We start from the raw sequence: 109,022 nt of genomic DNA, 5'->3' as shown, positions 1-109,022 counted from the left end.
GATACATTTAATTGGGGGAGCCGGGGGTGCCTAGGTGGCTCAGTCGGTCAAGCATCTGCCTTTGTCTCAGGTCATGACCTCAGGGTCCTAGGTTCGAGCCCCCGACATCAGGCTCCCTGCTCAACAGGGAGTTTGCTTCTCCCCCTGCCTCTGCCCCTCATCACTGCTCATGTGTATTCTCTCTCTCTCAAATAAATAAATAAATAATTTAATAATAATAATAATTAGCTGATGGGAACATATAATCAAATGTATTTAGTGTTTGTTCCTGGTTCTTGGCACAGAGCTCCTAAAACCCTTGAAATTCCCTGAGAGCTAGGACTGTCTTTTGTATTCATAATAAGCCCCTTAGACTATGTCATTAGAGGGTCAGAGCTTCCAGTACCAACCCCAGGCCCTGATGGAGGGGAGAGAGACCAAACATTGAGTTCAGTTACTTAATTTGGCCAATGATTTAATCAGTCATGCGTAGGGAATAAAACCCCATCTAAAAACCCTGAATCTGAGGCTCAAGGAGCTTCCAAGTTGGTGAGCACATCCATATGCCGAGAGGGTGGTACATCAGGAGAAGGCACCTTCCTCTCCCAAACCCTTATTTTGTGAATCTCTTCCATGTGGCTGTTTCTGCGTTGTATCCTTTATGATGGGAATGTAAATACACCTTTCTGAGTGCTGTGAATCATTATATGGAATTATTGAACTCCAGGGGAATGCTGGAATTGCCCCAATATGTAGACACCCAGGCAGAACTGTGGGTAGCCTAGAGACCCCACTTGTTGGTGGCATTTGAAATGGGGGGCGATCTTATGGAACTGAGCCCTTAACCTATGGGATCTGCGCCAACTCTGAGTGCTTCTTGTTAGAATTGAAGTGTGGGATACCCATCTGGTATCGGAGAATTGCTTTTGCTTTGTTTCTTTGTTTTTTAATTTCTTAAAAGATTTTATTTATTAATTCATGGGAGAGAGAGAGAGAGAGAGAGAGAGGCAGAAACACAGGCAGAGGGAGAAGCATGCTCCATGCAGGGAGCTGGACGCAGGACCCGATCCTGGGTCTCCAGGATCACGCCCTGGGCGGAAGGCAGGCGCTAAACCACTGAGCCACCCAGGGATCCCCTTAATTTTTTTTTTAAGATTTTATTTATTTTTTCATTCATGAGAGACACACAGAGAGAGGCAGAGACACAGGCAGAGGGAGAAGCAGGCTCCGCACAGGGAGCCTGACATGGGACTTGATCCCGGGACTCCAGAATCATACCCTAGGCGGAAGGCAGGCGCTAAACCGCTGCGCCACCCAGGGATCCCCTGGAAAATTGCTTTTGGATCGCATTATGGGCTGTGGCTTAGCACACTTCCCTCTTTCCCCGTCCGAACCATGACTCGGTACTTATTCCCACAGTTCCAAAGTCAAGAAATAAAATACAAGCTCAGGGGATCCCTGGGTGGCGCAGCGGTTTAGCGCCTGCCTTTGGCCCAGGGCGCGATCCTGGAGACCCGGGATCGAATCCCACGTCGGGCTCCCTGTGCATGGAGCCTGTCTCTCCCTCTGCCTGTGTCTCTGCCTCTCTCTCTCTCTCTGTGACTATCATAAATAAATTTAAAAAATTAAAAAAACAAAACAAAATACAAGCTCAGAGGCTCAGCTTTGGAGTCCCTTGGCCAAGAGACACATAGCCTGATGGCAAGAAAGTCCCTGGTGGGATAACCCCATAGGTTTCATGGGATTCAATCCCCACTCCCACCCGCAAAGTTTCCATGTCTCCTGAACCAATCTAAAATCTGCCAATAACTCAAATAGAAGTTCCAGATCTTCAACTGAGTAACCTCAGCCAGCTTGAGAGGACAGATCTGCCTGAGATGTATAAATGATTTGACTTCTCTTTCAGAGGGGAGGGAGAGGCTGGGGAAATAAACACACCCCTTGGAATGTTAACACATACACTGAATTAGAAATCTCTCCCCAGGTATCTGGCTGTCTTAGTCGGTAGAGCATGTAGCTCTTGATCTTGGGGTTGAGTTCAAGCCCCACAATGGGCCAAGAGGTTACTTAAAATATATTTTTAAAAAAGAAAAAAAAGAATTTTTTCAATTAAAAAGTTTAAAAAGGGGGGCACCTGGTGGCTCAGTGGTTGAGTGTCTGCCTTTGGCTCAGATTGTGATCCCAGGGTCCTGGGATCGAGTCCTGCATCAGGCTCCCCAGAAGGAGCCTGTTTCTCCCTCTGCCTATGTCTCTGCCTCTCTCTCTGTGTCTCTCATGGCAAAAAAAAAAAAAAAAAGAAGTTAAAAAAAAAAGAAATTAATCTCTCCTCTATTCAGTTGTAAGCTCCAAATCAATGTCTGCCTTTACTTACCATTGTGTCCCTGTTCCTGCCTCAAAATAGGCCCTGCTCAATAACTATTTGTTGATTGAATACTGACTAAATTTAAATATTTTTTTAAAGATTTCCTTTATTTATTTGAGAGAGTTCCCACTTGGGAGCAAGAACCAATGTGGGGGGCATAGGGAGAAGAAGAAGCAGACTTCTGGCTGAGCAGGGAACCAGACATGGACCCCTCCAGCACCCCAAGATCATGACCTGAGCCAAAGGAAAATGCTTAACCCACTGAGCCACCCAGGTGCCCCTCAAAATTATTAATATAAAATAAAATTATTTACATAAAAAAGCTTAGCTCATTCATGGCTGGCAGGAGTGTAGATGGTCTAGTCACATCAGAAGATAGCTTGGCAGTTTTTACAAACCTAAACATAGCCTTAACTGTCCTATCCAGCAATCTGGCTCCCAGGTATTTACCCAAGTGCTTTGAAAACTCCTGTCCACGCAAAAACCTGCATATGAATGTTTATAGCAGCTTTATTCATACATAACTGGAAGCAATCAAATATCCTTCAGAAGGTGACTGGATAAACAACAGGCATATCCATGCAATGGAATTGAGCAATAGAAATAAATGAGAATTATTAAGCCATGAGAAATCATGGAAGAAACTGAAATGCATATTGCTTAATGAAAATGTTTCTTAAAAGGCCACATACTTTCTAGGGCTCAGCTGGTAGAGCAAGCAACTCTTGATCTCAGAGTTGGGAGTTCACCCCCACCTTGGGTATAGAGCTTATTTAAAATAAATAATTAAAAATAAATAAAGGGATGCTGAGTGGCTCAGTGGTTGAGCATCTACCTTCAGCTCAGGACGTGATTTTTTTTTTTTTTTCTTTATGATAGTCACACAGAGAGAGAGGCAGAGACATAGGCAGAGGGAGAAGCAGGCTCCATGCACCGGGAGCCTGACATGGGATTCGATCCCAGGTCTCCAGGACTGCACCCTGGGCCAAAGGCAGGCGCTAAACCGCTGGGCCACCCAGGGATCCCCTCAGGATGTGATCTTGAGGTCCAGGATGGAGTCCTGCAGCCAGCTCCTTGCAGGGAGCCTGCTTCTCCCTCTGCCTATGTCTCTTCTCTCTCTGTGTCGCTCATGAATAAATAAAATAAAATTTTTTTTAAAAAGAAGAGGGTAGGTGGAACACAGGATTTTTAGGGCAGTGGACATATTTTGTACCATAATGTAATGGTAGATACATGACATGTCTCTGCCCAGAGCTGTAGAATGTACAACACAAAGAGCGAATCCTAATGGAAACTATGAACTTTAGTTAATAATACTGTATCAATATTTGTTCATCAAGTATAGTAAACGTACACAGTGAAGCAAGGGATTAAGAGTAGGGAAAAATAAGTGGGGGAGAAGAGTTATATGGGAACTTTTGGTAAACCTAAATCTGCCCTTAAAAAAAATGTTGGGGCACCTGGATGGCTCAGTGCTTGAGCGTCTGCCTTTGGCTCAGGTCCTGATTCCGGGGTGCAGGGATCGAGTCCCGCATCGGGCTCCCCGCAGGGAGCCTGCTTCTCCTTCTGCCTACGTCTCTGCCTGCGTGTCTTTCACGAATAAATAAATAAAATCAGGGATCCCTGGGTGGCGCAGCGGTTTGGCGCCTGCATTTGGCCCAGGGCGCGATCCCGGAGACCCAGGATCGAATCCCACATCGGGCTCCCGGTGCATGGAGCCTGCTTCTCCCTCCGCCTGTGTCTCTGCCTCTCTCTCTCTCTCTGTGACTATCATAAATAAATAAAAAAAACTTAAAAAAAATAAATAAAATCTTTAAAAATAATCATAATAAATAAATAAAAGATAAAGTATGTTAATTAAAAGAAAGAGTAAATGAATGCATCTGTAAAAGAACTGGATTAAATTCTCTCCAAGATCATTTCCTTTTGGGCTACAGGGTCTCCACGTAGAATAAAATCGAGCTGAGCTTTAAGTGTCGCGCTCGTGCAGAAACGGAGCGCGGCTCTCCAGTCGTCCAAGGACCCAGGACAGCCCCGCACAAGCTGCCGCTCTGGACCCCCGAGGATGAGGACAGGACCCGCCCGCGTCACCTGCGCCCCCGCTTCCCGCGCGCGCGCACCGCCCCTAGACGCCTAGGCCACGCCCCCGCGCGCCACGGGCCCTCCGATTGGCGGCTCAGAGGAGGTGTGGCCGGAAGGGGTGGGCCTGACTGGCAGGGCGTGGCCGACGGGGTGCGGCGAACATGGCGGAGCGCGCGAAGAAGCGCCCCTGCGGCCCGGTAGGTGGCGGGAGGTGGGGTCCCGGGACGGGACTGGGGGTGGCGGCGCGAGGACGAGCCGCGAGGGGGCCGGTGGAGGGGCCGGGCTGCGCCTCCTGCTCCCTGCTTGTCGCTGATCCGAGGCCGGGAGCGCCGAGGGGCTGCATGTTCGTGGCCGCGTGCGCCCCTGTGAAAACCGGGGTGTGGGTGCCGGGGTCCCAGCCAGGGCCAGCTCAGCGTCAGGCACATTGCTGGAGCCCCTTGCGGCTCCTCTGACCCGGGCGTGGATTCAGGAGGTGGGATCCTGCCCGCCATCTCGAGCCCTTTCGTGGCGTATCTCTTCGGACTCCCAGGGCGACAGTGGGAAGGTCCTCTCCCCCTGAGCTTCAGTTTTCTCCTCTCTCCCGTTAGATTTCATTCAGCAGCTTACCGCTTGATGTAGTAAGTGCTCACTATGTGCCAGACCCGGTCCTGGGCACTGTAGCATGGCAGGTCGTCGCCTTCCCACGTTCTCCCAGCCGTGGCAGTATGGGGGGTTCCCTGGTTTCCTCACCACCCCCATTTATAGGCAGGGGACAGCTGCCAAGCAGGAAGTGGGACCCACTCACAGCCTCACACCTACCTATACCTGTTTCCATTGCTACTCTAGGGTGAACATGGCCAAAGAGTCGAATGGCGAAAATGGAAGCAGCAGAGTAAGTAAGGGTCTGGAGGGGAGGGGATCTATTCAGCCTTGCGGGAGGCCACTCTAGCAGTGCACTGCTGAGCCTTGGGGAGAGCCTCCAGGTTTGTCCCTCTGGGCCCCACAGCGCCCAAAATGGGAAAGAAGGGGCCATGGAGCCTCCTCGGGCTCCTCACTAAGGTCCAAGCTGACCCTACTTGGGAGGGCACCCTCTCCTGGACTGGTCCATATCCCTCCCCTTCCAAGTCCCTCTCCACTCCACCAATCCAGAGGTTCTCTTATCCAGAGAAAGAAGAGAAAAAGAAGTGGAAGGATCTCAAGCTGATGAAGAAACTGGAGCGGCAGCAGGCACAGGAGGAACAGGCAAAGCTCCAGCAGGAAGAAGAGGCAGCTGCACAGAGGGAGGACCAGGGTGAGCAGGCTGGGTCCTGGGCAGGGACAAGCATTGTCATATCTGGAAGGGACCTTAGAGACAAGTGGGTCCAGACATCTTGTCCTGATGGAGAAATTGAGGCCCAGAGAATGGGAAAACTGAGTCCTAACCTCCTACATAGGTAGATTTCAGTCCTTTGAAGCATAAGCATCACATATCATAACTTTATACCTTCACTCATCATCATAATGATAGTTATTTTTTTACCTCTTTATTGAGCACTTTCTGTGTGCTTTAGTCTAGTTTTTCATTTACTTTTTAAATTTTTATTTATTTCTTTAAGGAAGCACTACACCCAACTTGGGCTTGAACTCACAACCTTGAGATCAAGAGTTGCATCATCTTCTACCGACTAAGCCAGCCAGGCGCCCCTTATTTTGATAATAAGAATTTGTATTTTTTTTCTCATTAAATAATACCTGTTCAAAATAATCCCCCTCTCAAAATACAGAAAACTCTAAAGAAAAATCCCAGCAAACACTGCAGTGAAAGTTTCGCCAGATGTTTAGAGGGTATATAGATACAGTTTTACAAAACTGAGACCCAAACCTTAGAAAGGGTTAGGGTGTCATAACGTACCCTCTAAGCCCATTGGTTACCAGTGATGATGGTGACAATGGGGACAGAAACTGAGCATGTCAGCTGTTTCAGCTAGGAGGGAAGTCCTTCATGGGTGCTCCCTTATGTGGCTCCCTTTGGGTGACTCTGGGAGGGAGAATATGGTGGCCCCTCTGGAGCTAGACAGCCTGAACCCATATCTCAGCTGTCTTGCCTTCTGTGTGACCTTGGGCCACGTGTTTGATCTTTTGGGGGTCACAGGTTCCCCACATCTCGATGGAGATCACTGTAATACTTCTTAGGGTTATGGTGTAAATGCACACATAAAAGGCCCTAATAATATTAGCTCGCTTTATTATCCCCATTTGACAGCTGGAGAACTGAGGCAGTAAGGGGCAGAGCCAGTGTATAAATTTAGGCCAGTGCCTCTAACCACCTCTAGCCTTGCCCAGGGATGTGCCCTGCTCATGAGAGCCTCGGGGACCAGTGGGTATATTTTCCTCCAGGGTAGACTGAGGCCTGGAAAGGGGAGTTGGATCTATTTTGCTGGCCTCAAAATTCCTCCCAGAGGGAAAATTCTCTAACTCTGGGATTGGGGGAGGGGGTATATGTGGGAAGCACCACCCTAGCCTCTTGGAATGACCATGAATGCCCCTCCCCTGTCCAGGTCGGCCCTACACCCTGAGTGTAGCCCTTCCAGGTTCTATCCTGGACAATGCCCAGTCACCAGAGCTTCGCACCTACCTGGCTGGCCAGATTGCCAGAGCCTGCACCATCTTCTGTGTGGATGAGATTGTGGTGTTCGATGAAGAAGGCCAAGATGTCAAGTGAGGGGCCATCTGACAGGGCATCGGGGCTCAGAGAGGAGGGAGGGACTGCCAGCATTGACTTTGCTTCATCCTTTTCACTGCCTACTTGCCTGGGCTGAGACTGCTGCCTGAAATGTCCCCAGTATATCTGGTGGGAGGAGTCACAAAGCAGGGGCACTGCAGAGGTCAGATTGGGTGGAGGAGCTCTCGAAGGAAGCACAGTAGATTCTGGAAGCCCTGTCTTTCTCTCTCCAGGACTGTGGAGGGAGAATTCAGGGGAGTTGGCAAGAAGGGACAGGCATGCGTACAGCTGGCCCGGATCCTGCAGTACCTGGAGTGTCCACAGTAAGGGGGTGAAGGGCAGACTTCCCTAAAAATGATGTGGAGGAGGGGGGTAGTCCAGGTGCAGGTCAGGCAGGAGGTAGCCTCCCCTGGGAATTTCCTGAGATCCGTGTTCTTTACTAGGTACCTAAGAAAGGCATTCTTCCCCAAGCATCAGGATCTCCAGTTTGCAGGTAAGGCTAGAGGGGGTGCTGACCCCCATTTTTCATGGATCATTCCCCCCAGACCCTGAGAAATTGCTGTGCAGCTGAGAAAACAGGCCCAAGCAGGGCAAGGCCTGTGCCTGGTGGCAAGCAGCAGATCTGTGGCAGCCCTGGAACTTGGGCCAGGCCTCCAAGGTTCCTGCCATACTACCATGTGCTTTTGCACCTCCCTCCCCACAGGGCTTCTGAACCCCTTGGACAGCCCTCACCACATGCGTCAGGATGAGGAATCTGAGTTCAGAGAAGGCATTGTTGTCGACCGGCCCACCCGGCCAGGCCATGGGTCCTTTGTCAACTGTGGCATGAAGAAGGTAGGAATTGGAAGAGTGGGTTGGGACACAAATTGCAGACACACCCTGACCGTGGAAAGCCGGCAAGGTCATGTGAATGGGGAGCCCTCAACCCAGGCATCTGTGCCTGCAGTTCCCCCACTGATGTAGATTCAGGCCAGAGAAGCTCCTAAGACAGGGCTCAGTAGATAAAGCCAGGAGCAAATTTACTCTCTTAAAAAGTAAATGAAAAAAAAAAAAAAGTAAATGAACAGGGAGGCCTGGGTGGCTCAAGGTATGATCCCAGAGTCCCTGGATCAAATCCTGTATTGGGCTCTTTTCATGGAGCCTGCTTCTCTTCCCTCTTCCTATATCTCTGCATTCTCTCTGTGTGTCTCTCATGAATAAATAAATAAGATCTTTAAAAAAAAAAAAAAAAAGCAAATGAACAGAAGGTAATCCTCATGCTCAAATCCAGTCCAACCCAACCACAACCCTACAAAAAACAAGTTCAGAATCCTTCTGGGGCAGCTCCAGCAGGATGCAAAGCCATGCTGGGATTGGCACATCCACCACCTGGTTACTCTCAAGTCTTCTGGAGTCAGAGACAGAAACTCTTCAGTGTGTAGGGTCCTCTCCTCTCAAAAACTGCAGATCAGAAATGACCGGCTAAATGCACACCAGGGTGACCCAGACCCAGACAAAAGGAGAAAACTGGAGAAACCTCAAAAGGAAAAGAGTGTGTGTATCAGGGCACCTGGGTGGTGGTCTCCCTGTTCAGGGGGAAGTCTGCTTATTCCTCTCCCTCTGTCTCTCTCCCTCCCCCTGCTTGCACTCTCTCTTCTCTCTTAAATGAATAAATAAAACCTTAAAAAAAAAAAAAAAAAGGTACCCTATCCTGAATTCAGAGTTGGCACAAACATGGACATTGGTTGTCATTTGTCACAGCTTGCACTGACCACATGCTGGGCCCTGGGCAGTGTAACAGGAGCTATTTATGGAGAGTTTCCTGTTTGACAGAGGAGGGAACCAAGGCTGGGAGAAGTTACATGGCCCGCCGAAACTGCTGTAGCTAGGAAGTGGCACAGCCACATCTCTTCAAAACGTAGAAGATTAGGATTTCATCTCGCAAAATACTTTCTGCTCTGTGCCAGGCCCAGAGTGTTCATCTTTACCCAGTGTCCTGTGGTGGTTGTTTTGCACAAATGGTCTCTCACTCTTTTTTTTTTTTTTTTTTTTTTAAGATTTGTTTATTTGAAGCCATCTGGGTGGCTCTGTCAGTGAAGCATCTGCCTTCAACTCAGGTCATGATCCCAGGGTCCTGGGATCGAGCCCCACGTCTATCTCCCCGCTCAGTGGGGAGCTGGCTTCTCTCTCCCCCTGCCTGTGCTCTCTCTTACTCTGCTCTTGCTCTCAAATAAAAAATAAAATCTTTTTTTTTTAAAAGACCCCATTGAATGCAGAACCCAAAGTGGGGCTCGATCCAAAGACCCTGGGGTCTTGACCTGAGCCGAAATCCAGTCAGCTGCTTAACTGACTGAGCCACCCAGGTGCCCCACGAATGGTCTCTTGAGAGCAATTCTGGCCCAGGTGCCAGAGAAAGGGGACAGAGGTTGACCTGGACCCCTCAGGAACCGACTACCCCCTCCCCTGGCATCTGGGAGAGCAGTGACCCCTGCTGGCCCTTTGGGGGAACAGCACCCATTTCTCCTGGTTCTCCCCAGGAGGTGAAGATTGACAAGAACTTGGAGCCTGGACTTCGTGTGACAGTTCAGCTGAACCAGAAGCAGCTCCCAGGTATCTGGAAACTTCCCAGCCTGGCCATCCTGAGGGCTCAGAGCCATCTCCTGCTACCTCGTTGTCCCTCACCCCATCTTCACAGCCTCCATGCTTCCTCTCCAGAAAGCAAGACCTACCGGGGAAAGGTTGTGTCATCACAGGACCCTCGCACCAAAGCCGGTCTCTACTGGGGCTACACGGTCCGGCTGGCCTCCTGCCTCAGTAAGGACAGAGCTTCCTCCTCTGAATGGCTGACCTCCGTCTGGGAGGCCACAGAGAACTTTGCTTGACCCAAAAGGCAGACCATAGTCCTTGCCCTGCCACCATGCTGTGTGTCCTTAGGCAAATGCCTTTCCTTCTCTGGGCTTTGGGCTCCCTGACTGCACTGCCTGGAATTCTGTGAAGGACCTCTGAGGAAAAGGATTGTGGTTCATTATTCATGTCTGCTGTGAGGTTGGGAATAGGACAAAAGGACTAGATAGGTCAAAGGTGCCCTGTGAGTCCTCAGAGCTCCTCCCTACCCACCATCCACTTGGTTTCCCCAGGCTAGCACAGGTGTGCTTTCTCCCTGCTCAGTCCCGGGCTTGCCAGGAACTGGGGGGGGGAGGGGGGCGGCTGGGCGCCACTGCCTTACCTGAATCCCCTTCTCCACCCTGCCCTCATATATGTACACATGCAGCCAAGTGGCTGTGGCATTGAAGCAGGACCCCCAGTGAACTGGTCTCTCCCCCAGGTGCCGTGTTTGCTGAGGCCCCCTTCCAGGACGGGTATGACCTGACCATTGGGACATCAGAGAGAGGCTCGGATGTGACCTCCGCCCAGCTTCCTAGCTTCCGGTGGGTACAGCCTGGGGCAGGGGCTGGGGAAGGAGGAATGCAGCCGGAAACCTGTCTGCTGGAGCAGAGCTGTACAGACTGGGCCCCTACTGTGTGGGGGGCAGGGAGCTCTGGGAAGCTGCCTTCAGTGTGGCCGTGGTGCACAGTGACTGATCCCTCCTGTGGGTACCAGGCATGCTCTTGTGGTGTTCGGGGGCCTCCAGGGCCTGGAAGCTGGAGTGGATGCTGACCCCAACCTAGAGGTGGCTGAACCCAGTGTCCTCTTCGATCTGTACGTCAACACCTGCCCTAGCCAGGGCAGCCGCACCATCCGCACCGAGGTGAGCCTGCTGCCTCTCAGCTCCAGCCTCAGGCTGTTCTCAGGTTGCTGCCAGCCAGAGGTCCTGTCTGAGCTGTCCAAGCACCTCTGCCCAAGGCTGACTTGAGCCAGCCTTCTCTGAAGATGGTTTCCTTACAGCCTTGGCCTCTCACCACAGCAGATTCCAGCAGGAACTTGGGATGAGTGAGCTGAGACTTAAGACTCCTGGGTGCTGGTGCCCATCCAGCTGTTCCCAGGCTGGGTGGCCCAGGAGACCCTGGGCAACCAGGCTCTGGGCCTCGGTTTCCTCAGCTGTACACTCAATGTTCCACTTCCTTACATGGGACAGTGTTGGGCAGGGCAGCCTTCCCTAACTGTGCCTCGCTGGCATCTCAGTCCTGTGGGGGGCAGTATGCAGCCAGCTCTGGGAGCCTCAGCCCTGGGCACCCATGGAACCCATAGACCTTCTTCTGAGGTCTGCATGCTAGAGGCACATGGCTTCCAGTAGTCTCAGAGTGGTGCCTACGCAGGTGGGCTGCCCTAGTCTGTCCAGGAGGGCCCTACAGGGGCCACACCCTCCTAGCCAGAAGCCCTGCACCCACCCTGTCCTGGGGGCTGAGAACACCCCTAATCCTGACCCTGAGCCTGGGAGGCAGGGATGATCATGAGCACATTTTACAGAGAGGAGAGGCAAGGCCCTTCCCCAGCAGGGCACACAGCCAGGATGGGGCTGAGCCTGTTCTTAACATCCTTGGTGCTCTGTGGAGGGCACCAAGCCCCTGGGAGTGGGTCCTGGGTGGTGGAGCCCCATAAGGTGAGGAGCTGTGCACCTGCCGGTCTCCCAGGCCCCAGCCCACTGCTGCACTTCCCCTCCAGGAAGCCATCCTCATCTCCCTGGCCACCCTGCAGGCTGGCCTCAGCCAGGCGGGTGCCCGGGCCAGCTGAAGGTCCTGTAGGGCCAAAGACAGCGAAGCAGCAGCAGAGAAACCAGAGGTTCCTGAGGGTCCCCCAGGACAGACGCAGCCAAGACTTGTCTCCAGAAATCACCACCTTTTTAATGCGACCCAGCCCCTACAGTCTGGCAGGGTGACACCTTCACTTGCTGCCTGCAGTGATGGCCTGGAGGCTGCCTGTCCGTGCCAGGATATTGGGTACGAAGAGCAGCCCCGAGGCCCGCTCGATGCTTTCAATGGGCACGAGGAAGCGCTCCAGTGGGACTGCCTCATCCACCGGAGCATTGGGCATCACGTAGGAGCGGAGTTCGATTTGCCCGCCAGCCGCCTCCAGGATTAGGACTTTGAAGAAGTGGGTGGGCACCGCCACGTGGTTCTTGCCAATGACCTGATACTTCACGTAGGACTTGCCGTCGGCCTCCGTCCTGCAGACAGACCCAGGGCTGTGCCTCCAGGAAGCCTTCCCTGACCTGACTTCCAACCTATGTCAGCCTGTAGGACTGCCACCCTCTTGCGAGGCTTCTGGGCTCTTCTGGGCTCCCCCAGGAGGCTGGGAGCCCCCTGCAGGGTAGACATTCCCTTACCCTGTTTTCCTCAGGCCTACTGGGCCAAGCAAGGGTGGGTGGTGGCAATAAATGCTGCTGAGAGATTCAGGCCTTGTGGGCATTCACCTTCATTCGCACAGACGCATGATCACTGGCCACCTCCCCTGTGGTGGGGGAGCTTCAAGAGGCTAAGGCACATGACCCAGAATTCCCAGTGCCATCACAGGGCCTGGGGTCCAGAACACAGGATGAGGGACTTCCAGTCTTCCCCTCAGCAGGGTCTACTCCATTCCAACAGTCCATAGGAGGCACCTGCTGATTATCAGTGCCTCGGCTGGCCCATCCTAAGCACTCACTACAATGACCTCCAGCACCCCACTTTACCCCTAAGCAACCACGAGGTAGGTAGTAAGTAGCTGTTATCCCCATTTTACAGGAGAGAATATGGAGGTCATTTGCCCATGGCATCCAGAGACCAGGTGGTAGGGCCTAGGTTCTCTCTCAGACCTGTGGACTCCAGAGCCAGCGGCTTCCCCACAACCCTTTGCCTCCCTGATCTCAGTCTTCATTGGGCCAGAAAAATCACTGAGCATGCCCAGGGGAGCTCGGTCCCTTCTACCTGGGAGGCAGGGCTGCCGAGAGACAAGAGTGAAGGCTCAGGGTTGAGGAGGTGGAGGTCACACCGTGGCTCCAGGAGAAGGGTGAGGAGGGTTGCTCCAAGCAGAGCAGACAAGGCAAGAGCCTGGTGCTAGCTAGGCTTTTCTATCTGGACAGAAACAGAGTCAGGTGTATGTGGCAAGAAGTGAGAAAAGAGAGGAGCAGAGACATGTTTGGGGCCTGGTGCTGGGGGCAGGAGAGACGATCCAGGTGGGTACCCCACAGGTCTCGCTACAGTCCTGGAATTAGGGGGCCTGAAGCACAGAACAGACAGACATGCCAAGAAACCAGATGACATGACCTGGCACTGCATGAGGACCCAGAGGTTGAGGCAGGCCTGGATGCTGTGAGTGGCAGGAGGGCCTCTACTGTATGGGAGAGACCCTGGCATCCCGGGGCCCCCCAGTTCGAGCCTTACCTGGGCAGGAAGAGCGGCCCTGTGCATACATAGACATTTTGGTAGGTGCGGGTCAAGCTGCGGCTGTACTTCTCCAGGTTGTTCCAAGCATTCTGGTTGAGGTGGGGCACCTGGTTGGAGAGGTGGGGCTCAGGGAGACTGGCTGGGGCCCTTCCCCTGTTGTCACATGGGCAGGAACTGGCACCAAATGGGGACAGTCCAATGGGGAAAGGGGTGGGCAAGCATGGGGTGGGCAAGTGTGCTGAGGTAACAGGTTCAAGGAGGGAGACGCCTTTAGGCCACCTGGCCATGAGGGTGGAGCCAGAAACCGTTTCTCACCCCCAAAGAGCCACACTGAGGAAAAGGGGCAGTTCTCCTCTTCAGAGAGAGAAACAAGCCTCTCCTCCTGAGCCCCCCTCCCCCCATGCCCAGGAGCTCTTGGGAAGGCCAGCTCTCTAGCCCTACCCTCTCCTTTCCTTTCTAGATCTGAAGCACATGCAGAGCCCAGCTGGGGCTGCTCCTGACTTCCCGCTCTTGAGCATTCATTCCAGTGTCGGGTCAAGTGGGCAGGCAACTGCAGCACTTGGAGAGCAGAAGTCCTAGGAGCCTCATACCCCATTAGCTTCACCCGGAGCCCAGGGGGCAAGTCTCCAGGCCCTGCTCCGCGGAGGGCACACAGTGATGGCTACCAGCGGACTTTGCAAGTTACTTTCCTTTGGCTCCTGGGAGGCAGGCAGGGTATGGACAATGGCTGAAAGCTCAAGGTCCTCTAGACCGGCTGCCTGGGTCTCCTGCTGTGTGACAATGGGCCAGTCACTTGGCCTCCCTGCCTCAGTTCCTTCTTTACAGCTAGCATGCATGCATGCTGAGTGCGTCCGGCCAGGAAGCGAGCTCGGTACTTTTGTGTGCATCGTCTTCTTTCTCCGCGCTACTGCGAGGAAACAAGCTCAGGGAGGTGCCCAGAGGCGCACAGTAGAGGTCGGACTGCAGGCGGGTGTTGGGTGCCCCGTGCAGTGTACCTCCCGCCCGGCGCGCGGGGTGAGCAGCCAGGCACCTGACCCGGCGCCCGCACTCGGCAGCTTCGCAGCCGAGGTTCGGAGAGGCTCAGGGGGGCGAGCGCGGGCGCTACCTGCGGCGCGACGTTGCTCAGGTAGAAGGTGTCCTCCATGGCCTTCTGGCTCCAGCGGTGGTTGGCGGCGGCGGCGAGGTGGCCGCGGTCAAAGCCGCTGCCGCGGTAGTCGGCGTTGGTGGCGCGGTGGTACGCGTGCACCGAGTCGTCCTCGCGGAAGTCGCACGAGCGGCGGTCGCCGTCCCCGCGGAGCCGCTCGGGCCGCAGCTGCTCCACCACCCAGAGCGCGCCGCGGGTGCGCGGATCGTAGCACAGCACGTACGACTCGCGGCTCTTGAGCTGCGCCAGCCCCGGCAGCCCGTACTTGGCCAGCTCGCTCGCGCCCGCCGGGGCCCCGGGCTTCGCGGGCACCTCGGGCAGCTCGGCCGCCGCGGCCACGGGCAGCACGGGCAGCCGGCCCAGCAGCCCCGGCGCCGCCCGCGCGTCCGCCCTCCGCCGCCGCCAGCCCTCGGCCGCCGCGCCCAGCCCCGCGCCCAGCGCCAGGGTCAGGGCGGCCCGCAGCGCCCGCATGGCGGGGAGCCTGGCCCGAGCGCCGGTGGAGCGCAGTCGCCGACGCCTGGGGGCCGCCGCGACCTTCGAGGCTCTTAAAGGGGCTGCGCGGGACTGCGGGGCCCACCGCGGGGAGGGGGTCGGGGAGGGGCGTGAGAGCGGGGGATGCCCGCCGCTTCTACTCACAGGCGCTTCGGGGAACTGGGGAGCCCAACGGAGGGTGAGGCCTGGCGCCGAGCTGACGTCCCGGCGCCCTTGCTTTGCCCTTTTAAGACGCGCGGGGGGGGGGGGAGGGCGTGCCACCTCCCCGGCTCGTGATTGGCCGCCGCCGCCCAGCCCCGCCCCCCGCCCAGCCCCGCCCTCCGCCCAGCCCCCTCGGGCAGCAGGAGGCCCCTCCGCGGGTGGTAGGAGCTCCAGCTTCAGGAGCGCCAAGTGTTAGGTACTGAACTACCATTTCCAGTACTAGACTTAATCTTTAAAAGAGCCTTGAGACGGAGTCTCTAGTTGGCAGAACAAGGAAACAAGGACAAGACCCCAGGTCTGCCTGACACCAAAATCCACCCCCCCTAACATTACAAAGTTAAGTCAAAAGTTCTAGGACACTGGCAAATGTTTTAACAAGCGGCAAGAGGACAGCGTAGGGGCTGATGCTCACTGCTGGTTGGAAGAAAAACTGGCACGATTCTAGAAGGCAGTTTGGCAGTATATATAAAAGTCTTAAAAAGGTTCATACTTCTCAATCCACTTAGAGGACTGAGCTGGGGAAATGAATCTGGAATGCAAGGATCTTGAACAGAAACCCTTCTCCACAGTATTATTACTCATAATGAAGGCTGAAATAACCAAAATAGTCCAAGATAGGGGCTGGACTCAGACGTTTTTAGCATGTGTGAATTCTATATAGCACATAAATATATTTTAAATCATACAGCAACTTGCTTACCACCTAAGGGAGGGAAGAGACAGTACACAAACTGTATCAAGAAAATGACAACGATGTAGCAAAAACTAACGTGTTCTTGGTGATTTTCTTTAGATTGTGGGTAGTATGCATTTTATTTACTTGAATTCTCAGTTTCGTCAATCTCAAAAACAACTTGCTGTGTAATCAAGTGCATAGCACCTCTGTCCCAAGCTCACTGGCCTTTGGCCTCCAGCTGCAAACTGCAGTGGTTGAATGAGAAGACTTGAACAGGCTCTTCCAAAAAGAATTTCCTGACCTTCTTTGCCGAGTCTCAGAGCCTCCTGACTCCATCCCTACTCAAACTTTCCCTCCTCTAAGGTCTCAAAAGGTTTCAGCCCATCACAGCACCAATGCCCATTGCAAAGAACACATGATTTATTAAAGACAACTTGTCATCAACAGCATTGATTCAAGGAATAAAACTAATGAACAATAGCAGACTCACATTCTGACTCGAGAGTGAGACCTGCTGAGTTCGTACAGCCCAACCTATAAGTGTCCAAAGTCCTGGGGGCAGCTTCCCAACTGGGAAGCCTCAGGCCCTCTGGTTCTCAGGGCACTCCCTGGAGAATCTCAGGAGGGGGAATCCCCAAGGGTCTGTCCTTTCCTTAGGCAGTATCCCACTGGGGAGCACAGCCTCATCTGGACAGGGTCCTTTGCTCTTGACCCTCATTCCAAGGTCAAGCGAAGAGCACTGGACCTAAGCCTGCCACTGAGGCGAATCAGATGCAGTGATTCAAGTAGTATGGCCCCAGGAGGGAAGGCAGGGGGACTGGCAAGAGGGAATGCATGAGGTGTCCTGGGCAGTCTGCTGGGTCCCAGGCTGGGGCCTAAGCCTCAGGCTGTAAAAGGGTCAAACACCCAAAGTGGGACTGAACCACCAGCTGACAAGTTCTGAGAAGAGGCTGAGTCAGGCTGCCAGGCCTCGGGGAAGCAGTGTCTCTGTGCCATGATGGGGGCTTGCAGTCTGGACTCCATGCCAGCCCTCCTATATCGCTTACCCTCAGTTCCAGTACATAGCTCACAGCCCTACCAGCCAGGACCTGCTGGAAAATAGGGACAGTCCCAGAGGTAGGGGGAGAGGATGCTACTCTGACCTTGGAAGGTCAGGAAGACTGTCTCCAACTGCTTTTTACCCTCCTGGCCCCACCCTTCACCACCAAATCAAGCACTAGCCAGTCTGCAATAAATAACCAGGAGTCTGAATAAATAGTAAAAAATCTCCCAAACTGTATGTTGGGAGAGGAGGAGGCAAAAGGCAAGTGCATAAAGTCCCAGGAGCATCCAAGATACGGTCTGGTATAGGAGCCACTTGGAGACAGCTCTTCCTGGCCCACAGCCAGGCCTGGCAGACTGGGAAGTCCAGTACAAAGTCCTGGCTGCCAGACTCGGGAAGGCTCCGGGGACGGGCGGGCCACTGCTGGCCAGTCTGAGGAGAGGTTGGGGACCCCTGCTACACTGCCCAGCCTTCCAGACCCAAACCACCTGCATCCTCACTATAGGAGGAAGGGCTTAGTCAAAATAAGCCCACTCCTCCCACAGTCCAGCAGCAAGTGAAACCAGCTGCTCCTGCTCAGAGTGCCCCTGCCCCAAATCCCAGAACTGCCCAAGCAGGTGACCAGGGATGGGCAGCAGCTCCTTCACCCTGCTTGGGGGGACACCTGGCTCTCCTGGCACTGACAGGACCCAGGGCTTTGAAGCTCAGGGAGGATCCCATTGGTCCCACCTGCCCTTTAAGGGACTTACCACCCTGGGCGGGGACCCAGAAGCCACGGGAATGACTGCTCTTCTGAATCATTCAGATCCCAACCCCTGGTACAATACCACTTTCATGTCCTTTTACTTTAGGAAAGAAGGGCCTTTGGGGGGAATCTCTGGAAGATCCAGCTCTCCCTCTTCTTCCTCCAACCCTGGGCAGAAAGGAGGGGAAGGGGCCCAAAGCTTTGTGGGCCATCATTTCTCAGCAGCTTTTGGTTTCCAAGATTTCTGTTGGGAACACATTCAGGGCCCTCTAGTGAGGCAGTGTGGACTCCTTCCCAGTCTGTGGGACCTGGGGGTCTAGGGCTGGGGACGGGCACAGGGCAGAACTGACCCCCAGGAACTTTGCTAAGCCAGACTCCTCATTCTGTCTCTGGGGTTCAAGGAATGAAAAGGAAGAGGGAGGAAGAGGCTGGGGATAAGGCACCCCAAGAGAGAAGGGCAGAGGGCGAATGGAGAGAGAGTCACACACACTCTGGAAGGGAGGGAGACAGAGAAGAAACACCAAAGATACGCCCACCCCCTCACGCACGCACTGACAGACACACACACACAAGCAGCAGACACCTGGAGGATGGAGAGACACATACACACCTACCCATGACTAAAGACAGAAACAAACACTCAGTGGGAAAGGGATAGAGGGTGTGACCTGGGCCTGGCAGCTTCTTAGCTCCTTCACAGTGTCACCTTCCCCACAGAGAAGCCTAAGCACCAACCCCCAGAAGTGGTTTCTGGCTCATTTGCCAAGCACCTCCTGCAACCAGAGCCCAGAGGACCAGAGCAGGAGAGGAGGAAGGAAGCAGCAGAGCGGAGGCAGGGAAGGGCCCCTGCCAGCCCCCAGTGCCCCCAACATGCCCCTGCCCCAGGAAACCACCTCATGAGCTCCGGCCTTGCTCGGCAGCCTGGGCAAAAGGTCCCCGGGTCAAAGAGCAAGGAAGAAGCCAGGGCTGGGTGGTTAAGGAGCATGGCACAGTGTGCCCCCGGTGGAGCGGCCTAGGGTGAGGAAGCCAGATGAGGAGGCCTGGAGTGGGCCGATCCTGCAGCTTCCCCTCGGGGTGGCTGGGATCCTACAGGCTCCTGCGTGTCCCAGAAGCCAGGACACAGGGGTCAGTGTCTTCTCTCCCAAACCTGGGCCTCCTGCCAACAGGCTACTTTGAGTCTTGGAGTTCCTTGGCTTTCTGTAGGATCTGGCAGACGTCTGTGATGGGGTAATCCTAGGTACGGGAAAGGTCAACAGTAGGCCTCTGAAGTCAGCTCAGCCTTCCCACCTTTGCCACACCCGTGCCCTTCCCTCTGAGCCCTGAGCTGCATGGACAGGGACCACAGGCTACCAGATGCCACGTTCTGCCCAAGCCCCTGAAGAGAGCTAACACTATACCCACCGCAGCACTAGCTTACCCAACCCAATCAGCACCAACCAGTATCACGGCCCCTTCCTTAGCACCAGGACCATCTTCCCTCATCTCTCTCCTGCCCTCAGACCCGAGTGCTATTCATAACGAGCCAGAGAGTGGACTAGACAGTGCTTACGCAGTAGTTCACCGGGTCACCTCATCAGTCTGATAAGAAAGTTACTGTGACTGGATCTATTTTACAGACCTGGTCAATCCAATTGTGAAAACCAACCCCAGGCCAGGCATTGAAGAAACTGAGGCCTGGAGAGGTCGTCCGGTGGTTTAGGTCACGGAACTAGCACAGCAGAACAAAGATGTGGCCCAGACCTGTCTGGTACCGCACCAACATTCTTCACCGCTATACCCCACTTTCCTCCCCCAGGTCCAAGCACTTTCACCAACAAGCACTATAATGTACCAGGCACTGCTGTGTCCCAGGCACAATGAACCTATGTGGAACATTTGGTCCAGAGACGCCAAGTTACTCTTAGCAACACCATACTCAAGTGGTAAAAGCAGGATTCAAAACCAGATCCAAACCAGATCTGCCTTGGGGACCTGGACGCTTATGCCTTGTTCCTGATTCCAGCCTGCCACAGCAGCTGGCATGGGTGGCTGCTTGGTAAGCATCTGCCTCACGACTAAAGACTGAGCTCGCCGCTCCAAACTCCGTTACCTGCAGGAGCCGCATGTTTACGGTAAAGTCCCCTTCCAGCAACTGCTCCCGGATCAGTCTAAGGAAAACAAGCAGCAAAGGTGCTGGAACCCTGGGCCACTGAGTGCCCAGCTCCTTCCTCACCACCCTCAGTGTGACCCTCGCCCAGGAAGTCCAGAGGTTCCCTCCTCATGAGAGCAGCCCCTGCCCACCCCTCTGCTGGTGGTCACACTCACATGAGCATGGCGCAGCAGACCAGGAGGAGGAAGTCAAAACGGTTGTCGTCAGCGAAGAGGGAATCCCAGATACGGATGACGTCGGGCAGCAAGAACTCCTGGGACAGCAGCAGTGTCAGCCAGCGGAAGGCGAAGAACTGAGGCTTGATGTTCTGCTCTTGCTGGGGAGACAGGGGCATGGGGCGGGGTGCTCGGCAGCCACGCAATGCCACACAGCCAATGAGACCGGCCACATGTTTCAGCGCCAGGCACAGAGTGGGGAGAGCCTCGGCCAGCCAGATCTTCCTAATTTCCAGTAGAAGCCAGAAAGCCAAGCTTTCTTATGAGCTCTCTGGATTTACCAATGATGGCTCTAATTCTTTTAAAATACTGTATGGATTATAACCTTGGATTGAGGGACAGAGAGACCGTTATCAGCACTTAGTATAAGCCTAGCTTTGTGCTTAGCATGTTTTTTTTTTTTTTTTTTTTTTTTTTTTTTTTTTTTTTTTTTTGTGCTTAGCATGTTAAACGTATCATCTCATTTATTTACTTCATATTACAGACTTACATGGCCGTCATCCCCCTAATATGAGCTCTCTGGTCAGCCCCAGTGATTATTATTAACTGAAAAATTGTTAAAAAAACAATTTTTCAAAATTGGGCAAAAATATTTCTGTATCTGTTTAAAAAGACCTGTTTATATGTATTTTCTTATTCACAAACCATTTTTGTTTATACAGTTTCTCTTCACGAAACTATTTTCTGGGATCCCTGGGTGGCGCAGCGGTTTGGCGCCTGCCCTTGGCCCAGGGCGCGATCCTGGAGACCCGGGATCGAATCCCACATCAGGCTCCCGGTGCATGGAGCCTGCTTCTCCCTCTGCCTGTGTCTCTGCCTCTCTCTCTCTCTCTCTCTCTGTGTGACTGTCATAAATAAAAAAAAAAAAAAAAAAAAAATTCTAAAAAAAAAAAAAAAAAAAAAAAACGAAACTATTTTCTGAAATAGGGAATGCCACTCTAATAACTTTATATATTATCTTTAATTTTTAAAAATGATGTTCGCTGGAGCGCCTGGGTGGCTCAGTTGGTTATGTGTCTTTCAGCTCAGGTCATGATCTCAGGGTTGTGGGATCGAGCCCAGCGTCAGGCTTCCTGCTCCATAGAGTCTACGTCTCTCTCCCTCTGACCTCTCTCGCTCTTGCTCTCTCAAATAAATAAATCTTTAAAAAAAAATGATGTTTGTACTTTTTTCTCAGAGGACTACCACCAAGCTACAGTCATCTAGCATGTGGTAAATGCACTGTGCAGTGCCTGGCACATGACAGGCACCCTACCAGCTTCCTCTTCCCTCCCAGCCCGCTAGACTCCCATGTCAACTGCTGCCTCAATCTCCCAGTCGCGCCCCAGCACTTGCACCAGCACCCTCCAGAAGGAGCAGCCATTTTCCATCCCTGGATTCAAGCTGGACCTTGCCCTAGGACACGCAGGAGGCCTGCCTATCTGTGCCCCTCCCCGTCTGTCTGCCTTGTCCTGGTGGTCCTAGAGCTCCTCACCAGTTTCAGGTAGAGTTCCATGTCCCTATCCTTCAAGGTAGAATACACCTTCTCCATCTTGTAGGTGATGCCACATTGTGAGTCGTCCAGGCTCTTGATGAAGTTGTCCCGGATCTCAGCCATGAGGTTGGTGAAACAGAAGAAGGTGTCTGCCTCGGCGTGCTCTGGGGGACGGGCAGGGGGAGGGCAGCTGCAAGGGGACTGATGCTCTCTCGAGTCCCACCCTATCTCTCACCCCATGTCTCACGTATGTGAGGGCTTTCTCCCTCACCTCTGAGCCTCTCTGGGCCACCCACTCACCTGGTCAGGCTCAGGTGCTCCTCTATCCTTGACCATGCCCCACCCTCAGACTAAGGACAACACATCTTTCTTGTCACATCTGGCAACACTGTACTTTCGCTTAGCGGCTATCATAGATACATATCATCTTCTGATGATGTTTTCCAATCGTTATATATTTAAATCCTTGTCAATCATTCAGCTTCCTGTATATACATCCCCTCTTCTCTACCAGAATTTCAATTATAAACACTGAGATGAGGAAACTCCCAACATTCTAGAAAGCCTAAGCTGGAAAAGATCTTAGAGACCATCCAAGTCAACCCCTCACATCTGACGGAGGGAAGATGGAGGTAAGGAAAGGGAGTTGTACACCTGATAAGGCCTATCACTCTGGTTTTCCTTGGTCCATTTTTCTAGGGAGTTACATGAGGGATGTGGGCAGCCAAGAGCCCTCTTACCTTTCCACTCGCTGTTGGGGTCGGTGGCAAAGGTATAATAGAGGGGCCCCACGATCTCATTCATGCCCTGTACATAAGCAATGCCAGGGTTGAGCTTGGCATAGATGAACAGGATGCGCTCCACCACCTCCCAGTGGGCCTCGCAGCCATTGGGCAACACCTCATACTCATTCAGGGATGACGGCGCAGAGTTCTTGTGTGGGGAGCTCATCTGCGGGAGGAGAGGATCTGGTAAGGTGGGTGGCATTACAGATAATGTGTTCTTGACAGAAATGTCTACCATTCAGCCTACCATTCAACTTCCAGCTTATGGGGAATACAAAGCAAAGCAGAGCGTGTCCAATATTATGAAAAGAAACAAGCAGACAAATCTACAATGTGGGATATTCCACAAAACAGCTAGCTCATTTATGTGATAAAAGCCACAATGGTTACCTCTGAGGTGAAGGGATACTGACTAGGAAGTGACATGAAGGAACATTCTGTATGATGGAAATGTTCAGTGTCCTGATTAGGTTGGCAGTTACAAGGTATATACATGAGGAAAAGTTCATCCAGTTGCATATATAAGAACTGTCCATTTGGGACGCCTGAGTGCCTCAGCAGTTGAACGTCTACCTTTGGCTCAGAGCATGATCCCGGAGCCCTGGGATCGAGTCCCACATTGGGCTTCTAGCATGGAGCCTGCTTCTCCCTCTGCCTATGTCTCTGCCTCTCTCTGTGTGTCTCATGAATAAACAAGTCTTAAAAAAAAAAAAAAAAAGAACTGTGCATTTTACTACATGTAAGCTATACTTTACCTTTTTTTTTTTTAATTTTTTTTATTCATTTGAGAGAGAAAGAGCATAAGCAAGAGGAGAGAGAGAGGGAGAGGGAGAAGCAGACTCCTCACTGAGCTGGGAGCCTGATGTGGGGACCCCGGGATCATGACCTTAGCTGAAACTAGATGTTCAACCATCTGAACCCCCCAGGTGCCCCTATCATTTACTTTTTAAAAAACCTTTAAATAGGGGTACCTGGGGGCTCAGTTGGTTAAGTGTAACATCCCAATGCAATACATACACCTTGACTGGGTCCTGGTTGGGAAGTCAAACCAAAAAATATTCTTAGCACAATGGAGAACATCTGATCATGGACTGGATATTGGGTGTTAGTGTGGAATTATTGTTAATCTTCATGGATGTGATGGTGGTAGGGAGGAGGATGTCTTCATTCCCAGGAGACACCTGGTAAAGTTCTTGGGGGTGAGGGTCAGGGCCTGTACAACATATTCTATCTCTACATAATATACCCACAAATTTGGCAAAACGTTAACAACTGCTGAATTTAGTTAGAATGTATATAATTAAGCATTGAGAATGTATATAGTTGGGACACCTAGGTGACTCAGCAGTTGAGCAACTGCCTTCAGCTTAGGTCATGATCCTGGAGTCCCAGGATCGAGTCTCACATTGGGCTCCCTGCAAGAAGCCTGCTTTTCCTTCTGCCTGTGTCTCTGCCTCTCTCTGTCTCTCATGAATAAAATAAAATATTTTTTTAAAAAAAGAAAGAGAGGGATCCCTGGGTGGCGCAGCAGTTTGGCGCCTGCCTTTGGCCCAGGGCGCAATCCTGGAGACCCGGGATCGAGTCCCACGTCGGGCTCCCGGTGCATGGAGCCTGCTTCTCCCTCTGCCTATGTCTCTGCCTCTCTCTCTTTCTCTCTCTGTGACTATCATAAATAAATAAAAATTTTAAAAAAATTTTTTTAAAAAGAAAGAGAAATGTATATAGTTGAGCATTGTATTCTTCTTTCAACTTTTCTGAAAGTTTCAGATTTTTTAAAGTTTTATTTAAGTCATCTCTACATCCGAGGGGTTCAAATTCACTACCCCAAAATCAAGAGTCACATGCTGTATAGCCTGAGCCAGCCAGGGGCTCCTCAGATTTTTCAGTAAGAAAAATTTGAGGCAGGACACCTGGATGGCTCAGCGGTTGAGCATCTGTCTTTGGCTCAGGGTGTGATCTCAGAGTCCTGGGATCAAGTCCCATATCAGGCTCCTTGCATGGAGCCTACTTCTCCTGTCTCTGCTCTCTCTCTGTGTCTCTCATGAATAAGTAAATAAAATCTTTAAAAATAAATAAACAAATAAGAAAAATTTAAGGGGAGCTTAGGTGGTTCCATCGGTTAAACATTCAACTCTTGGTTTCAGCTCAGGTCATAATCTCAGAGTTGTGTGATCCAGCCCTGCATCAGGCTCTGTGCTAAGGAGGGAGTCTGCTTGAGTCTCCTCCTCTCCCCCATGCCCCTCTCCCATGTGCACACACATGTGTGCTCTCTCTAAAATAAAAATAAATCTTTAAAAGAAAAAGAGGGCAGCCCCAGTGGCACAGTGGTTTAGCGCCGCCTGCAGCCCAGGGCGTGATCCTGGAGACCCTGGATAGAGTCCCACGTCAGGCTCCCTACATGGAGCCTGCTTCTCTCTCTGCCTGTGTCTCTGCCTCTCATTCTCTCTCTGTGTCTCTATGAATAAATAAATAAAATTTTTTTAAAAAAATAAAAAATAAATAAAAAAAAACAAAAGAGAAAAAATTGGGAGAATAAAAAGGAAAAAATTAGAAGATAAATAGAAGAGAATCCCAGTTAACGAGGAACCTTTATGCAACAGAACAGAGGTTTCCAACAGCGGTGCCAGCAGGAGCCTCAGGTGCTCTGCAAAGATTCAGGTGCCTGGCGTTACCTGTGTGAGACAGCTATAGGCACAGGCAGGTAGGGATAGTATATTAAGCCACACACTGGAAGCACACAGTACTGAAGACAAAGTCCCTCTTCCATCACTCACACACACGTGTATATGTGCACTCACACACACACATATCACTACATTTACTGAGAGCTTTCTAAGTGCAAGACAGTGCTCTACAAGCATTCTTCCATTAAACCCTCTGTACAATCTAGAATATCTGCTCAACATCATTTTTAGGATGAAGAAACTGAGGCTCAGAAATGTTAGGTCATGGGATGCCTGGGCGGCTCAGTGGTTGAGCGTCTGCCTTCAGGTCAGGGTGTGATCCCGAGGTCTGGGGATCGAGTCCTGCATCAAGCTCCCTGTGAAGAGCCTGCATCTCCTTCTGCCTGTGTCTCTGCCTCTCTCTGTGTCTCTCACGAATAAATAAATATTTTCTAAAAAATAATATTATTTTATATAAATATATATTATTTTATTATAAATAATAATTTTTTTTTTTTTTAAAGAAAGAAACGTTAGGTCACTCATCAAAGGCTCACAGTACGTAGCGGCACTAGGACTTGAACCCAGATTGGCTGACTCCAGACCTGGAGCCTAGGCTTCAGAGAAGTGCTTTCCAGTCTTCCAAAAATCTACAGAGCCACGACCTGCTTTCATCCTCTTGGCACTTCAAAAGCCAGGAGGATGGAAATGATTATGCCCAGTTTATAGGAGACAGAGGCCCAGTATCACTTCCAAAGTCAGATGAATGTACAGCTGGAACTAAACTGTCCAACCACAGGTCCAGCGGTCCAGGGATGAAGCTCCTGGTCATATTCTCTGCCACCGGGACCAGACTGAAACCTAAAATGGGTAAGAGCTTGGCTCCCAGACCCCTATTACTGTAGTGAAATGAATGAAACCAGGTCCCCACCTTGCCCTATAGCCAGGACATCAACTATTAGTAAGAGGGTTGCCCACAAAGCCAAGCATTCTGCACCTTTCAGCCCATACAACTCTGTCCTAAGCATGGGGACAATGGGATCAGCTGTAACGGCACTTGTTACCCTGTAGCAGAAAACGGCTGCTCTCCTAAAGATAGAGACTTGGTCAGTCATTCTACTTGGGGAGAAAAAAAGCTGCTGCAATATTATCTGTCACTAGCTTGTTGGAGGTTAGAGAGGAGGGTTTTTCTACTGTTGGAGGACAATGAAAAGTTTTAGAAACAAGCTGGGAGTTCCACACACCAAAGCCTAGGTGTCAATTAAGGAATAAGGAAGGGGTACCTGGGTGGCTCAGGGGTTGTCTACCTTTGGCTCAGGTCCTGATCCCAGGGTCCAGGACCCCTGCAGGGAGGCTGCCTCTCCCTCTCTCTCATTAATAAATAAATAAATAAAATCTTAAAAAAAAAAAAAAAGGTAATAAAGTAATATGCTTCATTTGGCTATAAGCAGCTTCTCAGAGTTACAGGAATCTGCCAGAAGAATGGGATTCAATAACTCAGCATGACTTAGCCAGCAAAGTCCTATCAATTCTAGCTCCTGGAAAACCTGGCTGGCTCAGTCAGCAGAGCATGCAATTCTTGATCTCGGGGTTGTAAATTTGAGCAACATGCTGGGTATAGAGATTACTTAAAAAATAAAATCTTAGAAAAAAAAAAAATTCAAGCTAAGTCTCTCAGCTCCACCCTTCATTCCACCCCGGTCTTCACTGGCCCTTGCCTGGATAATGCAGCCACCTCTGAACCTCTATTCTACCCCTCCGATCAATACCTCCACAGGCCCCATGGCAATGCTTTACAAAGGCAGATCTGAATCATGTCACTGGCCTGCCTAGAACGCTGCAAGGCTCCCCAGTCCTCAGGACCACTATTTTTGCCAGCATCCTTCAGTAGCCCTACCCCTCTTGCCCCCCACCCCTGCACCCTGCCTCCAGCTAGGCTAGACCCCACTATTTCCTGAACACACACTTTCTCCTGCCTGAAGTCTCCACGTATGCCCTCCTCTCCACCTGGAATGAGCTTTCCTCTTAGTTCCTGGACCCTCAGTTTCCATATCGCCTCCTCGGGGAAGTCTTCCTGGACACCTAGGTCAGGTCAGCTCCCCACTGCCATTACTGCCTCCACCACACTTTCCCATCAACATGTAATTACTTTTTCTTTTTTTTTTTTTTTTTTTTTTTGTAATTACTTTTTCAAGAGCCATCTCCTCTGTTGCTCCTTCACCCTATGGTAGGGCCCTTCCCCGCACCCCTCACACTCAGCTTTTGATACATGACTTGCAGAAAGAGCCCTGGAGGTAGACCCAAAGTCACTCTGGGTAACTGTCAGGGCAGATAGTCATGGGCCCAATGGCCAATGCTCCAAGGGAAGTATGAAGGAAAAAGCTGTCATGAGGCATCCCTGGGGCCCCCAGGTTGGCTCTCACATTTGTGACTCCACTCCGGTTCCGGGCCACTGTCTGGGATTTTAGCGTTGTCTGTTCCACCCGCTTTCGAAGGGTCTCAAACTCATTCTGGGGGTCCAGAATAAGAAGGCAAGGGTACTCGGTGGCTCTCTGGAAGAACGATATATCTGGGCACAGCCTCCTGTCAAGAGGGAATAGGATAGAGTTTTGTTACTCAGGGTAGAGGTTTGGGGCATTTTTGCATGTTTTTAAAAAAATAAGTAACATTTTATCTTTAAATGTTCAGGTTTTAAAAAGTAATATACTCATATTATATATAAATATGCATAGATACACACATATATACATATGCAAACATATACCCATCTTACCGTGTATATTTGCCAATAAAATTAAGTGTCCTTACTGTCTTGTAATCCAACTCTTCTCTTAAACCATAAACATCTCTCCACATCAAAAATCTTTATCTAATATGCACAGGGTGTTAAGTGTAGCGTGGCTTAAAATGGTGACATTGTACATTATACAACAGGATCACATTTACAGCTGACGTAGGAAAATGTCCAAGACAGAGGGAGAGGAAAAATCAAGGTGGGAGACAGTCTCTAGAATGTGATCAAGTTGGGTTTGTTTTGTTTCCAGTTTGATTAAAGGTATAACCGACACACAGCACCATGTGAGTTTAAGGCACAAGTTTTTCTCAGGTATGTACGGCAGCATAGGCACATTTTCCAGACTTCTTACACATAGCCCATCACAAATCTGCCTTCCAGGGGATCCCTGGGTGGCTCAGCGGTTTAGTGCCTGTCTTTGGCCCAGGGTGTGATCCTGGAGACCCGGGATCGAGTCCCACATCAGGCTTCCTGCATGGAGCCTGCTTCTCCCTCTGCCTGTGTCTCTGCCTCTCTCTCTCTGTGTCTCTCATGAATAAATAAATTAAATATTTTTTTTAAACATCTGCCTTCCAAAAACACTGAACAATGTGCTACAGTTGCTACCAGTGAGAGACAAAACCTCTCTCTCTAGAACCAGATTGAAGACATGGTTCTTGACTCAAACCGTTAAGACACCTTGTGGACAGAGGCTGCCCCAACACCAGCCTGGGAATGCAGGAGACAAGCCCCCATTTGCATCCTGGTTGAGCCATGCGCCAGGCTGGGGGCGTCTACCTGGAGCCTTCTGAAGATGGGCCTGGGCAAAATGAGCATACCCTGGAGGGTGAGCACCCAGAGACACAGCTGACACCCACTGAAGGCAGAACTGAAAGCAGGCAAACAGACCCCAGAACTCTAGCTCTAACCACTCAGGCCCAAGGCAGACAAGCCTCTCTTACAGCTCCTCACACAGCCTTGTGGGAGATTCCACCCGCTGCCAGACTCATCAACCCCACAAGACAGCACAAGCGTGTTTCCACATTTCTCTGCCAAGTGGAAAAGCACACCCACGTACACATTGTAGCTCATGATTTTTTAAAAAACAAACATCTGACCCTGTCACTCCTACACTTAAAACCTTTGCACAACTGCCCTATATGTCCTTGGGATCAAGTCCAAGGTCCAGTGCCTGCCTCCCTCTAGTGTGGCTTCAAGCACATTGGCCCTCATACTGTTCCTGTAATGTGCTCCCATGGGCTTTCCAGGGCCTTCCTGCAGGCAGCTCCCTGCCACCACAGTCTTTTCCTCCCTCTTCCCCTGAGGCCTCCCACTCCTGAGACCTCAGCCAAGGCTTCCCCCAAACTCTTAAAGCACCCTGAATTCTCCCCTCAGAGCATTTACCACAAATGCTAATCATATGGAAGATAGGTCTTGCTGAATGACTGTCTCCCCGTCCTCTCCACCAGGTTCTCAGCTCCTAAGAGGGACCATGTCTGTGGAGTCCATCCTCAACCCTGAACTTAGCACAGAGCCCGCCATACAGTGGGGCCTCAATATCTGCTGCAGGAACAGTCAGCTGAAACCCTACATTACGTCCAGGGCATGACACTAAGGCAGGGAAAAAGGAGAGCCAGGCACCCGCCTCGCGGGCCAGCCCCATTCACAGGCTGACATCACTCGGGCCTGGACCCACCTAGTGGACAACCCCCTGAAAGTTCCTCAAACACCCACCTGTGGGCATGCTGGAAAGCACAGGCCTGGGAAACTCCCCAGCAGTCCCAGGGGCCAGCATGTAACCACCAGCGCCCCACTTACCGGACGTCTTTGTCAATCTGCAGCAGCACCTCATTGTCCTTGAAATACGTGTTCCACCGGCTGTCAGGGTTGGGGTTGAGTGGCTGTGGGGAGAGAATCAGCTGCTCTGTCCTAGGTCCAACAGGACCCCAGGAGGCAGACTCCAGTCTGGGGGCCTGCGCAGAGGCCCCACTGAGGCTCTGAGTCAGCCTGGGAGCTACTCCAGGAGCCTCTCACATCACATTCCAACTCCAAGTAGAGCCCTGCAGTCTGCTCTGACGACATCCCTGCTGGTCAGGGACCGTCATTTCCATCTACTGCTGCCGCCTCGAATGCTGCCTGTACCAGGCACTCGCTGAAATGCTTGCTGAATGAATGCACATTGTATCTTTTTGAATCTGATTCATCAACACTTTGAATCACCGATCCTAGTCCTCGGAGCATGGGCCTGGGTCCATCCATCCCCACTTCCTGAACACGGGGAGGGGCTCCGTATTTGAGGAGAGAATGAGGCTTCCTCCAGGCCACAGGAAGATGGTCTATTCTCCTACCCTGGTCTGATTTTCTCTTCAACTATAAAACCAGGGCCTTCCCCAGGAAACAGAGGTGAGGAGGAAAGGAGACAGAGCCCACAAAGAGGATGGGGCCCAGTGCTATGCACACTTGGAGTCCAAGCTGTGATTTATGTACCTGACTGGGTCTAGCGCCTGGGAAGCAGAAGGGAGAGACAACGGCCTCCAAGGGCAGAGCAACCCAACACAGAAAGGAGGTAGTAGATGGACCAGAGGGGACCCAGACTGGCTACACCTGACCTCTAGGGTGGGGCCAAACCTGCCAGATCCTTGTAGCCCCAGCTCCTGCTGCCACCCTTACTCACATGGTCTTCAAAGGTCACATCCTCCCTGGACACACCCATGTTGGCCTTGGCAATACCAGGCTGGATGATCATTTCCCTCAGGAACTGAGAGTATAGCTCCCTGTGGAAGAGAAGAGGAGAGACAGATGATCCCAAAGGTTCCTTCCAGGCAACCAAACCAGAGAAGCTGCAATAGGGGGAAGATGGGCTCAGCCCCAGCTGCTGTCTCACAGGAAAGCCCTCCCATCACCCCCTCTTTCTCATGGTCTCACCTCTGCTTGGCCAGGATGGAGGTCCATGAGGCTCTTTCCAAGGGGAGGTAGTTCAAGAGAATCTGCACAGAGGGAGAGGATCAAAGCTCTGGTGACTCTCCAGCTCAATCCCAGACAGTAGATGGAGGCTGACTGGTCTCAAAGAAAATGTCTAATAAAGCCGAGAGAAGACCAGATGGGCTAGAACCCACAAGTGGAAGTGTGGACTGGGGGTAGCCTCCATTCTCCTCTCCACTGCCTCCCTCCTCCTTTATCCCAAACCAGCCCTTTCCTCTGCTTTTCTTCACACAGACTCTCCCAAATGATAACAAAACCTAGTGCTCAGAGGCTGGAAACTGGGCTTTGGCTCCCACCTCAGCTAACAGCTGCAGGCAAAGCATGGCCTTTCTTTGTCACATTAAGCATCACTTCACTGTACTATACAGACTAGGAAGGAGATGGCTTCACTGCTACTACAAAGCATCCCATCCCCAAGAGGATCCTGGAGGGGGTATCAAGAACAGAAAACCCACAACTTCCCAGAAAAGTGTCCTCAAACAAGCAAGGAAAGGTGCAGAACCAGAAGGGGCCGGGGTGGGGGTAGCCCATGCAGGAACCCAAGGACTCTCAGCAGAGCAGACACCCCAGCCCAGGCACACCCACCTTCCAGCAGAGGCACCGCAGTCCGCCCTCACAGGGGATGCCTGTGGACACAGCAGGCGAGAGTCACGCCCCAGGCCAGAGGCCCCAGACCCCCAGCCTTCCACCTCAGAGCCAGCTGGCAGGCAGCAGAGCAGGCAAGAAGTACTCCTTCAAGGATCATTTTCCGTCACAACAATGACTGGACTGGATGCTAAATCTGTATATTTCCCTCCATGACCCCTGTCCCCAGGCCAGAGCTCCCTCAGTGTGGAATGTTCTTTTGGGGAATAACACCTTCTCATTCTCTGCATTTCTTCCTCTGGGCAGTGTTAACCCAGCACCCTCTCTTCCCAATCAAAGTCATATCTCTTGTTACACATGATAATGGCTCCGTGACTTCTCCTTCATAGCATCCATCACAATCAGGATGATCTACCATAGTTTGTGTATTTAACATCTGTATCCCTGACCCCTGCGTAAGCCCCAGAAAAACATGCACCAAATGTGTCTTATATTACCTATCCCTAGCATGGGGCACAGCACACAGAAGGCATACCGTAAATATTTGTGGAACATAAACTAAGCTATGAATGATACGTCTTTGTGCTTTATGGACATTATTTCACTTAACCCTCATTAGAACCCTAGTAAATCCGGAAGGTTCACTTTGTTGTCCGCATCTTACAGATAAAAAAACTATCTGTAATGACAGAGCAATCAAGGACTCAAACACGGGTCTGTCTTAACTCTATAGCCCAAACTCAACTGCTACTGCAGAATGGCTCCCCCGAGGCCTGGTAAATTCTTCAGTGTGGTATACATCCTGTGACCTATCAGGATCTTCAGGGTCTAAGTATCACTCCTGAACAAAAAACAAACTCTTCCTGCAATACTGTCAGGAACCCTGCTAAAGCAGCTGTTGCTCCAGGATCCCTAACATTGTGAATGGGAGCTAATGCCCTCACCTCAGAATCTGAACAGGCAGGAGAAGAGCAAGTCAAGAATGCCTTGCTGACAAGGTCACAAGGGCCGAGCAGTAACAAGAACCTACACAGAATACCTTGGGGTATTTTAAAAGATAAGCTAAAAAATCTCTGTGCTGGAAGATTAACCATGCCACAGAGGGCAAAGTCAAACATGGCTGAAGTTCAGCTCCTAAAGTCAGGGTCTCAAGGCTTAACCAAAGTTCACTATGGCCTGAGTCAGCTTTGTTCCCCTGGGAGGGAATAAGGAACTGCTCTGCAGCTAACCAAATTCTACAACACAGGAAGTTTGCTGAGGAGTGAGGAAGACCCTGCAGCGGCTCCAGGCTCAAGTGTCCTCTGGCTCCAGCCTCCCAGCCTCCCAACTTCCCAGCCTCCCGTGTTCAGCCTTCTCCAGTTACTCTCAGCAAGCAGCAAGCACCACTCACAGGCCAGGAAACATCCTAAGACTCACAGGCATGCTCTTGGTGGTCAGGGCAGTCAAGGATAGTTCAGAGTCACAGAATCTGGAAAAGTCTCCAGGAGGTCGGCTAGCCCCCAGAACTGACCGGGTGTGGCCTTGTGCACCTTCCCCTCCATTCAAACCATAATGCTGCTCCGGGAAAACCTTCAACACAGACAGCTGCCGCTTACCACTAAAACTGAGTTCCCGAAGCTTTTCCAAGACGATGGTGGGCTCCTTCAGGACATCCTGGAAATCTGCAATCCTGGAAGGTGGGATGGGGAGGCAAATGAAGCACACCCAAACCCGAGTAACAGACTTAGTGATCACTCCTGAAGCCCAAAGATCTCCTTGTCACCAGTCTTCCAACAGTTCCTCCCGCCCCTCGGGGACATGAAGACAGCAAAGCTCAGTCAAGGTCCTGGCCAAAGACATCTTTGGGAAACTACATAACTACCCATCACTTCTTACTCCAAACCCCAAAACATAAATGTTTTTGTCTAGAGGTTCTCAAAGGCACACCATGAAACCAGACACATTTCTCATATTCAGTGAGCTGGCATTTATTGGGCACTTCCTGCTGGCCAGGCCCAGCCCACAGGGCCACTATCTGAACTCAAGGAACCCCAGGAACCAGGAGTAACATGATCCCTAGACAACGGGCCTGTGTAATCCGCAGGCAGCTCCCAAGGCTCAAAAATATAACGATTAGAAGACCTCTGGGCTGGCCAGCAATCAAGGACAAAAGGTTTAGAGGAAAATTGAACAGTGAGCAAAATTTGGCTGTTGCTGCAGGATTTGACCTGGGGGAAGGAAAACTGGAGAATCCAGGTTGTCCAGCATGCCTCGTAAGAACCGGGCAAGGGGGATGGGGAGTGTTTGGAGGGGAAGGTACCGGGCAGAGGATGAACAAGGGAGACAAGAACGGGGGGATGGGGAGCTGAGGAGCGGGGCATCGAGGCTCTGGATGAGGAAGGCACCGGGAAGGGGGAAACCCGGGGTCCAGAAGGAGGGCGGGGGGGGGCGGGCACTGGGGAGCAGAAGAGGTGCCTCGGCCCCGTGCCCCCTCAGGCCCATAGGCAGTGAGGCTGGAAAGTGGGCACCCGAGATCCTCTCCCGGGGCGGGGGTCCCCGACTCCTGGCCGCACCTGCACCCCCCTCGGCAAGGCAGGCAGGGCAGCCCGGCCTGGCGTGGTGGAGCCGGGTTGGCCTCCGTGGCCCTTACCTGCTCTTGTGCAGACTCGACATGGTGTTGACTTCCGGATCCCCCGCTGCCTCTACCGCCCCCGCCGCCGCCGCCCCCTAGGGACGCGGGGCTCTCCGCAAAAGCCTCCGACCGGAAACGCAGCCGCGCGCGCGCGCGTTCCGGCTCGCCCCGCCCCCTGCGCCCGGCCCCGCCCCGCTCCTGTGCCGCCCCTCCCCCGCCGACGCCGCGCGGCCCCCCCCCCCCCTTCCCTGGTTCTGCAGCCCGAGTCCCGGCGCGCGGGTGACCGCGCTGTCGCTGTGCCCGAGGCCTGTTCTTGGCGCTTCGCTGGGCCTCAGTTTCCGTCTGTGCAACGTAGCTCTCACCCTGTGCTCGGCCTCACCCGGTCCTTGGCGGCCTTATGCGGTGGCGACATTGTGTCGGGAACGTGCACCTTCCCTGCTCCGCGGCTCGGGCCTCCGGCTGGTCTTTCACTGCGGGGTCCTCCCCGCCTAGGGCAGCGGCTCCCGCAGCGGCAGTCGGCTGGAGGACTGTGGTTCAAGATCTAGCAGATGGAGGAGCAGGACGACAGTTCAGGGTTTCCTGGGCTTTTGGAGTGGATGAACGTGAAATTTACCACATCGGAACAAAATAAGGAGAAAGCCAGGATTTCAGGAGCCTTCCCAAGGAAAGACCGTTGGCAGCCTTACAACGATTTTCCCTACATGTACGTGTGCAAATGTGCAAAATTGCCCTTATTTTTAAAATTTATTCACTGATGGGTGAAAAGTTTATCGCTGGACTGGGAAACCTCAAAACCCCCCTCCAGCTCTCAGGACTTCTCTGCTCCATGAAGCCCGCACACAGATAAAGTCTTCCTTTATTCACCAATCCCAGATTGTTGCTCCCACTTGTGTGCTATGTGTTGAGCTAGCTAAATGTTTCTGTAGAATACGAAGATTAAGTTCTCGTATGAAATGCAATAAATAAATAAATGTCATAACTGCACAACAGGAAAGGAATATTTTTCCAGGTAAAAAGAATATCAGCCAGTCCTTTTTTTTTTTTAAAGGGAGAAGCAGGCTCCATGCAAGGAGCTCAACGTGGGACTTGATCCCAGGTCTCCGGGATCACACCCTGGACTGCAGGCGGCGCTAAACCGCTGAGCCATCCGGGCTGCCCCAGCCAGTCCTTTAAAATGTTGGTTAGGGGCTCCTGGGTGGCTCAATTCATTGAGCATCTGCTTTGGGCTCAGGTCATGAACCCAGGATCCAGGGATCAAGCCTGAGTTGAGCTCCTTGCTCATCAGAGAGCCTGCTTCTCCTTACTCCCTCCACCTGCTGCTCCTCCTGCTCATGCACCCTGTCAAATCAATAAAATCTTTAAAAAATAAAATAAAATGTTGGGCGCCTGGGTGGCTCTCTCGGTTGAGCATCTGCCTTTGGCTCAGGTCATGATCCCGAGTTCCAAAATCAAATTCTCCAGCAGGCTCCCTGCTCAGTGAGAGTCTGCTTCTCCCTCTTCCCCACACCGTGCTCATGCTTTCTCTCTCTCTCTCTCTCTCTCTCTCTCTCTTTCTGTCTTTCAAATAAATAAAATCTTTTAAAAAGTTAAATAAAATGTTGGTTAGGAAGAAAAATGATATGTTAAGAAAATTGTAGACGGTTGGCTAGCATTTAAGAAAAAGACAGTTCTGGGATCCCTGGGTGGCGCAGCGGTTTGGCGCCTGCCTTTGGCCCAGGGCGCGATCCTGGAGACCCGGGATCGAATCCCACGTCGGGCTTCCGATGCATGGAGCCTGCTTCTCTCTCTGCCTGTATCTCTGCCCCCCTCTCTCTCTCTGTGACTATCATGAATAAATAAATAAAATCTTTAAAAAAAAAAAAAAAGACAGTTCTATTTCTATCTCACATCTGACAGAAAAATAAGTTATAGATGAATTGAAGTTCTATAAGGGAAAATCTATAGGATTAGAAGAAATATATAGAAAAATGTTTATAACCTTAGGGAAGGAAGACACAAGAAGCCATGAAAGATAAGACAGATAAATAACTACATAAAATTTAAAATCTCTATATGGCAAAGTAAAAGATAAACGCCAACAGGAAAACATATGCACCCTTTGTGATAACATGTGAATCTTCCTAACATATAAAGAGTTCTTAAATCAACAAGAAAGAGACAAACACACTTGTGGGACAGGAAATAAGCATTCATTCATTTGAGAAATTCATTGAGTGTCTAGGATGTGCCAGGTATTTTCTAGTATTGGGAACTTAGATGTGAACAAAACAGACAAAAATCCCTGCCCTTGAAGCATTGATATTTTCGTGAAGGAGACACATAAGATAAGTCAGTAAAGGGGATCCCTGGGTGGCTCAGCGGTTTAGCGCTGCCTTCAGCCCAGAGTGTGATCCTGGAAACCCAGGATCGAGTCCTGTGTCGGGCTCCCTGCGTGGAGCCTGCTGCTCCCTCTGCCTGTGTCTCTGCATCTCTCTCTCCCCTCTCTGTGTTCTCATGAATAAATAAATAAAATCTTAAAAAAAAGAACAATTTAACAAGTACTAATACAATTTTGTTAATTTGTATTTAACTTTCTATATCGAAATACTGTAAGCTCCCAGGAAGCTACAAAGATAGTACAGAGAGATCCTTTGTACCCCTCACTCAGCTTCCCCCACTGGTTTCACTTTTATACAATTCTACCAACTTTGAGATATATTTGATGTTCCATCAGCTTCCCATGTTTAAAGGATACGCTTACAAGTGTTTAGATGTGTGTGTGTGCATGTGTGTGTGTATAGAACTCTGAAACCATCACCACAATTAAAATAGTAAGCATATCCCTCAAAAGATTCTTCCTGCCCTTTTGTAGCTTCTGATTTCTTCCTCTTTTTGCACGCCCTCACCTCCCCCCCATCCAAGCAACCACTGATCTGCTTTCCATCACTGTAGATTAGTTTGCATTTTCTATAATTGTGTATAAAAGGGAACATAGGCTCTGTGCTCGTTTTTTTTAATATAAATTTTATTTATTTATTCATGAAAGACACTGAGAGAGAAAGGCAGAGACACAGGCAGAGGGAGAAGCAGGCTCCATGCTGGGAGCCTGATGTGGGACTTGATCCTGGGTCTTCAGGATCATGACCTGAGCTGGAGGCAGATGCTTAACCGCTGAGCCACTCAGGCTTCCCTCTGTACTTGTTTTTATCTGGCTTCGGTCACTCAGCATAATTATTTTGAGATTCGTGCATGCTACATAGCATGTATCAGCACTTCACTACATTTATTTGTTTGTTTGTTTGTTTGTTTGTTTGTTTATAAAAGATATTATTTATAAGTAATCTCTACACCAAACTTGGGGCTTGAACTGACAACCCTGAGAGCAAGAGCCCCATGTTCTATGGACTGAGCTAGCCCAGCAACCTCACTTCATTCCTTTTTATTGCTGTGTAGATTCCATTTTATGAATATACCATAGCTTATCCATTCACCTGTTGATGAGTATTTGGGTTGTTTCTATTTGTTGCTATTCAACTACAGCTGCTATGAACATCCATGCACAAGACTTTATATATGGACATATGCTTTCTTTTTTCTTGGAGTGGAATGGCTGGATGAATTTTAAATTTTTAAGAAACTGCCAAACCAGTGTGCCTTGATGGCTCAGTCAAACATCTGCCTTTGGCTCAGGTCATGATCCTAGGACGCATCGATCTGACGACATTGACATTGAGTCCTGCTGAGCAGGGAGCCTGCTTTTCCCTCTCCCTCTGCTTCTCCTTCTCCTTCTGCTGCTCCCCCTGCTGTGCTCTCTCCCTCTTTTCTGTGTCAAATAGATAAATAAAATCTTTTAAAAAAGAAGAAAGAAAGAAACTGTCAAACCATTTTCCAATATGGTTGTGCCTTTTTACGCACACAGCAGCAGTGTGTGAAAGTCCCTGTTGCAGCACATCCTCACCAACACTTAGTATGGTTGGACTTTTTCATTTTGACATTCTAGTAGATGAGTAGTGGTATATTATTATAGTTTTATTTTTTTAAGATTTTATTTATTTATTCATAAGAGACACAGAGAGAGTGGCAGAGACATAGGTATTGGGAGAAGCTGGCTCCCTGAGGGAAGCCTGATGTGGGACTCAATCTTGGTACTCAGGACCACGCCCTGAGCTGAAAGCAGACACTCAACAGTTGAGCTACCCCGGCGCACCCTCTTATTGTAGTTTTAATATGCATTTCCTTAAGACTAATGATGTTGAGTATCTTCTGTTTGCCATTCATATATGTCATTTGGAAAAGTTATCTATTTAAATCTACTGCTCATTTTTTAATTATATTCCCTGCTTTCTTTTTATTTATTTTTTTATTTATTTATGATAGTCACAGAGAGAGAGAGAGAGAGGCAGAGGGAGAAGCAAGCCCCATACACCGGGAGCCCGACGCAGGACTCGATCCCGGATCTCCAGGATCACGCCCTGGGCCAAAGGCAGGCGCCAAACCGCTGCGCCACCCAGGGATCCCCTATTCCCTGCTTTCTTACTGAAATTGAGTCTTGAGAATTCTTTAGATTTCTTGGATACAAATCTATTTGATTTTTATTTTCAACTGTGGTAAAATAAACATAGCATAAAATTAACCATCTTAACCATTTTTAAGTGTAAGGCTCAATAGTATAAAGTATATTCACAAAGTTGTGCCAACAATCTCAGGAACTCTTTTTGTTTTGTAAAAGTGAAACTTTGTGCTCTCTAAACAAGTCATTCCCCCTCCTTCTTCCCCACCCCCCTGCCCTTGGATATTCACATTCTACCCTCTGTCTGTATGAATTTCATCACTCTAGGTACACGTAAGTGGGATCATATAGTATTGGTCTTTTTGTGACTGCCTTATTTTACTTAGCATGATATCTTCAAGGCTCATCCACACTGCAGTTAGAATTTCATTCCTTTCAAATACTGAATAATATTCCATTGTGTGTGTAAATATATATACATATATTATATATTCATACACACACATACATATATGGTTTATCCATCCATCTGTTGCAACATGTGTTGCTTCCACCTTTTGGCTGTTGTGAATAATGCTACTATGAACATGAGTGTAAAATATTTCTTCAAGACTGTTTTCAGGGGCACCTGTGTGGTTCAGTTGGTTGAGCGTCCAACTCTTTACCTCAGCTCAGATCTTGATCTTAGGGTCATGAGTGCAAGCCCTACATTGGGCTCCGTGTGGGGCATCAAGCCTACTTAAAAATTTTTTAAATTAAATAAAAGGCTGTTTTCAATGCTTTGTGTATATAGCTAGAAGTTGAGTTCCTGGGCCATATAGAGAATTAACATTCTATTTTTATTTATTTATTTTTAAGATTTTTGGTTTTTTTTTTAAGATTTTATTTATTTATTCATGAGAGACACACAGAAAGAGGCACAGAGACATAGAAAGAGGGAGAAGCAGACTCCCTGTGCGGAGCCTGATCCAGGACTCTGGGATCACGCCCTGAGCCAAAGGCAGATGCTCAACCACTGAGCCACCCACCCAGTCCTCCCAAGAGTTTTGGTTTTTTAAAATGATCTCTACACCTAGAATGGGGTTCAAACTTACAACCCAGAGATCAAGAGTCCATGTCCTGTGGACTAAACCAGCCAGGTGCCCCCATTCTATTTTTAATTTTTTCGAGGAACTACCATACTTTTTTCCATAATGGCTATACCCATTCACATTTCGCACCCACAGTACACAAGAATTCAAATTTCCCTACCTTCTTGCCAACACTTTCCTTTTCTTTGATCATAGGTGTCTTAATGGGTACAAGTCTTAAAAATATGTGATTTACAGATATTTTCTCCCAGCCTGGGCTTGCCCTCATATTCTCTTAACAATGTTTTTCAAAGAGCAGGAGTTCTTAATTTTGATAAAGTCTGACATTCCTTTGATGTCATATCTAAGAAACTTTTGCCTATTTCAATATCACAAAGGTTTTCTCCTACACGTTCTATAATTTTAGGTTCTACATTTAGGTCTATGATCCATTTAAAAATATTTACAATCCATGTTGAGTTCATTTTTTTAAATGAGGTGAGGTAGGGATCAAAGTTCATTTACTTCCACATGAGTATCCAACTATGCCAGCACCATTTGTTGACAAGGATTTCTCCTTTCTCCAACTAAATTGCTTTGGCACCTTTGGCAATTAATCTCATGTGTGGGATCTATTTACGGACTCTATGTTTTGTTGATATCTTTGTCTATCTTTTTGGCCTCAGAACACTATGTAAGTACCTTTATAATAAGTCTTGAAGCTCCTTCATACTGTAGCCCTATAATTCTTTTTTTAATTTAATTTAATTTATTTATGAGAGACACACAGAGAGAGGCATAGACATAGGCAGAGGGAGAAGCAATATCCCTGAGGGGAGACCGATGAGGGGACTTGCTCCCAGGACCCCAAGATCATGCCCTGAGCCGAAGGCAGATGCTCAACCACTGAGCCACCCAGGTCCCTAGCCCTATAATTCTGTAGCATTATAATAAGCCTTGATGGTGTAACTCCATTAACTCTGTTCCTCTTTTTCAAAGTTGTCTCAGCTTTTGCATTTGGTCCTTTGCATTCCATATGAACCTCAGAATCAGCTTGTGATTTTCTAGGGCAAAAAAAGTTGCTGGAATTTTTCTTTTTGCTGGGATTTTTATTGGGACTGCACTGAATCTATAGATCAATTTGCAAATAATCGATACCTTAACACTACTGAATCACCTGTTCCATGAACGTAAAATTCTTCTCCATTTATTTAAGTCTTTAATATCACTCAGCAATGCTTTGTAGTTTCCAAGGTAGAAGTCTTATGCATAATTAGTCAGATTTATCCCCAAATATCTCATACTTTTGTTGCTATCATAAGTGGTATTTTTAAATTTCCATTTTCAACTATTTGTTACTGGAATACAGAGATACCGGTTTTGTTTTGTTTTTTTACATTTGTTTTTATTTACTTTCTATTTGCCAACATATAGCCTAACACCCAGTGCTCATTCAATCAAGTGCCCTCCTCAGTGCAGAGATACCATTCTTTTAAATTTTGTTATTATTTATAATAACAAAATTAATTTTTTAGATTGTATTTATTTAAGTAATCTCTACACCTAATGTAGGCCTCCCGTTCACAAACCCAAGATCAAGAGTCACGTGCTCTACTAAGCCAGGAAGTCACCGCTAATAAAATTAATTTATAACAAATTATTATTTACTTTTAATTGCCTTTATTTACTTGTATCCTGAAATCTTGCTAAACTCACTCATTAGTTTGAGAAGCTTTTTTGTAGATTCCCTAGAACTTCCTATACAGACTATTGTTTTCACTTCCTCAGACTTCTGTAACAAGTTACCATGGACTCTGTGGTCTATTCTATTGAGAATTCAATGTATTTTGTTAAGTTTTTCTTCTTTTTTTAAAGATTTTATTTATTTATTTATTTATTCATTCATTCATTCATTCATTCATTCATTCATGAGAGAGAGGCAGAGACACAGGCAGAGGGAGAAGCAGGCTCCATGCAGGGAGCCTGATGTGAGACTCGATCCCAGGACTCCGGGATCACAACCTGAGCCAAAGGCAGACGCTCAACCGCTGAGCCACCCAGGCGTCCCGTTAAGTTTTTATTCTGTTAAAAATTCCTAACAGAATGTTTGCATTTCTATCCACAAAGGATAGGGGAGCCTCGATGGTTCATTCGGTTAAACATCTGGGACACTTAATTTTGGCTCTGATCAAGATCTCAGGGTCATGAAATCAAGCCCCAGAGGAGTGTACAGTCAGGCTGTATGATGGGCATAGAAACTGCTTAAGAAAAATAAAAAATAAAAAAGAAACTGCTTAAGATTTTCTTTCTCTCTCTACCTCTGCCACCCACCACTAACACCCCCTGCCACTCATACTCAAGCACTCTCTCTTTCTAAAAATAAAATAAAAATATAAGTGCATTTTAAGATTTTTAAAAAGATTTTACTTATTCCTGAGAGACACACAGAGAGAGGCAGAGGCAGAGTCATAAGCAGAGGGAGAAGCAGGCTACTTGGGAACCCATATAGGACTCAATCCCAGAACCCCGGAACACACCCTGAGCCGAAGACAGATGCTCAACCACTGAGCCACCCAGCCATCCCTATAAGTGCGTTTTAACTGCTTTACTGGGATATAACTCATATTCTACACATTTTTTAAAGATTTTATTTATTTATGAGACAGAGAGAGAGAGAGAGAGAGAGAGAGAGAGAGAAAGGCTCTATGCAGGGAGCCCGACATGGGACTCGATCCCAGGTCTCCATCACACCCTGGGCTGCAGGCGGTGCTAAACCGCTGAGCCACCCGGGCTGCCCCTATTCTACACATTTAGAGCATATATTTAAAGTGAACAATTCAGGGGCACCTGGCTGGATCAGCTGGTAGAGATGATACTCTTGATCTCAGGGTTGTGAGTTTGAGCCCCATGTTGGGAGTAGAGTTTACTTTAAAAAGTAAATAAATAAAATGAACCATTCAGTGTGACTGGGAAGAAGAATTTTCTCTGTCCTTCAAGGTCTTTCTAGCTGGACTAAGAATCAAATTGATATAAAACAAATTACCAGGAGAAAATCAGATTTATTTTCATATATATGAGGAATCCACCCAGACATGGAAGTTCAAAAAACCGGTGAGGCAATGTGAGATAGAGCTGTCATTCTGAACCAAGGAGAAGGGGATAGGAGTCTGAGACTTTATTTATCATATATTTTATTTATTTATTTGACAGAGAGAGAGAGCACAAGCGGGGGGAGTGGCAGGCAGATGGAGAGGGAGAAGCAGGGTTCCCAGGACCCTGAAATCATGACTGAGCCAAAGGCAGATGCTTAAACAACTGAGCCACCCAGGTGTCCCAAGTTTGAGACTTTAAAAGGAAGAGATATAATTCATAGGAAAGTGAAAAAGCATAAATGTTTGGTAAACAAGTGTTCGCTGGGCCACTTAGAAACAATAGGACATAGATGATTTGGATCAAACAGGCCTTTCTAGGTTCCTCCCCGTCTATCATACCTAGCTCATAGGATAATGTAGTTGTCTCTGGTGATAGCTCTCTTCCTGGAGCAGGTCCTCTATCAGTTCTCTTTAGGCACTTGTTGAAGGGGGCAGAGTAAATAGCTTTTTCTGAATCTGCTGGGTTTTGATTGCATAAATAACCTTTATGCCAACGTGGACCATCTTGGGACGGCCTGCCCTTGGCCTCTACAAGTGACTTTCAGAATATTCACAGAGTAATACATATAGAACTATTATCTATCAACCATGCAACCAGCATCCTTATCTAATTTTAGACCATTTTCATCATCCCAAAAAGAAGCTCTCTACCCACTGGCAGACGTTCCCACTTTCCCCCCTCCTTAGCCCTAGGCAACCACTAATCTTTGTCTCCATAGATCTGTCTATCCTGAACATATGAATAGACTCATACAGTATGGCCTTTTGTGACTGGTTTCTTTCATTTGGCACATTTTCAAGGTCCATCTATGTTGTAACATGTCAGCACTTCATTCCTTTTTATTGCCAAATAATATTCCATTGTATGAACATATGTCATATCATTCCCATGTTCCAGTTGATAGACATTTGGGCTATTTCCACTTCTTGACTATTATGAATAATGCTGCTATGAACATTTTCCTTGGGGTATATACCTAGGAACGGAATTGCTGTGTCACATGATAACTCCGTCTAACTTTTAGAGGAACTGCCAAACTGTTTTCCAAAGCAGCTGCTCTTTTCGAAATTCCCACCAGCAATATACTAGAGTTCCCATCTCTCTACCTCCTCAGTAATACCTGTTATTGTCTATTCCTTTGATCAGGTCCACTCTAAGAATATGAAGTTGTATCTCATTGTGATACAATGTGATACAGGGATCCTCACCAAACTGCTAAGAATGGTCATCTCTGGGGAAGGTGATGAAATTGGGGTTGGGTTAGGGTTTGAGTGGGGATTTTCATTCCCCCCCCCCACCATGTATTTATTTCTGAAGTACTTGGGTGTGTTTTTGTTTGTTTTGCAAGCATGTCTTTTAGTGATTTGAAACCATCAATAGACTTTTCAAAGGATTCGAAATTGTACAAACATAGCTGCATATGGTTGAAGACTAAAATATAATATGCAAAATTTAAAAACATGCACAAAAGTAGTCAAGGCATTAGTATTGATGAGGCAGGGGCACCTGGGTGGTTCAGTGGTTGAGCGTCTGCCTTTGGCTCGGGTCCTGATCCCCGGGTCCTGGGATGGAGTCCCCATCAGGTTCACTGCAGGGAGCCTGCTTCTCCCTCCGCTTATGTCTCTGCCTCTGTGTCTCTCATGAATAAATAGAGAAGAAAGAAGAGGAAGGAGGAAGAATAGGAAGGAGGAAGAAGAAGAAGAAGAAGAAGAAGAAGAAGAAGAAGAAGAAGAAGAAGAGGAGGAGGAGGAGGAGGAGGAGGAGGAGGAGGAGGAGGAGGAGGAGGAGGAGGAAGAAGGAGAAGGAGAATTGGCTGGGGGGGGGGGGGGACGGATATGTCAAGAAAGTAGCTTCTAAACTGAGCCCAGAAGGTGGAAGAAAGAGCAAGTTGGCTATGTACACAGCAAGAGCGTTCAGTTGGGAAGATTATTTGAGCCCATAGGAGAGAAGAAGATCATTCAAAGACCCAAAGATGGGATCCCTGTGTGGCTCAGCGGTTTGGCACCTGCCTTCGGCCCAGGGTGTGATCCCGGGTTCCTGGGATCGAGTCCCTCGTCGGGCTCCCTGCATGGAACCTGCTTCTCTGTGTGTGTCTCTCATTAATAAATGCATACAATTAAAAAAAAAAAAAAAAAAGACCCAAAGACGCTTTAAAGCTGTGTGGATTGGAGAATGGGACGGAGGGCAAGTCGGAGGAGGAGGACAAGAGCCTGGAGAGGTGATCCTAGTGGCCCGTGTCAGGGGTTGTAAGCAGGGGAGTTCTAAGTGGGAGAAAACCCCGCTCAGGGGATGGCGGGGGAGATCTGCGCGACCCCCAGGACCCGGGGCCCAGGGAAACGTAGGCGCCAAGCGACTCCCACGCCCCCACGTGGCGGCCCGTTAAGTAGCGGGTGAGGCGGGCGCGCGGGGCCGCGTGGGAGCGCTACCTGCGAAGCTGGGTGGGGGGCGGGGGGACGCTCGCCGGGGCGCGGGGGGCGGCGACAGGGGGCGCCCAGAGAGACGTCGGCGCTGACGCGGGAGGTGGAGTCCGTCCCGCCCGTCACCACTGCCCGGGCTCCCCTGGTCCGCCGGCCCCAGCGGGCCCCCCACTCCGAGGCAGGGGAGCCCCCGGAGCAGCGTGCTCGGGACCCAGCGGGGCCCACCCACACTCCGCAGCCCCGGCCCCGGCCCCGGCCCCGCCCGGAGAGGAGCCGCCGCGCGCGCCCCGGAACCTTCGGCCGCCGCCGCCCGCGTTCGCCGCGGGACCTGTCGGGGGAACCCGTTCGCTGTTGCTAAGGGGCGGCCCCGGAAGTGACGCGCCCCGGGTTTGTTGACAGCGGAGGCGGCGGCGGCTGCAGGCTCCGAGCCTCAGGAGCCGGATCGGGGGAGGGGCCGGGCCCCAGAGCCAGCACCCGGCGGCCCTCAGCCCCGCCCGCAGCCCTAAGGGCAAGGTAACGGCCACGGGGTCCCCCCCGGCGCGACCCCCTCCCACGCGGGGCTCCAGTCCCCGGGATCCCAAGCTCCGCCCCGCCGACCCCCGTCTCCCGCAGACCCCGGCCCTAGCCTGACGAGATGCCCTGTCTCCCTGGCGCTGTGGCCCCGGATTCCCCCGGGCCGCATCGCTCGCTTTCCTCGCGGAGGAAGCGAGTAAGCATCCCGTCCGCTCCCGGGGCGGAGGGATTTATCTGCGTCCGTCCCCTTTCCCTTCTGCCTCAGGCGCCTCGGCATCGCTGCTGCAACCTACTGCACAGGTCCATTGCGGCCAATGGTGGGAGGGCTCCTTTCTCTGCCCCTGCTGCCAGGTCTGAGAAACGTGCCTTTAAAACTGAGCTCCCTTCCTCCCGAAAGAAAATGACGCCCTGTCGGATGCCCCTACAAAATGGGGGATCGATATAGGGCTAAAGAACCAGCCTCTGCCCCTCCTACCTGTTGGACGAGCTTAAGTTCCACCAAAGCCATGCTTAAAAGCTCAGGGACGGCTTGGGTTCTGGAACGGCTCCCAAAAGGGATGACAAGGTGCAGGAAATCCAGCAGGATGAGAAAGGGATGGGCTGGGGTTGCAAACCTGAGGGGCAAGGGAGCCTAGCCTGATAGGTGAGTTGAAAGTGAAACTGACTGCTGGCCATTATAGTTTTGTGGGTGGAAATTGACTTGGCTGCTCTTTTGGCCCAAGGAGTCCAAGATTTCCAGTCTTTGCCTGTGCCTGTCATTGGGCTTGGCTCATTACGGAGGGGGGAAGCCTCATGCCTCCACGGGGGAAAAACACCCCCTATAATCTTTCCTACAGAATGTTCCTTTTCAGGGTTCAAAATGGTTAGAATGAGTATTGGAAGGCAGCTTTGAAAAGAGTTACAGGAGGCTATGCTTAGAGCAGGAGGTGGTTGCCAGTGGTGAGGGGTCTCTGTTTCAGTTTATTGCTTCATTCAGAAAATAAGAAACCTGTAATATTTAGAGTGTCCATGGAGAAGAATAAAGCAGGAAGGGCCATGACAAGGGCCAGAGAGTGGGGTCACCTTTTTGGAGACGTTGACCAGAAAAGTTTGCTAATAAGGTGATATCTGAGCAAAGTCTCTAATAAGGTGGCATCTGAAGGGAGGGAGGGAGCAAGCCACGCATGTCTGTCTACAGACAGAGCATTCAACAGCAAGTGCAAAGGTCCTGAGGTTATATATCTGATGATTTTAAGAAACAACAAGAGGACAATAGAGCTGGAGCAAAGTGAAGGATGGGAAGAGTGGGAGCCAGATAACGGTGGGGAGAATGTCAGGGGCTGTCTCTGTGATACAGGGTCCCTGAGTATCTAAAGGAACACCCTGTCAGAACTGTACAAACATGGTGGTCAGAGAAAACAGATTTGTCTTAGATGACAAATAGCCATTATGCTCTGGCCCAGCATTTTTTTTTTTTATTTTTATTCATGAGAGAGAGAGAGAGACAGGCAGAGGGAGAAGCAGGCTCCATGCAGGGAGCCTGACGTGGGACTCAATCCCAGGTCTCCAGGATCAGGCCCTGGGCTGAAGGCGGCACTAAACCGCTGAGCCCCCCGGGCTGCCATGGCCTGGCGTTATAAGTACTCTTTTTCTATCTTTGTAGTGACCATTGATGGAATTAATACCAAAAGGATGGCCATAGAGCACTGTAGTTAGGTCATGCGGCTGCTTCCTGGTTGTGAGAACTTGGGCAAGGGACCATCTCATTGTCCTCATCTGTAAAATAGGGTTGTTGGGCTTAATGAGACATCAAGCACTGAAGTGCTTAGCACACTGTTTAGCATGGTTTAAGTACTTGGTATCTAACAGTTGTGATGATGGCAGTAGCCGTGATGAGGAACTGTTTGCATGTGTCTATCTCAAAGCCTTTCTTTTTAGCACCAGCTGGTGGTGCCACCAGCTCTGGCTGCCTCCCTGAGCTAGTAGAATTTTGCAGAACAGGGTAGGTGGGAGGGACACAGTGGATTCCTGTCACCCCTCAGTGGGAACAATGCTTGCGTATCCTACAGGGAGGATGGTAGCTTGGTCTTGGATTTCTTGATGCCAGTAGAAGGTGGTGGGGGTTCACTGACACCTTACAGCTCTGAGTGTCTTTTTAAAAAGAGCACAGCAAATCCCCATTCTGCCATGTAAAATGGACAAAATGATACTGCCGACAGAAATGTGACATGAGGATAGGTTGGGAAGGATGGTCTATGTTGGTTCCAGACGTGGTTGGGGTATGTGTGGCTGATCTGCTGATGGTGAGTGTTAATCGAAGAAGTACCCAGCAGAGGCTAAGATTTTGCAGCCTGCCTTATAGGGAGTGGAATAATGGCTGATCTCCCTCCTCACCCCTTAAGCCTGGACTTTATCATCAGGCCTGGGTCATAAACTGAACAGGGTGACTGGGCCTGATGATTTAAAAATGAAAAGCCAAAGCTCTTGGATGCTGAGAGCCAGCATATCCGAGCGGCTGTTGTGGCTAGAACCTAGGACTAGCCACCTGGGGCCCTGGGTTCAAGCTCCAGCTCTGCTGCTAGCTCACTGTGTGAACTTGGGCAAGTTCCATCCCATCTGGGCTTCAGTTTTCCCATCTGTATATTAACTCTGAAGGCTGTTGGAAGGATGAAATGAGACATAAGTGGTGAAAGAATTTGGAGCACTCTAAAGCACTCTACAAAGGTAGAGAACAGTTCTTATTATTATTTTCTTAAAGATTATTTATTTATTCATAGAGATGCAGAGAGAGAGAGAGGCAGAGACACAGGCAGAGGGAGAAGCAGGCTCCATGCAGAGAGCCTGACGTGGGACTCTATCCCGGGTCTCCAGGATCACGCCCTGGGCTGCAGGCGGCGCTAAACTGCTGTGCCACCGAGGCTGCCCAGTTCTTGTTATTATTATTAATGCTGTCGGTACCTCAGCTGTTCTTGACTCCTGAAATGCCACTTCACGGACCCCTGTTGGGTCATCTATTTTGGGACCAACATTCTTTATCTGGCTCAGTCACTAAAGCTGATTTTCCACCTTCCAAAACAAACAGAAGGCTCTCCTCAAGCATTATTCCTAGGAGAGCACTCCATAATGATTGGTCACCACCTTCTGGACATTATTTCATGGCATCTCCTCATCAAACCTACAAGGTAAGTGGCGTTCGCAACACATTGACTGATAAAGGACCCTGATGAATATTGAGGCTGGTAAATATTGCTTGGGGATCTCATCATAACAGCTGAAGCTCCTTCATCTTCACCCAACCAGCCACACACCCACTGTGTCATGGAGATGCCCTGGGTCACCAGCGTCCCCACTAAGAAGCTTCTAGTTGTGGGTCAACATGATATATGCTCATAGGACAGTTATCAGCAATAACAGATCATCTGCGCTCAGTGCCTAAGGACACTCAGAGCTGTAAGGAGTCAGTGAAGCCTCAGCAGCAGAAACAAGCCCTGAGGCGGGGAGAAATAGTTCTGCCCATAGCGTCATGAGAGAGAGAGCCAGGCACCTGCTGGGGGACCTTGGGCAGGTCATCACACATCTTTGAACCATGGTTTGTTCATCTGGAAAACAAAATAATATGTCCCTCATAAGTTATTTGTGCCTTTAGTAAGAACATGCATGGAAAGCTTGACACTCTGGAGTCTCATCTAACGTATACATGTCTGTCTGTTGCTAAGTACAGATAGACCCTCGTACCTATACATAGTCCGTGGCAGATACTTGGCCACTCAGAGCCTCAGCTGCCTATTTGTAAGTTGTAGGCTTTATTATTATTTTTGTTAGTTGTAGGCTTTAATAACTCCTGCTTCATGTGGTTGCTCAGGGAATTAAATGACCTAAAGGATATCGAGTACTTAGAATTCTTGGAGTATTGTACTCAGCCTGGGTGTGGTGTGATCATGAAGTTTGAGTGCAAGCTTGGAACCCAGGTATCCCCGAGGCCCCTCTGCCTCCAGGTGGCACCAGTGAGCAGTGAGGTGCATCCCTTCATTCCATGTCTGCATCTTCTTAATGTCACCTGCTTTGCAGATTAGGCTCGGGAGGCCAGCAACCCCTTGGGATGCTTTCCAACCCTGGCCTGCACCCTGGCCCCTGGGAGATGCTGGCACTTGCCCTGACTCCCCTCATGGCAGCTTCCCAACCCCCAATATCTGGCCTGGGATCTGCTCCCTCCTGGAAAGCTTCCAGCTTCTGTAAATAGGGCATTTGTTTGAATTTTCCCCCCCGCACTTGGGTTAATATTTCACAAGGTGGGCGCTGCTCCAAGGCTCAAGCTTCTGGCTCCCCAGCCTCTCAGCCGGTGTTGGGCCGCTGGTGGGGTCCCATGCTCCCTCCGGACCGCAGTTTCTCTCCCTGCTGCACTGCATGTACGGAAGACCCTGTGGTGCAATGAGAAGCACGGGTTTGGTTTAGGATGGCGTCCTCTGTCATCAGTTGTGTGATTTCAGGCAAACCTCAGTATCTCTGAGGGGTAACAGTCAGTATTCAATACCTCAGCTGCTATAGTGAGGTCAGGGCAAAGGCAAACCTTCATTCTAACGCGTGCTAGGCACAGGCTGGCACAGAGGATCCGGGAGCCTGCAAGCAGAATGGGTTCCCATCCTCTAGGAGCTCATGGGCTATGGGAAAGGTTGTTCCACAATTGTTATACGAATGACAATTAGCTTCAAGTACAGGATCCTAGGGAATGTCATCGGTTAAATAAGAACTATATGTCCCAAAGCGTGAGGGGCTCAGCATCCCACCTGGAAGCAACCAGTGTGGAGATTGTGGCCACCACTTCTCTTTTCTGCCTTCTCTGCTGCCTGCCCTCCCTGCCCCCTATGTCAGAGCTCAGGATGTAACCTGCTAGAGAAGGGATAGAGTAAGACACAGGATTCTTCTTATTGTGTGGTGTACTCTCATAATCAGAGTTCCCTGTGTCGCCAGTTACCAGAATTCCAGATGCCAGTGCTTGCCACAGGAATGAGGAGCCCTCGGGTGGGAATGGGGAGGGTAGAGATGGCTGTGTCTGGTAGGCGCCAGACCTGCATGGGGCACAAGAGGCAGGCCGCCCCAGGCCTCTCAGCCTCTGTGCCAAGATGACGACAGCCCCTTCATCCTCCAGCTCACACCAAAGAGTGGTTAGCAGATGGTACCATCTGCCTGGTTTGTCTTGAGGAGAGCAGTTTGGGATGACGTTAGTGGCTGAAAGGGTAGTATTTCTTCTACCTGGGGAGCAGGGGTAGGTCCTGGTAGGTACCTGGGTAACTGGGCTCAATCCTGCAGAAAAGGCATAACCCCTGGTGCCACTCTGTCATTCAGAGTGGTGGGAGTTCCTCTGTGGCTACTGGGGCCTCCCCCTATCCTGGCACAGTGGGCAGGGAGGATACAAGAGTGTGCCTTGTCCCCCGGGTTCCATGTCTGGCACAACCTACAGTCTCTCTCGTCTCTTCCACAGGCATGTGTTGAAACCCTACAATGTATCAGGCCCACACAGGGTATTCAACACTTCCTTTGTCCAGCAAATTATCTTGGAATAGGGTCTGTGGTACCAGCATCCCATACCCTCTGACCTTTCAGACTGTGCACATCTATTCCTTCTTCCTGGAATGCCTTTTCCTTCTCTCCCCACCACCAGAGTTAACTATGACTCATCTTTTGGGTTGCAGCTGAAATGTCACTTCCAAGGAAGCCTGCCCATGACTCCCCAGTCCAGGGCAGTTCCCCTGGCATAGGTATTCAGAGTCCCAGGTGCCTCTTTCTCCTTCAGAACATTGTTCCCAGTGACATGGTGTGCGGTTTGTGTGCTTATTAGGTGGATGTCTGTCTCCCTCAGATTCCGTTTGCTCCATAAGGATGAGGACGTTGTCTGGTTTCACTTGCCACTGAACCCACAGTGCTACTGAGTAGATAAATAAGTGGCCTGAGCTCAGTGCAGGGTGATGCCACACAAGACAGCTCAGTTCCTGCCTTCATGGAACTGGCCACCTGGCAAGGAAGCCCATAACTAAACCAGCATTAGGTTCAAAGTGTTAGTTGTTACAGTGGGTCAAGGGTGCACAGCAGGGAAGTGATGTTGATATTAAAGCCTGAGATATACACGGAGCAGCTAGTGAAGGGCCTTCAAAATGGTGTGGAGTGTGGGCTGGAGTGTGTGTGGCCGGGGATGCTTCCTGGAGGAGGGACACAGATGTGTTTTGAGGGTGGGAGTAGTATTTAGAATAGAAAGTGGGGTAATGCATTGACTTGGGATGCTCCCAGTTGAAAGAAAACAGGTTGAGCAAAGGTCTGAAGGTGACCCCGTGCTTAGGGCCTGTTGCCAGTACCACGAAGGAGGCCAGGCCGGCTACAGTAGGGGCCAGAAGGCTGGCTGCGGTTTAGGAGGCCTTGAGTGACTGCTCAAAGACATGGACCCAGTTTCCAGCAGGGTATGCTTTGCTGCCAGCGGTGCTTCCCAGACTCCTGTTTCCCAGGGAAGATCTGGAAGTGAATGAAGGTAAAGGAAGATCGTGCCCAGTGCCCAGGCAGCCTGTTTATTGTGCCTTCCCTCAAGGGCAGCACACAGCCAGTGGGACAGCTGGCACCACAGGCCTTTGTGGCAAGAGACCAGGCCTGGAGAGCACAGGCCTGGCACTGGGCAGGAGCAGACCCTGCTGTGTTGGGGACCAAGGCAGGTGAGGCAGGAGAAGGGGATGATGATGGTGATGGTGATAACAGTAGTTGTAATAATAGCCAATTTTCATTGAGCACTTACCATGGACCATGTGCCAGGCTAAGCTCCAATATTCCATGTTATCCTCTCACAGTCCCCTCTTTTTTAGAGAAGAAACCGAAGCACAGAGAGGTGAAGACACTTGCTCAAGTTCATCTGCTCTTAAGTGGTAGGGCTGGAACTAGAAGCTGGGTGGGCCTGACTCCAGAGCTCTCAGAGCACTGTCATCAGTAAGTGGTGGCACCAGAAGTTAGAGCTTGCGACTCCAGAGGGCACAGGGCTCTGTGGCCATGACCAGATTTTTAGAGCCGCCCAGAAGATTCAAATTCAACTCAACTTCCGGTTTCCAGGAAGCCGGGGGCAATGTTGGGCCCTGAACTCCTTCAGAACTTTCCAAGGGGTGACATGAGAGAATCCAGAGACCAGGTTCAAATCCCACTTCAGACAGAGCTTGAGTTTTCTCATCTGCAAGATGGGATCATAACTATTCCTTGTGTACTTAGTCTCTTAAAGTGTGAGACCAAGCGTTTCCCCAACATGCATGGGGCTCTCCAGCAGCCCCGTGAAGTGGGGATTATTATCCCCATTTTCCAGATGAGGAAACTGAGGTCCAGAGAGTTTAAGTAATTTATAGTGAATTGTAGAACTGGGTTGAAACATAGATCTATCTGATGACAGAACCTGCACTTAAAAAAAACAAAAAACCTATTGAAGTACAAACTAGCTAGGGAAACGCCTGGAAAGGGTGACTGGACAGTCTGATGAATTTCCACAAGTGAACATACCTTCGCTGAGGCCCCCCTGCCACTTTCTAATCACTGCTTCTCTGCAAAGGGAATCGCTACCCTGACTTCTAACACCATGGATTCATTTTGCCTATCTCCTCCCCTTTCTGATATAGACTCTGGGAGGAAGATAGTTTGGATTAATTCCTTACTTTCTTTGGTTCTGTAAATGGTTGATTGTTTTCGATCTTGTTCACTCACTTCGAATGTGAAGGTTCAGTTTTCATTCTCTCTCAGCCACTTGTCGCTGAGGAGCTACACTCTCAGCATCACTTAATGAACTCCGGCCCCATCTAACTGTGGACCTCTTTGGTGTTCAGGTCATTTTCTTAACTTTTATTGAATTATACATTTTTTAAAATCACACATCATAATATACAGGTCCCAGATATCCCCAAAGTGAACATACCTGTATATCCAGCACTCAGATGAGGGACTAGAAGCTTCTCAGCACCCAGCCAAATCCACAAAGTAACTGCAGTCCTATCTTCTATTACCATAGATCAGATTATTCTGTTGTTGCTTTCTTAACTCAATGGAGTAAAACATGAATGGATTCATTCAGTGTGTAATATGTTATATGCTCTTTTGTACCTAACTCCTTTCACTAAACATTGGGAGGTTCATCCAAGCTGTTGTGTTAACAATCATTTGTATGTTCTTATTTCCCTTAATTTCATTGGTGAGGGGCAGCCCCGATGGCCCAGCAGTTTAGCGCTGCCTTCACCCCGGAGTGTGATCGTGGAGACTCGGGATCGAGTCCCGCATCGGGCTCCCTGTGTGGAGCCTGCTTCTCCCTCTGCCTGTGTCTCTGCCTCTCTCTCTGTGTGTCTGTCATAAATAAATAAATCTTAAAAAAGAAATTTCATTAGTGAGTATACCGTAATTATTCATTCTAACGTCAGGGGCATTCAGACTCTTTTCTGGTTTTGGCTATTCTGAATAATGCTTCTCTAAACATTCTAGTTTGTGTCTTTGGGGGAACATGTATATGTGTATCTCTGTTGGGTGTATGCCTAGGTTTGGAATTTCTGGACATTGAACATATGTGCATATTCAGCTTTAGAAGATAGTGTCACACAGTATTCTGTTATATTGTCAATCCACACCAGTTTGCACTCCCACCCACAGCTTGGGTGACATCCCATTGTTCCATCTTCACCACAGCACAGGCTTGTTATTGCCTGGATTGTTTCCAGTTGAGCCATTCTGGTGGATGGAAAATAGTACCTCAGGTGGTTTTACTGATACTAATGAAGCTGAGTCCTTTTCTAGATGTCCATATGTCTTTTGCTCATTTTTTAGTTGAATGCTATGTCCTTTTAAAAACAGTTTGGAAGAGTTGCTTGAGTAGTTCAGTTGGTTAAACATCTGACTCTTGATTTCAGCTCAGGTCATGACCTTAGGATTCATAGATCAAGCCCTGGGATGGGCTCTGTGCTCAGTGGGGAGTCTGCTGGGGATTCTCCCTCTTCCTCCGCACCTCACCCTGCTCACTTGTGTGTGTGCACAAATGTGCATGCACATTCTCTCTCTCTCTCAAATTAATAAATAAATCTTTTGAAAAAATAATTTGGAAGCACCCGGCTTGCTCAGTCGGTAGAGCATATAACTTAGGGTTGTGAGTTCAAGCCCCATAATGGGTGTAGAAATTCCCAAAATCTTAAAAAAAAAAAAAAAAGATTTGTAGAAAATGTTTATATAGGGCAGCCCCGGTGGCGCAGCGGTTTAGCGCCGCCTGCAGCCCAGGGCATGATCCTGGAGACCCTGGATCGAATCCCACGTCAGGCTCCCTGCATGGAGCCTGCTTCTCCCTCTGCCTGTGTCTCTGCCTCTCTCTCTCTCTCTCTCTCTCTCTCTCTCTCTCTGCATCTCTATGAATAAATAAATAAAATTTTAAAAAATCTTTAAAAAAAAGAAAATGTTTATACATACTGAATATGAGTCATTTGATGGATATATTATTGGAAATATCTTCTAGTCTATGGCTTATCCTTTCTCTTTCTTAATAATATCTTCTGATGGACGGAGTGTTATGTTTTAAGGCAGTACAATTAATTTCTCTTTGTGGTTTCTAGGGGTTTTTTGTACCTTGTTTAAGAAATGATTGCCTACTCTAAAATCATAAGATAGACTCCCATGTTTTCTTCTAGAAACCTTGTTGTAGGGGATCCCTGGGTGGCGCAGCGGTGCAGCGGTTTAGCGCCTGCCTTTGGCCCAGGGCGCGATCCTGGAGACCTGGGATCGAGTCCCACGTCGGGCTCCCGGTGCGTGGAGCCTGCTTCTCCCTCTGCCTGTGTCTCTGCCTCTCTCTCTCTCTCACTGTGTGCCTATCATAAATTAAAAAAAAAAAATTAAGAAACCTTGTTGTATTACCCTTCACATATAGGTCTGTGGTCCATCTTCAATTAATTTTTGTGTATGTATGAACAGAAGTTTCTTCACTTCAATGCAGATTGCTTTATAATTTTTCCTTTATGAGTCTTATTTAAGGAATCTTTACCTAGCTCGAGGTCATGAAGATAGTAGGAAACTTTAGGGGTTGTTGTTTTTTTTTTTTTTTTTTTTTAAGGCTTTTTTTTTTTTTTTTTTTTTTTTTTTTTAGTAATCTCTACACTCACGACCCCAAGATCAAGAGTTACATGCTCCACCAACTGAGCCAGCCACGTGCCTCGACTTTTCTTTTCTTTCTTTTTTTTTTTTTTGTTCTATTGTCTCTATGCCCAAGGTGGGGCTCGAACTCACAACCCCAAGTCAAGTGTCACATGCTCTTCTGACTGAGCCGGCCAGGCACCCCCTAACTTTAGTTTTTTAATAACAGTTTTATTGAGCTACAGTTCCTATACCATACAGTATACCTATTTAACATAGATAATTCTGTGATTTTTAGTATATTCAGAGTGTGTGACTGCTACCATAATCAATTTTCGAACATTTTTATCACCCCAGAAGAAACTCTACCCATTAGCAGTCATTCTCCATTCCTCACTACCCCCCAGCTGCCACTAATCTATTAGGCTGCCACTAATCTATTTCTGTCTCTACAGCTTCACCCATTTGGGCTGAACATTTCATATAAATGGAATCATGTAATATATGGCCTTTTGTTTGGTTTTTCTCACTTAGCACAGTGTTTTCAAGGTCTGTCCATGCTGTAACAGGTGTCAATACCTCATTCCTGTTATGGCTGAATAATATTCCATTATATGGATAGATCACTTCTGTTTATCCATGCATCAGTTGATGGAAAGAGTTTCCACTTTCTGGCTATTATGAATAATACTGCTGTGAACATTAATGTATAATTTTTTATGTGGACATCTATTTCACTTCTCTTGGGAGGATCCTCCATTCTTAATCCTCTACAGATTCAGTGACAACATGTCTATAAGGCCCTGGTATATATGGAATGTTTACACAGTGACAGCTGTTTATGGATTAGGTTACATAGTATGGGACACACCAATGTCACTGTTAATGAAAGACCCTATTATCCTCACCCAGACGTTGAATCCCCAGCACATGCATGTCTGCCCACAGACACTGTGAAGGGATAAAAATGCTTAGACAAGGCCCCTTGCTTTTTGCAGGTCAAAGCACACATAGCTAGTGGCATAGCAGAGGGGAGCAGGGAAGGAATCAGGAGCCCTGGGGCATGCTTCTGCTAAGCTGCTAATTTGAGTATGACATTTCCTCAGTTTCCCTACTTAGAGAGTGGGCATAGGGCAGCCGGTGGTTGTGACTTTTATGTGGGGCTCACTTAGCTGCTTCTTGTTTCCCAGGCTGTGGTTCTGCCAATGATCCTGTGAGTGCTGAGGAGTCACCACTGCCCCTAGGGGCCCCTGTCCTAGATCTGTCCATCTGCCTCCCCCAGCATGGCGTCTGACACCCCCGAGTCCCTTATGGCCCTCTGCACCGACTTCTGCCTGCGCAACCTGGATGGCACGTTGGGCTACCTGCTGGAAAAGGAGACTCTGCGACTACATCCAGACATCTTCCTGCCCAGCGAGATCTGCGACCGGCTTGTCAATGAGTGAGCAGGCGGGGGGCTAGGGCACGGCCATGAGTCTTAGCTTGACAGAATGTGGAGGCTCTGAGACCGTCAAGTGCACTAGGCGGGGATGTGGCTATGGATACACATGTGTGACAGGGTGTGCATGCCCTTGGGTATCAGTGGGCGCAGGAGAACACTGGTATATTCATAACCATAAAGTTACATGTGTGCATGTTGGTATGTGTGTGGAGGGGTGTGCGTGTTTAGGAATGGGTATATACACACATGGGCATCTGCAGCACGGGGTGTGTTTGAGTATATAATTGCAAGTGCGCATTACATCTATGAGAGATCAGAGCCTTTGGCTCAGGTCATGAACCCAGGGTCTTGGGATTGAGCCCCACAATGGGCTCCCTTGCTCAGCAGGGAGCCTGCTTCTCATTCTCCCCCATCCTTCCCCCTGGCTCGTGCTCTCTCTCTCACTTGCTCTGCTCTCTCTCTCAAATAAATAAATGAAATCTTTTTAAAGAAAATTAAAAGCAACTTGCATAATAAACAAAGGAGTTCTGTGCTGATCCATATGTGTGTATATGCCTGTGTGTGTACTGATAACAAATAATGGATCCATGACCAGGAATCAAATCATTCAGAAAATCTTTGTGTGGACCCTCCAAGGGACTCCTCACTATTAGAGGGTCCTAGCAATAGGATACACTTTCACTCACCTCAGGAAGTTCAGTCTGGATGCCCAGAAAGGAAATTGTTAGAGCAAACAGTTGCATATAAAAGTGGGAACTTGTGGGGTGCCTGGCTGGCTCAGTTGGTGGAGCGTATGACTCTTGATCTTGGGGTTATGAGTTTGAGCTTCATGCTAGGGGTGGAGATTATTTAAAAATAAAATCTTTTTTTTTTTCTTAAGATTTATTTATTTATTTGAGAGAGAAAGAGCATGAGCAGGAGGGGCAGGAGAGAGAGAGAGAGAGAGAGAGAGACCAAGCAGACTCCTCACAGAGTACAGAGCCTGACAAGGGGCTCAATTAAGCTACCCAGGCACCCTCTATTTTATTTTGTTTTTTAAATATTTTATTTTTAGGGGTGCCTGGGTGGCTCAGTCGATTGAGCAGCTGACTCTTGATTTTGGCTCAGGTCATGATCTCAGGACTATGAACTTGAGCCCCACATTGGACTCCATGCTCAGCAAGAAGTCTGCTTCTCTCCCTCTCCCTCTGCCCCTCCCCTTGCTTGCTCACCTTCTCTCTAAAATGAATAAATAAATCTGAAAAACATAAACAAAATAAATCTGAAAAAGAAAAGAAAAAAAAGTGGGAACTTTTATGTGATCTAAGGACAGAGCCCAACTTGTAAGCATGTTCTGAGCATTTAAGGTGGATCAGGTACTTGCTTGGATGCTTTGCAGACCAGAGTTATGTCCATTTTACAAATGAAAAAACTAAAGTCTGGGAAAGTTCCATGACTTGTGTAAAGTTGCCCAGGTAATGAACAGCCAAGCCAGGATTTAGATTCCAGAATGTTTGACTCCAAAACCACCAGACCGAGATTCTTGCATCAACTGTCATCTCAAACAGGGTCTTATTGGGCGCTTGTCCTATACCCAGCTGGAAGTGTTAAACCCCTTGGCTTAATCTTCCTGTTAAAAAGGGTCCTGGGAGGGGCTGATCAAGGAAGCTGGTTTAAAGATGAGGAGTATGGACGTGTATGTTTGTAATAGATGTGTACAGTTTGAGGAAGAAGAGTTTAGGATTTGCTCTTGATTAGAGGTCCCTTCATCAACTTTGCTCTCCTCGTGCCTGGGGCCACTCTTCGTCTCACCTGCAGGGAGATCAGGGTCCACTCAGGTACTGTTAGAAAGAGGGGTAGGGGATGGAGATGGAAGTTACTGACTAGTGATGAGGGAAGGTTTCAGAGATAGGAGGGCTGGTGCCGAGCCTTGAGGATGAGGGTCCCTGGGCCCTTCCCACTAGCCAGGCCTTCTTCCCTCCCAGGTACGTGGAGCTGGTCAATGCCGCCTGCAACTTTGAGCCGCATGAGAGCTTCTTCAGCCTTTTCTCTGACCCCCGAAGCACCCGCCTCACCCGGATCCATCTCCGAGAGGACCTGGTGCAGGACCAGGACCTGGAGGCCATCCGCAAGCAGGTGAGACCTGCGTCACCAGCTAGTGGGGATGGGCATGGGGAGGCCAGCCTGAGGCAGTCAGTGAGTCCGGGGCCGGGGCGCTCCCCTCCAGCACAAGAATTGGGCGCTCCCCTACCTTGTGCATGCCCTTCTGCGAGCCCACCTGTGGTCTGGGGCCAGGCCTGGAGGGTGGGGAGAGGCTGTGGCAATAACAGAGCTGTGCCTGCTGCTAGGACCTGGTAGAGCTGTATTTGACCAACTGCGAGAAGCTATCCGCCAAGAGTCTGCAGACGCTGAGGAGCTTTAGCCACACCCTGGTGTCCTTGAGCCTCTTCGGCTGTGCAAACATTTTCTACGAGGAGGAGAACCCAGGGGGCTGTGAAGACGAGTGCCTCGTCAACCCCACCTGCCAGGTGCTGGTCAAGGACTTTACCTTTGAGGGCTTTAGCCGCCTACGCTTCCTCAACTTGGGCCGCATGATCGATGGGGTCCCTGTGGAGTCCCTGCTACGGCCACTTAACTCCCTGGCTGCCTTGGACCTCTCGGGCATCCAGACGAGCGATGCGGCCTTCCTGACCCAGTGGAAAGACAGCCTGGTGTCCCTTGTACTCTACAACATGGACCTGTCAGACGACCACATCCGGGTCATCGTCCAGCTGCACAAGCTGCGGTGAGCTGCTGGCCCAGAGCTCACTGGGGTAGGGATGGAGAGGTGGGGGTTGGCAGTCCCAGGAGGCTTGGGAGCCCCTGGCTGGGCAGGAGTGGGCTTGGAAGATGCAGTCCCCTTCTTAAACCCAGTGTTTTGGCTGCATCAAGGCTGTTCAGGGCCTTAGGGTGCCAGCAGGTTCTCCCCCAGAATGCCCTGGAGCAGTTGTGGCATGGGCTGAAGGAGCAAGGGTCTCTGAGGCAGCCCCAACCTGTGTCCAGCTCCTGACCTGTGACCCCCACTCCAATCTCCAGACACCTGGACATCTCCCGAGACCGCCTCTCCAGCTACTACAAGTTCAAGCTGACTCGCAAGGTGCTGAGCCTCTTTGTGCAAAAGCTGGGGAACCTGATGTCCCTGGACATCTCTGGCCACATGATCCTGGAGAACTGCAGCATCTCTAAGATGGACGAAGAGGCAGGGCAGACTAGGTGGGGACCAACCTGCCATGGTTGCCAGCAGGGTGTCCAACAAGCATCCCTATGCCAGGTCCTATGCTGGGTGCTGGAGATAAAGAAATGAATCAGGCCCTGCCCTTTTGAGTCTGTATGAACTAGTAGGGATAGAGGAGCCATTATTAGGACCGCAGTAGGGGAGGCACAGGGCTGTGGGTTTGCCCTGAGGATCAGGATGGAGGAAGGAGGAATGACATCCAAGCTGTCCTGAAAGCTCCTGAGTTTGCCAGAGGAAAGGTATCCCAGCAGAAGGAACAGCATACACAAAGGCTGGAAGGTACAAGCTTGAGGAGTGACCAGGAAATTAGGATGCTCAGACTGGCTAGAGATGGGTGGTGACTGGATGGGCCAGCAGTATCTGCCATGTATTAGGTTTCACAGCAGATAGGTTACTTCCTGGCTTGTTTGGTTGAGAGATCTGATTTAAACCCATCCAGCTATAATTGGCTATAAGCCCTACCCCCAGCCATACTTTCACAGGGTTTGGTTGATTGGTGTGTCTCTTCATGATTGTTGGTTGAACTTTACATAAAGGTAATAATACATCCTCACTAGAATGGTACATAGTATTTTCCAAAGATGGCTGCAACAATATCTCCCATCCCACATGTTATACAATGTGACCTTGCTACCCTTCCATCAGGAGGTGTGGATCTATGTCCTCTGTCCTTAAAAAGCAGGAAAAAAAAAAAAAAAAAAAAGATGAGGCAGGAAGGCCTAGAAGAGGGCCCCAAGTAAATGCTTAGTTACCCCCAAGGAGAAGTTCTCCTAAACCCAGGGCAGCCCCAGTCCATACGCCACTGACCCTGACACCCTCTTCCCCCAGCATTGAGCCTTCCAAGAGCAGCATCATGCCTTTCCGGGCCCTGAAGAGGCCACTGCAGTTCCTAGGGCTCTTCGAGACCTCTCTGTGCCGCCTCACACACATTCCCGCCTACAAAGTGAGAAAGGGAGTCGGGGAGGGGAGGCATAGGGAGCCCTGGGACCAGGGAAGGGGGCGGGATGGGGGCCCCAAGGTGTCTGCCCTGGACCTAGAGATGGAGCTGGCATCTGGGGATCCCCCAGTTAGCTTCTTCCTGGTGGTTTTGAGCATGTTCCATTTCCAGGTAAGTGGTGACAAAAACGAGGAGCAGGTGCTGAATGCCATAGAGGCCTATACGGAGCACAGGCCTGAGATTACCTCACGGGCCATCAACCTGCTTTTTGACATCGCGCGTATCGAACGTTGCAACCAGCTTCTTCGGGCCTTGAAGGTCAGCCTCAGCCCTAGGGGTCCTCGGTCTCCTGTCCATCCCCACTTGGCAGGTGTTGGACTTGGTTGAGCTGTGTGCCCAGAGCCCCCATCTCTTCTCTGCACCTCTTCCCCAGGACAGGAGCAGTCCTACCCCCCTGAACCCCAGGCCTGCAGGGCCTTATTCCAGCACTGTCTTTTTCCCAGAACTGTGGCCCTGCCCTAGTCTCTGCCCCCAGCCCTCACTTCTGCTCTCAGAGAACAGGATTGGGGAAAGCTGTACCCCAGAGGACCTCTCCAGGCCCACTTGCAGAGCCCTAGGCCTGGCCTTGCACAACTCTAACAGGACTTGCCAACCCAGGCCTACCCTGTCTTCATATAGCTGGTCATCACAGCCCTCAAGTGCCACAAGTATGACAAGAACATTCAAGTCACAGGCAGCGCTGCCCTCTTCTACCTGACCAATTCCGAGTACCGCTCAGAGCAGAGCATCAAGCTGCGCCGACAGGTCATCCAGGTGGTGCTGAATGGCATGGAATCCTACCAGGAGGTGACGGTGAGCCCCCTGCCCACTATGGCCCTGCATGCTCTGGCCCAGCCACCCCTCCTCCTGTTCACCCTGTGTCCCAGCCTCACAAACCTAGTCCCTCATGAGGCCATGCTTGTTCGAACCCTTTTTTGCCTGGCTCTGTACTGCCCCCACCCCCACCCCTCTTACCCACTGCTCACTCCCAGACTCTGGGACCTGACATTCAAGACCCTGTAACCTGGCCCCACCTGACCAGTCCCCACCTGACCAGTCCATTACCCACTGCCACCCTCCACTCAGGGACCCTGTTCCTCTGCTCAGGCTGACTCCTCAGCCCTTCTGCCCAGTAACGCTCTGCTGGGTGGGGGATTGTTTTCCAATAGCTGATTTTATTATAAAAGTGACAAAAATTTTTACCTTAGAAAATTTATAATTACATATATAAAGGAAAAAAAAAAACAATCCCGCCACCCAGAGATAGCCACTATTGATGTTGGATACCTGTTGTTCTGGATTTAGCCTGTGCATGTTTATTTAGTAGATGGGGTCATTCTGCACTTACTGTTTGCATAACATAGATTTTTATTTCATCAGTGTCTTATGACTGTGAACATCTCCCATTTCACAAACGTTTTTACAACAGAATTTTTAAAATAATATTTATTTTCTATTTTCAAAAGTAAGACACCTAATGCTGAGAAAACAAATTCAAGTACCATTGACCCTTGAACCACATGGGTTTCAACCGTGCGGGTCCACTTAGATGCAGATTTTTTTTTTTTAAGATTTTATTTATTTATGTATGGGGGGGGGAGAAAGAGCAGAGGAAGGAGCAAGGAAAGGGACAAGTGGACTCCATGCTGAGCACAGAACCCAATGCAGGGCTCATCCCTAGATTCCTGAGATTATGACCTGAGCAGAAATCAAGAGTCAGACGCTCAACCAACTGAGCCACAAAGGCTCCGCCTGAAAAAAAAAAAAGATTTATTTTTTTACTTGAGAGAAATCAAGCAGGAGCAGAGGGAGGGGCATAGGAAGAGAGTGTGAGAAACTCTCAGGCAGGCTCTGCCCAGCACAGAATCCCATGCAGAGCTCTTGATCTCATGACCCTGAGATCATGACCAGAACTAAAATCGAGTTGGATGCTTAACCAACAGCCACCCAGGTGCCCCTGGATGCAGATTTTATTTGACAATACAGTACAATGCCAATGTATTTTCTCTTCCTTATGATTTTCTCACATTTTCTTTACTTTAGCTTACTTTTTTTTTTAATCTTTTTTTTTAAATTTATTTATTTATGATAGTTACAGAGAGAGAGAGAGGCAGAGACACAGGCAGAGGGAGAAGCAGGCTCCATGCACCGGGAGCCCGATGTGGGACTCGATCCCGGCTCTCCAGGATCGTGCCCTGGGCCAAAGGCAGGCACCAAACCGCTGCACCACCCAGGGATCCCTACTTTAGCTTACTTTATTATAAGACTACAGTACATGATACATACAATACACAAAATATGCTAATTGGCCATTGATGCTTATCAGTAAGGGGTTCTTGAAGTCCACAGTAGGCTATTAGTGGTGAAGTTTTGGGGGGAGTCAGAAGTTACAAGCGGATTTTCAGCTGCAAGGGAGTGGGTGGGGAGGAGGCCAGTGCCCCAACTGTCAGGTTGTTCGAGGGTCAGCCGTAATATGAAAATGTGTTAACTACAGAGTGAGAGTTGTTCACAGTCCAGCTCGCCTCCCCCTCACAGCTGGGTCTAACCATTGTTTTCTAGTTGTTGTTGTCAGCAGAGTGTTCAGTATCCTCACCCAGGGAAGGCCGCTCTGGTGCCAACTGTGCGCTAGAGCTGGGAGGCAGTGGCCAAGCCCTATCCCCATTGGCCCAGGCTCCGGTTACTGAATCAGCCTGGGTGGTTGAATATTTAGGTTACTTTCTTATTATTTGCTATTTCAAATAAGGTTTTGCTGACTATACTCCATTGATTATCCTTCAAATACATGACTAAAAGTGGAATTGCCCAAGCAATGAATGGATAGGTGTATTTTTAAAGCATTTGGGATGTATTCTCGAATTAACCTCCAGCAAGGCTTTGGTAGAGATATATAGCCTCTGCAAGGATGAGAAGACCTGCTTTTCCAATGCCTTTAAACTCCAGGGTTTAGAGTAGCTATTTTCTACGTTGAGATTGATTTTATAACCAGGAAAAAGGGGTGTCTTTTTTGGGGAAAAAAATGCTAGTTGAAGACTCCCAAACAAAATAATAAACTCTGTCAGGGGCGCCTGGGTGGCTCAGTGGTTGAGCATCTGCCTTGGGCTCAAGTCATGATCCCAGGGGTCCTGGAATGGAGTTCTGCATTGGGCTCCCCGCAGGGAGCCTGCTTCTCCTTCTCCCTCCACCTGTGTCTCTGCCTCTCTCTCTCTCTCTCTCTCTGTGTCTCTCATGAATAAATAAATAAAATCTTTAAACCCTATCAGAGAAATGAAAATTAAAATAATGATAGATCACATTTCATTTCAAGAGACCAATGGTCCCCAATATTGACGGGAGTCCGTAGAGAGCACTTTTGCCTACTTCCCACTGGTAAGGTATGAACAACTGGCAGAATTTGCCAAAACTGTAAATGCATTTATCTTTGGGCCTATGTATTCCACAATTCAAATGTTTTTAGAGGAAAAATATATAATACATCCACCTTTTTAAATTAAAGAAAATTAGAGAAAACCAGAATGTTTTAGCAATAGGGACCTGGAAAAGTAACATACAGTCCATCCACACAGTGTGAAAAAATGTCCACTGTATATTGATAAGTGAAAAGTTTTGGACCAATATATATAATATCTTTTTTTTCCGTCTCCTCTCCCCCAAGTATATATTTGCATGTGCATAATAGAAAAATCTAGAAGAATGTGCACCAAACTTTTAACAGCCATTACTTCTAGGGAATAAAGTGAGAGACTTTAACTTTTCACTCAAATACTACTACTTGAACGTTTATAGTGAATAAGTATTAGCTCTTGTAATTTAAAATACATTTTTTTCTCAAATTAAAAAATATATATATATTTTGGGGAAAAAAGAGATAACTAAGGGTGATACATCTCTAAGTTACATAATTAGGGATGCCTGGGTGGCTCAGCGGTTGAGCGCCTCCCTTCTGCCCAGGGCATGATCCTGGAGTTGCGGAATTGAGTCCCACATCAGGCTCCCAGCATGGAGCCTGCTTCTCCCTCTGCCTGTGTCTCTGCCTCTCTCTCTGTGTGTCTCTCATGAATAAATAAATAAATAAATAAATAAATAAATAAATAAATAAATAATTTTTAAAAGAAATAAATAAATTATAAATTATGTAATTAATAAAATACAATGATCTCCCCAAATCTAACAAGAAAGGATGGAAAGAAATTAAATTACAGGCAAATGCTCCGAGAATACTTGAAAAAAAATTTAAAAGCCCACAGACAACACCTGGGTGGCTCATCGGTTGAGCACCTGCCTTCAGCCCAGGGTGTGATCCTGGAGACCTGGGGTCGAGTCCCACATCGGGCTCCCTGCGTAGAGCCTGCTTCTCCCTCTGCCTGTGTCTCTGTCTCTCTCTCTGTATCTCTCATATATAAAATCTTTTAAAAAATTAAGTGGCTATTAGGTCTTGGATGATTTAAAAAAAAGAAAAGAAATCAAAGATGTCCAGCCGTGTTAGGCCTCCTACTCTGCCACTGGGACCGTAAACTGGTACAGCCACTTTGGCGAACAGTCTGGAGTTGTGGTCAAGTTGAAGACATGCACGCCATGTGACCCAGAAGCCCATGTGCATGGACACCAGGATGCATGCATGAGACATTGAAGTAGCCAAACACGGAAGCCCCCTCAGATGTCCATCAACAACAGGATGGATGAATAAATTGAAGCACCTTAATGCAGTGCCAAAATGAATGCTCTTCAGCTATTCAGAACAACATAGTTGATCTTGCAAACCTATGGTTGAACAACAATAAGCAAGATGCTAAAGAATCTTTCATACAGAATAGCAGGGAGAGTAGTTCTCTATAGTGGAAGATGGGCTGATGATGACTAGGAGGGGACCTATGGGGACTTCCAGGTGCTGGCAGTATTCTATTTTCCTGACCCAGGTAGTGGTTACCTGGTTACTGAAAAGCTTGTTAGCGTCATAAATGCTCGTAAAACTACACATTTGTGTTCTATGCCCTCTTATGTATGAAGATTATGTTTCACTCTTTTTTTAATTTAAAAAAAAAAAAAGCCTTGGAGTCTCCTCTTCCAGAAAGCCTTCCTAGACCACCACAGTTCTGGGTGATCTCACATGCCTTGAGAGCACCCCATAAAGCCCAGCTCCCAGTCTGACCCTGACTGCTTCACTTGTGTCCCGGCCCAGGTCCAGCGGAACTGTTGCCTGACCCTCTGTAACTTCAGCATCCCCGAGGAGCTGGAGTTCCAGTACCGCCGGGTCAACGAGCTCCTGCTAAGCATCCTCAACCCCACGCGGCAGGATGAATCCATCCAGCGCATCGCTGTGCACCTGTGCAACGCCCTGGTCTGCCAGGTGGACAATGACCACAAGGAGGCTGTGGGGAAGATGGGCTTTGTCGTGGTGCGTGCCCTCGGGCTGCCCTGCCTCCCCTTTCTCCCTCCCTCCTAGCCAGCCTTTTCCAGAGCCCTCTACTGCATGCTGGATTTAGGCTAGACCAAAGAAAGACTCTCCTCACCTTGAACCTGATTTATGTCCCTAGAGATTTGCTCTGCCTAGAGCACACTGGCACCTTCTCCTGGCCACTCCAGCTGCCCATTGGGTCTCCCACCGTCCAAGCCACTCCTGGCTCCTCAGACCAGGTCCCCTGTTAGGTCTTTCTCACTAAGTGTCTGTTTAATATTGGCCTCCCCAGTGGGTTGTGAGTTCTGGAGGGAAAGACACCATCTTTGTTCCTTCTCCCGTCACACCATCCCCAGCACTTCCTAGTGTGCGGCCTAGGATGCACAGTGGAGAGGTAAGTATTTGCTGAAGAACAGAAGGAAAGAATGAGGAAGGAGTATCTAGCCTCCTCCTTTTATTTTGTCACTGGACAGGCTGGAGCCCACAGAGGGGAGGGGCCCAGACCCAAAGCTACACGGGGAACCAGGGTGCAGCTGGGACTAGCACCCAGGCCTTCAGATGCTAGGGACCAAGTCTATGTGGTTTGTACCTCTTCAAACAGCTCCCCCAGACCAGATAAGGCAGATTTGGTCTCGTCAGGATGCATTAGCCAGGAGTAGAAGTGCTGACTCTCCTCTCTCCATCTTGGTTCTTGGGGGACACAGTAGCTCTTGAGCCAAGCCCTGCCTGTGTCCCCATTCCCCCCAGCAAGTTTTCTTCTTTGCCCACAGACCATGCTGAAGCTGATTCAGAAGAAGCTGCTGGACAAGATAGTAAGTCAAGTCTTCATGAAGCCACTCTGACCTTCCCTAGCCTGAGAAGGGGTGGTTTGCCCCTGGAGGATACCCATATTTTGTCAGGGGATGCCCTCATGGGTGCCAGGGGCCTGCACGGCCCTCCAGGTGAACCATGCTGAGCACCCCCCACCCTTCAGTGTGACCAGGTGATGGAGTTCTCCTGGAGTGCCCTGTGGAACATCACAGACGAGACACCTGACAACTGCGAGATGTTCCTCAATTTCAATGGCATGAAGCTATTCCTGGACTGCCTGAAGGTACTGCCCATCTCCAGTGGCAGCAGCCTCCTTAACCACCCACATGGCCACTCTTCTGTCCTTAGGCATCCTACCAGCCAGATCTATCAGCAACCCCTCTCCCCCTGGTTCCCACAGAAGGGCGGCAGGGGCCGACTTACAGGCCCACACCTCCTTAGAGCCCTCCCTCCAAGGGAAAACCCAGTCCCATCATTCTCTGCACCAATTTCTCAGACTGCCCACAGTCTGGCCGGGGTCCACTGGACAGCATTCTGACCAGTAGGACAGTCTTTTAAAACTCATCCTTGGGGCACCTGCCTGGCTCAATTGGTAGAACATGTGACTCTTGAACTCAGGGTCGTGAGTTCAAGCCCCACATTGGGCATAGAGCTTACTTTTTAAAAAATAAGGAGTAGCAATTCTAAAAATAAATAAAACTCGTTTTCTTACTTTAGTTTTTATAAATTTTCCCTTAAACTAATATTTTGAGTTTTTGGCAAATAGAACCACATTTGTCCTAGTTGGAAGTTTATAGGTCAGATCTCGACTCAGCCTTTGATTTTGTAGCAAGGAGTCCTCACCATTTTAAGCCATATGGTATAGGGGATCCCTGGATGGCTCAGTGGTTTGGCGCCTGCCTTTGGCCCAGGGCGCGGAGTCCGTGTCGGGCTCCTGGCATGGAGCCTGCTTCTCCCTCTGCCTGTGTCTCTGCCTCTCTCTCTCTCTTTATGTCTATCATGAATAAATAAACCTTTAAAAAAAAATCCATACAGTATATACCCAGTGCTGTACTAGGTACACTAGAAGGTATGAGGGCAGGCTGTTGCTCCCCCTCTTTGTCTGGTTGGAATGGCCAGATACCCATAAGGTTTCTAGGTTAACAATACCAGAACTTCAAAACAAAAATCAAACCAGACACTAAGTGCTAATTGAAGTGGCCCCATTGGCTCTCATTTTGCCAGGAATTCCCAGAGAAGCAGGAACTGCATCGGAATATGCTAGGACTCTTGGGGAATGTGGCAGAGGTGAAGGAGCTGCGGCCTCAGCTAATGACTTCCCAATTTATCAGTGTCTTCAGGTGGGTATTTCTTTCCTTTCTCTTTTTGCCTTGGCTGCCAGGATGTTCAGGGCTCTGGTCTGTGTTCAGCTGCAGCAACTGCTCTCTGCCTAAGTTTCTGTTAGAAATGTCCCCTTGCGTCCAAGTCCCTGCTCCGCTGTGTTGAGTATACTTGGACCCAAGCTCGAGCTTGTAAATAAATGCTCGTGTGTTTGCAAAAAAAAAAAAAGAAAGAAAGAAATGTCCCCTTGTGTCTACATGTGGTTTCTTTCAAGCCTCCATAAATGATCCTCTTGTAGCTGTGTCTTCAGCGACCTCAGATCTTTAGAAGTCACTTGGGTATGGATAATAGAGAAATCAGTGATACCTCTGGCACCTGGTCTATAAGCTGGGGTCCAGCAGCTGGGGTCTGAAGAGGGACTTGGAGGGATTTTTCTCTCTTCTTGGCAGCAACCTGCTGGAGAGCAAGGCTGATGGGATCGAGGTTTCCTACAATGCCTGCGGCGTACTCTCCCACATCATGTTTGATGGGCCTGAGGCGTGGGGCATCTGTGAGCCCCAGCGAGAGGAGGTGGAGGAGCGCATGTGGGCAGCCATCCAGAGCTGGGATGTCAACTCTCGGAGAAACATCAATTACAGGTGCGGGGTGGTGTGTGGGCGGGGTCCATGGGGAGACAGGTCACTCATGCCCAACGAGGCCTGGGGAGAGCCTCCTGCCTTCCTTCTAGTCCCCTTTACAGCTCTCGCTGAGGCACAAAGCTCACGCACAGCACACAGCACACATCTTACCCATAAGGCTGGGCACGTCTTTCACACACATCAACACCTGTGTGGATGCAAAGTTTGCCATTGACAAACATTTGAGACATGTTTACCTGTGGGAAGAAAGAAGAGGAAAATACAAACACACTCTAGGAAACAGAACAGAAACCACTCATGAGCTCGTTCCCGGAAAGAATCTCTGCTCACAGTGTGGCGCCTCCCTTCCCAGCAGTTTCCCTCTACTCTGATTTAATTGTTTACAATGCAGCTAGTGTCAGGTCTTCTAGGGCATGGGTCTCTCTCCTTGTTCTATGACTGGGTCACTTTCTGGGTGCGGATGAGCCATCTTGTCCTGATTGACATTGACATTGAAAACCCATATTGGGAGAATTGGACCCGTGTGGCTTTGCTGATGCTCTGGTGACAGCTGTTCCCAAGGAAATGTGAAGGGGAATCACTGGCCCAGGGGCTTTGCACGTACATTTTTCAGGCTCAGACCATGACTCCAGATAGCCTGCAAAGGCCATTATAAGAAGTACAGTCACACTTCTGTTCCTCAGGGTACTTCTCTCTGTCTCCCCAAGAATGGGTCTCTCGTCCTTGCCAAGCTCCCCTATTTCTACACCACCTGATCTATGTCCCTCCTACCTCCCTTACATGCCCATGCTCCTGACCTCTCTCACTAGCGAGCTCCCTCTGTGGAGCCTGAAGGCCAGATGCCTCTGCCTCTGCTGCATCCTACTAGCCTGCTCATGGGTGGCCTGTGGAACCCTCCAGGGAGGAGAGCCCTCCAATAGGAGAAGATGCACTCCCCCACCCCCTGGCATTAGAAGTGACTTTGATCTCTCTTTCTACAGGTCCTTTGAGCCAATTCTTCGCCTCCTTCCCCAGGGCATCTCCCCTGTCAGCCAGCACTGGGCCACCTGGGCCCTGTACAACCTTGTGTCTGTCTACCGTGAGTACACACTTGCCCTTTGTTCAGACACAGGGATGCTCACCTGGTTGCGAGCCAACTTGTCCTCAGGGAGCTCATAACCCGGGTGAGGAGTTCTAAGAGAGGTGGCCCCGGTGTCTGTGCCTAGGAGCACAGCCCTCCCCTTTCCAGCATCTGTGGCATGTCCAGCATAATGGTGGGGCCTGCCTCATCACCAGAAGCAAGCCTAGCAGGCCAGACAGCCCATCCAGAGTTCCCAGACAGCTTTCTTAATGCCGCCTGCTTCCACATAAGTGAATAGTCAAAAATCTCCAGGCCTTCTGGAAGACAGAGTAAGACCAACTCAAAGAACTAACCCCTGAGGAAACAGACTTCCAAGGGAACAGGAGAGGACTTTAAAACAATTCTAACTTTTTTTTTTTTAAGATTTTATTTATTTATTCGTGAGACACAGAGAGAGAGGCAGAGACACAGGCAGAGAGAGAAGCAGGTTTCCCGCAGGGAGCCTGATGCAAAACTCGATCCCAGGACTCCAGGATCACACCCTGAGCTGGGTCAGACACTCAACCGCCGAGCCACCCAGGCATCCCCAATTCTAACTTTATTCCTCAAAGAGCATCCCATCCTCCCATAGAAGAGCCTGAACCATCCTCTGCCAAGTGGCTCTGGCAGGGAGAGAAAGAAGGTAGAGCACCAGGAGAGCTTGATGGCAGGACAGGTTTGACCATCGTTCTCTCTCCTACTGGTTATGTGAGGTTATTTAACCTCTCTGGGCCTCAGTTTCCTCCATAGAATGGGGACAGGATTAAGGCCTACCTCATAAGATTGATGTGAAAAGAAAACCAGCATAAAGCGCCCAGCCTGGGGCCTGGATCCTGCTCAGTCCCGTTAACTGGCAGAGTGAATCGGAGTGCGGGCTCTGGGGGCAGATACCTGGCTTCAAACCATGGCTCTCCCACTTGCTGTGTTACTTTAAGCAGGTTTCTCAACCTCTCTGTGCCTCAATTTCCTCATCTTTAAAATGGGATAAAAATGGGATTTCTGTCAAATAAGGTATGTAAAGTGATTGGAACAGTGCTTGACCCATACCAACTCTTCAATAAGCATTACCCTTTTTCATTACTACTTGAGGTTAGTGTTACCAGACTACCAGCACCAGACCTCAGAGAGGCACTGTTGTAGTATAGACAAAAGAGCCCTGAGCTGAGACTCCTTTGGACAAGCACCAAGAATGACTTTGGATGAATTGCTTCATCCCTTTGAACCTCAGTTCTTTCATCTGTAAAATGGAGAGCATAAAAGTAGCTCTGACTACATAGGGGCAGGGGTGGTGGTGTTCCACTGAAATGCCCATGTTCTCCATGGAGCATAAAGCCCTGGATCCTGAGCACTAGAATGTGCTTTATTTGTGTGAACCGTAAACCACCCAATAATAGGAAGGAATGCTGGTTCCAGCCTGGCTGGCCACCAGAATCACCTTGTAGTATATTGTTAAAAATACAGGGCAGCCCCAGTGGCCCAGTGGTTTAGCGCCGCCTTCAGCCCGGGGTGTGATCCTGGAGACCCAGGATCGAGTCCCGCGTCGGGCTCCCTGCACAAAGCCTGCTTCTCCCTCTGCCTGTCTCTCTCTCTCTTTCTGTCATGAATAAATAAATAAAATTAAAAAAAAAAACAAATAAATACAGGTTCCTGGGTCTGTTGATTCAGAATACTTGAGGGCAGGGCTTGGGAATCTGTATTTTTACAAAAACTTCTCAGAGGATAGAAGCCACTAGTATGGCTGTTACTTCCCTTGGGGTGAGCTGTGGAAAGAAAGAAATGTGGCTGCGTCCCAAAGTAGCCTTTTTCAAGGACTCACCCCTTGTTCCCCCAGTGGACCCAAGAATCCCAACAGACGGTTCCCTTGTGCAGCAGCGCCTTCACTGCCCTCCCCCAGGCCTGTGTATCCACCCCCCTACTCCCCTCTCCTCACCCCTACACACCCCCACCCCAGGGCATCCTTCACAGCAAGGGTGGGTTCTGGGCCACAGGCTGCTGGAAGACCAGCCTGATCCCCTGTCTGCCCCTCCCTGCAGCGGACAAGTACTGCCCCCTGCTGATCAAAGAAGGGGGGCTGCCCCTGCTGAGGGACATGATCAAGATGGCAACTGCTCGGCAGGAGACGAAGGAAATGGCCCGGTAAGAGACAGCCAGTTTTTCTGCTTGCAGCCTCAGTGTGGGGGAGTGGGGGCCACTCGGGCAACTCAGGGTGGAGTGTGGAGGTGGATAGTGTACTGCTTTCCAGCAGGGGCCTCCCTCAGTGTCATTTGGCCACAGTGTGGCCAGAAACTAGCTCACCCAGCTCCATGAGGAGCATCACTGCCCTCCTGTAAACTTCGTTTTCTCTTACTCCCAATGATTTCCATCCTCTCCCCCTGGCCCTTACCAAGTCAGCTCAAAATTCATCATTTTTGGCCAAAGACCTTCCAAAGAAAGAGAATACTGTGTGATAAAGTATATTCTAGAGAACTGGCGGGCGAAGGCAAATGGGTTTGCACAGGGCAGAGTTGCCAGGGCCAGCTGCTATGCGGTTTCACTCCCGTGCCTGAAACCCCATCATCCTTGATCTCGCACCGTTCCGGGTATGAGCGACTCTCAGGAATGCTGCATGTGGCATCAGCAGTAACAACCTTGCTTCCTCCAGGATCCATTCCAGAAGGGAGCACAGTTACATTGACCCCAGTTCTGAGCCCGGTGTAGAATCAGGAGTATCAGGAGCAGGGATCTGGGACTCAGAAGCACCCAAACAGGGACTCACTGGGCTGTGCAGCATCTGCCGTTTCTGCAGTTCCTTTAGCAAAAGGCGCTTCATAAACAATAATTGACAGATTCCTCTCAGTTTGAGAATGGTAAAAATGAGTGGTTCTCAAATGTAATCTCCCTGAAGAATCACCTGAAAAGGTGTTAAAAATGCACAGGCCCATCCTAGATTTTCTTTCCCAGTAGATCTGGGATTGGGGCCTGGGAATATTCATTATCAACAGGGATCCCAGGAGATTTGAGAAGCTGGGTAAGACTGACCCGTAACCTACTCCAGTTCCTCTGAACATCTCTGTAAGACCTGAGACATGTATCCCAGCTGGCCGGCTTGTCTGAATGAGGTTGTGACACCAAGGGGAGCTCAGAAGTCATTCCGCCCATCCCACTCCTGTACCACTCTGGGCACCCCTTACTTCCTAAAAGGCAGTAGGCACCTCTTTAGCACATGGAGGCTACAGTGAACACCACTCCTACCTCCAACCAACTCAAAGGCATAGCGTTGAGCCGGAAGGCCATCCGAGGTCCCAGGTGATACCTAACTGCAGTAGGGCAGTGGTTCTCAAGGGTCAGTCTGGAGGGGGCACAAGACTGTGGCTCTGAGCACCAGTGGTGGTTCCCAAGACCATGGTGCTGGGCCTGGCCTGGCCGCGTGGAGGGTGTCAGGAGCCCTATTGCTGGCATGGCTGCCCCAGCCCCACCCGGACCTCCTCGAGATCGGGATCTCTGGGCAAATCTGACATGCAGGCAGTTTGGAGATCACTAGTAGGCTGCCTGGGTAGGTAGGGGGAAAGTGAAGAAAGCAGGTGGTGCTCAAGAAAGGAGCAGAGAGGGTTGTGAAGGTCAAGCCTGAGCCATTTCAGGGGAGCCCCTAGCCAGAGATGCCCTGGGGCTGAGAGGTAAGGAAGGGGGTCCCAGGGAGGAAGGAGGGGAGCACAGGGGCCTGATAGTATTGGTGGCCACAGGTGCCATTTCCTAGGCACTGGGCAGGAATCTCCTCAGTCAGTGTCAGCATTACTGTGGACATTTGTTAGCAAACCCATTGGCCTCATCAGCCAGGAGGGGCCAGGCCCACCCGACCCAAGACTGCCCTCTGATCCTCTCTCTCCTGTGGTCTCCAGCAAGGTGATTGAGCACTGCAGTAACTTTAAAGAGGAGAACATGGACACGTCCAGATAGAGGCCTCTGCCCCTACGGCCACCACGGCTCTGGACCACAAGGCCAGGAGGAAGCTCTCAAGCAGCCCAGCTGGCAGACCCCCACCGGGGAGCCTCCCGCTGGATGAAGGGACACAGGGGGACTTTTGCACAACCGACGCTTTTCCTTAACATTAGTGAGATATATATATATTATATATATATATATTATATATATATATATATATATAATTTTTTTTTGGTTAGGAAGTGTGAAGTTTTGTGTGTATGATTTCTGTACAAAAACAAAAGAAACACTCCTTGAGTCCCCGCAGCTTCCTCGGCCACCTCAAGCCCCAACTCCAAGCCTTCATTGCTGCCACTCACTCCTACTCCCCTCAGACTAAATGCCTCTAACGTTGTGAGTCTGGTCCTTTCCCAGTGACCTCAGACCCTGGCCTCGCTTCCCATTAGGAGAGGCAGAGGGCTTTTGACAGCCCACTCCAGCACCCCAACCCACCCGTCAAAGCCTGAGAACCCCATCTGGGCTCCTGGGTATGGCCGATGGGGTTTGGGATGAAAACCAGCCCCACTGGGCCTCCTGAATGCCTTGGTGCTCCCAGCCACGGGCCGTCTGGGGCAAGGAAGTGAGTGCCCAGGCCCAGGCAGCCCCAGCCCCAGAGGACCCTCAGGAGCGGGGCTCCCAGGGGCCCCGCCGTTCTCTGGTCAGGCCTGCCTGAGGCCACGCTGCTATGGAGGCTGCCTCCTGGTCTCCCACCAGGTCCCAGGCTACTGAAGGCCCCAGCCCAGGGCTGGTCAGAACTCAGGCAGATTCCACTGCCCCTTCTGCCAAACATATTCAGCACCCACCCCGGCCCTGGAAGCCAGCACCGCCAGGGCCAGGGGCTTGTTCCTCACTCCCCAGCCCTTCCCCTGCCCGCAGCACCCATGGTGCCCCAGCACCCCACCAGCAGAACTGAGCCGGCCTCATTTGCCATGCCCCCTCACCTTCCCCGCTGCCCGGAGGACCCCACACTTCTCTCAGGCAGGAGGTCCCCACTCCAGCTGGACCTGCAGCAACAGGCAGCTGCCTCCAGACCAGCACTGGGCACAGCCTGCAGTGGCCCCACGTGGCCCTTCTGAGCCCCTCTTCCCTGCCCCCAGGCTACCTTGGGAGCCTCTGTGCTGTGTTTCAGAGAAGTATGAGCTACAAATGTATCTTGAAATATCTTGTGGTCCTCCCTTGACGTAACTCCGAATTGCTTCTCTGGAGACAGGCAGTGGTGAGGAGGCCCCTCCAGAACAAGGCACTAGGGAAGCAAGGCCGACTCTGCAGGCACCCCCTCGGGGATGACCTCTCTTCCTTCTTCTTTCCCTGGGCCTGCTTTTGGACTCTCCTGGCATTTCTGCCTCGTGACAGAACAGGCTGGATGAGCAGTCCAAGGGAGAGACACCAGGCCTTCTCCCCTGAAGTCTGTCCCTGCCAGCCCCGGGAAGGGGGCGGCTGCCCTGTGCTTCCCAAGCTCGGCAGACAGGCCACATCTGCCCCTCCCCTCCGTGTTCACCTGGCGTGAGCCAGTGCCTGGGCAGAGCTCACATCGCGTTGCTTTACCACCTGGGGCCTGGGTAAATGTACTTTGGGATGTCACAGAAATACATTTTTGTGCAAAGTGGAAAGAGCAGTGTCTTTTTTGCAAAAGGGGTGGGGTCAGGAGAGGGGCTGGAGCCATTTCAAGCACTGGGCCTTGAAGGAGGGGACCTGCAATGGGGAGCATGCATCGGGTGGATTTGTGTGCCCAGCTTGGGGACAAGTGGCAGATGGGGCTGAAGGACCTGCCTCCCCTCATTCTCTGCACTCTCCCGTGCCCCGACACTGGGATACAGCTGCAGCAGCCCCACAGGCCACCTGCCTGGGGTGGTGCAGTCTGATGGTAGACACAATGTTCTGTGTGAGCACGGAGCAGAGAGAGCACCTCCTGGGGCCGGTAGGAGTAGAGTGGGGCCCTAGGAGACAGAAGTTAGTTGGACAACTGTTTCTGTGAGGGAAGGGCACCTTCAGCCTGGTGGTAAGAGGCGTGGTGTCCCTGAGCAGGCAGGGAGGGCTTCTCTTGAGCCGAGACCTGTGAGCTGGAGCCAGTAAAAGAAGGCTGTCAGGGGGTGCCTGAGCCACTCAGTCGCTTGAGCGTCTGACTCTTGATTTTGGCTCAGGTCATGATCTTGGGGTCGAGGGATCAAGCTCCAGTGGGGAGTCTGCTTGAGATGCTCTCTCTCCCACTCCCTCTGCCCCTCCTCTCTAAAATTAATAAATAAATATTAAAAAAAAAAAAAAGACAAAGCTTCCAGGCTGGCTATGGGTAAGCTGCGGAAGGAACACTGTCGACAGAGGGCTCAGCTAGAAGGGCTTTACAGGGAGAGCGGTTAAGCACCTCCCTGCAGCTGTAGCAGAGCAAAGGAATTAAGGCACAAGCAGGGAGAGACGGAGAAGTAGCTGGGAGGGTGGCTTTGCCCTCCAGGCTCCTGAGGTACTTCCAAGGCTGCACCCAATTGAGGAGAGCTGTTCCCCAAAGATGCCAGGTGTGTGTGCCTTGACCAAACTCTAGCCACGCTCCCCTGAGGCCTCTTCTCAACTAGGCCACAAACTTGGCCTATAAGAGCCCTACTACGGGCTCTTACCGCAAGTGATTTTGTCCATCTCCCTCCCCTACATTAAAACAACCACTTGGGCACCTGGGGTGGCTCAGTGGTTGAGCGTCTGCCTTTGGCTCAGGGAGTGATCCCAGAGTCCCAGGATCAAGTCCTGCATCCGTTCCCCACAGGGAGCCTCCTTCTCCCTCTGCCTATGTCTTTGCCTCTCTCTCTGTGTTTCTCATGAATAAATAAAATCTTTAAAAAACAAATTTTACTGTTTGTCTTAGCCACCACCTGACCAGAGGCCCCCCCACACTACCCTGTCTCTGAGCATTTACTAGAAGGGGTTTACAATTGTGAATCCTTCCTCTGTCCTTTAAAAATGTATTTGTGGGGGATCCCTGGGTGGCGCAGCGGTTTGGCGCCTGCCTTTGGCCCAGGGCGCGATCCTGGAGACCCGGGATCGAATCCCACGTCGGGCTCCCGGTGCATGGAGCCTGCTTCTCCCTCTGCCTGTGTCTCTGCCTCTCTCTCTCTCTGACTATCATAAATAAATAAAAAATTTAAAAAAAAATGTATTTGTGTCTCCTACAACTCAGGAGACCCGAAAGCCATTCCTTCAAAGAGGAAGGATCCAGAAGGATCAGGCCTCTGTCTCCCAGTCCCTATGGGAGGACAGGCACCTAACTTCAATTACTGCCAGCTGGCACACACAGCTGGTCTACTCAGCATTACACTGACCAACCTTTGGTGATTTTTCACTTCTCTGAGACACTGCCGTTCCTTCCTGCTCCCTTTGTTTATGTATTTATTAGATTTTATTTATTTATTCATGAGAGACAGAAAGAGAGGCAGAGACATAGGCAGAGGGAGAAGCAGGCCCCCTGCAGGAAGCCCGATGTGGGACTCGATCCCCGCATCAGGGATCAAGCCTTAAGCGGAAGGCAGACGCTCAGCGGCTGAACCACTGAGGCGTCCCTCCTGCTCCCTTTAAAACATCCATTCAGGGACGCCCAGGTGGCTCAGCAGTTAAGTGTCTGCCTTCTGGCTCAGGGCGTGATCCTGGGGACCTGGGATCGAGTCCCACATCGAGCTCCCTGCGTGGAGCCTGCTTCTCCCTCTGCCTGTGTCTCTGCCTCTCTCTCTGTGTGTGTCTCTCATAATAAATGGATGAAATCTTTAAAAAAAATAAAAATAAAACATCCATTCACTTCTGTACAGATCAGAGTTGAACTCACTTTACACTGCAATAGCATATTACTGATTAGAATCTGTCCTTACCACTTTAGTGTCTGACTTTGTCTTTCAAACCAGCACAGGGCCTGACACGTGGAAGCTGCAGAATGATTTAAGTGTTTCCATTCAGCATACTAAGTCATCCATGGCAGTAACCAAGACTGAGTTACAAGTGACTCAACTCAAATACCTACCCAGGCTAGTCAAAAGTGGGAGGGAATTCATCAAGGGAATCTAGAGGTTAACATCAGCTTCAGGAATAGCTGGATCTAGGGGCCAAGGCAATGTTACTTACACTCTTGCTCCTTCTTTCACTGCTACTTATCTCTATAAGTTGGCTTCATCCTCTCCTACCACAGTCTCCCTCCACATAGTGTAAAAACAGTTGCCTATTGCCCTTAAATCCTATCCCTTATGCAAGAGATGTGAAATAATGCCCCTTTCTCTCTCAGCATTTATACAGTAATCTTATAGAATGATTCTGATTGGCCCTGCTGAGTTACATGTCCACCGCCTAGGACCAATCACTGGAGACACTGAAAGAGAAAAGCATTGAAAGAGTTTGGCCCTCTGAAGTCGTATGCCCACATCTTGTCTCCTCTTACTCTGTGGAGTGAGGGACACAGTTCCTCTAGAACCATATGGGATGGGGAAGAGTCAGTTAGTTCTCCAACAGATAAGGGGATGCTGAGCTGACAAAACAGATATCAGAAGAGTGTACTGGAGGGGCCCATCTGTTGGAGAAAGAAGGTGGATGTTGATATCAGTGGGAAGTGTGGGTGGAAAGGCAGTTCTGAACGGGGAATGCCTCGGGGACACAGTTGAAGGAGTGTGAACACTGAATGATGATGAGATTTTGTCTCAGAATAGCCCGAAGCCTCTGGCGGGCAAGTCCTTCTGGCAGGGTGAGGTGTCGGCGTATAGAGGGGGAGAGGACAGTCCCATACTAGACACTGACTGTACTTGGCATTATTTAATCCTCCCAGCCACCTTGGCGGGGGGGATGCTATCACCAGTCTTCACTATATAGACAGAAAACAGAGGTCCAAAAAAAAAAAAAAAAAAGGAAAACAGAGGTCCGAGTGGTTCAGTAACTGGCCCAAGCTCACACAGGTAGGAGCGGGCAGAGCTGGTATTTCTGACTCTGACTCCTCTTGGGCCCCTGGTACCCAGGATCTGCACCACGGACGACCACTTTGCGCTCATCCGGTTTGCAGTGTCAAAAAATGAATAGCAAGGAAGTATGGGTATCACCACAGAGCAACCGCGGGCGGGACCTGCCCCCGTAGAGATCTCAGTCATCGCATCCTTGAAAGCGGCGCAATTCCCCGACCTGCAGCCACAACCAGACACCTTGAACATGGAAGCGCCCAGGGGCCTGTACGCATGCGCGAGCCGTAAGGCTGGGGAGGGCGGGGCGAGAGCCCGAGGGGGCGGGGCCGACACTCGCGCCTGCTCCCCGGCTTTCGAAACTTACCTGCCTGGCGGGTGGGGGCTGGGGTTGGGGGAGTTACCCGCTGCGCGCGCGCCGGCCCCGCCCTCCACCTCTTCAGGCACCTGTTGGCTCGAGGGCTTCCTCGGGCGCAGCTGCCATCCAATAGACAGCCTCCCCGACCCAGTCAGGCCCCGCCCACTCCCTGGCTCCACCAATCCTCGGGCGGCCGCGTCCCCTCTCCCTCGGAGGGCCCGCCCCGCCAGGCGCCTCTTCCGGGTGGGGCCCGGGGCGGAGGAGATGGCGCCCTGGGCGCTCCTCAGTCCTGGGGTCCTGGTGCGGACCGGGCACACTGTGCTGACCTGGGGGATCACGCTGGTGCTCTTCTTGCACGATACCGGTGAGCCGGACCCCGCGCGACCCCGGACCCACCCGATCCCGCGTGATTTCCCAGACGTTTGGGTCTCCTGCTGAAAACCCCAGAAATCCTGGGATTCACCCCATTTCCGCCAGCTCCTGAGCCTCCTCCCCATCTATCATTCCAAGAGCCACCTGTCTTCTGCCTAGTACCCAGTTCATCCCTAATTAGTCCCAGCATCTTCCTGATGCCGCCAGATGCCCTGTGCATCCCAGGACTCGTCCCGCGCCCACCAGAGCCGACGACCGACCTGAGCCCCCGTCCCCCCTGATCCCGGGACCCACCCGACCCTTCCCGGGAACTGACACCCAACCGTCCCCCCGTAAGATTCCAAGGATCTAGTAGATCAAGGACTGGCATCCGGCCCACTTCAGGGGCCACCAGCTGCCCTGGTCCAGGCTCCCTGTCCTGAACACCGAGGGGAGTGGCCATACTCACTTCTTGCCCCCAGGTTCTCATCCACCCCACTGACCCGACCCGCTAACATCTTCCCCCTCTTCCCCCCTGCCAGGCTGCCTCCAACCCGAGTTCTCAGCCACCCTCCCTGCCTGCAAGGGTAGCCCCACTCCCCTCTCCTTGCTCCAGCCTCAGCTCCTGGACTGGGGGGTGTTGTCACTTTCCTCCCAAGACCTTCTCGAGCTTCTTCCACCATCTTCACCCTTCAGCCTAAAAACCTGCTCCATCTCTCCATCAAAAAGGACCCCCAACCCATCTTTCCTTCTCTGCTGCTTTTCACAATCAAGGGGCCCCAGAGTTGTCCACATTCTGTCATCTAACTGTCCTGTGCGTGCCCCTCACTCCTCACCCCCGCCCCCCCCCCCAAATCCTGATTCACCCCCATGAGCTGGGCCTTCCCTGGCCTGGCCCTCCTCTGTCTCTATCTCATACACATATCAGACCTGGCTGGTCTCACCATCATGGAGCCAAGGCAGGGACCCCTCCTCCCTCTCCCCTACATCCAGTCAAGTCTGGCCCCTTCACCGCCTCACCCCTTATCTACCCATCTTTTTGTCTCCACTATTCCTGCCAGTATCCCTGTCTGGCTACCCTCCTCTCCCTCCTGGATAGGCACTCTGTCTCCAGGCTTCCCCCTGCTCCCCCATCCATCTTTTCTCCAGCAGCAGGAGGGTTTTAAGAAACAGATCTGACCCTATAACTTTCCATGGTTCCTATTGCCCTCCAGATAAAATGCAGATGAACTTTTTTTTTTTTTTTTTTTTTTTTTTGCTGGGCCCAGACTTCTCCCTCCTGTACCCTATGTAGTGTCCACACTTGACCACTCATTAAACCCCATCTCCAAGCCTTTGCTCAGCCAGGGACACAGTCCCCACCTCCAACTACACCTCCTACACACAGCTTCCTCCTGTTTGGCTCTGGCCCCAGACTCACTCTCCTCCTCCGGCCTCTCCAGCGCTGCGGCAGTGGGAAGAGCAGGGAGAGCTGCTCCTGCCCCTCACCTTCCTGCTCCTCGTGCTGGGTTCCCTGCTGCTCTACCTGGCCGTGTCGCTCATGGACCCAGGCTATGTGAATGTCCAGCCCCAGCCCCAGGTAACTGGGGTGGGGGAGTGTGTGCCTGAACCCTCTCCCTCCCACCAACAGGACACCCAAGACTGCTGTGATGGTCTCATGGCAGGATCTGTGCAGAGCGCTTTTCTGGGGGCACCTCAGTGAATCCTCTTAGCAGCCCTAGAACCCCATCCCCTACATCCGATTACCATGAGGAAATCGCCAAGGCCCAGGGAGCAGATACAAGTGGCAGAGGTCACAGGGCTTCCCTGGGGCTTCCCTGGGACCGGAGCTCTCTGCCCCACCCTACCACTCCATTATGCAGGGGATGGTTTCCCACCCATGCATACCCAGAAATGAGCTAGTCCCCAAGGAAAACCTGTGCATCTGTCTCCCAAGGGGACCCCATCTTATGCCCCATCTCCTACTTTCAGGAGGAGGCCAAGGAGGAGCAGACAGCCATGGTTCCTCAAGCCATCCCCCTTCGGCGCTGCAGATACTGCCTGGTGCTGGTGGGTGCAGGGACCTTCACGGGAGGGCGTGGGGACTGGGCCAAGACTCCCTGACCTCCTGCCCCCGTGCCGTGGCCTCATCCAGGAAGGCCTCCAGATTGAAGCCCCAGCCTCATAACTTCATCACTTCTCTCAGTGTTGGGCCCGCAGGGGAGCTGGCATTGAGCACACCTCCCTCCCTGCCCACAGCAGCCCTTGCGGGCCCGGCACTGCCGGGAGTGCCGTCGCTGTGTGCGCCGCTACGACCACCACTGCCCCTGGATGGAGAACTGCGTGGGAGAACGCAACCACCCGCTCTTCGTGGCCTACCTGGCGCTGCAGCTGGTGGTGCTTCTGTGGGGCCTGTACCTGGCATGGTGGGTTCCCCTACTGCCCTGGGTTTGGGGGAGGGCCGCAGCAATGTGCCTGCAGGGTGGAGAGAGCCAGGACTCCCTCTTCTGTCCAGGGCCTCCAACCTTCTCCCAAGAGGCCTGCCCGCCGGGGCTCCCTGGGGCCGCCCTGCCCTCCCCCAGCCTGGGTCCCCATCTCTATCCTGCCCTGCAGGTCTGGCCTCCATTTCTTCCAGCCCTGGGGGCTATGGCTGCGGTCCAGCGGGCTGTTGTTTGCCACCTTCCTGCTGCTCTCCGTCTTCTCTTTGGTGGCCAGCCTGCTCCTCGCCTCACACCTCTACCTGGTGGCCAGTAACACCACCACCTGGGAGTTCATCTCCTCGCACCGCATTGCCTACCTCCGCCAGCGCCCCAGCAACCCCTTCGACCGCGGCCTGACCCGCAACCTGGCCCACTTCTTCTGCGGATGGCCCTCAGGGTCCTGGGAGGCCCTCTGGGCCGAGGGAGAGGAGGAGGAGGAGGGCGGCAGCCAGGCTGTTTAGGAGGGCGTGGGAGGGAAGGCCACCAACTTGTGCCTGAAAACCAAACGGGCTGCACCCAGCTGCGGTCAGCCCTCGGAAAGCCTGGGGTTCTTCACTCCTGCTCGCTCCTCCCAGGCCTCAGAGTAGAGCTGAACGACAGAACCCCTGCCTCAGTGGGCAGTTCTGCCTTCCAAAGGAAGAAGGGGAGGCAGGGGACCTGTGGGGGGCTCAGGCACAAGCAACCTGGGCTTGGAGGCCCCCCACACACCAGGATGCCTCCAGTGCACAGTTTTATAAGTTTAATAATCCATAAAGCGAGTCAAGTATTAAAAAAAATACCAAACCAAACTGCTCCTCACTGCCTGCCCTTTCTGGTCCAGGTCTCAGTGAAGGAGGGAGCTGGGGTGGGGGTGAGGGAGGAGGGGACATTCTGCCCAGTGACCAAGCAACACCCCCCACAGCAGCCCCGCCGCTGCCACGTCAAGGCCCGAGACCCACAGAGAACCTGTGAGGCCCGGGCCTCCAGAGCAGGGCAAGCAGCTGGGCGGACAGGGTGGACTCGCCAGAGAGGCCGTCAGGGCCCCAGGAATCCCTCTGACACAAAGTCGAAGTCCCGGAAGGCGGCCTGCTGGCGGGCAGTCAGGGGGCTGCGGGGGTCCGGCGGGGTCAGGGCCGGTGGTAGCCCCGTGAACTCGCCCTCGAAGTAACGCAGGTCCGTAGGGCCACACAGTGTGGGCAGGAAGGGGGGCCGGACGGTACGGGCGAGCAGGGCCTGCCAGTCGGTGGTCTGGGGGCGAGGGCAGAGCTGCCTGAGATGGCAGAACAGCAGCCCACGTGGCCCCGCGCCACCGCCCACCGTGCCAGGCACCCAGGACCACTCACCCTGAAGAAAGGCTGGGTCTTGATCTCTTCTGCATCCTGCTCACCTGCCCCCAGGCGCTGCTCCGGGCACTTCTGGAGGAGCTGGGCAAAAGGACAGAGGCCCATGGAGGGCGCTTTTGGGCCCATGCACTGCCCGCCTCCCCACGTACCCCAAGTGAGCTGGGCCACAGGGCCCCCAAGAGAATGGGTGGTGAAGGGGCAGCCCGCGAGCCACAGAGCGGCAGCCCAGCCCCACCCTGCCCCTGCCCCTGCCCCTGCAGTGATTACCTTCTGAATTAGCTCGAGACCTTGCACCGATAGAAAGTGGGGATATGGGGCATCGGCATTGACGATGCAGTCAAATACCTCTTCCTCAGTGTCCCCCGGGAATGGGCACTGCGGGGAACAGAGCTCAGCAGGGTGCATGAGCCACCCCCACCCCGCCCCAGCCTGCAGGCCCCAGCAGCCTGGGGCTGGCACTCACCTCTCCCACCAACATCTCATAGAGCAGCACACCCAAACCCCACCAGTCCACGGCCCGTGTGTAGGCCTCCTGGGTCAGCACTTCTGGGGCCAGGAACTCTGGGGTGCCGCAGAAGGTGCTTGTCCGGTCCCCAAAGCCGATTCCTGCAAACCAGCACCCACACTGATGCCGGCCTGCTGCATCTCATGCACATCACCTCAGTGGGTGTAAGAATGAACAGCCAACCCTTATGACCTCAGGTACCGAACCCCACACCGAGCCCTGCCCCATGTCCTCAGAGGTGGGAGCGGTTTCTATGCCACCCGACAGGAAGAAGTGGAGCCCCAGGCAAGTTTCCATGCTAAGGTCATGAAGGAAATGGAGAATCCGGTACCCTCTTCCTTTTTTTTTTTAATTTTATTTATTTATTCATGAGAAACAGAAAGAGAGACATAGGCAGAGGGAGAAGCAGGCTCCTCACAGGGAACCCGATGTGGGATTCGATCCCTAGACCCTGGGATCAGGCCCTGAGCCAAAGGCAGAGGCTCAATCATTGAGCTACCCAGGAGTCCCTGATGCCCTCTTCCACTCTGAGTACAGTCTCTCCCTCTGGCTAAGGGCAAGCTGTGGCTCTTTAAGAGGCTCTAGGGCTGGGCAGCCCAGGTGGCCCAGGGGTTTAGCGCCACCTTTGGCCTAGGGCGTGATCCTGGAGACAGGGGATGGAGTCCCACATCGGACTCCCTGCATGGAGCCTGCTTCTCCCTCTGCCTATGTCTCTGCCTCTCTCTCTCTCTCTCTCTCTGTCTGTCTCTCATGAGTAATAAATAAATCTTAAAAAAAAAAAAAAAAAAAGAGGCTCTAGGGCTGAGAAGGAAAAACCAGCATGTCCAGCTGGTTCCTAGAATGAAGGCTGGGGTGGGGGCCACTCACCAATGACCCTGCTGGCCTGTGCTGGGCAAGATCAGTGGACAGGGGATCCTGGATGGGAGGCACTCACCTTCCTTACAAAGCCCAAAGTCCGCAATCTTCAGGAAACCCTGGGCATCCAGCAGAAGGTTATCCAACTTTAGGTCCCTGAGGGTGCGGGGGCAGATCAAAGGGGCCCTGGAACATCACGGGGGAAGGCAGCTGCTGCCCCTTCACCTACGCCCCCAGCACCACCAGGGCAAGTTACCTGTAAATTATTTTCTTCTCATGTAAGAACTGCAACCCGAGGATGACACAAGCCAGGTAGAACCTGTGGGTGGTGTCGGGGGAAGCTCAGGCCCAGGCCTGCGGGGGGCAGGGCAGGGAGACACCAGGATGGCCATGGCCTGGGCATCTCTGGATGTCCCAGCCAGAGTCAGACTGGATGAGAGACCAAGGGGAGCCCACACCAGGGGTGGGGGTTGCAGAGAGCAGGTGCTTCTCCAGACAGTGGCCTACCCTTCGATTATGCCAGGAATGATGCCATGTGTTCTTACGCCTTACTCTCTCCCACATCCTCCCAGCCACCTGCAGCTGATGCTTCTCACATCTGTTTCTAAAAAGAGGAACTGACTCTAGGGCAGTGAGGCCCCTGGGGTCACATAGGTAGTGGCAGACCCAGACTCCAGAGCCTGCATTCTGGTGGGCAAGATAAACTCCAGCTGCCAGTCACTTACTATACACTGGCTCCTGTGCTCAACAATTTACAAACATTGCATCCATCTTACCCAACAAAGCTGCGAAATAGTTATCAGCCCCATTCGCAGTGACGTAAACTGAGGCCCGAGGTTACAAAGCTGTGACAGTCTATGAGAGCTGCCAACCAGCATTTGAACCGAGGCTTCCTTGACTCCACATGCTCCTCTGCTGCCGGGTACCCTCAGGGAAGCAGGATGAAGGGAGCGGGCAGAGGCAACCGGGGAAGGCTTGCTAGAAGAGGCGGCAAGATAGATGGGAACGCACCGGGCATGGGGCTCAGGGAAGACATCCTCATGGATCTGCATCATGAGGTCACCACCAGGTGCAAACTCTGTCACAAAGCATGCGTGGCTGGAGGTCTGGAAGCAGGCGAGGAGGGAGAGCAGGAAGGGGTGCCCCGTGCGGCCCACGGCTTCCAGGATGCGTTTCTCGCAATACAGGCTGTGGTGGGGGGGAGGGGGCATTTGGAGGGAAGGAAGACCTCTGCTGGCTGTGCCCTGCCACCCACACAACACCCTCGGCTCTCTGGGCCTTCAGTCAAAGTGCCAGGCACTTTGATGAGTGATGAGTTCTCTCTACAGTGAGAGTGATGATTTCTACGTATCAGGCAGAGAGAAGAGGGGACCTGCCCAAGGGCACATGGTTAACAACTGCAGGTGCTAAAGACAGAGCCCAGGACTGGCCGGCGCCAGAGGTCACCTCTTCAAAGCCCCAAGAGCACTCAGCTGCCTTCCGGTGCCACTGGCCAGGCCAGCCATCCGGGGTCCCAACCGGGGCCGGGTGCCCACTGGCCCGACTACACACCTCTCCATCTCGTCCCGGCTCAGCACCTCCTGCTTCTTGAGCGCTTTGATAGCGTAGTATTTCCCCGTGCCCTTGAATTGCACCAGGAGGACCTGGGCACCAGAGAGAGCTTGGGCTTCAGGCGGACAGCACAGGGCAGCTTCCCCCACCCCACTACCCCATGGATCACAGCATCCTCCCAGCTAAGGTGCTGGGGCCTCCTCACCCCCCCACACAGTTCCCCACCTCAGCCCACTACCTTCCCAAAGTGTCCCCGGCCCAGCACGGCCAAGCAGCGGAAGTCCTGAAGCCGGGGGGGTTTCCTGCAAGAGAGGCATAGGAAGACAAGAGATGCTCCAAACTCTCTGTGCCCAGCCCCGGGCTGTCCCCACCAATGAGGCTGCAAAGCCTGGGGATGGGGGTGGGGGTTCCTGGGACAGTGGTTTCCTAGAGTCTGGAAAGCAGCTGGAGCTCAATAATGTGGGTTTAGTGAGTAAGAATCTGAGAGCAAGGAATATCAGATGATGTCTGAATGGACACACAAACACCCAAGTGAGTAGATAGATGTCTCAAGCATAAAAGTGGGCCTGCCGGGGGTACCTGGCGGCTGAGGCTGGAGGAGACGACCCAAGTTGCGTCCTGGGCTCCATGTGGGGGCGTTTGGTGCGCTGTGAGGGCAGAGGGGCTCAGAGCAGAGCAGGGCTTCCTTCTGTCCCACCAGCCCTGCCACCCTTATCCGGGCAGCCCCCGGGCCTCAGCACCCCCTCACCGGTATCTCCTCGGAGGTTGGCTCCCGGGGCAGGTAGAGGCGTGGGGGCTTGGGCGGGGGCCTCATCTCTTCTCCCAAGGGGCTCTTCTTGGGTGGGACATTACTATGTGGAGAAAGTAGACACATGGCAGGGCACAGGCAGATGGAATAGCCATAGGGACAAACACACGGCGATGCCAGAGACAGACAGATGGAGGATCAGAGGGTGAATGACGGGAACAGAACAACACCAATTGCACCTGGAGAGAGGCAGATGTGGCAGAGAAGAGGGCGGCTGAGGCGGGGTGGCTCCTCACCTGGGCGAGGCAGGCTCGGCAGCTCCCCAGGGTGTGGCTGGAGTCTGGGGACATGCTTTGGGGGGGCTGATTGTGCTTGGGGAGCTGCAGGGGGGCAGCAGGCTCATGACCAAGCGTCCCCAGGCCGCCATGCTGAGATTCATCTGGGAAGCTCTCAGAAAGTCCTGACCTGGGACAAAAGGAGGACTCAGTCCTGGGGCCCCCAATAGCCCCTGCCCTGCCCCCTAACTGCACAGCTGTCTCCTGGCCACACCTCTGCGTTTAGAGAAAATGCGTTTCTGCCTCTGTAGCCGGGGCCTCCTCTCAATGACAGGGTCACAGAAGGTCACCTGCAGGGGGCAGAGGGCAGGGCTGGAGACAGGTCCCTTCCCATCCCACCTGCCATCAGGGTACCTCCCTGGTTCCCAGGATCTCGGCCTGAGCCCCCAGCATCAATGATGCAAGAGCCAGAGGGGTCCAGAGAAGAGAGGCACTTGTCCAGGGTCACAAATGAGGCCAGATAGTCTGGACCAAGATGTGGGCCTCTAGATTCCCATGCAGTCCCCAGACAAGGGCTGGGAACCCATAGTCCTGGAGCCCTGCTCCCTCGGGGCCCCAGTTTCCACTCCTACGTGTGGATGGATGAGTCACATTGTTTTGAAGGCCCTTCTAACTCCGACGGAGCTGGGGCCTGTCAGGTCAGAGGGCAGGGTCTGGGGCACCTGGGCAAAGAGCAGCCCCTGTGGCACCAGACTGATGGAGAGCTGGTGACAGGCATTGTCCAGGAAGTCCTCCAGCCGCAGGAAGGCCACGCCACACAGCTGCCGCCAGTCCCGCCAGCGCACCCCGATCTCCAGCTCCCGGGCCTACGTTGGGAGGGCCAGGTTGAGGAGTGGGGCATGGCACATGCCCCTACCTGGCCGGCCTTCCGCCCCCTGGCCTAAGGTCATGCCTGCCCACCCCAGGGCTCACCCGCTCCAGGGGGACAATAAACATCTGGTCCCAGGACTGCTTGGCCACCGGCGCCCAGCCAGTCTGGCCCACGCCACGATTGTCCACTTTCAGCACAGCCATCACCTCACCTGCCAGGCCAGATAGGGGGCTCAGAGCCAGCAAGGAGCGGAGGTCCTTTGCTGCCCCCAGCTCCCTGCGGCCCCTACTCACTGGCCAGATCTCCTCCTCCACGCTGAGGCTTGGCCCTGCCCCGGAGCCAGCCCTGGGAGGGGCTCCCGGCCAGTGCAGCTGCCGGGGACCGTCCGGGGACAGCCTTCAGCAGCTGCTCACAGCCCAGGAGGCGGACCTCCAGTGTCCCTGCGGGGAGCACGCAAGAAACACTGTCAGTGCCATTCTCTCACTGCCACAGCCAGGTCCCCTGGGACCGCAGGAAACCTACTTTCTCTCAATGATGTCTGAACCCAGACCTTGCCCACATTAGTTGGGGTATTTAGCCAGGTGACAGGATATAAGGTGGCCCCAAGTAGCCAGACAACTTCTAGGCCTTTTTAGCAAGCCATACCCCCGCCCCGCCTTCCCTAACTTGTCTACTTGGCCAACTCCCAGAAGCCCTTCAAGGCTACATGTAGACACCACCTCCTCCAGGAAGCATTCCTTGATTCCTTCTCAGCTCTGCTCACAATGGGAGCTGGCCCGTCCAACCCTGAACCAGCTCTGAGCAGGAAGGTGCCGGGCTCTCTGGCTGGCACTGTGTCCCGCGTAGGAAGTTCAGGGTTTCCAAAGTCAGCATGCTTAAATTATTTGTTGATTACAATTCAGCTACAATTCAGACAAATTCAGCTCAGGGATAAGAAAGAACTTCCTAGTAGTCCAGACTGCCCAGGACTGGTTACCAAAGGCCTCCAGGGCTGTGAGCTCCCCTAACACCGGCACTCTTCACATTGTCATCATGGTTTCTCATTTTGATAACAGCTTCACCGACCACGTTTGGACGATGCCGGCACTGTGCCTAGCACATCACAGGTGACAACTCACTGAATTTCACAGCAACCCTACAAAGTAGGTGCTATTATCATCCCCATTTGACAGAACATTAAGCTGAGTCCAGAGAGTGGAAGTCTGTTGCCCGTGTTCACAGAGCTAGAGGGTGGTGGGACCAGAATCAAAACTCTCCAAAGTCCTCCCCCTCTGTGTTTCAGGGTACCCTTTGCAAGAAAAGGGGAGCCCTGAGGTGAGAGGGACTCCTGGCTACCTGTCATGGCGGTGGGCTTCACAAGCACCCCTGAAGGCTGAGGGTTCCCAGACACGGCCGTCCGCAGCTCCCGGGCCACCCGGCCACGCAGAGGATGAGCAGGAGGTAGTCCCTCCAGCAGCTGCTCCAAGGCCAGTCGCAGCAGGTCCAGTTTCTGGGAGGACTCCTGGAGCTGGGCCTGGGCCTGCAGGGCAGATAAGGGGAGGGGGCACAGGCCCGTGACACACAGGTTGGGGCTGGGGACAGCAGCTCGGACCACCTGGAGACACACACACGCCCTGGCCGCCACGAGGTCTAGACACAGTGGGCTCCCTGTTCCCACCCGGCACAGCCATCCCGCAGTGCGGAGGGCGCAGAGAGGGGCAGTGGTGAGAGGGCGTCACGGTCTGACCTCGGCCAGGGCCTTCCGGTCTTGAGTCCGCTGGCCACCCAGTAGCTTCACCACGTTCTTGGCACCCTCGGCCACAGCAGCCTCAATATGCAGCCGATGTCTTAGCTCCTCTGCCAGCAGCTCGGGACCTGGGAGGAGGCAGTCAGCTCTGAGGCCCATGCCCTGCTCTGCCCGGCCCGGCCCGGCCGGCCGGCCCCTCCCAGCTTCTCAAAGCCTCACCTGGTTCAGGGGACCCACTGGCTTCCAGGCTGCTGATCTTCATTCGCAGTAGAGCCACCTTCAGCTGGCTGTCCCGCAGCATCTGCTGGGCAGCTGCCAGGAGCTTCCTCTCCTGTGGGGTCATGAGGTATGCCCTCGTCGCACCCAGGCCAGCCCAGGGCCTCCCTGGTCAGACCAAGGCTGAAGCCAAGCCTCCCTCATCAGCCTAGGTCTGGGGCAGAGCCTCCTCCACCAGATGAGACAGGGCTGGGGTCAAACTTCTCCAATCATGTCAGAGCCAAGCTCCCCACATCATGCTGGGAGTTGGGGCTGCGAGTGGACCTTCCCTATTAGACCCAGAACAGGGCCTGGGGTTTCCCCATTAGACTGAGTTGTGCCTTCTCTGTTAAATTAGGGGTCCAAGCCATGCCTTCCCCACCAAGCTAAGATTTGGGGCTATGGCTCCTCTATCAGACTAATAGTTGAGACTATGTCTCCCTTAATAGGTCATTGGCTAGGTTGCATTCCCTATAGGGGCTGGGGCAGCACCTCCCCTACTAATCCGAGAGCCACATCTCTCCCCACAGACCCCGGGAGCCTTACCTTGGGCGTGCCGTTGGCATATGTATGCGTCATATTCTCTGCCCCCTGCTTCACCTTCAGCTCCACCTGCAGCTGTCTCTGGAGAGCCTCCAGGTGCCGAGCCCTGGGCTGCTCTGCAGGTGGCTGGGGTCCCAGGGCCACAGGTTCTGTGCAGTGTGGGGTACATGAAGCGAAGCCCTTACCCAGAGCCAGGAGCCCCCTACTCTATGGCCTTGCTGTCTCCTCCCCTCCCCTCCTGGGCAGGGGGACACCTGAGAAGGCTATGAGATTGGTCAGGACCAAGGTTGAGAAGCTGGCTGGGTAGACCTCCCCAGCACCTCCTGTCCCCGAGGGCCCGAGGGTCCGCTCAGACTCCACACTCACCAGCCTGGCCAGGCCCAGGGCCGGGCAGCAGGATGCGTGCATGCAGCGCCCTCAGCTCTCCGTGAAGCTGCTCCAGGCGGCGATTGGAGGAGCGCAGGAGCTGCTGCACATGGCCCAGGTGGCGGCGGTCTGTGGCTACCCTCCGCAGGTTCTCTACACCCTCCTTGATTTTCAGCTCCTTCTGGATGGCACGGCGGATCGCCTCTTTCTCATCCTCCGGGGGCCGCTGGTTGGCCCCAGGCTGTGGAAGGGCAGAGCAATAATGGTCCCGTCCCCAGCCACCAGCGGCCTCAGGTGCCCACAGATGGAAGGAGAGGGAGGCACGCCCAGCAGCCAGGGTGGACACCCGGGGCTTGGGAGGCATCTCTGACTTTCCAGCTAGTATCCCCAGGCCAGATGCAAACCCCAAGACTAGGCATCCTGCCCACGCTCCTGTCCTCTGCCACTAGGGAGGAGGGAGAGGGAGAAATTGTCAACATTTACAGGCAACTCTTGAACAACATGGGTTTGAACTGCACAGGTCCACCTTATAAGCAAATTGTTTTTGATCATACAGTACAGGGCTGTAAATGTATTTTCTCTTCCTTATGATGTTCTTAATAACATTTCCCTTTTTTCTAGCTTCTTTTATTGTAAGAACACAGTATAGAATACACATAACGTACAGAGTATGTGTTAGTCCACTGTTGATGTTATCGGTAAGACTTTTGGTCACCGGTAGGCTACTGGTAGTTAAGGTCTGGGGGAGTCAAAAGTCATACGCAGATTTGCAACTCATGGCAGGTGGGGTGTGTCAGTGCCCCAGACCCCTGGGTTGTTCAGGGTCTGTCTCAGAACTTTGCAGACACTGGTCTGTGGATCCTCACGACAATCCCATGAGGTTGGTATAGTTATGATCCCCATTTTACAAATGGGGAAGCTGAGACACAGAGAGGTTAAGCAACGTGCCCAAAGTCACAACACCGAAGAGGGGATGCCACCTTCCTTCCCCCTTGCCAGTCACGCTTAATCAGGATGCTCTCTCTAAGACTGCGATTCTGAGATTTGGGGCCAAATTTGAGGCCAGAAAAGAGGCTAGGGAACCCCCCAAGGTCACACAGAGAGGGCAGCCAGAGGCCTGAGTAGGGGCCAGGGATGTTCCCTCAGGTAGCCAAGCAGAGACACGGAGAGGGGCTGAGGAGGTCTCCCGGGGCCATTCCCAGCTCAGCTACTGGGAGGAAGCAGAGGCTTTCTCACTATTTCACCCCAGGTGGGAGCAAAAAACAGAAAAATCTCTTTCTCAGAAGCTAACATTTCAAACCAACCAGTGCCAAAGCTGACCTCTGTCCAGAGTAACCCACAATGCCCCCGACCCCAAGGGCTCCTGCGGGACTTCCACCTTACCTCTCGGCTCTCCATCTCCTGAGCCCAGTGTTAAAGGTTGTCACCCCAGTCTCAGGGCCCCCCCCTACTCCAGGCCTCTGTTGGCCTGGTAGTCAGAGGGCAGGGGCGGGGCTCAGGAAATCCTTTGAGGGCCCTAGGCCAGAGGGCCAGAGCCAAAGGCCTGAGCAAACAAAGATCCCATGGAGCAGGGGGCCTGGCCACCGGGGTCCTGAGTCACCCAGCTGCGCTGCTGGGCGGAGGTTCACAGGAAATCGGAAAATGTGCACAAGCTGCTGCTGGAACAGGCGGAGGGACCTCCGGAAGAAGGGAGTGGGAGGGGGCAGATGCAGTGCTTAGGGCTGTCTAGGCCCTTGGGGTGGGGGCACTCGAGCCTTGTGGAGGACACTCCACCCTTGAGCATACCCCCACCTCCTGTCTGCTCTGGGCGGACATACACACCTCTCCCTTGCTGCTCTACAGCTGGGACCCCACCCCATTCGCTCTGAATAGACCTCCACCCCTCCCTCCCCAATAACAAACACACGGCTTTGGCTGCTGTGTCCACCAGCACCTACTGCCAGCACTGGCAGGATCCCAGCCTCCCTGCCATTTGGACTAGAACCCTGTGTACGCGAAGGTTCCCACCCAGGTGCTGGGCAAGGCCCTCCGGCCCGGCCAAACCCCACATGCCTTCGTGATCCGGGTAGGACCACCCCCCCAAGAGCCCAGGGACTGGTGCCCTCCTGGGCTCTCTTCTCCCTGCACACTCGGATTCCTCTCCACGCAGGACCGGCCCCAGTGCGCCCCAGCGCCCCCCTTTGCTTTCTAGGTCGATTCCCATCGGCCTTCCAGTCCTACCGGGAAGAGCCGATTTTAGGCAACTTTGGCGCCCATGCTGGTGGCCCTGACTGCTGGCCTGACCAGAGGCTCTGAGTCCCTAGGGGGTGATCTGGGGGCGTTTTCAGGGGACATGAACGACTCACCCCCGTGCTCAGGTCTGCCCTGCGAGGTGCAGCGAAGCCCGGGGCCGGGACTGAGAAGGGACCCGGGAGGGGATGCGGGTCGGACCTGGGGGTCGCGGCCGGGGCTCGGGGTGCCCGCGGCGTGCACGAGGCTCCCCGGCGCCCTGGGCCCGCGCCCGCAGCCCGGCCTCCGCGGGCGCCGTCCACCTGCCGCGGCGCCCCCTCCTCCATGGCGCCGCTCCGGCCGCTCGGCCCCTCCTCTCGCCCACTGCGGTTCCGGAAGCCCCGGCCCCTCCGCCAGGACTTTCAAACTTGAAACTTCCCGGGAAGCGGAGCCCGAGCCGCGGGATCGGGCGCCCCCTCCCGAGGCCGGCTGGCGCTCGCGGGCCCCGAGATGAGCGCCGCCTGTCGGCCGCCAGGGTCTGCGCCCGGGACCCCAGGGCTCCAGCCGACGCCCCGCTGGCTCCGGGGCCCCGCGTCCGTCCTGAGGCCGCAGTCCCCGGCCCGGGATAGAAGTGCGGGGAGGGACACCTCCCGGGCCGGGGTTCGCCAGCTGCCCAGAGGGGTCGGGGGCGACAGCGCCGCCTGCCGGCCGCCGGACACTGCCCGTGGGGCCGGCTCAGCCCCTTCCTCCGAGCCGTGCCACCACCTGGTTCCCGCCCGCAGCCTTCTCCTCGTCTTAGATCCTTGGTGACAAGTGGGTTAATCCCAAACCCGTCACCCTCACGGAGTCTTGTCCCTGTCTAGAGTCACTACTATAAGAACGTCTGCAACTGAAAGAAAGTAAAGCCTCCCCCAAACCCTCCCAAATTACAAACCATGGATGAATAAACCAAACATCTCAGGCTCCGCCACTCAACCACAGTGGAGCTTTCTGGGTCGGCCAGGGCTTCCCTTGTCCTCAAGAATCCACCCAAACAGAAGACACACACCGTAGGAAAGAACCACTATTTCAGGAAAGCCGACCAGTGGGCACCAACTGACCTGGCAGCGGCTTGCCTGTATAGGAATTCTGGTATCCTGTGCTAACTGGCACCCTGTGCCAGGACTTCACTGGAAGGAGCCTGGCCCAAGGGTCTGGAGGTGAGTGGGGATCAAACATGGAAGGTGGCCGATTTGATGACTCGGAACAGGTGCCTTCCTGTACTTTTACTGAAGGAAATCATGTCAGTTGCACTTTGCTCTGACCACCCTCCCTCCCCAGAGTGGAAAAGGTGATACTGACAAGCCATGACAGTCCTGGGTTGTCCCGCAATGGGAAATCAAGCAGATGACACCAACGTATGCAAGAGCAACTGGGTTCAGTGGGGGGCATGCCTAAATTTCATAATCAGAGGCATGTCCAGGTTGCCAAGGGCTTAGATAACAGCACATAGTAGGCTCTTTTAAATGGGGGTTGAGGGGAATCCCTGGGTGGCTCAGCGGTTTGGCACCTGCCAAACCCAGGGCGTGATCCAGGGCGTGATCCTGGAGTCTCGGGATTGAGTCTCACGTCGGGCTCCCTGCATGGAGCCTGCTTCTCCCTCGGCCTGTATCTCTGCCTCTCTCTGTGTGTCTCTCATGAATAAATCAAATCTTTAAAAAATAATAATAAAAATAAATGAGGGTTGTCATCAAGTTGTGTTGAGTTGAATGTTTAAGCATAATTTAGAGCAAAAAAAGACAATGTTTCTGACTGCTAGTCATAGGACTGAAGGAAAGGACAAAACAAGCTAGTAAAGCTCTTCTTTTCAGCATAATGTCTCTCTCCCATCCTGAGGATCATTTATCTACTACAGCCAAGAAAGCTGAATTATGTGAAAGAAGTCAAAATGATTTTCCAAGTTTGCTGTGTGTTCTACTGCTTCGCTGGTCAACAAAGGAAAGGAAGTCAGAAGTAGCAGAATCCATGAACCCCAGGCTGGGCAAACCCACAAGGAAACCAAATCCTAGGCTGATGGAGAAGCCTGACCAAATAGCTTCATCCTTTCTGATGGTACTTCATGAAACTGCTAATTCTTAAGAAAATTGAAGTTCCCTTCACATTCAGCATCCAGTGGGTAGTGAATGGTGCAAACAACTCTCCAGCTAACTGGCGGCTAAAACTGTATAAATATCAACTCAAAGAAATATAAAACTTCCTAGCAGGGCACATTAAAAAAAAAAAAAAAACAACACAAAACACTTTTTTTTCCTTTCTATACTTCCCTTCCTGGTATGGCAAACATCCGTCTATGTTTAGATTTGCTGCCCTTGGGTAGTAGGGAGTATGCAATATCACCAAGTAATCAAGCTGGCACACTCCCCATTCACTATTCTTGTTCTAACCACAAAACTGCAGTCTTTTCCCTCGGACCTATTAAAAAGTAAACTTCTAAAGTCTTCATGAACACAGCCACGTGTTCAAATGGGAATGCTGGGATTGTGTGTGTGGGGGGGTACTTTTTCCTAATGTAAGATGTCCTCTTTATTTTTTTTTTTTTAAGATTTTATGTATTTATTCATGAGAGACACACAGAGAGAGAAGCAGAGACAGGGGCAGAGGGAGAAGCGGGCTCCATGCAGGGAGCCTGACGTGGGACTCGTTGCCGGGACTCCGGGGTCACGCCCTGGGCTGAAGGCGGCAATAAACTGCTGAGCCATCCAGGGATCCCCAAGGTGTCCTCTTTAAACAATTGGAATGGCTCGTCATTCATCTCCTAAAGAACTTGTCTTGCTCTTCAGAAATCCTGAGTCTTCACCTTCTATAACAATTCTGCCTTTTCATAGCAACCTAACCAAAAAGGTCAAAAGCCAAACCTGTTTTCAGGACCAAGTGAAACCCTGAGACTAGTTGTCGAAAAGCAGTAATGGTAAAAACTACCAAATTAATTCAGAAATACAACTGAGTAGGAATCCTCTGAAGCCCAGAAGGCCCCCCCAAATCCATCACGTCAAAAACCCATACCTGTTGGCAGCCAGACAGCTAACACAGGTGAGAAAACAGGCCAGATATAAAGCCCATGTCAGTCAGAGACAGGCAAGATTCTGGGGACATTTAAAACTCTACATTGTACAGCCAGAGCTGGGAGAAACTGCAGGGCCTGTCACAGAGGTCAGGGAACAGTTAAGTCTTAGAAATCAGAACATGTTGGAGAAACAACCTCAACTGCAGGGATGGGTCTAAAAGAACATTCCTTTAGGTTTGAAATTAACTCTAAGGATAGATTACCAAATAGATACATTATCTATACATTGTCCCCTGTGCCCCTATTCATGTAGTTACTCCCTCATAAGCAGTTTGGCAGTTTTGGAAGATGCCCTCCTCCCAGAGAAACTACAGCAGCCGTTATTTGCCCTTTTCTTTTGAAATGTCCTTGTACCAAAGGAGCTTTAAGCCATTCATTTGGCACTTTCCAAAACACACTGCCCAAAGGCCAGCCTGAGAACTCTTGCAACTGGGTACAAAGCACACTTGCTACTCTGTAGCAAGTTCCAGGACACTGACATTGCCACCTTCCTGTCTCACAGCCCAGCACTCCTTTGCACGATTTGCAGGCACAGGGCAATCTAAAAGGTGATCTCAATAGTTAAGAGAAAATGATCTTTAAGAGCTATTTGAGTCATTTTCTCAAAAGTAAATGTACATCTTAAGAATGGATTAAAGAGGACCTAGGGACGCCTGGGTGGCTCAGCGATTGAATGCCTGCCTTCAGCCCAGGGCATGATCCTGGAGACCTGGGATCGAGTCCCACATCGGGCTTCATGCATGGAGCCTGCTTCTCTCCCTCTGTGTCTCTGCCTCTCTGTGTCTCTCATGAATAAAATTTATAAAAAAACAAACAGGACCTATAACTGATGGTCCTCCGATCTCACTCACCAGCCCATAAATCAGATTTAGTAAGTAGTAACTTTGAGAAACAAAAATTACAGGCCTACTTAATGAGTAATAATTCAAGCAACCTGGCGGACCCCTGGGTGGCGCAGCAGTTTAGCGCCTGCCTTTGGCCCAGGGCGCAATCCTGGAGACCCGGGATCAAATCCCACGTCGGGCTCCCGGTGCATGGAGCCTGCTTCTCCCTCTGCCTGTGTCTCTGCCTCTCTCTCTCTCTGTGTGTGACTATCATAAATAAAGTAAAAAAAAAAAAAAAAAAGGTAAAGAAAAACTTAAAAAAAAAAATTCAAGCAACCAGAGGATTTTTGCTAGCCAAGAGTCCTTTAAATGTTGAGACTTCAATAGGAAAATATTCGATCCCTTCAGGAACCAACTACATTCCAAAGAAGTTTCTTTTCTGTGATCTTTATACCTACCCTTTCATAGACTTCTCCCTGCTACACTGAATGATTTGAAGAGCAGTTTCCCCCATTCCCCAGTCACTACTAATGCAAATCAGACAGAAAAACTACCTTATCTATATCCAAAGGCAAGTAACATGTCTCTAGGAAACAAGGAGAATGACCCCAGTCAAAAAAAATCTTTATGTTCCTTTATTGGAGCAAGATTCCTGACCGGTATACAGTGATGTATTACTAAACAAGACCTGTGCAGAAATTACATACTATCCATCTAGACAGGTTTTCATTACACTTTGCCTATCGATGGAATAGTTCCGTTTATAAAGTTTTATACATCAAAAAGCTTTGAATTTGACCAGGCTGTCCATTAATTCATCTCTGAAAAAGTTAAGTGGCATTTAATTTTAGCTACTATAATTTACAGCATTAAAAAGCTTATGCATTAGGTAGCTTCCCAAAATGGTATCCTATGCACAACGGCATTAAGTAGAGCAGGGCCCGTCATCTCACCCGGATTCACACAGACAGGCGTCGCGTGAGAGCTATATGCTAAATAGCTAGTACTTCGAGACAAAAGTACTCCTGAGTTTCTTACCACCAATACGGACTTCTTACTCTGAGAGTCTGTCTTCTCAGCCACATTTCATAGTGCCAACGAAGACACGCCAGTAACTGCCCTGTGTGTAACTTGGCATTAGAGCACCAGGTCTGTCTGATGGTGGTGGCAGGCACTATTATTATATCCAGGCAATAAAGGCCCGTTTTTAAAAATGCCAATTTGAGACACAAATCAAGGGCACAACATAATCAGAACTCAGTTTTGAGCAATCTGGTATCACAACTGATGTGGGAGAGTTCAGAAATTGATGGCAAACTACACCTACGATGGCTCCTGGCTTTGAAGGCATTAATACATTGATTCAGATCCCTTTCTCAGTCCACACAGCCCTGAGGTCACCCTGCAAAGTGCGTATCAAATAATACGGAGTCAGGGTGACAGAGTTTGACAATACGTTATACAAGTTAAACTTGGAAAATCATATTAAATACACCTGTTCTGAGAGAAAAGCATCAAATCCTTTGTGTACACATTTAGTTTTATTGTAACAAAGCAACTTGTACACTTTTAACGTTTAAAACTGAGCATCTTTCCTTTCCAGTGAAACAAAAAGAAAATTTAAAAATAAACAGGAACAAAATTACAATAGAGAATGTCAATTCCAAATAAGATCCTACAGGTTCTGCTGATTCTCCCATCGAGTGGCAGGGCTCAAGTCATCATTAGGAGAGTTTTATTTTAAAAGTGTCATCTTAAACTGCAAGGATGTCCGTTAAACATCACAATTAAACATGCCAAAGGAGAAGCCATGTTGTCAAAATGCCCACTTAACCCACCCAAACATCTCAAACCCACCCTTTGCTGACCTTCTATAACCCCATTTTTTTAAGTTTTTTTTCTTTTTTTAAACAAGAGAAAGTAGACAGGTACATGTTGGTAAATGCTAACTGTCCATATTCACATAGAGACACAGTGTAATCTCTGAGCCCAATATACAGAGAAAGGAGGAAAAAAGCTAGAATTCTATGCACTACTACACAGGGGCCTAGCACCCTCCAGCTTCCAGCAGAGCTAAGGGAGCAGAAGGTTTTTCTTTTTTCCCACAGAGCACGGTGGTGTTGATTCCATAAAGTTTTTGTTGAGACAGGAAGGAATAAAAATGAATTTGGAACAGAAAGGGGTAGAGATTCTTTTCCCGCTGTATTCTGCTCAAAGTATTTCCCCCCAAAATAAGTTGAGAACAATGGTATAAAGGGAGAGAAAAGAGACTTCAAAAAACAGGGCGAATGAGCACAAGAGGAGGGGGGGAAAAAAAGAGACGCAACTTGCTCCCAGGGACTGGAGAAAATTAAAAAAGGAAGGTTGGAATCCATCAGTGTTCCATTAGTCATCTTCTCCTTCATCCTCCTGTAAGAAAAAAAAAGTGGGCAGTCAATCTTCAGGGTTAAATCGAAGTCATTCCTCAACATTCACACAAACACAGACCTCCAGAGAACATACTGCCACATTACAGGGACATATATTACAAATCTATAAATCAGTATGGATCAAATCTCAACTGAAAGACACAGTGACATGGTCTCAGATAAATTAGTTACCTTTCAGCACTCACCAAATTCACAGACCTTTCACACCAAATACAAACCAAAAAACCAACCTATCCCAATCTATGAGAAATTTCATGTTTGTCCAAAACACACAAATCTGCTATTTAGATTTCTCAGAATTTGACCAGCTACACTGTCCATATCACCCTCATTAATTACTGGCCAGGGAATGACAAGATAGAGTACTAACCACAAAATCAGAAGTAATTATATTTAAATCATGGATACAAGAAGTTTACTAAAGTCCTCTTCAATTGTGGACAACAAAATAGCTTATCTCCGTTGATCAGTTCTATTACACAATAAATGTAACCCACAAAATAACAAAATTCTTTTGAGATGATCTCTTTTGGACTTAACCAAATTTTTTTTTTACCTCTCCTTCCTCCCCCTCATCATCATCTTCATCTTCTTCACCTTCATCCTCATCTCCTTCTTCATCAATATCTTCCAATCCTTCTTCTTCTTCATCATCATCATCATCTTCTTCTCCTTCTCCTTCTTCATCATCCATATCAGGAACCTTAAAAACAAAACAAAACTTACCTTAGGAACTCATTTTCAAACAAAGGAGACAAGTACAACCTTGAATAAAAAGTACACTCTCGGGCAGCCCCGGTGGCTCAGCATTTAGCACCGCCTTCAGCCCAGGGCCTGATCCTGGAGACCCGGGATCGGGTTCCGCATTGGGCTCCCTGCATGGAGCCTGCTTCTCCCTCTGCCTGTGTCTCTGCCTTTCTCCCTCTGTGTGTCTCTCATGAATAAATAAATAAAATCTCAAAAAAAAAAAAAAAAGCACACTCTCAACTTACCAAGTAGTACTGTAACGGATTTGGCCAAATATCATCTTTGATGACCTCTCCTAACTCATCTGCACCTGCATCAGAATGGTCAGTAAACCAGGTGAAGAAGCTCTCTGGTTCCTCGTGCTGTCTCTTCCTGCTGGCTTTATTCTGCGTTTGACTTGAACGTTTCGTCAAATCCTAAATGAAGACAGAACTTTTGACATAGGTTCTCCATAATACCTAGATTCCCTGTAACTTAAGATCTTAACCCAAAAACAGGGTGGAGTAACATTAGTATGTTAGCTACGCTTGTTATCTAAAACAAGTTATAAAGGTAAGCAAAAGTTAAATCCTCGAATTCTAGGTCTTCAAAGACTTGTCAAAATTGTACAAGTTTTTCCTGAAAAAATATCATGTGAATTTGGCTTTTTTTTTTTTTTTTTTTTACAAAATTAGTTCCACTTTGACAACCACCACCATAATGCAGTATAATAAGTTAAAATGGGTTTACCACTTAAATGAAGACATAAATGCAGTTTGGAAAGTAGCAAGTCATTTGAAAACCTCAGTCCCCAATATGAAAATCAAAAAAAATTTAGCCTTAAAGCCTTGCACTAATTTTTGATAGCTCCATGCATTGTATTTGGCATAAACACACTAGATTTTCATACATTTTAAGGATCTGTATTGAACATATAGATTACCAAAGCAGCGAGTATTGGTAAGTGGTTCAACTACACCAAAAATACACAAAATGATACCTTCACCCAACAATTCCTCAAATACCTTTCCAGATTTCCATTTGATTTCAGTGGACTTTGACGATGGATCACCACTCTCATTCAGATGAAATTCTTTGGAGAGAACTTTATTTTCGAAGTAAGGGTTTTCATCAAAATACTATAATAAAAGATTGAAGAACTAGAAATCAATACAAACAGCTCTTCCAACCAAGCTCCAATTCATTTCCACAGTGGCAAACAAGGAGTTACTGATACTTACAAAATCTATTCTGTAACCTGATTTAATATCTTCAAATTCTGTCACTTCGACTCTTGTCAAATAATGCAGCGCCTCTTCATCCTCCTCCCCAAGCAGTGCAGACACTAGACCAGCAAATTATAGGTCAAATGAGTATCACAAACAAAGATTAACAAACAATTCAGAGTGATGCCTTTAAAAACTTTTCCAAATTTAGTGAACATCTTTGATTTCATAAATCCATTAAGTGCGAACCAGATGGCTCAGTGTCAGAGCTGTCACTATCTTTTAACCAAGAAATCAAAGAGAATCCCAACTTAGAATAGTCTCTTCTAAAATAAAACATTAAATGAAAGCCTCCTTTCTCTGATTGTTTTAATTTCTGCACATAACCAATATGTTGGACTAAGTCCTCGAGCCAAGTCCCTCCACTCTCTCCCATATCCTGGAATAATGCTCTGCCACAACATACCTTGTGGATGGTTGACAAATGTTGTTACCCAAAAATTGGGGATTTTGGCGATCAATTCCGACCTCTTCTGAAAAAATGGTTGGCGGAGTTTGTTATATTTCTGTTCTACTTTCAAAATCTCCTCACTGGCTTGTTCATTAAGTCTGAAGCAAATGAAAAACCATGTTGACAATGATGGTATTTGACAAATAAAAAAATTGCCAAAAACCCAAAATATTTACTTATTAGCTACAGCAGAGTACAAAGTACTTATTTATAATAACCAAACCCCCTAGATTTTTGTCGTTTGAGACTCAAGTCAAAACTCGGATGGCAAAAAACAAACAAAAAAACTTGGATGGCAACTTGATCTGCTTCACCAATACACACCCTCAATAACTTACAGTTCTTAAAGTGCCCAAACTGAGTCTTTTGGTAACATTGTATATTTACCGCACCAACTCTTATCACCAGGCTAACTCCAATTGTTTCAACCTCAAGCAGATTAAGCTTACAAAAGAAAAAAAGTTGCTAATAAAGTAACAAAGTTATAACTCAAGTGGAAGCAACAGTAATGCCATAATGCTAAACTATCAGAAGTCCAGGCACTGCAATTCAGACAACTTGTAGCCTTTGAGAGCAAACCCAAGCTTTACAAGGTCGAGGTACCTTCTTCAAAGTTTTTAGTAAACATAAAAGTATTTCACAGAAAAATAACACTGAACTTTCAAAATATTTCCAACTAGGTTATAATCATCTCCACTTAGCCAGTGGATACAGATTTGACCATAGTTTCAATTACTACCAGACTGTAAGCTACATCTTAAAGTCTCCAAAGCAAACCACAAAAAACTTTACCTGTCTATTTCATTTTGTACTTCATCAATATGTTCAATTGCTTCTTGCTGTTCTTTTTCTGCAAGAAAAAGGTGTATAGGACTCAATACTAGTTAGAATATAAAATCAGTTTTCCTGACATTAACAGGGTGTGTGATGTGACATACCAATAAAGCAGTTATTAAAAAAGAAACTGCCTACTACAAGGCAAGCTCTCCACGTGTTCATGCCTGTAGTTGACACATTACCTTTTAATTAAAAGACTTTTCACAGGTCATGCAATCTGCTAGGCTACTCAAAATATTTGCAGCACTTTTTGAAGAGTTCCCTTATGAGAAGAAGACCAGTAGTAAAGTTTCTATCACGAAAGATTAAGGAATAAGCCTTATTCAAAAATTCTTACTATTATTTGTCACCTTACACACCTGTAAGAGAGTGATGCCAGCTGTTAACGCCAGTACAGACACTAACCCAAGACCATAACAAAAACGAGAACACCACTTAGTCTCAGGAGTAGGATCACTTATTACGCAAAGTTGAAAATACTGCTCAGCATCACATACAATTAAGACATCAGACAGGCCTGACAGGTAGGGCCCTCGGATCCGCCGACCATCCTAAACATAGGACCTTACCATCTCAGAATAAGAACCCTAATGATTCTACCCTGACCTTTCTCTCCCCTCCAACCCAATTTCAGGCGGGCTTATCTCGGATGCGGCCCCACACGATTCTGGAGCACGCTTACAGGAAGCAAGCATGAAGTCTGAAAACTATGAACCACAGAAGGCAGAGCAGGAAAAGGGGGTGTGCGATGGAAGAGGTACCCTTTTGTCCGGTGAAGACTGCAGAACCTACAAAGCTAAGTGGGCGTGAAGGGGCCCGATCGCGCGGCTCATTTCCGGTAACCATCCCGGGTTTTGCAGCCCCCCTGCCGGGGAAGCCTTTACGGCCAAGGCTGGGAGGCTTGCGGAGAGCCATTGTAAAGCCCCTCCGCCGCGCCGGCCGCCGCGCCAGGCTTCACAGCGCTCTGCCGCGACGGGGTGGCCACCCCACGTGGGAAGTGTGCCCGGGGCCGGGCAGAGCATCCTCCCGGGCCGCCCGGGCCCAGTGCGAGGCCGGCCGCGTGCTTCCCCGCGCCCCCACCCCGCCCCAGCTCCAGGCGGAGGGCCGCGCCGGGGCCGGCCTGCGGGTGCGGGTGCGGGGGCGGGGGCGCCGCCCGCAGGCCGGGCGCGAAGGGGGAGCCGCGCGGAGGCCCGGCCGCGGGGCCGCGTCCGGCCGCACCATGTGGCGGCGGCGGCGGCTGATGGGAGCGAGGCATCATGGCGGAGCACAATAAAGAGAGGCTTCTCGGGAGGGAGGGAGGGGGAGGAGAGCGAGGGAGGGGGGAGAGGAAGGGGGGGTCTCCTCCGCCCGCGCCGAACAGGCCGCAGCGCCCCCGCCTCGCAGCGCCGTCCGCCGCCGCGGCGCCACCCCGGCCCCGGCCCCGCGCGCACAAAAAAGGGCGCCGAGGCGCGCGCCGGCCCGTCCGCCCAGCGCCCCCCGCGCGCCCCGGGCCCCGCCGGCGGCCTGCGGGCCGGGCGGGCGGCGAAGATGGCGGCGCGGGCTGGCCCCCGCCTCGCCTGCTCCTCACCTGAGGTCTCGTCGGCCCCGTCGTGGTTGGAGTTGAGCTCCTTTTTACTGACTTTGGCCGCCGGCGCCGACATGGTGCTGCTCCGCGGTCGGGGGGGGAGCGGGGAGGGGGAGAGAAGGGAAGGCGAAGGGGGCGGGCAGCGGCTTCCCCTCACGCCACACGCGCGGGCGCTCGCTCGGTCCGGCCGCCTCCTCCCGGCGCTCGCTCGCTCGCTCGCTCTCCCTCCCCCCGGCTCGCGCGCGCTGCCCTCGCGGCCTGACGACGAGGGAGGGGCTGGGGCGGCGTGCCGGGCCCCGGCCCGGGCTCCTGCTTACGGAGGGGAGGCGGCGGCGGCGGGCAGGCGGCTCGGCTCCCTCACTCACGCTCCGCGGTCCAGCTCGCTGCTCGCTCTCCCCGAGCCGCCTCCTCCTCCACCTCCTCCTCACGGCGAGGGGCGGGCGGCAGGGCGCAGGCGCGCCAGGCCCCGCGCGCACGCCCCGCCCCCGGCCGGAGAGGCTCGCGCCGCCCCGCCATTGGCTGGAGCGCCGGGACGAGGGGGCGGAGCCGCGGCGAGGAGACACAGGGCCCGGCCGAGAGGCGGGAGGAAGGAACGCCGCGACGTACGGGGCCGGCCCCCCGCGCCGCGCTCCCCTCCCCCGCTCTCCCCTGCTCCGGCCCGACCCGGGACATGGATTTGCGCGCTACGGGCGCTCGGCGGCCCGAGGGGCGGGGCCTCGCCGAGCTGCGCGCAGGCCCCCGGCGGCGCGGGCGCGGGCGCGGGCGCGTCACGTGGTGGCGGAGCGGCTTCCTTCTCCGCGGGGTGGCTCGGCGCGCGGGGGAGTGGGGTGTTCCAGCCCCCCCCGGGGTGCAGGCCTGGTTGTCGCCTCGCTTCGCAGCGGGGCCCAGAAATACCCCCGCCCTGGGGTCGCTGCCCTCGGGTGCCCCACTGGCTGGGGCATCCCTCCTCGTGGGTGGAGGAAGCCGGCACCTCCATCCGATTTTCCGATGGGGAAGCTGCCCTTCGGACTCACTCAGGCTTGTTTGCAAACCCTGAAGCTGTCCAGTCCACTTACAAGGCCTTTCCCTGGCTTCCAGTCCAAACCCCGCCCAGACGGCTGTGTGCACTTGGGCAAGTCACCTTCCCTCTTTGTATCTATCTCTGTCGTGAAATTCTACAATTCGAGAAAAGGCTGACAAAGGGGAACATTGTATGAGTGGTGACTTTTAGGCAGGGCCGCCCCGAATTGTGGAGGATTGGAAGCCTTCTGAAGGCAGGGAGATGCCGCACTCACCCGCGGGTCTTGTTTGCCCAACTCGGTGCCTAACGCCTGCGAGAAACAGCACCGAGGGCTAAGCGCCCGCGCCAGCCCCAGCCATGGGAGTAGATCTCGCTGAGACCCGCAACTACCCGACCGCACAGGCGGTGTTACATTCGGTTCACCACGTCAGAGTCAGGACCTACAAGACCTGCTTTAGAAGCCAAGTCTCGAACCGCCAAGTAAAGTCAAGGCGTTTCTGATTAAATAATCTTTTCCAGGTAATGCAAATGCACCACTGTTGGGATCCCTGGGTGGCGCAGCGGTTCAGCCCCTGCCTTTGGCCCAGGGCGCGATCCTGGAGACCCGGGATCGAATCCCACATCGGGCTCCCGGTGCATGGAGCCTGCTTCTCCCTCTGCCTGTGTCTCTGCCTCTCTCTTTCTCTCTCTCTGTGTGTGTGACTATCATAAGTAAAAATTAAAAAAAAAAAAAAAAACGCACCACTGTTCTTTCTACTCTCTATTCCAGAGCCCCAGCAGGTGGACCACAAAAAGCCTGGAATCTCTCCGCGGGCCTCCGTAAGAGAAGTTGGGGTTGGATTATTTGCTTTCTAGCACTCACATTTTACTATCAGCTCTTAAAGCTCAAGCAGTATCTTTAATGCTCAAGACAGTCCATTGGTAGGTGATCGATAATGATAAATGTTAAATAAATGGCATACAGTCCATGGGTAGAGAGAATACAAATGTCTTCTTGGGACTCTTCCCCCAAACCCAGAAATCCATCTAATCCTTTCCCTCCAAAGCTTATTCTCAGTTGAGCCCAGCTCAATCCCACACCCGTCTCAGTTGGGACAGGCTTTTAAAAGGAAGAATTAGGGCAGCCCGGGTGGCTCAACGGTTGGTTTAGCACTGCCTTCAGCCCAGGGCGTGATCCTGGAGACCCGGGATGGGTCCCACAACAGGCTCCCTGCATGGAGCCTGCTTCTCCCTCTGCCTGTGTCTCTGTGCCTCTGTCTCTCATGAATAAATGAAATCTTTAAAATAAAAGGAAGAATTATTAGCATCAGTGATAAGCAGGTAAATGTTTGACAACTATCTCCCAGAAGAGAACACACACACACACACACACACACACACACACCAAAACCCCTTATTTGTAGCATTTGCAGATTTCAGTGGTGTATAAATACTCTCCCCGTGGCCAATTTCCCGCCACCACTGTGATGTCACCGAACGGCGCTGAATTAAAACACCAGGCTCTAGCACACTGCTGAAGCATGCACTGTGGGCCACAGACTGTGATAAAGTACGTGTGATTTCTCACTTAATCCTCACAAAATACAAGGTAGGTATTAATATCCTCATCTCACAGCTAAATCCAACTTTTTTGATGTGAGTGGCAGAATCACAAATTCTACACCATGCTAGTGGATAACAAGACCCCTTCCCTAAGACCGTTTTTCCAGTTTTTGACATGACATTTGATATGAGGATTCAGTATACACCCAGACACAAAATAATACTTACCCCTACAAAGTGTGATGTGCCTCTTAATTTTCTACTCTATTTGATTTTCTTTAAATGCAGGTCTCACTCCACTAAACTGATTTTGTGACCCATTAATGGGATGAAAACAGTCTGAAAAACATGGTGTGGAGGACTGCTGTTTTCACACAAAGCCTGCTTATAGGCTGTGAGTATCAGTGACCCAGAGTATCTCGAAAGTACCTGTGTTTCCCACTCATCCACAGGGGCTCCAGGTCTCCTTCTCAACTTCCCAGCCCTTAGAGCCATCCTGCTCCTCTTCCTGACCTTTCCACCACAGTTTTCAAGATGAATGCAGGGAGCACACACTAGGAAGTGGAAGAGAAAGAGAAAGCAAAAGGGCAAGAGTTTCAGTAAACAAGGGAGTGGCATGGACACACCAAGAGATAATTCACCCATGGTGAATTAGTCACTGTGGTCTCCCCGTCTTTAACTCAAGGAGCTCTGCATTCCCTCCTTGGCCTCTCACCTCCCTCCAGGAATTCCTCCCTCTCTTCTCCTCAGCTTCCTTTGGAAGAAGAGAGCCATGCAGCTTAAAGATTGGAGGAGAGATGCAAGCATTCCCTACAACACAGCAGTATCCCAAGATGACCAGGAAATCTTGGCTAGGATGGCCTTCAAAACCTACCCCCCTCCGACGTCTCTGAGCCTCTTTTTTCTGATCTGTGAAATGGGATTATCCACAGCTTCTGTTTTGAGAGCTGATGTATATAGAAGTGCTTAGCATCATGCCTGGCTGACTGGTGCCGGGGGAGTGGCACGAGCTGTCATTTGGATTTAGATGGACCACCCTGGAAAAGTTTCTAATCCCTCCTGGTCCCGATGATTCTCCCAAGGATTTAAACAGAAGGCGGCAAGGAGGATTCATCCACATTTTACTGCTCACAGTGGGAAGAAATTTGCTCTCTATCAAGAGCATTATGAGCTGCTCAATGTCTCGAGTGTGTCATATCTATTTAAGCCATACAGCAAGACTAACAGATGGGTTCTGTTGAGCCCATCTTACAGAATAAGGAAGCACAAGTCATGTCACTTGTCCAAGAAGATCACACAGTCAACTAGAGCCAGGTTTTTTGTTTGTTTGTTTGTTTTTAGGATTTTATTTATTTATTCATGAGAGAGGCAGAGACACAGGCAGATGGAGAAGCAGGCTCCATGCAGGGAGCCCAACATGGG

The 109,022-nt window shown here is 50.9% G+C and overlaps 7 protein-coding genes and 1 long non-coding RNA gene across 18 annotated transcripts; 4 read left to right on the top strand and 4 right to left on the bottom strand.

The window, feature by feature from the left end:
* Positions 1-4,509: 4,509 nt before the first annotated feature.
* SPOUT1 (SPOUT domain containing methyltransferase 1) lies at positions 4,510-12,414 on the top strand. Of its 2 annotated transcripts, XM_072778241.1 has the most exons (12): positions 4,510-4,620; positions 5,249-5,294; positions 5,568-5,693; positions 6,940-7,099; positions 7,337-7,426; positions 7,547-7,596; positions 7,807-7,937; positions 9,620-9,692; positions 9,798-9,896; positions 10,408-10,510; positions 10,683-10,830; positions 11,685-12,414. In XM_072778241.1, the coding sequence occupies exons 1-12, from the start codon at positions 4,585-4,587 to the stop codon at positions 11,751-11,753; spliced, it is 1,131 nt and encodes a 376-aa protein (XP_072634342.1). In that variant the 5' UTR covers positions 4,510-4,584; the 3' UTR covers positions 11,754-12,414. The 2 variants fall into 2 exon arrangements, with proteins under 2 accessions (XP_072634342.1, XP_072634343.1); XM_072778242.1 differs by lacking the exon at positions 7,337-7,426.
* Positions 11,839-15,158, bottom strand: ENDOG (endonuclease G). The gene is made up of 3 exons (XM_072778252.1): positions 14,490-15,158; positions 13,382-13,491; positions 11,839-12,186 (listed from the first exon to the last, which is right to left on the bottom strand). Exons 1-3 carry the CDS (start codon positions 14,997-14,999, stop codon positions 11,904-11,906), a joined length of 903 nt encoding a protein of 300 aa, XP_072634353.1. The 5' UTR covers positions 15,000-15,158; the 3' UTR covers positions 11,839-11,903.
* Positions 15,159-16,299: 1,141 nt separating this feature from the next.
* On the bottom strand, positions 16,300-34,078 carry TBC1D13 (TBC1 domain family member 13). Of its 3 annotated transcripts, none has more exons than XM_072778238.1 (12): positions 33,940-34,078; positions 32,906-32,979; positions 31,311-31,351; positions 30,669-30,730; positions 30,418-30,517; positions 29,562-29,644; positions 27,394-27,553; positions 22,263-22,473; positions 21,523-21,686; positions 19,989-20,149; positions 19,774-19,831; positions 16,300-18,917 (listed from the first exon to the last, which is right to left on the bottom strand). In XM_072778238.1, the coding sequence occupies exons 1-12, from the start codon at positions 33,960-33,962 to the stop codon at positions 18,852-18,854; spliced, it is 1,203 nt and encodes a 400-aa protein (XP_072634339.1). In that variant the 5' UTR covers positions 33,963-34,078; the 3' UTR covers positions 16,300-18,851. The 3 variants fall into 3 exon arrangements, with proteins under 3 accessions (XP_072634339.1, XP_072634340.1, XP_072634341.1); XM_072778239.1 differs by having other exon boundaries at positions 19,989-20,086; XM_072778240.1 differs by lacking the exon at positions 31,311-31,351 and having other exon boundaries at positions 33,940-34,005.
* Positions 34,079-34,137: 59 nt separating this feature from the next.
* Positions 34,138-38,542, top strand: LOC140605836 (uncharacterized). The gene is made up of 2 exons (XR_012008358.1): positions 34,138-34,624; positions 38,278-38,542. It is a non-coding gene; the product is annotated as an uncharacterized lncRNA (long non-coding RNA).
* A 6,865-nt stretch (positions 38,543-45,407) lies between these two features.
* ZER1 (zyg-11 related cell cycle regulator) lies at positions 45,408-76,148 on the top strand. 4 transcript variants are annotated; one of them, XM_072778203.1, is made up of 16 exons: positions 45,408-45,563; positions 56,843-57,093; positions 59,058-59,208; positions 59,421-59,857; positions 60,148-60,324; positions 61,175-61,289; positions 61,455-61,601; positions 61,962-62,129; positions 66,499-66,714; positions 67,485-67,526; positions 67,688-67,807; positions 68,749-68,864; positions 69,294-69,482; positions 70,463-70,560; positions 72,615-72,717; positions 74,457-76,148. In XM_072778203.1, exons 2-16 carry the CDS (start codon positions 56,936-56,938, stop codon positions 74,512-74,514), a joined length of 2,295 nt encoding a protein of 764 aa, XP_072634304.1. In that variant the 5' UTR covers positions 45,408-45,563; positions 56,843-56,935; the 3' UTR covers positions 74,515-76,148. The 4 variants fall into 4 exon arrangements, with proteins under 4 accessions (XP_072634304.1, XP_072634301.1, XP_072634303.1 ...); XM_072778200.1 differs by having other exon boundaries at positions 61,962-62,135; XM_072778202.1 differs by having other exon boundaries at positions 45,431-45,563; positions 56,935-57,093; positions 61,962-62,135.
* A 3,858-nt stretch (positions 76,149-80,006) lies between these two features.
* On the top strand, positions 80,007-83,401 carry ZDHHC12 (zDHHC palmitoyltransferase 12). 3 transcript variants are annotated; one of them, XM_072778197.1, is made up of 5 exons: positions 80,007-80,167; positions 81,597-81,733; positions 82,126-82,203; positions 82,396-82,559; positions 82,747-83,401. In XM_072778197.1, the coding sequence occupies exons 1-5, from the start codon at positions 80,068-80,070 to the stop codon at positions 83,072-83,074; spliced, it is 807 nt and encodes a 268-aa protein (XP_072634298.1). In that variant the 5' UTR covers positions 80,007-80,067; the 3' UTR covers positions 83,075-83,401. The 3 variants fall into 3 exon arrangements, with proteins under 3 accessions (XP_072634298.1, XP_072634299.1, XP_072634297.1); XM_072778198.1 differs by having other exon boundaries at positions 82,393-82,559; positions 82,769-83,401; XM_072778196.1 differs by having other exon boundaries at positions 82,393-82,559.
* On the bottom strand, positions 83,338-94,282 carry PKN3 (protein kinase N3). 2 transcript variants are annotated; one of them, XM_072778192.1, is made up of 22 exons: positions 93,976-94,282; positions 91,631-91,871; positions 91,268-91,413; positions 90,686-90,797; positions 90,467-90,594; positions 90,076-90,259; positions 89,034-89,180; positions 88,842-88,951; positions 88,592-88,735; positions 88,144-88,219; positions 87,891-88,059; positions 87,595-87,697; positions 87,426-87,493; positions 87,085-87,148; positions 86,847-86,938; positions 86,307-86,483; positions 85,552-85,614; positions 85,375-85,451; positions 84,399-84,541; positions 84,203-84,310; positions 83,936-84,016; positions 83,338-83,840 (listed from the first exon to the last, which is right to left on the bottom strand). In XM_072778192.1, exons 1-22 carry the CDS (start codon positions 94,183-94,185, stop codon positions 83,628-83,630), a joined length of 2,856 nt encoding a protein of 951 aa, XP_072634293.1. In that variant the 5' UTR covers positions 94,186-94,282; the 3' UTR covers positions 83,338-83,627. The 2 variants fall into 2 exon arrangements, with proteins under 2 accessions (XP_072634293.1, XP_072634294.1); XM_072778193.1 differs by lacking the exon at positions 93,976-94,282 and adding an exon at positions 93,014-93,165.
* Positions 94,283-98,384: 4,102 nt separating this feature from the next.
* On the bottom strand, positions 98,385-105,474 carry SET (SET nuclear proto-oncogene). 2 transcript variants are annotated; one of them, XM_072778195.1, is made up of 8 exons: positions 105,062-105,474; positions 103,450-103,507; positions 102,613-102,755; positions 102,162-102,265; positions 101,946-102,059; positions 101,187-101,357; positions 100,751-100,897; positions 98,385-100,174 (listed from the first exon to the last, which is right to left on the bottom strand). In XM_072778195.1, the coding sequence occupies exons 1-8, from the start codon at positions 105,132-105,134 to the stop codon at positions 100,151-100,153; spliced, it is 834 nt and encodes a 277-aa protein (XP_072634296.1). In that variant the 5' UTR covers positions 105,135-105,474; the 3' UTR covers positions 98,385-100,150. The 2 variants fall into 2 exon arrangements, with proteins under 2 accessions (XP_072634296.1, XP_072634295.1); XM_072778194.1 differs by lacking the exon at positions 105,062-105,474 and adding an exon at positions 104,256-104,424.
* Positions 105,475-109,022: the final 3,548 nt, after the last annotated feature.

The sequence above is a fragment of the Canis lupus genome, chromosome 16 (genome assembly GCF_048164855.1).
Source record: "Canis lupus baileyi chromosome 16, mCanLup2.hap1, whole genome shotgun sequence".
In the NCBI taxonomy this organism is placed as follows: Eukaryota; Metazoa; Chordata; class Mammalia; order Carnivora; family Canidae; genus Canis; species Canis lupus.
The sequence above is the reverse complement of the archived record's forward strand: the minus strand, read 5'-3'. Positions and strand labels throughout refer to the sequence as shown.

What these genes read in the sequence shown, in the direction of transcription:
- SET (XM_072778194.1), bottom strand. Translation starts at nt 104,409, where the DNA reads ATGGCTCTCCGCAAGCCTCCCAGCCTTGGCCGTAAAGGCTTCCCCGGC. An exon ending in AGTCTTCACCGGACAAAAGG is followed by an intron (nt 103,508 to 104,255) that starts GTACCTCTTCCA and finishes TTTTTCTTGCAG; the next exon opens with AAAAAGAACAGCAAGAAGCA. An exon ending in ATGAGGGGGAGGAAGGAGAG is followed by an intron (nt 100,175 to 100,750) that starts GTAAAAAAAAAA and finishes TTTTTCTTACAG; the next exon opens with GAGGATGAAGGAGAAGATGA.
- ENDOG (XM_072778252.1), bottom strand. Translation starts at nt 14,999, where the DNA reads ATGCGGGCGCTGCGGGCCGCCCTGACCCTGGCGCTGGGCGCGGGGCTG. An exon ending in TGAGCAACGTCGCGCCGCAG is followed by an intron (nt 13,492 to 14,489) that starts GTAGCGCCCGCG and finishes CTCTCCAACCAG; the next exon opens with GTGCCCCACCTCAACCAGAA. An exon ending in GGGCCGCTCTTCCTGCCCAG is followed by an intron (nt 12,187 to 13,381) that starts GTAAGGCTCGAA and finishes GTCTGTCTGCAG; the next exon opens with GACGGAGGCCGACGGCAAGT.
- ZDHHC12 (XM_072778196.1), top strand. Translation starts at nt 80,068, where the DNA reads ATGGCGCCCTGGGCGCTCCTCAGTCCTGGGGTCCTGGTGCGGACCGGG. An exon ending in GCTCTTCTTGCACGATACCG is followed by an intron (nt 80,168 to 81,596) that starts GTGAGCCGGACC and finishes CGGCCTCTCCAG; the next exon opens with CGCTGCGGCAGTGGGAAGAG. An exon ending in GCAGATACTGCCTGGTGCTG is followed by an intron (nt 82,204 to 82,392) that starts GTGGGTGCAGGG and finishes CCCTGCCCACAG; the next exon opens with CAGCCCTTGCGGGCCCGGCA.
- PKN3 (XM_072778192.1), bottom strand. Translation starts at nt 94,185, where the DNA reads ATGGAGGAGGGGGCGCCGCGGCAGGTGGACGGCGCCCGCGGAGGCCGG. An exon ending in GCCGGGGACACTTTGGGAAG is followed by an intron (nt 86,939 to 87,084) that starts GTAGTGGGCTGA and finishes TCTGGTGCCCAG; the next exon opens with GTCCTCCTGGTGCAATTCAA. An exon ending in CTTTGGGCTTTGTAAGGAAG is followed by an intron (nt 84,542 to 85,374) that starts GTGAGTGCCTCC and finishes GCTGGTTTGCAG; the next exon opens with GAATCGGCTTTGGGGACCGG.
- TBC1D13 (XM_072778238.1), bottom strand. Translation starts at nt 33,962, where the DNA reads ATGTCGAGTCTGCACAAGAGCAG. An exon ending in TCGGGAACTCAGTTTTAGTG is followed by an intron (nt 31,352 to 32,905) that starts GTAAGCGGCAGC and finishes CTGTGTCCACAG; the next exon opens with GCATCCCCTGTGAGGGCGGA. An exon ending in TCCATCCTGGCCAAGCAGAG is followed by an intron (nt 30,518 to 30,668) that starts GTGAGACCATGA and finishes TCTCTTCCACAG; the next exon opens with GGAGCTATACTCTCAGTTCC.
- ZER1 (XM_072778200.1), top strand. Translation starts at nt 56,936, where the DNA reads ATGGCGTCTGACACCCCCGAGTCCCTTATGGCCCTCTGCACCGACTTC. An exon ending in AATCCTACCAGGAGGTGACG is followed by an intron (nt 62,136 to 66,498) that starts GTGAGCCCCCTG and finishes GTCCCGGCCCAG; the next exon opens with GTCCAGCGGAACTGTTGCCT. An exon ending in CGGAGAAACATCAATTACAG is followed by an intron (nt 69,483 to 70,462) that starts GTGCGGGGTGGT and finishes CTCTTTCTACAG; the next exon opens with GTCCTTTGAGCCAATTCTTC.
- SPOUT1 (XM_072778241.1), top strand. Translation starts at nt 4,585, where the DNA reads ATGGCGGAGCGCGCGAAGAAGCGCCCCTGCGGCCCG. An exon ending in TGCACAGAGGGAGGACCAGG is followed by an intron (nt 5,694 to 6,939) that starts GTGAGCAGGCTG and finishes TCCCCTGTCCAG; the next exon opens with GTCGGCCCTACACCCTGAGT. An exon ending in GAACCAGAAGCAGCTCCCAG is followed by an intron (nt 9,693 to 9,797) that starts GTATCTGGAAAC and finishes CTTCCTCTCCAG; the next exon opens with AAAGCAAGACCTACCGGGGA.